At 43.6% G+C, this 125196-nt stretch overlaps 1 protein-coding gene across 3 annotated transcripts; it reads right to left on the minus strand.

Moving 5' to 3' along the window:
• Window positions 1–12837: 12837 nt before the first annotated feature.
• On the minus strand, window positions 12838–92772 carry SLC16A12 (solute carrier family 16 member 12). Of its 3 annotated transcripts, none has more exons than XM_023240704.2 (7): window positions 92640–92772; window positions 35641–35892; window positions 25840–25943; window positions 22998–23141; window positions 20183–20762; window positions 17976–18235; window positions 12838–15649 (listed from the first exon to the last, which is right to left on the minus strand). In XM_023240704.2, the coding sequence occupies exons 2-7, from the start codon at window positions 35844–35846 to the stop codon at window positions 15387–15389; spliced, it is 1557 nt and encodes a 518-aa protein (XP_023096472.2). In that variant the 5' UTR covers window positions 35847–35892; window positions 92640–92772; the 3' UTR covers window positions 12838–15386. The 3 variants fall into 3 exon arrangements, with proteins under 3 accessions (XP_023096472.2, XP_044896314.1, XP_044896315.1); XM_045040379.1 differs by lacking the exon at window positions 92640–92772 and adding an exon at window positions 42011–42318; XM_045040380.1 differs by lacking the exon at window positions 92640–92772 and adding an exon at window positions 30117–30490 and having other exon boundaries at window positions 35641–35780.
• Window positions 92773–125196: the final 32424 nt, after the last annotated feature.

Below are 125196 nucleotides of genomic sequence, written 5' to 3' on the forward strand. Positions count from 1 at the left end.
TAGCTGACCCTGAATGAAGAATGGGGAGAAAATGGACTCCCCTAGAAGCATATGGATTGCAAGCTGCAGGGGTGAAATTTTCAGGAAAATTGGTAGTGGATACTGACAGCCAAAACACCATGGGTATATAGATTCAAATTAATACCTTCTAACTCCATACATTTCTCGGTAGCAAGTAAAATATTTTGGAAAGGAGTTAGAGTCATTCTTATCACTGAAGCCCCCAGTAAACTTTCTGATGGGATCCCAAGTGCTGTGTCTCCTTATTCTGGTTCTCTTAATTCCTCTTCTTTATTCCTTCAGATCTGCACTCCACCTTGGCATCATAGAGGGCAGCCTGGTAAGGGGGTGGTATGTGGAAGATGGAGGGAAGGAAGAAGTCAAACTCACACTGTAGTGATGGCTACCAACTGTAATTCAGACAACTTCAAAAAATAAAACAACCAGAGGCATTATGGACTGTGTTAATTGAATAAACTATATCCAGTAAAGCTGAGCAGCCCTTGAAAGGGCCATCACCAGCTTATTCACCAGCTGCTGTGAGGTCTCCAGGTCTTGAACATGACTAGTTCAAATTCAAGGTGACAAAAGTAGAGAATAAGAGTGGGCATGGAAATATCTGGACATCAAAGCCCAAACAGATTACATACGTGAGATATATACTAAATTAGCATTATGGTTTTTACGTTCCCTAGGCGAAATTATTGTACTGCAAAGTTTGAGAGCCTCTAGCCTAAAATATGGAAAATAAGGACAGAATATATTCTCTATCCATCATCTATCTATCCAATCTATCTATATTACTAAGCTACTAAGTGATGAGACTAGGACTTAAAACCAGACCCAATCTAAATTTGTAGTCTACTCTCTCTCCATCATATCAGTGGTTCACAACCCTAACCCTAAATTAGAGTCACTGATTAAGCTTTTAAAAAATAAAATTCCAAGGTTCCCCCCACGGACTACTAAACTAGAACCTCTAGGGGTGAGATCTGGAAGTTTACATATTTACAAAGCACCCAAAGTGATCCTGAGGATTAGCCAGGTAGGGAAATGGCTGTTACAGCCTACAACACCACTGGTGGGTGGCCTTGTTGTTCTATATCCTATGCATTTCATTTGCAACTAGAAATCCTAAGGGCAACTGTATATGTGTTAGGTGGAAGTTAACAGTCCAAATTTAGACACAATTCTCAACCTGTTATGTGCAAGCTCTCCAAATAAAGAGGTTAGGGGAAATAACTGAAGGAAAAGCAAGAATAATGATCAGTCGGATTTGGGAAGGGTCTTGCCTCAGAATGTCAGCCTAACTTAGAATTCTGGAGCCACATCAGCTAAAGTAGAATCAGATAACCTAGGATTACCTTGAATCTCTTCCCAAAATTCTACCTCATCAATTATATTGAGTCTCCTCAAAATCCATCAGAGTCGCCCACTAAAAGTTTCCATCTCTCCTTCTCTCTCACATGCATATATACCTTAGCCCTTTCCACTGCGAAATTGGATTTTCAGGATCAGCTCTCTCTTTCCCCCTCCCTGTGGCCTTTCTCTGGGACCTCAGTATGAACTATGGAGCCATCCTGTTCTTTAACCTTAAAGTACATAGTAACTCCAACATTTGCCACCTAATTCAGAAAACTCTCATATTCAGGGGCCATTGGGACAGTGAGTCATAGAAAAGAGTATTCATTTCATCTAACTTGTTTTTAGAAATCAGCAAACAAGAGCTGCCTTATACGCAGAAGTCTTCGGGAAACATGGCCTACTGCAACACTTATCAAACTTTAATGTGCTTGCAAATAACCTGGGCATTTTGTTAGGTAGATACTGATTCTGTAGATGTCACAGAGGGTCTGAGATTCTGCAAGATCCCAACTAATAACAACACTGCTGTCAGGTAGGAGTGTACAAAACTGTTCGTCAAATTTGGCTACATATTGGAATCACCTGAGAAGTTAAACAAACTATTGGTGTGTGGGTCCCACCTCAGAGGCTGACTAAATTGACAGTATGATTTTTAAGTTCCCTAGGTGAAATTATTGTACTGCAAAGTTTGAGAGCCTCTGGTCTACAATATGGAAAACATAAACAGAGAATAAAATTAATTAGGCTAATAGACTTAATTCTGGGGATCCTAGATTTCCTCAAGTATCTTGCTTTTATTTGACTTTCTCAGTATATAACACAGTGCTTGGTATATAATAGGTCTAATAAAAGTTGCCTAAATTGAATTCCATAGTTTTTGTCCCCACCTCTGAAAGCTGGCCTTACTAGTTGACTCAAAGCCTGTGAAATGGGTCTAAAATCAGACTAGTTAGATAAGTTCATCATTTGGCCCGATAAAGTCCAGAATTATTGGGCCTGAGTTTATTTCTTTGCCTATTAGACAAACCAAAAAATATGCTCAAGGAAAGTGATCAAGGAAAGTGACTGTAATTGATTTCAGGTAATTTGCCCCTTCAGGAAGACAGAAATGCTTCTCTCCGAGATGGAAGGTGCTCTTGGAAGCTGTTTTGTTCAGCACTAAAGCTATGCTACAAGCCTCACAAAAGCTGAGATAAACCCTTTCAACAGGCAAATCAGCTGGCAGGAAAACCAGCTTCAGAGTAATGGAGCTTTAAACATTTTCTGGGGGCACCTGGGTGGCTCAGTTGGTCAAGGATCTGACTTTGGCTCAGGTCATGATCTCACAGTTTCTGAGTTTGAGCCCCACATTAACAGCACAGAGCCCACTTTGGATCCTCTGTCTCCCTCTCTCTCTCTCTGCCTCTCTCTCTCTCTCTCTCTCAAAAGTAAGTAAACATTAAAAAACAAAACAAAACAAAACATTTTCTGTCCTCTCTGGGTGCAGAGCTGACTTTAGCAGTTGATCACATTCCCTCTGCTGGACTTTCAATGACAATAAAACCGGGCAATATTCTTTTCTAAAAGTCCAAGATGCAAATTACCACAGTTCAAGAAAAACTGCATAGACCCACAGAACTTTGGAACGAGGAGGACCCTGCTCTAACCAAACATATTGATAAGAAAGTTGGGATCCTAGTTGGTGATGTCACTTAAGATCTCACAAGTTATGGACTACGATTTCTTCTCCTTGCTCCTGGTTCAGCAACACTCTTCACTGTTTGACAGTTTCTACCTATAATCAGTAACATTTGTTATACCAATTAAACTTTGACAGTTTGGCCATGATATGCCTATGCCTATATGATATCAACCACAACACAAGCAGGCCCAAGGATGGTTCTTTTATGGAATGTGTTTATTGTTGAGATTAAAGAACATGAAAGAAATATAAAACAAATGAAAATGTAGCATGCTTTTGTATAATTGGTGGATTATAAGAAATGAAAATGTATTTGGCCTTCACAATTAGAATAGTTTCCTCTGAATAGTTCAGGGGCAATAACATTGTAACCCTAGTGTGGTGGCCATGAGAAGCACCTCTAAGATCTCCAGCTACATGGAGACTGAGGGTCCCATCTGCTATAAACTGACATCCATTATTGAATTTGCACTGAGGCCATTCTTGCTGCCATGGCAGGGACACCAACTAGGGCCCTGACCTGGGAGACGCACAACTCCTCTGACAGATGACTTCGGCTCAAGGATTCTCGATCAGCCTTGCCAAATTTTACTTAAAACTCTACTGTACCCTGGGGCACCTGGCTGGCTCAGTTGGTGGAGCATGTGACTCTTGATCTCGGGGTTGTGAGTTTGAGCCCCACGTTCGGTGTAGAGATTAAAAAATAAAATCTTTAAACAAAACAAACCAAACCTATACTGTACTCTAAGATGCTTCTGCCCAACTTTTCTTCTTTCTCTCTCTCCTACACTTGGAGACAGACATGAATCACAGTCAGATGGCTCTCCAGCCTCTTTGCTCCAGTCCATTTTCTCTCACACGTGTTTCCCTAATGAATTTTTTGTATTCAATCCTATGTTTTGTATTCAAAGTCCTAGGATTTTGTATTCAATCCTATGTTTTGTATTCCATCCTATGCTTTCGGAGGTCAAATTAACTCACCTATTGAAAGAAATACAATTAGATGAGTCTAACTGGCTGTCGAGTAAATCATGTTTACCTAATATTAAATGCTTTTCAACTTTTTGGATCAGTAATATGGTTAAAGAACAGAACATAATCTTTCTAACCTTGTAATTTTTGAGTTGGAAAAGAAAGGGGGAATGAGGTTAGGGGAGGGTAGAAACCAAAAAAAAAAAAAAAAAGACCTTATCTTGCAAAAAGGGAAGTCAAGACGTTGAGTTACAACCTGACAGAAGAAATAAAGGTTTAAATATTTTATTGTACATTATAAAACTAATTGATAAAGTAACTAAGAATTGAGCCATAACTGTCTCAAAGCTGTGAGGAATTGGAATAGGAGTTCTTCAAATTCAATAATTAAGTCCTCTCTTAACATAGCAGGCAATCAATAAAGTCTACATTAAATAGATCAAGAAATAGCATTGTAAGCCCACCACAGGCACCCACTGTAGGTTAGGATGGACTCCCCTAACCCTGACCTTCCTCTCTCCCTCCCCACAGAACAACAGAGTTATTTTATATTTAATGGCCACAACTTTTATCATTTACCTCTCTACTCTGACATTTCCTCCTCTCTTCTTCCCCACTTCTCCCCCAGGACCAAGGCTCTCGTGCCTCTCTAATTCTCTTCTTAGCCAAGGTTCTTTGCATCTTTGAGATGTGGTTTCTTCTCCTTAGCTTCCTCTTTCTCTGTGATCACGCCATATACCCCTCATCCTACCCCAAACAAAACTACCACCTTCTCTGGAAGTTTCATATTTCCTAAAATAAATTTGTTCATTAAGCATTTGTTGCCATTCACTATAAATGAATTAAAAAACAGCATCTAATTACCAGAAACATGCACAGAAATGCCATGTATGTATTCCCATATCTGCTCTGAACCTAGAGGTCTTTATAAGTGATGAACTAGAATTCTCATCATCTCCTTTCATGTTGGCACCTAGGCAGAGTAAGCAATGAAATAAGGTGAGATGTGTAAGTTTTGGGGAAGCCGTATCTCATGACAGGACATAGACGCCTCACAGATAAACTCCGAAGGACAAGCATGGATTGGTGTCATTTGGATTGAATACTGAAAACACTGAACATACTGGCCTTTCCTCTTCTTCAGGAAAAGCCGTTTCTGTCTAAGCTTCTTCCATTCCTACACCCAGGGTAAAAGGGAGTAAAGGTAAAGAAAGAAAGAGAGGAAATGCAAAAGTTCAGATGTCAGCCTACTGATGAGTTCCTTCTATACATGTCCCTAACTAACCATCAGACTGGAGCAAAGCCCTAAGAAAAAGGGAATGCCAGTTTAGCCACATCTGTAGATGCTGGTGACTCATGAATAATCACGGCTAACTCTTACTTAGTACCCACTATCTACCAGGGGCTGTTCTAAGTACATTACATGTATTAAACTTATAAAATCCTCCCAAAATCCCTACAGATAGCATTTTTATTCCTTCCTTTGCATGTGAATAAACTGAAATTTGGATAAATTAAGTTAGCCCACGATCACACAGCTAAGAAGAGGTGGAAAAGGGATTCACACCCTAAATGTCTGGTTCTAGAATCTAGCACTTAACCACTGTATAGTGTTTTCAAGATAGTCTTAAAATTGGTAATGAAGGATGTTGGAAGATAGGACCAATTTTTACAGAGACTGTAGGAAAATGCTACAGAGGATCACACCAAGGTCAGACATTCTACAATCATAGGTCACCCAACACTGTTTTACATAGGGTCTGAAAACTCCCCAGACGGAATTATGAATAAAGAAGAACTGGTTGTTCGCATTAGCTGCCTTTGATGCTGGGATTCAAAGCTGCTCTCAAACTCCAAAGAATGGCCTTAAGAAATCAAGGAACTCAATCTAAGGGAGAGGCCTATCTCAAGGTGGATGTTGGAAAACAGAGATTTGGAATGAACCTACTTTGGAAGGCTGGACAACCAGTAGACAATTAGAAGCCAGGACACCCAGTCCTTCGTCCTTGGGAGAAAGGATACATCTTCCACACCAACCAGAGTCAGAACCTTCTCCCAGTGCGGAGAGCAGCACAAGAAGGCAGGGAAGGAGAGTGCTGTAAAAATGTAACAACCAGAGGTAGGCTAGGACCACCTCCCCTTTAAGATGGCCTGGGTTTGCCTTGGGCCTCCCAGCTGTGGATTTTGGAAAGTGGCTCTGAGCCCTAATTCCACTGAACATTGATTTAGTGTAAGAGTAGCTTCACATGACTTTCCTTCACATCACATTAATTCCAGCAACCTTATGTGCCAATCTTACCAAAACACACAAACAACAACATAAGAACTAAAACAAATCCAAAAAAAATATAAACCACTTATATATCATTTGTATATAAAAACACTTCATTGAGGGTTCAGGAGGAAAGAATCTACAACTTAAACTTTAATATTAGATAATCCCCCCTTTTTTTGACAGAAAGGAGGGAAAGAGGGACAGGGTAGTGAAAGAAGTAAGGAAAGGAATGTGAGAGGGATTGAGGGACAGGGAGAAGAAGGAAACACCCTCAACCATTTCTTGATGACCCTGCCTCTTTCCATGATTCTGGGCCTTACCTCTTCCCTTTCTCTCTTCTCCCTCTGAAATAAGAACCAATTCATCCATTTTTCTTAAACAGCAATTCAGTTCTAACTCATCCTCATCCACAGACCCACTTAGACGTAGCCAAACTCATCAAGTTGCTTAGTTCAATAAAAGGGTCTTTAACAGAAATATACCTCCCTTTGAAAGCAATTGTTGTTATACACAAGTAGCATCTCCTCACAATTTCATAGGAATTACACATTTTTAAGGAAATCCAATCCCTGAGTCTCGTAATTTGTGTACAATACAATAAACATGATGTTTTACGTTTCCAAATTGACACAATACACTCCTCTATATCACTTGGTTTCAACATTTCTCAAAATTTGACTTCTGATGGGTGTTTGAGATTCTGTGTCTCACACTCTAACACTTCATTAACTCATATCAAAACAATTAACATATTAGTAGGGGACTGGCAAGGGGACCCAGAATGGCAATCTGGATTCCTAAGGAAGACAAGAAGACTCAGAAAACAGTTCCTCTACATTACATTTACCAATTGCTATCTTTAGTCAAATCAATCAAAAACCATCGTTCATATCAACTTTGATATTCCACACAGAAAACTGACCTAGACAATCAAAATGCTGAAAAATACAACATAGCATCTTTATACCTGTATTTATGTGTGCTGCAAGATACACGTGGGATGATGGGGCGCCTGGGTGGCGCAGTCGGTTAAGCGTCTGACTTCAGCCAGGTCGCGATCTCGCGGTCCGTGAGTTCGAGCCCCGCATCAGGCTCTGGGCTGATGGCTCAGAGCCTGGAGCCTGTTTCCGATTCTATGTCTCCCTCTCTCTCTGCCCCTCCCCCGTTCATGCTCTGTCTCTCTCTCTCTCCCAAAAAATAAATAAACGTTGAAAAAAAAATTAAAAAAAAAAAGATACATGTCGGATGGGTAATGAGCAGGGAACTGGGGGCTGGAGGAGAAGGAAACAATAATAAACGTCAATGTTTATTTGAAGGCTGTCCTTGTCCAATTGAGCTATAATTGGAGGAGTCAGCAAATTCTGGGAGGTGCTCTCATAATTCCAGCAGATGGCAGTACCGCATAACATGTCAAAACAAAACAAAACCAAACCAACAAAAAACTTCCGGAAGCTGTGGATCCTTTAAGATAGAAAACTTACAAAATGATTCCTTTTTACTTATTTAAGTTTTCATTTATTTAAGTAATCTCTACACTCAACATGGGGCTTGAACTCATGACTCCAAGATCAAGAGTCACATGCTCTTCTGCTGAGCCAGCCAGGCTCCCCTAAATGGTTCCTATTCAGAGTTGAGAAGTGAACATCGAAGTACATAACCCCATTCCCTGAAAATTCCCGTTTTCAAATTAGAGATGCCAAATGCAACCCCAAATCCCAGCAATCCGCAAAGTCCCAGACACCGTTATGGATCCCTTCATCAGAATATTTGTTAGTGTTAACTTAGTGCTGCATTGGCCTCGGATATCTATCTGCTAGAACCTCAAGGAGCCACATGAAGCAGCTGCCCCATATCCCTTACCCCTACTCCCAGCTTCTTACCTTAAAAAGAGTAGAGGCCGGGGCGCCTGGGTGGCTCAGTTGGTTAAGCGTCCGACTTTGGCCCAGGTCATGATCTCATGGTTCACCGGTTAGAGCCCCACGTTGGACTCTGTGCTGACAGCTCAGAGCCTGGAGCCTGCCTCGGATTCTGTGTCTCCCTCTCTCTCTGCCCCTCCCCTGCTCATGCTCTGTCTCTCAAAAATAAACATTTTTAAAAAATTAAAAAAAAAAAAAGAGTAGAGGCCGATTCCAACCCATTCGGTCCTATACCTGAGTTGCTTGGACCAGGCTTAAATTTCTCCAGCCCTTAATGAATTCTTCCTCTTCTAACTCCTTTGCTTACGGTGCCCTGAGCCTCGGGTCAGCATTTAACAACTTCATGGTGTTGTTCTCATGGTGATGGTTTCAATTTACCAATTAGGCAATTAACTTGAACTCATGGGGCTGTGTTCCGTGTATTTTCAATTCCCCACCAGAAAAACACAATATCAAATCCTGATGAGGCGCTTAATACATAGCTTAGTTGATTAAATTCCTCTCACCAATTCTTAAACATATTTGCCAGCACGCTAATTTTCAGTAACGTCCTATGAGTTAAGAGGCCAGCCATAGGGACTGTGCAAAAGACTAATTGGAGACTTCTGCTCCTGGCCAAATACTGGTGTCATTTTCCAGTAAAGCAAAAGCGGCTTGTGTGGTGCCTGTTCCTGAAATCCCCTCTTCTCGTGCATGAGGCACACGTGCTCCACCTTTTCCTAATGTCCCAGGGCTCCTTGCGCATTGTCCCAGCCCCGGGCCTTCCACTCAACTTGAACACAACCGAGCTTTCCAAGTAAGCCTGTCTGGGTTGAACACAATCACATCATTTTTACTTTCGGGCCTCAATTGAAAGGTTTAGTTATTTAATATACATCTGCCAACCCTGCTCTTTGCCACCTTTATTTGCTTTCGCAAACCTGCCCCATGATACCCCGTGCTCTGGAGCGCTACTATTCATATGACACTTCTCACCGGTGTCTTACTGAGGCCAACCGAATGGGGAACATCTAACATGTCCTATCTGTTTTGGGTACAACGGCAATTTCAAGCAAACCCAACCCTTCAATCAGCCCCATCCCTGCTGTGTTACAATTCTCTTGAACAGCTTCTTCATTCCTTCTTGTTTTCATCTGATTTTTTTTTTTTCCATTCATTGACTCATTCACCAAGTATCTATTGAGCGCCTGCTACATTTTAGGCACTGGACTGACCGGTGAATAGTCAGTCGTTGTGATCCCCATCTTCAGAAAGCTTGTGGTTTTGTGGGGATGACATTTTAAACGCACAAATGAGTATTAATTATAATTAAACTCTATTCTTTAAAGGAAAAGAACAGTGTTATGAAAATGAGTAACGAGGGTGGTGATGGTGTGGATATGTAACTTAGATGGGGCAGTGGCTAAAGATGGGTTGTCTAGAAAGTGACATGTAAACTGTGGCCCAAAAGTTGAGAAGTGAGTACAGTGAAGGATCAACATGCGTGAAATGACCTAGGGCACCTGGAGAGCCGGGCCCTGCAGTAGAATGAGCAGTGAGAGTATAGCCCAACGTGGGGTCTGGAAGTTAGGTGGGAGCTACACCCCGCGCGACCTCGTAGGCCCTATTCCAGTGTGCGTACCCAGTGGTCACAACAGGCCTGTAACTTGTGATTCCAAAACAGGGTCTCCTCTCCCCTGTTGAATTTTGAAAACTAGAGTCAGATGTCCAAATTCTTCCACCTCTGCTTGGGCAGGGATCAGCAAATTTTAGACCCAGAGGCTTTCAGAGTCTGATGGAATCTCAGGTAACCACATGGCCCTTTCCCTCACTCGCATCTCCTTCCCCACCCTGAGCCACACCCAGACTCTGCTCAGGGCCAGTTGCAGAAACAAGTTATCTGGGAATAAGAATATGTCTTCAGCACAGCTAGCACTGGGGCCTCTCTTTTTCTCCCGTTATTGTGTTAGTGAGACAACACCTAACTTGCCATCACAAGCGAAACAATTTTATGGGAAAACTAAAAGGGTTGCCTTTTTATTTTTTAATTTTTGTTTTTGAGAGAGAGAGAGAGAGAGAGAGCGCATGCATGCCAGAGAGCACAAGAGGGGGAGGGGCAGACCGAGGGGGCAGAGGATTCAAATTTTTTTTTTTAATGTTTATTTATTTTTGAGACAGAGAGAGACAGAGCATGAACAGGGGAGGGTCAGAGAGAGAGGGAGACACAGAATCCGAAACAGGCTCCGGGCTCCGAGCTGTCAGCACAGAGCCCGATGCGGGGCTCGAACCCACGGACCACGAGATCACGACCCGGGCTGAAGTTGGACGCTCAACCGACTGAGCCACCCAGGAGAGGGGGCAGAGGATTCAAAGCAGGCTCTGCACTGACAACAGCAAGCCCGATGTGGGGCTTGAATTCAAGAACCAAGCTGAAGAAGTCAGAGGCTCAATCGACTGAGCTACCCAAGTGCCCCAAGGGTCATCTTCTAAAATGTTAATTTTAATACCTTTTAATCTCAACTAAATCTTAAGTGGGCCATAAATTAATTCCTTAAAAATAGGGGCACCTGAAGGGCTCAATCGGTTCAGCATCCAACTTCAACTCAGGTCAGATCTCACTGTTAGTGAGTTCAAGCCCCACATCGGAGTCACTGCTCTCAGCCTATCAGTGCAGAGCCCATTTCGGACCCTCTGTCCCCCTCTCTCTGCGCCTCACCTACTCGCACTCTCCCAAAAATAAATACATAAATGAATAAATAAATAAATAAACGTACGTATGTATGTATGTATATACATATAGTATTTTTACTCCTGAAAGAGGTCGCTGACACTTAAAATAATTAAGAGTAATAATCATCACATTTTTCCAGAATTCAAAAGCACTTTCACTTATATGATACCTCCTTAAGCTTCAGGTGGATAGATCATGTAGGGGCTGGGAAAAGACAGAGGAAGAATTTTAACCTGTAACTTGGATGCCCAAAGTCCACAGAAAGAAAGCGGGCCCAATCAGCTTTGTAATGACGTGGTCCATTAATAGGTGATACTAAACCACCCAGACCCTCTGCTTGCAGGAATAAATTATTCTTGCCAGGTTCAGTTATTCCTTGGCAGCTGAGGGAAGACATACCCTGTCAGCATGTTAATGTATTTCAAATAGGTTCATCAAGGGGGAGGGTGAAAGATAGATAATTGTAGGTGCTGTGTGGTAGTTATGTCGAGTTCATTTTACTGTTCTTTTTTTGTACGTTTGAAAAGTTCCATAATGGGGCGCCTGGGTGGCGCAGTCGGTTAAGCGTCCGACTTCAGCCAGGTCACGATCTCGCGGTCCGTGAGTTCGAGCCCCGCGTCGGGCTCTGGGCTGATGGCTCGGAGCCTGGAGCCTGTTTCCAATTCTGTGTCTCCCTCTCTCTCTGCCCCTCCCCCGTTCATGCTCTCTCTCTGTCCCAAAAATAAATAAAAACGCTGAAAAAAAAATTAAAAAAAAAAAAAAAAGAAAAGTTCCATAATAAAATGTTTTGTTTTAAATGTGAGTCTTTTGATCACAATTTAGTATTTTCCCATTCCCCCCTGCCAAATATTTCTCTGTGTTATGGGACAAAATCCCAGTCGTCTCTCACTAGTAGCTGCTCTGGCAACAGGTATAAAAATCTATTGTTTGGTTTAGAAAAAAAAATAAAGGCTCGAACTTTGAAGTATGAGAAGAGAAACTCAGATATCTTCCTTGATGTTTCATACTATCTCAGCTCAGTAAACAATTTCAGAATTAGACCCACTGAGACGAGGATGGTGAGTGCCAGATAGACATTACCATCTTCGTCATCAAGGGGCAATGGTGCAGGCACTTAAGAAAGAATTCAACTGTTGACTGAGAAAGCATGACTCTGGTAATGCAGAAGGTGGAACTCTCTTTTGGGACAAAGTATGTTTCCCAACCTTCTCCTTCTCCCTGTTACACACACGTAAATGCTCCCCAAGAGAGGCCTGGATCAATAGACAGCAAATTAAACCACTTAGCCTGGAAGTAGTGGTCTTGCTAGAACCAGACTCTTGGGAAAACTCTTGGAAATTTCCATTCTAGAATCTTCCTATCTATACGAATTGGTAGATTGAAGCATAATCCAAAGGTTTTTTTAAAAATTTTTCTCGAGGGAGGGATGCCTGGGTGGCGCAGTCGGTTAAGCGTCCGACTTCAGCCAGGTCACGATCTCGCGGTCCGTGGGTTCGAGCCCCGCGTCGGGCTCTGGGCTGATGGCTCAGAGCCTGGAACCTGTTTCCGATTCTGTGTCTCCCTCTCTCTCTGCCCCTCCCCCGTTCATGCTCTGTCTCTCTCTGTCCCAAAAATAAATAAAAAACGTTGAAAAAAAAATTTAAAATTTTTCTCGAGGGAGGGCCTGTTTCCAAATGGCTTTTCAACACACATAAGATAACCCAGATAGGCACAAGGGGAAGGAGGCAGGGTCCAGCATCAGATAGATTCCTGGCTTTACCGGATTTCCCTGGAGGCAATGGAAATGCAGTGGCCACGTGATACCCCAGTTTCCACATCTATCAAGTGGTGATAATAGAGGTTATGGGGATTAGATAATACAATGCATAGGAAGTGCTTAGCACAGTAGCTAATACATTGAAAACACTTAATACATGGGTTTGGCTTTTGTAAATTATTTGATTGTTTATCACATCTTTATATGCCAGCTACATTTTAGCATAATCCAGACAAGCTCACTCGCCATTCAATCCAAACCCCTTGTACAGGGAAAAATGTGTTTCCAAACACAAATATAAACTCATTTTATTACGCTTTTGAAATAAGAAAATATGAGCATAAATATCTGATCTACTAGTAAAATCACAATCTGAAAAAAAAAAAAGGCCCAATGGTACAGTGTATCGATAGAAGTTAGCTTTTTTGCTTTTCTACTCAATTTCAAAGTAGAGCTCACAGTGATATGAAGAAATATTTTAAGATGCAGAATCATCCTACCACAATTTTGTTCTTGATTCCACAAAACACATCATTCCTACGAATCTCTCCCTTTTGGAAAAAACAGTATAGGCACATGGAACCTTAACAGTAAAATTTTGTGGAGATACAATGGTGGAGTCTAAGATCTACATTTTCCTTGCTGGTTTTCTAAAATTGCGCTCCAAATGGGCAAGTAAGATACAAATTTATGCATGTAGAAAGTAGAAATATCCCAAATACTTTAAACAAATTTTTTAAAGCTCTGGTTTCTATACTCATTTTTCAGGAACACTTATAATACTTCAGAGAAATCATATTGCAGAACTGGAGAACGAAAATTTTACTCTGGCCGCTAGGAAAAAATATGTCTAGGAATATTTAGAACTATTTATATTTCAAAAAATCTTTAGGCTTGAAGATTCAAGAAACGATATCTAGTATAAAGTGCTATTCCAAACACACATAAGTTCATCATAACTTTGACTTTTTACAGATATTTTCCAAGTATTATTTGTAGATTGCAAATGATCTAGTAAGTGGGTTCAAAACTTAATTCTTGAGCTAAGTAAAAAGATAACAGGCGACATTCAAATTTATCTTTGGAAAGCAGCAGTGAAATATTACAGTTTTCTTCCATTAAATCAAGTCAGTATTTCATTTTGAAAGCAATGTATTAATATGCAATTTTATGAAATAATCCAGTTATAGGCGAAGACTCTTGGTGAACACGCTTCGTCAACCTAGGATCATCCTCAGTGCCCACCAGGCATTTGTGAGACCGCCTGAGGGACAATGGATTAAATGGCCTTTAGGGTAAAAATATTTCTTTGAGGTTCAGATTTAAAATTTCTCTATAATTAAAATCCTTTTTCAATTGTGTAATTTTCTCCTAATTTACAGGTATGACACGATTTGGCGATTCAGGGCTATCACTCTGTGGATTTAAAAGCGGTTGGAGACAAGCTGGAGGCTCTGGCCTTTCTCTTCTCTTTGATACCCTCCCTCTGAAGACTCAGAAATTGTCCCAAACTATAGGAAAATAGAGTACTTGAGAATGAGTAAACTATTCTAATCCAAGGAGTGAAGGTATGTGAAAGAGTTCTATGAACTGTAAAATACCATACCTCTAGCCTTCTTAACCTTCTCCTCCCTCTCGCCTGAACAGAGCTCTAATTAATGAGAGGGCTAGGATGCTGAGGTTAACCCCTGAAGCCTTCTCATTCATCTGGAGAGGCCCATAAAGTTTCGAACGATTATCCATCAAGAGATAAAGGGCAGTGGACATTGGAACAAGAATTAACACAGGCAGAAAGGAATCTCACCTCTGGAATATCTCTAGAACAATCTTTTTCAGGCAAACCTCCCTTTTGGGTAATGATGAACCTAAATGTCTGGTCTGAAAAGAAAACTCCCATCAGACACCTGCTGATTTGAGAATTCAATTCCTGCCCAGTTGGAATACTGCCAACATTTTTCAGTTCCTAACAGGAATGTGTGTGTAAGTTCAATAAAAGCTTTGTTTCTAAAGACGTGTTGGTGTTAACATTTCAGGTGAGACTGAGGAATCACCCTTGTGACTTGGCGTATTCTGCTAAACTCAGTATTATATGTGATAGGAACAGAGGTGAGGGCCGGGTCAGAGGTGAGGGGCTCAGTCTTAGGAAGAAGGCTTTCAGTGGAGGTGGAGAGGTGAAGATGCCAACCCTTCCTCACAGTGGAGATTCTCATCAGGGCTTTAAACAGAGTCATTGAAGAATACTTTAGATTCTTCAAAAGGCAGTGATTCATACAGACCCCCTTCTCCAAAAAAGCATAAAGTAAGCTCACCTACACGTCATTGTTTCTCTTTACCTTCTGACTGAGGAAGATGGAGGGCCAGAGAGTTGGAGACAAAGCTTCCCAATGTCATCTTCTTTGGTCATGCCTTGAAATTACCCCCAATTACCACTAACTGCATCAGCTATGTCCTAACATTCTCCACGGAGTGATGCTCATTGCCTGAAAGATGTGAGTTCAATTGTGAGTACAAATCCCAAATGAGGAAACTCTGAGCCAGTCCAACGTGCTTTGTTATTTGCTATTTTCCCCTATAAACGCGTTAATAAAACAACAATAATAATTTCCTCGGAAGGCAGTGCTTCTGCCAAAATAAAAATGCTTCAGAGACACACACGGTCTGGTGGTCCCACCTCTCTCAGCCCTGAAGATTCCCAGGCTCCGGGCCACTGGTCATGTGGGGTTGTAACCAGATACTGCGACAGCGACAGATTCCTCATCTTTGTGATCTAACTCTTTTGCTACAGAGTAAGCCACCGATCCATTGGTCCAGAGCTGCAGCTTCGGATCAGACTCTTTGGCCAGGAACTGCAGCTGGGTTTTTTTCATCTTCTTTACAAGTCTAGCAAAGCCAAGCAACACAGAACTAAATATCATTGAGAATCCACAGAGCAGAAAGGCTGCAGTGTAGCTGCCCGTCGTATCCACAAGCCATCCTGTAATAAGCAACAGCGAAATTACATTGTGGAGTTGACAATTCAATTATTTACCTAGTCTCAAATCTAATCATTTCTTTTTTTTTTTTTAATGTTTAATTTTGAGAAAGAGCGAGAGAGAGAGACAGAGTATGAGCAGGGGAGGGCAGAGAGAGAGAGGGAGACAGAATCCGAAGCAGGCTCCAGGCTCTGAGCTGACGGCACGGAGCCTGACACGTGGGGCTCGAACCCACGAACTGTGAGATCATGACCTGGGCCGAAGTTGGACACTTAACCAGCTGAGCCACCCAGGTGCCCCAAATCTAATCATTTCGAAGGATAAGAACAATAGATTGCTAGCACCACCATTATAATTTTGACATGAGAAGCAGATCTAAAAATATGGTGCAGCAACTGAAAATGCATTCTGTTTTCTAGGAAAAGTTCTTAAATGGATTGTCGTCGCCGGGTAAAGTGCTTGGAGGAGTGTCCCATTCTTAGTAATCGCACAAGAAATGTTGTTATTAATCCTAGAAAATATGGTAGAAAAGATAAAACTAGCATCAAATTATTGATGTTGGGATCACTTATCTCTGGTGTTAAGAGAATATAATTGTACCAAATGCTGGCAGTATTCCCAACACCCACATACTGTCTATCTTGAGTGACATTAACATGCTCCTGGATATAGAAGAATCCAAATTTTCGGCTGGATCCAGTCATTGTACCCCATACAGTGAAATTCAGAACTTTGGGCCATCTTAGATGCGGCCAACGCAAACTTCACAAGATATCATTCTGCAATCGTGGCTTTTTTTTTTCTTCTTTTCTTTAGCTCCTTTTGCAACAAATTAATCCCAATATCAATTCCCGCTCTAAAATTGAGGAGAACCAGGGCATATGATATGCAAAATATGGGCCACAATGATCAGAGAATCGATGGCATCAAATTAGACCTTGGCAGGCAATTATTTTACGATTAAAAAGTTTTTTAAAAACTCCTCTAAACTTCTATGCCAAGAAAATCCTCTGGAAAAGTATATGATTTTTCCTTTCACCCACTTCATTAGTCAAAAACGGTATGCAGAAATTGTTACAAGCCCCACCAAGTTTCCTGTAATTCAAACTACTGTCGAATTATTTTAGTTATCCTGTGATTTGCTTATGCATTTCTGTAGCACCAAACAAAAGAGACTGAGTAGAGAGTTGTCATTTTAACGGTAATTAAATAAGAGAAGTATTATGGTAAGAACTTACACCCTAATCCTCCAATGCCTGGCAACGAGAATGTCTAATTTGCCAAATGAAGGCCATGGATCAAAAAAAAGGATCCAGGAATCCAAATTTCATTTATGCACTATGACTTTTTAACTGAATTACACTGCTCCCTCCAAGGTTGGTAAACAAAAATTGGCTACCAAGGGAGGATTGGGGGACCTTTTGGGGGCAGTTTCCAAAAAATGAAGCACTAGAAAGATGGTCCTATATCACAGAATTTAAACTGACCAGGAAATTTTTTAAATGTTTACTTAGTTTTGAAAGAGAGAGAGAGAGAGAGAGAGAGAATAATCAGGGGAAGGGCAGAGACAGAGGGAGATATAGAATCTGAAGCAGGCTCCAGACTCCGAGATGTTGGCACAGAGCCCAATGCAGGGCTCGAACCCACGAACCATGAGATCATGACCTGAGCTGAAGTCGGAGGCTTAACTGACTGAGCCACCAAGGCACCCCTGACCAGGAATTTTTATCTGCAGCTGTGAAACAGCCACAGTTTCCCCTAGTTGGCTGCTTTAGCAATGGCTGGGTTCGGAAATCATTCTATAGCTTCACTATACGCTAACTAATTTGGATGGAAATTTAAAAATAAAATAAAAATAAAATAAAAATACTATCTGTAGTCTCTTAAGAATATAGGGCCCCTTTGGCTCCTTTGGCTGGCACTCAAGACCCTCCGCTATGACACCCACTTACCATTTCAGCCTCACTGCCCACTCTCCCCAAGTGGAATCCTGTACTCCCTCCAGACTTCCCTCTGAATGTGCCTGACTTATTTATAAGCCTGAACAGCTGCTCCATTCCATTGCTCCCATCACTGGTGTGGAATGGAATCAAGACCCTAATTTTGGACTTTTTCTTTCCAAGTAGGCTAAAGTCTCCACTTGGCTGGAAGAAAATGATAAAACAAGGATACAAGCGAGACCATGATACCTCGGTGGCTCTTGAATCCCTTTCTCTTTCGCTCTTCCCAACTTAACTTCCAGTCCCCATCGTCTGTGTGTGAGTTGACAGTTTTCACATCAGGATGACAAACAGCAGAGGTGTCGGGGGGATCTCTCTGGGAACTTACCTGCGATGGGTGGGCTCACCAAGTACGGCACTGCATGAAGGAAGTACACCACACCGAGGGCTGATGACAAAGACGTGGTCCCTACTATTTCTGCAGTCACTACTGGGATCAGAGTCACGTAGGCACCATCAAAGTAGCCAAAGGTACAAGAGAAAGGCACGAGGAGGGGAAGACTCTGGAGCATCGGGAGGCAGAGATAGCAAAGCCCATCCAGTCCCACGGCAAAGAGGTAGCAGACATACCGGTAATTCTTCAGGCACCTGTGGATTTGAAGACCAAGAATGAGTGCAGAATGCACAGCTTCTATCAAAGAGCTTTGGAACCAGGGCCATGCAGCGATAAGCACTGCAGTTATTTATAGAGAAGGCTTCCCGTTATCCATGTCGTCTACCTATCTTTCTTTTGGTATGGGAACACACAAGACTTCATCTTCCCAGGAAACATGGTGTGGCACAAAATATGCTCTAAAACTAGAAAGGCGGAAGTCTGGATCCAGTTCTGTCACCTACGAACTGCTTAACTCTAATCTCCATTTCTTTAAGCTGTATAACGGGAAGGTTACCTATCCCATACGGTCACCCTAAGGATAGTTGTGAAATAACAAGTCGAGTGTCAGGAGACTATTTTCTAGCCGTCTACATATTAGATGCTTTCAGGTACGTCACCCATTGGTGTCTGCTACGTCATATGTGGTCAATAACCCAAGTTACACAAGGGAGAAGCTAGAATATGAAGACATTAAAATGACTCGCCAGAGATGATGTCAGTCTTGTACTAGGACTAAGTGTTATTTTCAGGACCTCCCCAGTGGTACTTCCGTTACCTTTTCCCCCTATGGCTCCAAACTCATCATTGATACCAATTATTTCAAAGACTCGGTACAGTATCAGCCCCGGCCATATGTGCTTTACAAATGTTTTTCAACCCGCAGTCTCATTTGAGTCTCACAAAATGCTAAGAGGCCAACAGAAAAATATTGCACTCGCCTGTTTTACAGATGAAGACCCTTGAAGATCTGAGGGTCACTAATTTTCCCTAGGTCACAGGGATAGTAAGGGGCAGAGCCAGCAGAAGAACTTAGGTCTGGTATAGCCCCTGAGCAGAGATGCCTCTATCAAACCTACACTGGGGCTGCTTCTTGTGGTGTTAGTGGTCAAGATAGAGACCCCAGCTCTTCCCGCTTTTCCTTAACCATTAAATTTGGAATTAACTTTAAATATTATACTCATAGCACTGGAGAATGGCTGTTGGACACTGAGTAAGTACCGAAGACATAACATGTGAGAAGCCACATGATGATTGCTCTCCCAGGTCACAGCTCGAGTGTGAAGAGAATCTGAGTATCTCACTCTTCTTCAATCCAAGCAGTAAGCATTAGCTTAAGAAACTACCTAGTAGATTTGTTATAACTTGGGTTTCTAAGCCTAAAACCATACTGTAAGTATTTGCTATCCGCATGGTCAAACACAAATGTGTGGCTATAAATAATGTGTTAGTTTTGCACCTAATCTCCCTGCCTGGACTCAATTCTGTTCCTCTCTCCATTTCCAGCCAGCCTCTGTGTTTTTTGTTTGTTTGCTTGTTTTGTTTTGTTTTGTCTTTAAACTAAAACCACAACACCCAGCCTGAGCACTGATTTGACTTCGGATGGAATGAAATGTGTCACCAGAACTTGTGGTTACCACAGGTTTCTGCAATTTAGACATACCCATCATCCTGAACCGTCTCGAACAGAGGTTGGCAAACCATGGCCAAATCTAGATCACCACCTGTTTTTGCACTATCTGTGAACTAAGAAGCGTTTTCTATTTCTGAGTGGTTGGAACAAAAAATCAAAAGAACAATACTATTTCAACGTGTGAAAATTATCTGGGAAATTAAAATTTCAGTATCCACAGTAAAGTCCTACTGGAACATAGCCACTCTCATTTCTTCACATATTGTCTATAGTTGTTTTGTGCTACAACAGCAGAACTGAATACTTGTGATCACATGACCCATGGAGCCAAAAACGTTTACTGTCTACCTCTTTACGGGAAAAGGTTTCCAACCTCTACCTAGAAGAAACAGCAGGGGGGTTGCCCTCAGATGCTGAAAACTCATTGACGTCACTCAGATGTAGGTTTTGTACAGGGTAAGGGGATGAGGGGGATCTCAAAGCTGGGAGTCCCCTGGTAGGGCGCCGACTGTGGTTTCACGGATTTTACCTTCTGTCAGTTAGCCATCCAAATGTGATATTGCCAATAATGTCAATCACCCCGAGTATGGACATAAGGAAAGCAGCTTGCTGGTGACTCACTCCGACACTCAGAGCATAAGGTACCAAGTACACAAAGAGAGGGCTGCAGCCGTAAGCCATGAACAGAACAGAGATGGCTAACACAACGAAGTCTGACATCAGTAAAAAACTGTATTCCTGTTGCAAAGAGCAACAGAGGCAGGTCTGCACCCATTTTTTAGTCAAAGTTGCACAGGGAGACACTCGCTTAAAGTCTTGTTTCTGAGTTCTACAGATGTGGTCCTGCTCTGGAGTTGTAGGGTCCTCTTTCAGAGTAATAGGCCGCATCAAGGCGCCGCAAACACAGAGATTCAAAACGAAGCCCCCAAGAATGAGTAACGCTCCCCGCCAGGAAAACTGTTCAATAAGGAGTTGAACCACCGGAGCCAGTATGAAGGTGCCAATGCCACTTCCTGACATAGCGATCCCGTAAGCAAGGGCCTTCCGTCTGCTGAAATATTTGCCAACCATGGCAATAGCTGGAGAGTAACAAAGTGCAAATCCGAGACCTAAGGATGAAGAGAAGTATATGAGTTCTGGTATACCGTGAGCAGCCGATGAAACAAAATATTTCAGGATAAACTTATTTGGATTAAAGAGAATCTGGCCTTCTGTCAAACCCTTTTAAAACTATTTTCTACACCAAGCTGAAGAGGAGTCTCCCTGACCAGTCATTCACAGTTTGGGAAGCACAGTGTGTGTGGATGGATGGATGGATGGATGGATAGATAGATAGATAGATAGATATCTACAGATATCTATATCTATCATATTTTTTTTTTCAACGTTTATTTATTTTTGGGACAGAGAGAGACAGAGCATGAACGGGGGAGGGGCAGAGAGAGAGGGCGGCACAGAATCAGAAACAGGCTCCAGGCTCCCAGCCATCAGCCCAGAGCCTGACGCGGGGCTCGAACTCACGGACCGCGAGATCGTGACCTGGCTGAAGTCGGACGCTTAACCGACTGCGCCACCCAGGCGCCCCAACTGCCATATTTTTTTAAGGTTTGCTTCCAAAGCCATATTTTTTTAAGGTTTGCTTCCAAAGAAGAAAGTCATATATATAGATATAGATATAGATATAGATATAGATATAGATATAGATATAGATATAGATACAGATATAGATATATGAAATGAAATATATTTTAATATATGAAATATTAAAATGAAAGGAAGAGCTTAAAAAATCATTACACGAACTGAATTTGAATTAACTAGAAAATGAAGATAATGCTGACCCAAGAAACTTATTCTCCCCACCCAATACCTCTTTTTATTTTGAATTATCTAGAGGATTACTTCAACTCTTCACTGCCTATGAAAACACAACTCTGATCATCTGGACCACTCATGGAATTTGGGTTTAAATAGCATATATGACCCCATGAAAGTTTCAGAATAATTTCACATAATGGGGAAACTTCATGCCAACTTTGTGTATGAACACAGCATGTACACATAGTAACCTGAACATATTCCTTAAAGTCAGCAGAAAGCCTTTTAAGGATTTTCAGTTTCTATTCCCTTTAAGTCAAGAAAATCTGAAGAGTGTAAAACCTTGAACTCATGGCATCTAAATGGAAAAACAGAACGACCTTCGGCTCCTATTCCCATCTGCAGTGCTGGGTGACCAATGATCCAGATTTGCCTGGACCGATGGGTTTCCGGGATACGAGATGTTCAGTGCTAAGACCAGGGCACTCCTTGGTAAACTGGGATGACTGGACACCTAGCGGTTGGGACTTTTGGGTTACATGGAACAGATACCTTTTTTTTTTTAAGCGGACAGAGCCAGATTTATAAAATCATTATGAGATTATGTCCTTCATTGACCAGATCATGTTATCCCTACGGCCCAGACTGAGTTAGTGCTATTCCACATTCCTTTGAGTGATGGGGTAAAATGCCACTCCAGTGCCACCGAGTGACCCCACCTTGATGCTATCTATGTAGTGCCCTTAGGTATGATTTATGGGATGCACATAGATTACTTCTCTTCTTGCAGGGTTCGTCATAATTCTCTAAAGCATAATTCCATCACATTGAGAGAGAATGCATAATGTAAAAATCTTCACAATAAGGGGCTTTCTTTTTTAAATTGTAAACCCCCATTTATTGGATGATGCTCCTCACTCACTATAAAGCAGGGGCAACTCAGGTCGAGCGCAGATAGTGTTCTGGTGTCTCGGCAAAGATGTTGGGAGAATGATGACTGCTGAAAATTTATGGTGCCCTGGCTAACATCTCATTGCTTCTGAGTACAGAATCTCAGCCATCCACTGCTACCAGAGGGGAAGCCGGAAATCACTTCTATCATGTGGCTGAATTGAAGGGTGATACATTTTCATTCCAGGAGTGCAATCAATTGCATTTCCAGCTCTTTTAACTGCTAGGTAGGTAGACATAAGCTAAGTCAACTAAATTATGCAACTATGGGGCACCCAGGTGGCTCAGTTGGGCGTCTGACTTCGGCTCAGGTCATGATCTCACCGCTTGTGGGTTCGAGCCCCGGCTCTGTACTAACAGTTCAGAGCCCGGAGCCTGCTTTGGATTCTGCGTCTCCCTCTCTCTCTGCCCCTCCCCTGCTCATGCTCTCTCTCTCTCCTTCAGAAATAAATAAACATGAAAAAAATTTTACGTTACGCATCTAACAAGATGACTATTTTATGGAATACAGTTCTGTTGATTGCTTGACAACACCTGAAGGGGGTGGGGAGACAAGCGGTACAAAGAGCCCTTACCTGTGAGAACTCCCAGAGTGAGGTAGAGATGCTTCAGACTGGTGGCAAATGAGCCCAGGATGAGACCAGTCGATGCAAGCAAGCCACCCAGCATGATTCCCACTTGACAGGATAAATGGTTACTGACGACACTCCCAAGTGGAGCTTCAAAAACAATAATAAATAGGTTCAGCAGAGAGGCCTTGAGGGCACTGTGGAAAGGCTGTGGTGTTGCGTTGACAGAACAGAGAATGGTTGACCTTTACGGCATCAAGCCCGTCTCGCTCATTCGACATATTTGGAAACTGAGGACAGAGGAAATGACTTGTCTATGGTCACACGGAGAACAAGTAGCAAAGCTGGAATTAGGATCGGTTGTGCTGAGTTGCATTTCCGTGCGCCCTCCGCTTCTCCATTCTATTATAGTCATAATTCCAGGGCTCGAGGTGCTTTTAAAATAGTGAATCAGCTCCTTATTTAAATTACATGCCACTTACACAGGGATGTGGCTTGTATGTTTCACATAGTATTAATAATGCATCATTAGCAATAATTATCACAGTTAACCAGTAGGGAAGGAAAGTAGGGAAGGGAAGGCAACACTGTGTGGCCAGTAGTGTTATGCAGGAAAAGGCCAAGGAAAAAGACCATTCCACAATCTGGTACTGTTTTCGGCCTTTAGGAAACCCTGTGGATGAGAAATCAAAATCCAGAAAATCTAGGAAAATGCCTCACATCCGTAGTGACATTTGGGTTGGCCTCACTCTATTTGTGGTTTAACAATGTGTTATAATTGTGCCAGTTTTCAGGTTTATAGAATATTAATTAAGCTGGAATAGACCAAGGAGAAATTGAAGTTCAGGGGACTATGACATGTCCAAGATCACCAACAACTATAGCTCAGGGCACCTGACACCAAGTTCAGGGTTATTTCACCCTGTTACTCTGTCTCCTTGGGCCTCCCAGACTGAGGCAGAGGAGACATGGGGAAAGCATGAGAATTCTTTCTATGGAACAACTCATGCTGAGCAGCATTCCTAGTACGAAGATCAGAAGAGCAAATTCTTCAGGTATCTGTGGAGTATAATTTTGTATTGGTCAGGTTGAAACTGGGGCCCGACTCAAATGCACGGGACAGAACCAGCCGTCAGCCTGATGTCTCCTGCCTAGTTAAAACAGTGGCTGTGTGCCTATATAATCTCTGGAGAACAGGAAGGAGCAAAACTCCTGAGAATATATCTAATTCTCCAGGCTGCTGCCGCTATGGCTATTGGAAAGTGACAAAACTTACACTAAACTCAATGAAAAGTGCCCCCAGTGGGTGTCTGCAGCCTCTTCTCCATCTCCTGACCTCAACTAGTGTTGCCAGATGAGCAACATGGAAACTGGTACATGGAAACTGGATCCAACAGGCCTCAAGTCCTTGCATGGCCTCCAGTCCTTGAATTTTAAAATGTTGCATCTAATACGACCCAGCTTTATCACACAGTCACTGTGATCCTGTTGGTCACCGAAGGCCATTTAGTCTTCTTCTGGGGATTATAAATATTCTCCAAAAGATAACAGTGAGGGAAATGAGTCACCTGTGTCATCTGAGAAAGATAAACATGGCTCACTTGGCATGGTCATACAAAGGCTGTGACTAATAACATGACCCTGAAAACCAACTGATAATCTTCCTGATTAAAAAAACAAACAAAACAAACAAACAAGAAAATAGGGTAGAAAACCCAAAGATATTATTTTCTGATCCCTTAAGACCTTCCAGGGTTATCAGTAGACAGAGTCAACTTAGCCTTCTCATGAAACGTACTCTTCGTCCTAGAACTGCTCTCAAATTCCTCCCAACAAAGGAAATACATTTCAGCACAATTCAACTGATTCCTGAGTACGTCCATTTTTTTTCTAAAAATAAGGATGAATCAGTACCTAGAGTGGAATCAGTTGATGTTATTTATAAGTTATTAAATAATATGGGATTTCCTTTTTGCCACAAGACATGGCCTGAAGAGATAATAGTGTTTTTTTTTAATACTAAGGATTCATTTAAATGAAATGATTAAATGGGTCTAGACTGCAAATAGATCATTCCAACTTGTCCCAATCTCAGAAACTCTCTAAGACATTCATTTAAGAACTTTGGTTTAAAACGTTCGAAAAGAAAAATCTCAAGACTAGCGTTACTCTACGACATAGATGGATTGAGAGATTCTATGGATTTTGAGACGACTCTGTATGTCCTCTGTAGTACCCTTGGGGTTTCCCGAATGAAATTATAGTGACGGTGAACGTGCTGATCACATGACTGTACCATCCTATCCTTCCCTCAGACTTCTCTAAGAATGAAGGTTTACGCATGAAAAACAAAATCCGTGAGCCACATTTTGAACCTCTGGGAAGGGAACAGAATAAGAACAAGATTTTGTTGGCATTTGCTTAAGGAGATCATATAGGAATGGCTCATAGTGCGATCCAATGACCGTTTTCATGACTGGAGAATGAGGGGCCATAGCATTTAGCAAAGAGAGGTCAAGCATATACTGTATGGTTAACTGTTTCCCAAATCAGGGTGAGTCCTGTGAGGTCCAGCACCCTATCTCTATATGGGAGCACCAAATAGTATGTCTTTTTGAGAGTGTTAATCACCTGTTCTATCTGCCCTCAGCGAAGACCATTAATTCCAAGGGCAGGTCTGGTTGGGTTTGGTTGAAGGTAGGATCGGTCTTTTCTTTTTATATAGTCTTAGCCAACTTTTAGCAAAGCCCTTCTATTCATAAAAAGCTGGTAAACAGAAGCAGTGGAAGGCCAGTGTCACGTACAGTTCAAGAGTAACCAATAATTGTCTAGCCCTGGTGATACTCACCACAGAGCATGGTCACACAGTCTACAATGGAATGGATCCAAGCTGTTTGTGCATAATCCTGAGTGAAGTATGTCTGGAACTCCACAAAAAAAATGGAAATACATCTGAAAAATACAGTGCAAGAATTTTATACAAAAAAAAAAAAAAATGAATGAGCATGGATCAAAACCACAGCTTCAAATTCTGGTTCAGCTGGTTTAATTGGTTTTCAGTGGTACATTGCTGGACCATAGTAAGTAGGAAGTCGGAATGGCCCAATGGCTACGGAGCCACTCTAAAGGATGAGCAAGAATGTTCGTCCACTAGAAGGGCTGCTGAAGCCAAGTGGATATGAGGATCACTGCTGTAGGGAAGGTTTTATGGGAAATATGGCAGGTCAAAAATATGGGTTCTTTTTTATCTTCATATTTCACCAACATCTGTGACTTCTAAGAGGTTGTGACACAAGTTAAAATTTGACAATTAAGAATTATACATCTCTCAGGGTGCCTGGGTGGCTCAGCCAGTTAAGCATTCCACTCTTGATTTTGGCTCAGGTCACGATCTCACAATTCATGGGATCGGGCCCCATGTCGGGGCTTGGGATTCTTTCTGCCCATCCTCTGCTCTCTCTCTCTTTCTCTCTCTCTCAAAAAAAGGAGTTCTACATCTCCTCTCCCAGCAATTTCAGTTCTAGGTTTTAACAAAAGGTAATAATCAAATGATGATAATAATAGTAATAATAGATACACATAAAAGGATATATTTTAAAGAACTATTTGTAAAGGCCAAATATTGTAACCAACCTATTTGCCCATCAATAAGGGACTGGCTAAGTAAATTTTGACATCAATAAAATGAAATATTTTTAGGTGTTAAAAAATGATGATTTGATATGTATTTATTGATTTGGGAAAAAATTCACAATACAATGTTAAGTAAAACAAAGTAGTTTATACAGTAAAGGCTTATTTTGATAAAATCATAGTTCATATAAATAGAGAAAAAAACAAAAAAGTACCCAGTCATTATACGTGAATGGTGACATTATAAATAATCACGAGAGAGAGAGAGACAGACAGACAGACAGAGACAGAGAAACTTTACACTGAAAAATTGTTAATTAGGAAAAAAAGATGTAAGTGATTTCAGAGCAATGATTTGTATCACTGTACAAGTTTGAATGAATGTCATACAGATTAGCAAGTTTCCCAATTCAGGGCAGGAGCTTCTAGTACTCGATTACAGCCAGGGAAGGATCAGGTCTTGGTGAGGATGAGATAGAAGGTCGTCTCTCTGGATAGGGCTACCGTCTAACCCATCATGCTTCAGCAGCCCGCAGTAACCTGTTATTTCTCTCCCCAGCCCTTCCCAGTTGCTGCTAGATGTGAAGGCGGGTGATGGAGAAAAAGAAGAAGGAGGAGAATCAGGTAGAACCAGGACAACTGTGTCAGGCAGGGCCAGCTTTCCCAGCGTGCATCCTCTGCAATCGCACAGAATCTGGCACTCAGAAGCATAGAATTTCAGCTGTCACGGTCTTAAAATTTCTAACAAGCTCATCTCTGAATTCATGTTTTGTAAGTAAAGTCCAAAGGAGCAACAGGGCATGCACGCGAGCAGAGGAGATACACGCACCACGTGTGTTTGCGACTCTCCGCCTTCCCATGGACACGTGTGGTATTAGACACGCAAACTCTGGTGGACTCACAATGTGTGGGCGTTGGGTTAGACTCAGAGTGTGTGCAAGTTATGTTACATTGACAACTGAGTAAGCATGGAGGTAGGGGGAGGAAGGCTCTCACTCCTGAGAGAGGCCATGCTTTCCTTTCAAATCAGAACTTGTTTCAAATGCAGAAAGCAAGCAACAGTGTTCTAGGAAACACAAAGCACTGAGGATTCCTATATCCTTTCCGACTCAGGTTATGTCTCTGTATTTTACTAGCCAACCACTTACGCTGAAAATCATGACATGGAGGAAAAAAGAAAGGTAGGGCTACCCACTGTTCCTTTCCCTTTCCTTCTCTGTCTTCCCTTATTCATCAGGAAGTGGAAGATAGAGAATGTTGACAGAAAGTGAGTGCATCAGGAAATGAAGTGAAAACGGTGGAGGTTGTTTTGTTTTGTTTTGTTTTTTGGTGCAGGGTTTCCCCTGTTCTGGTGAAAATGAAATACATACACGTGCCTGAGCTCCAGTGATTCTGCATGAGTTCAACGCTCACGTTTGTGTTCAAAACTGGGATTGCAGGATGTAAAGATGAATGGTAAACTCATGCTAGTAAGAACACTGAAGAGCAAATTAAAAACTCCATGAAGGGGCACCTGGGGTGGGGGGGCTCAGGTGGTTAAGCATCCGACCCTTGATTTCAGCTCAGGTCATGACCTCACAGTCTGTGAGATAGAGACCCACCTCGGGCTCTGCACTCACAGCGCAGAGAGCGTTTGGGATTCTCTCTCTCCCTCTCTCTTTGCCCCTTGCCCGTGTGTGCACAGGCATGCTCTCTCCCTCTCTCTCTCTCTCTCTCTCTCTCTCAAAATAAGTAAATAAACTTAAAAGAGAATAATAATTTCATAGACATCGCCTCATTATCAAAATAGTTAAGTGATCGTTAGCCTGGGTTTCTCAACCCAAGTACTACTGACATTTTGGCCATCATCCTTAACAAAGACAACTCTTGGTTTTAGGGGTTGTCCTGTGTATCATACAGTGTTTGGTAGCATCCCTGGCCTCCACCCCCCAAATGTCTCCAAACATTGCCCACTGTCCCCTGGAGGTCAAAATCAGCCTGGTTGAGAACCACTGATCTAATCTATGGTCAGGTTTTATTCTACCTTATACATAGCTCTCAAATGCCTCCACAGCTCTCCATTCCCCTTATCATTCATAATTCATGCCCATACCTCTCTCCTGGACTGCAGCCCAAACGCTCCTAACTCATCTCCCTGAATTCACACTTGGCTGCCTTCTGTACATTTTATATGCAATGGTCAGTGACCTTACTAGAACGCAAAAGAGATCCTGATGCTTCAAACTCTTTAACATGACTTCTGAGACCCCGCAGGAGTTGACCCTTCTCAGTGTTTCCCCTAACCTACACCATGCATTCCTCATTTCAGCCAGACTGAACTTGTTTCCATCACTTTCAACACACCACCCATACTTTTTCACACCTCTGAGCATTAAAGAGTTTTCTTCTTTTCTAGGCTGCTCTCTCAGCTGCCCTCATTCTTGTAGTCTAAAGATAGTAGTCAACTCCTCCAGGGGCACCTGGGTGGCTCAGTCGATTAAGCATCAGACTTCGGCTCAGGTCACGTTCTCACGGTTCAGGAGCTTAAGCCCCGCATCGGGCTCTGTGCTGAGAGCTCGGAGCCTGGAGCCTGCTTCAGATTCTGGGGCTCCCTCTCTCTCTGCCCTCACCTGCTCATGCTCTGTCTCTCTCTCTCACTCTCAAAAATAAACATTAATGGTCAACTCCTCCAGGAAGGCTTCCCTGACAACCTGAGTCTGAGCTTAATACCTCTCGTAAGCGTTTACATGACGTGCGGGACACCTACCACACTACAGGGATACGGCGATTCCCTTTGCGTTGGTTTGTATTCTCCACTAGACTGTTGCTCTGTCACAGCAAAGACCATGTCTGCACTGGATCTCATATCATTACCTGGGTGTTCATTAAATATTGTTCAAGGTTCAAGGTATCGCAGGGAGGAAAGAAAGAAGGAAGGAAGGATTAGCGTTGGTAAAGAAGTGACTAGAAGTGAAGGAAGTAAAAAAGGTTGAACGGCAACTTCAAGGACATGAGTGAGAAAGGGAAGAGGAAGACTGGAGGGTGGCTGACCAGGAAAAGCCACCCGGATAAGGTGAAGTAGAGATGTGAAGAATCTGAGTTCATAAGCTGGCAGAATGAAGTATCAGTAGGAGGAAGATCCCGAAGCTGGAGATGGGAAAGAACATGGGGCGACTAAGAAAAAAGGGTCCCAGATGATGAGAAGACATTTTGCGATGGTACGCCGGTCTCTTCTCTTCACTAAATCATTCTGAGGGATTTCATATTTGTGCGACTATGTTTGTCTCTTGTAACTTTTTTATCTTGTTTTATTGCTGTTTAGTTTTCTGATTGATGGTTTTCTTAACTGACCTGATTAGTCATATCAGTCAAACTTTAGGTATGCAAAGTTCAAAAATAATACCCGAGATTCTTATCTAACCATGGGAACAGGCCTGCCAGAGGCAAAATTTAATAACCATGAACATGCTTCTGATTGACTGCGACTTTCAAAAAACAAGTATCACTTCTTACTTGTTCTCAAAAGGGAAAAAAGTACTTTTCAAATGGTAAAGTTCCATGATTTATGGCTTCTAAACACAGGCATGACCTTAAAGAAAATAAATGTTATCGGGAGCACACGTGCTTCTCACTCCAGAAATAATTTTTATTGTCCTTTGGAAAATCTGTGCATCTGATGTGTCAGGAAAGCTGGGTCCTGATCGCTGATCCTCACACTGAGTAACTGAGAGTTTGGATAAAGCTTCTTAATCTCTCAGAGTCTCTTTTCCTCATTTCTGAAATAAGCAGTTTGATCAGCACAACTGGATCAGTCATAATGCATTCATTAGATCATGCTCAGTAGCAAACAACTCCTAACATCCTTCCGTGGTTGATAGGCTCTGTTCCTAAGAATAAGGAAACAAAATTATCATGCAAGTATCATCCTTCAGTGGTTGATAAGCTCTGTTCCTAAGAAGAAGGAAACAAAATTATCACGCAAGTGTCATCTGTATGAAATACCATTCTCAAAGATACTCTCCCTCAAGGGGCCAACATGCCTAGTGTCTCCATCTTGCCACTCTGCTATAAAATTCTTCTCAAGGCACCTGGCTGGCTCAGTTGATGGAGCATGCGACTCTTAACCTCGGGGTTGTGGGTTTGAGCCCCTTGTCGGGTGTAGAGATTTCTTAAAAAGAAAGAAAAATCTTGGGGCGCCTGGGTGGCTCAGTCGGTTGAGCATGCGACTTGGGCTCAGGTCTTGATCTCACGGTCCACGGGTTTGAGCCCTGTGTCGGGCTCTGTGCCGACAGTGCGGAGCCTGGAGCCTGCTGGGATTCTGTGTCTCCCTATCTCTCTGCCCACCTCCCACCCCGCCACTTGAGCTCTCTCTCTCTCTCTCGCTCGCTCTCTCTGTCAAAAATCAATAAACATTTTTAGAAAAAATTTTTTAAAGAAAAAATAATCTTAAAAAATAAAACTTCTTCTCTGGCTCCTATAGAGCTAGATGTTGACAACATCTGGTATTTGGGAAAGACGGTCCTCCGGTTGATGAAGTCATCCAGTGCATCAATATGGAAGTGATCCACTGGCCAGTGTAGCCTAGTAGTTAAAAGCAGTACTACTCACTACCCTTGTGACTCTGGACACATTATTCAACCTCTGTGTGTTGTTTCAAGGACTAAATGATTTAATAAATGAAAGGTGCTTGGAACAATGTTAACCAGCACAGAACAAGTACTCAGCTAATATTAGCTACTATTTACAGGAATTCAGCCATTGTTAAAAGAGCTCCCCAATTCCACAGGACTCTAGACATCTACTGCAACTAAGTTAATTTGGATCCAGAAGATGTCAAGAAAAATAGGTCTTTTTTTAATATAACTTTTTAAAAATATTTAATTTGAGAGTGGGGGGGGGGAGCAGAGAGAGAGTAGGAGAGAAAGAATTCCAAGCAGACTCCATTCTGTCAGCACAGAGCCCAGTGTGAGGCTCGAACTCATGAACCATGAGATCATGGCCTGAGCTGAAATCAAGAGTCAGACACTTAACCAACTGAGCCACCCAGGTGCTCTTTTTTATAGAACTTTTGTTTTCCTTTTACTTTCTGATTTTTTTTTTGATGAGCATGTACTACTTTTATTTTTTATTTTATTTATTATTATTTTAATTTGAGAGAGAGAGAGTGAGTGGGGGAGAGGGGCAGAGGGAGAGAGAGAAAGAGAATCTTAAGCAGTCTCCAAGCTCAGTGCAGAATCTGACGCAGGGCTCGATCCCACAACTCTGGGATCATGACCTGAGCTGAAATTAAGAGTCAGACACTCAACTGACTGAGCCACCCAGGTGCCCTGAGAAAAGTTAGGTCTTACAGCTGGAGGTTTTCTTTGAACATTCAAATCAAGTATTGCTTTTTCAACCATCAACTCCAACTCAAGCTGTCAGTTCACAAACAGAATGTCACATAATTTCACGATGAAATGTGATTCTTGAAATAGAGAATGTGTTTGGTAATAAGATATCTTGAGGCAAAAAATAAGTACTCAACACACATTAATGAACAGAGAGTATAAATAAATGAGAGTGACGGCTTTAATAGCCTAGACAACTTCGAGCTTTATGTAAACTTTACGTGTAAGGCAGCATTGTCAGTTACAAGGCAAGAGTTGAAAGTTGATTTTAAAGTGGTCTGGATCGTGACTGTATGGAGCATTGTTTGTAAATCAAAACCCAGGGAACAATGTAAGTCCTTCAATCAAAATGTGTTAAATAAATTATGCACACATCCTTGTGATGGAATCTTAAGCTGTTATTTTTCAGTGAGGTAGAGCTGTATGTGCTGAATATGGAAATACTTCCAAGAGATATTATTAAGCAAAAAATAAGTTCAAAACAGTGTGTACAGTATGATCCTATTGGTGTCAAGGAAAAGAATAATAATATGCTTTACAGATGGATATAAGGTTCTTAAATTGGGGGGGGGGCACGCCTGAAGAAGCTAATAACAAGGTTAACTTTGGGCAGTGAAACTGGCATTCAGGAAGCAATGAGAAAAAGACTATTTTATGCATCTCTGTATTGTTCAAATTTTTAGCACCTGGAAGTATAGTTTAACTTTTAAGTATACAGTTTAAACAGGGAAAAAAAGACTTAATTGCACAATAGGCACTGATCCTCTGACTTGACAAATCACCCTAGGGGCCGCTTTCCTTGGCCCTATCTCCAGTCCTATTGGCTGCTGCCTGTTCACGACACTGAGTTCCAATGCTGGCCATGCCTTTGCACTTTTCTCCTCTAAACTTAATTCGGCTCAGCTATGCCCCTCTCAGCCTCTCCCATTAACCTCTGAGAACTGGTCTTTGCTACCTGCCACAACGCTTTTCTGGTTTCTGGCTAAACCCTTAGCAGTTCAGGAAGGGGGACTGCCCACTGTTATCACAAAGTGAGGAAAGCAGATAAAGTACATGCACCTAATGCAGCTTGAAACCTCTCTCCCTCTCATTTCCTCCTGGCCAAACACTATCCACTCTTCAAGACTTCACTCCAGGGACAACTTCTCTTGAAAGCTGTCCTGAACTCCCAGATCAGAATTAACCCCTCTCTCACCAGCATTATTTTACACGCTGTTTTTATCCGATGTATACTTAGCCCATTTGGATTTGTATTTCAGTTATTTGTGCCTGAGCCTACCAGGCGGTGTTCCAGCATCTCTGTGTTTTTGGAAAACACCTAGATAGAGCATTGTCCTCAATGAACGTATAGCTAGATATTAGGGAACTTGATTTCCATTAACTTGAAGTTGAAAACTTAAGGATACAACCGAAAAAAATATGCAAGATTTTCAGCCTTGGGTGACAGTCATGGGTTCCACAGCAATTCCACTGTGATTGAGAAAAAAAAATGAGATTCAATGTCCTGCCAAACAAGACAAGCCATATAAGATGCCAATGAGCATAAAAGACCATCAAGAAATCAGAGTCCTTGAGGTAAGTCCTCAATTTTCTACAGACACCTGCCCCAAGTCACTTCCATAGTTTCAGAGTACAACACTCAAACAATCCAGATGTCTCCAAGCCTTAATGTGCAGTTGTTTGTACATGAATTGGGGTGACAACTAACATGACTAATTGCCAACAGGACAAGGAGGGTAGAGAGCCTCCGTTAGAAGAATTTAGAAACAGCTGTCCCCTGGCACCATGACTTCTCATCACTGGTGTGACAACCATATGGGGATTAGGAAGTAAGATCTTAAGACAACGATTCCATCACCAAGGCAATTTTTTAAAAACCTACGTCTGGTGATCCCACACTGCTCTACAGGATAAGGTGCAGAGTGTTTCAGGGGACAAGGAACTGGCCACAGAACTTCCTCAAAGTGCCTATATCTTAGAGCAGAACAAAGGTGAAGACTGAAGTAGTCACTTCTCACAATGAAAAGGCACTAACAGAGGATATGTGTGTGAATATATACATGTGTATGGAAGATGGGGCAGATACGGTGCATGTGTGAGAAATAATGAGGTAGGAAGATAATCTGGTTTGTGTTGGAAAGAGTTGGTGGATTATATGTGCACATGCAATGGCAAGTAAACAAGACAAGAAGTAAAAAAGACTGGAAATCCAGTCCAGTTCTGTCCCACTAGACCAAAACTGTAGGGAAGTCACTTAACCTATGTTAGCACCAGTGTCCTAATCTATTCGTGGGGATATATAAAACTATTCCATCTAAGAGGGGTCATGAGGGGTGCCTGGGTGGTTCAGTCGGTTAAGCGTCCGGCTCGGGTCATGATCTCACAGTTCGTGAGTTCAAGCCCTGCATCGGGCTCTGTGCTGATGGCTCAGAGCCTGGAGCCTGTTTCAGATTCTGTGTCTTCCTCTCTCTCTCTGACCCTCCCCCGTTCATGCTCTCTCTCTGTCTCAAAAATAAATAAACGTTAAAATAAATAAATAAATAAATAAATAAATAAATAAATAAATAAAAGGGGTCACGAAGACTCCACTACCTCCTTATAAAGATATCAACCTCCTTATAAAGCACTGAAGTCACTTCCAGAACTTTTCCATGATGGAAATGATGGGAGCTTCCGCATGTAAGAACCAAACGATTCCTTTTTAGCTCTATGACTCCTCACACCCACAACACAAGACCCATGATAGAGATGGAAAAAAAAAAACCAGACCCAATACCATATTATGTTAAACAAATCTATAGGTTTCTATGATACATAATCAACCAACTCTTATTTTACCAAACAAAAAGAGCCTGCTTATTTCCTGCGTTATATATTTGTTACTGATGCTTTTATTGATGATGTCATCAAATAAAGTTTCCAGGGCAAATTACGTTCGGTCACTGCTAAGGGTGTGCTGCCAGAGAAGAGTAAAGAGTTCTACTTCAATGAAGGCATAAGTAGAGAGAAGAGCTAGCACATGCAGACCTCAAGCATACATTTACTCCAAATATAAGTGAGATGAATGAGTCCCAACGTACATGGGTTTAACTTAAGCATATTCAACAATAGGGCCTTGGATAAAAGAACGAGGAGAAATGAACAAGAATGAGAGAAGCCTGTACTTACGCTGTTACTTTCCTTCAACCTAGAACTTAGCCTCCAGCCAAATGTGAAAGGAAGCAGAAGAATTTAAATTCTAGGTAGTAAGCTTTCCAACAGCTCAGTATCTGGTGAGCCAAGAGGTTTTCAAGGATTGTTTTGACCTTATGTATTTTTCTTTTCTGGGATGAGCTGTTTACGAAAACAAACGGCTGGAATAGCCACAACATTTAGTCTAAAAATGTCCTCACATTTCAGGTGTATGTGCCAGATATTATAGAAGACACCACTATCCAGGACTTTCAGGTATTAGAAAATCACATTCCTCGCAAAGAAAAAGATGTCCAAACAAAGGAAATGCACACACACATACACACACACACACACACACACCCTGTACATATACACAGATATTTTCACAATGAGAGGTTCAGAAATAGAACGAAGCAGACTTAGAAGAAAAGACAAGCCAGATCATCTTAACAAATCTCGAAGAAAATCCCACCTACCTGGTGACTGCCCGAGTACAGATGGTAACAAGGAAACAGCCAGCCACAATCATCCAGCCCCAGCCTCCATCTGGAGGAGAGGTAGACCGAACTCGGTTTCTTTTTGCCATGGCCTCAGCTTTTTTTTTCCCTCTTTTTCGAGTTCCTTCAATAGCCCAGTTGTGATCCTGGAAGAGGTTTGCTGTCCAGTGACTTCCTGTTGGCATTCAAGACCGGCACAGAATGCTACCTGGCACACGGGTTACTGGCCATCTAAAACCAAAAACCAGGACATATTTATATTTTATGGTCATATCCAAAGGCTGATTTTTCACTTGACAAAAATGATCGTTCTTTTCCTGTTAAATACGGTTATTTGTAGCTATGGATCCTGGACTGGGGCAAAGGCCATTAGCTGTCCTTGATACCCCTTCTCCTTCTGTTTAGTAACAGATCCTCCTAAATTTTAGCCAAATCCAGGTCCGCCCAGTTTGATACCATATTTCCTAACCTCTCTTGAAGGTGGATGTGGCAACATGGTTTAGCCTATTTTTTTTTAATTTTTAAATTTTATTTAAATGCAAGTTAGTTAACATACAGTGTACTAATGATTTCAGGAGTAGAAGTTAGTGATTCATCACTTACATGTAACGCTCAGTGCTCATCCCAAGAAGTGCCCTCCTTAATGCCCATCACCCATTTGGCCCAATCCCTGCCCAATACCCCTCCAGCCACCTTCAGTTTGTTCTCTGTATTTTTTTTAATTTTTTAATGTTTTTTTTTTTTTTTTAATTTTTTTTTAACGTTTATTTATTTTTGAGACAGAGAGAGACAGAGCATGAACGGGGGAGGGTCAGAGAGAGGGAGACACAGAATCTGAAACAGGCTCCAGGCTCGAAGCGGTCAGCACAGAGCCCGACGCGGGGCACGAACTCACAGACTGAGAGATCATGACCTGAGCCGAAGTCAGACACTTAACCGACTGAGCCACCCAGGCGCCCCTGTTTTATTTATTTTTGAGAGACAGACAGATTGTGAGTGGGGGAGGGACAGAGAGAGGGAGACACAGAACCCGAAGCAGGCACCAGGCTCTGAGCTGTCAGCACAGAGCCCGACGCGGGGCTCGAACTCACAAATAGTGAGATCATGACCTGAGCCAAAGTCGGCCGACTTTGGCTGAACCGACTGAACCACCCAGGCGCCTCTGTTCTCTGTATTTAAGAGTCTCTTAGGGGCGCCTGGGTGGCTCAGTCGGTTGAGCGTCCGACTTCGGCTCAGGTCATGATCTCGCAGTCCGTGAGTTCGAGCCCCGCGTCGGGCTCTGGGCTGATGGCTCAGAGCCTGGAGCCTGCTTCCAATTCTGTGTCTCCCTCTCTCTCTGACCCTCCCCCGTTCATGCTCTGTCTCTCTCTGTCTCAAAAATAAATAAATGTTAAAAAAAAAAATTAAAAAAAAAAGAGTCTCTTATAATTTGCCTCCCTCTCTGTCTTTAATCTTATTTTTCCTTTCCTTCTGCTATGTTCATCTGTTTTGTTTCTTTAACTTCACATATGAGTGAAATCATATGTTTGTCTTTCTGTGATTTATTTAGCTTAGCTTAATACACTCTATTTCCATCCACATTATTGCAAATGGCAGATTTCATTCTTTTTTATCACAGAGTAATATTCCATTGTGTGTGTGTGTATGTGTGTGTGTATATACACATATATATACACATATACACACACACACATATATATACACACACACACACATACATACACACCACATCTTCTTTATAACATGGCTTAGTCTAAATGAAAGGGATGCAAGGAAAAATAATATGCCATTTCTGGCTCATGAGCTCAAAGGCCAAGGCACTTTCCCAGGACTTCCACCACCCCCTTTCCATAGACTGGAGCATGGATGTAAGGGTGAGACAGCTATGCCCACACACACCAGGACAGCGCCCAGGGGGCTGGACAGCTATGGGGTGGAAGGAGCCTGGGTCCCTAGATGATGGTGGAGAAGGGTTGCCTCTCTAGCTCTGGACTACACATACCTTTGCACAGTTACACAAAATACCAAAACGCTTCAATTTTATTTGAGCCTCTGTATTTTCAGTCTCTCTGTGACCACAGCTTAGACCACGTACCTAATTATTACACTGAATGAGTCTGATAGTAACTTCTTTGGCATTTCTGACTGGTGATGCTGTAATTTTTATTTTTTAATGAAAAATTTTTTGTCAATGCTGTATTTTGTAAGTGTGTAATTAAAGCAAGAAGAGAATGGCAAATAAATGAAACAGAATAGAGAGTCCAGCAGCAAGTATATAATAACTCAATATAGCTAAATAAGGTAGCAAAGATTAGTGGAGAAAAAAGGATTACTCACTGTATCATGTTACACCTCTCCCTCTAGTTCTAAACCTACTAGATAGGTCAGAGTTTAAAAAAAATTTTTTTAACGTTTATTTATGTTTGAGACGGAGAGAGACAGAGCATGAACAGGGGAGGAGCAGAGAGAGAGGGAGACACAGAATCTGAAACAGGCTCCAGGCTCTGAGCTGTCAGCACAAAGCCCGACGCGGGGCTCGAACTCACGGACCATGAGATCATGACCTGAGCCGAAGTCGGACGCTTAACCGACCAAGCCACCCAGGCGCCCCTAGATAGGTCAGAGTTAAATGTAAAAAAAAAAAAAAAAGGAAAAAGAAATCATTAAAAATCTAGGCGAAAATAGAGGCAAATATTTATCTGATCTCTAGATAGGAGAAGGGCCCCTTGAGATGTAAAGTAACGTAACAAACCAAGGGAAAATTTGGTTGATTTGTCTAAATTAAAATTTAACCTTTCCTACATATCAAAACGTGTAATAAATAAAACCAGATGATAAACCACAGACTTGGGAAAAAGATAGCAATACGTGGTTCAAAAAGTAATGGCTGCAACATTAATTCAATCAACTACCAGCACTCACAGTGTACCATGCGCCAGGCAGTATTTAGGGCACTGGAAACCCTATGGCGGGCAGACTCTACCGTACCCCTATGGTCCCTCCTCCTGTGTTCTTGACTTTGTATCATCCCTCCCCTTGAGTGTGGGTGGGACCCGTGACTTGCCCCTAACCAGAGTAGGGCACAGGTGACTGGACAGGAATCCCACGATGATGGCATCCTGTGTAAGGCTCAGTCATGCTAGAAATGAAAGCTCTCAATTTCCTGCTTGCCTTGAAGAGCAAGCTGCTACACTGCACACTGCCTACGGAGAGGGCCACGTGGAGGGGACTGTGGCCAGCCTGCTGGGAGCTGAGGACGGCCTCCAGGAGACAGCAGAAAACTGAAGTTCTCAGGACTACAACAGAAAGGAAGCAGATTCTGCCAACATCCTAAGTGATCTTGGAAGCCGACTTCTTTTCCTCTATTCCTCGGCTGAGCCTCTAGTTGAGAACACAGACTGGCTGACATTTTGACCGCGGCCTGCGACACCCTGAGCTGAGGACCCCGTTAAGCGGTCCTGGATTCTGGCCTCACAGGAACGGTGACGTACGGTGTTTCTCAGCGTGTTTTTTAGTATATTAAACAGACTTCTTAAATTACCATTAGGGATGAATTATTTAAGAGACGAAAATAAGAGTTTTGAGAGGACAGATACATTTTCCACTGGACTGAGCAAATCACTCAGTGGTCGGTACGATTGTATCATGGTCACCAGAAGAAATCTGAAATAATATTAATTCAATGCAACACCATTTCAAATATGGCGAAGCCCGCATTGTTTGGAACACGGGCTATGTACCACTTGGTAAATGATGGGCAAATCAAACTAATAAGATATCCTTTACTTTAGAACCACAATTTTTGAAGGAAACGGCTCACGGTAGAACCTTACAGGTGTGCCTCTTTAAAGCCACCCGAGCAAACTGGTGGCCTGTGAGTTCACAGTGAATGGGATCAGTTCCCTTATAAGAGAGGCCCAGAGAGCTCCTTTACCCCCTCTGCCGTATGAGGACACAGCTTAAAGAAGTCTAGGAACCAGGAGACAGGCTCTCACCCAACACCAATCCTGCCAGCACCTTGATCTTGAACCTCCCACCTCCAGAACTGTGAGAAATAAAGGTCTGTCAACCACCCAGTCTGTGGTAGTTTTGTTACAGTCGCCCAAATGGACCAAGACACCTAAAACTTTAGATTTCCAAACTCTCTTGAAAAATTGGAAGTGCTAAAGATACGGAGCTGGCATTCCTTTGTTGAAGCGATCAGAGGGAGTCAAGTACCAGCACATTCCTGGATAAGGCCCGTATTCCCCACGTCACCCCGTCCCTGACCTCCTGTATCGCCCAGCCCTGCCGTTTCACTCGTATACGACACCTGACAGGCTCCTGCAACAGATTTTGAACGTCTGCCTGTACCGCATTGCCATAACTCCAAGTTTCTTGAACAGCCACATGTGGGTCACATTTATGGGATACTTTTCGTCCAGCACGTCTCTCTCTCACAATTTTAATGGGACTAGCATTTGAAGTTCTGCCCACACCTGCACACGCACAACGAAATAACTCACTGCTTAGACATAATGAGGTGGCAAGTGCCATGAAATGACAGAATCAATCGTACGAGTCAAAAAGCCAAACTCAGAAACCTCTGCCTTGGTTCGGTCCTAGCCTCTTCATAGGTTTTCCCATTAAAATAACCCCAAGGGTAAGCTGTGTTCCAATTTAAGACTATACAGGGGCGCCTGGGAGGCTCAGTCGGTTAAGCGTCCGACTTCGGCTCAGGTCATGATCTCGCGGTTCGTGAGTTCAAGCCCCGCGTTGGGCTCTGTGCTGACAGCTCAGAGCCTGGAGCCTGTTTCAGATTCTGTGTCTCCCTCTCTCTCTCTCTGACCCTCCCCCGTTCATGCTCTGTCTCTCTGTGTCTCAAAAATAAATAAACGTTAAAAAAAATTAAAAAAAAAAAGACTATACATCCACGAACCCATAAATGTCCAGCGTAAGGACCATCCCCAGTCAGTGCTGCCCAGTGCTGTTCAAAAATGCTCCAACAGGGACGTCTGGGCGACTCAGTAGGTTGAGCATCCAACTTCACCTCAGGTCATGATCTCACTGTTCTAGAGTTCGAGCCCCACGTTGGGCCCTGCGCTGACAGCTCAGAGCCTGGAGCCTGTTTTGGATTCTGTGTCTCCCTCTCTCTCTGCCCCTCTCCTGCTCTCTTTCTCTCTCTCTCTCTCTCAAAAATAAATAAACATTAAAAAATTAAAAAATAGAATGCCCAAGGAGGCAGTATAATACAGCGCGGTAGATCAGGAATTAAAAAGTTGTTCAAATTCTTTGAACAGTCATCTCATTGCTGGGAAGTTATCCTAAGAAAACAATTTAAGAGAAGATGGACACTATGGGTGAAAAATAATAGTTGCATTATGAATAATATATAAAGCAGAAACAACTTAAGTGCTCAACAACTGGGAAGTGTTCGAGAGCTATGACGCAAGCAACAAATGGAACAGTATCCACCCCTTTAAAGCCATAAACAAGAAGATAACATTGTAATATGGGAAAACATTTATGATGCAATGGTAAGGCAAAAAGCCGCCACTAATATTGTGTGTGCATTGGGAAGGAAGCGATATGAAACTCACGTAAAAGTTGTATGTTCGTAACTGTCACAAAGAGTAGGAAGACTGTGCCGGAAGGAATGCAGTTGGAAAGACTATGCAGAAAAGTATACAGCCAGTATGACTGTTATGATTCATTTTCAAAACTGTATTTGATACCATTTTATATATAGTTTTCTTAGAGAATTCAGATCCACTCCTGCACCGTGGACATGCGCACGAAAATTCTTTGTATAGTTTCTCGAGGACTGGAAAGAACTGTATCGTTTATTGATGCAACACAATGAAACTTAGGTGATTGTTCAGTGGAAGATACGGTGTAGGTAACAAGGCCTGGCAAAAGAAAATGTTCCGTTTCATTACAAAAACATTAAGCATCATTAACTTTTACTTCGCCTCTGCGGTCTCCGTTTGTTTCAGCTGAGCAGCTTCTCCCTGGCATTCCCACAATCTAGGAGTTAAGGACCAACTTGAGAGGATCTCTCAAAAGATACAATTGCATGAATCCAAATTAAAGAGGGGAGCAACCCTCCCAAGCAGCGCCGAGCTGACGGCACAGCGAACAGAGGTCTGTTGTTAAGTTAAAGTCAACCTGGGTAACACCACAGACCCAGGAACATTCTCACGGGGTTCCAGGGTGGGGAGAAACAGCTCTGAAAGCATCGGTGCGCAGTCCTATGATTAATCAGTCCTCTTGAGCAGGCACACTTGAGCCTCCCAAGCCTCAGAGCTGGGCACTGTCTTCTCCCCTTCACCGTGATGATGCTGAAGCCCAGAGAAGAGAAGGGACTCACCTGGCAGCGCTATGCGGAGATGCAGGTGGAGACGTGTGGTCTGGCGGATTTTGGACGGTGCGCCTGCCCATCCACCCTCCAGATTTCAGAGCGGCTATTGGGCATTTCTTTCAACAAGCCGTGCAAATAATGGTGAAGGCTGAGCACCCATTTGTGTGAGTGCTCATGACGAAAGAAAGGGGAGGGAGCCCACAGGTTAATAACACAAGGGTATACTGCCCAAAAAATAACTCGTGTTTCTTTCAAAACAGGTCACTTACTAGATTTATACGCCTTCAGAAGAGCACAAGTTAGACCAGGCTAACCTAGTTTCATAGAGACTTTGGAGCAACCTGCAGGTCCCCTACAGTATTAGTCTGCACATTCTTATAAATAATTAACTGGCCCGATACGGCACAAATATAATGAAAAAGTCCTTTACTGAGTTAACAGTATACCTAAAACAGTATGCAAAGGAAGCATGTTACCATCACGTAGTTCGTCATTTTACTAATCAGCCTCCAATTTATTTCATTTTGACGTCCAACCACTGAAATATAACTGCATTCTGCATCTCATTCTGGTTTCAGAAAAATCTTTTTGGAACAAAAGAGGCTCCATGTTATGATGTCCCACTAAGATTACTCCTTCACAGTACAAATTAGGCTATATGCTCAATTTCACTTCATCCTCCTTGCTTTCAAAAATCTAGACATTTGCAAAGAATTCTTGCCAATGGTCCATAACTTTCCAATATAGCACTACATTTTGGGGGCAAATCTTTCATGTTGCCTTCAGTAAAGTTTTCTGAAGTGATCTCCTCTGTCAGAAGACCCACATATTTCTTACAGTCAGGACACTGCTAGAGAAAAGTCCACAGTGGTCCTAGAACCACTCATTTTGTTAGGCTCCCAACATGGTCTATTATTCTTTCCTTCCTCCATTCCCTTCTATGTCCAGTGCCTTAACCTTCATCAAGTACGCTTCTTTATTAATTGCTTTGCAGCCACAAAACAGATAAGGGTGTGTGGGAGAAAGATATCAAGAGCAGGAATCAAAACCATTGGGTCCAACTGATACTACTTAGTAATGACCCTGTGCAAATCACCTCCTCTCTGCTACCATTTCCTGATCTATAAAACCAGGGAGTTGAATTACTGATGTTTCAAACCAGGTGACTGATTATTAAGGACCTCTTCCCCCATAGGTGAGTTACCTGGTAGTCCAGACACTCTCAGTAAACTCGGATTGATTCTACTCTTTGTTTTTACTTAAGAATCATGAAATTTGCCAGTCTTTTTTTTTTTTTTCGGCATTTCTAAAATATTCCTCTACTGCAGATAATTTTTGGAAATATCTGATATTAGGTTGGCGAGCTGGTTTTCTCTCATTGGCCCCGTTCTATCATTAAGGCTAAGCCCAGAAGTTTATTGTTGTAGGAAACGAGAAGACGGGTCCTGTCCATAATAACTTCATCCATAAATAAGGAACCATAGGATTGTGCTGTAGGGGAAGTTTCCACCACACAAAGGGAAAGTAGAAGCCTGCCCAGAGATGAAGGGGAAAGGTTTTTTTTTTTTTTAATGTTTATTTATTTTTGAGACAGAGAGAGACAGAGCATGAACGGGGGAGGGTCAGAGAGAGGGAGACACAGAATCTGAAGCAGGCTCCAGGCTCTGAGCTGTCAGCATAGAGCCCGACGAGGGGCTCGAACTCACGGACCGTGAGATCATGACCTAAGCCGAAGTCGGATGCTCAACCGGCTGAGCCACCCAGGTGCCCCCCCTTTTTTTTTTTTAAAGGAAGAGTGATGAGCTGCCTTTCCCATTCTCTCGAGTCCTGAGCAGGGATAGGTAAGTGGTACAGCGAAGAATTAAACTGGGTATTTGGGGCAGGGGGTTGCAATAAGGAGGCTTGTGCTATGTATCCTGTGGGTAACTGTGGAAAGACCCAACTTCATTGGGTGCCCTTGGCCTGTGATGTGTCAGGGCAGAGAGAAAGCCAAAGACAGTGCCTACTGACCGTCCCTCACCTCCCATGTGACACAGAAGTGGCCCAGATGCTCTTCCGTATTCTCAGTGGAGACATGAAATACATCTAAGCGATGAGAGGCAGGGCTGTGGCAAAGGGGAAACAGGCTGAGCCAAACGGAAATCATGGCTGATCTTCACACAAGGATCTGCAACAAGAAAGATGGGGAATCCCCCCAGGTCCTGGCCATAAAGGCAGTACGGACTGTAAGTTTCACCAGTAGCACATGCGTCAGCATGGTACACAGTGAGGACAGAAGCCAACACCCAGAGACCAGCCAGATGAGAGTCGCGGGCAGGACGCCCAGGCACCAACACCAAGGAAAGCTGTGCCTAGGCTAGTACGAACTCAGGGACCTGCATGCCAACCACCTCCTCCACCATTACGCATGAGTTCTCCCCGAAGCCAGACAGGCATAGAGGAGAGGGAGGGATAAACACCACAGAAAGGAGAAACAACACTTACTTAGAGATTAACCTTGGATTTGGCTAAATATTGATCCCAGAAGACTGAGCAAAGATGCAAGAGAGTACTTTCAACTTGCAAAGGCTGCTAGAAACGTGTTGAAATTGAGGTGCAATTCATACACAATAAAACACACCCATTTTTAAGTCTTTGTTTTGAGGACTTTTTGATGTATACACTCACATAACCACAACCCCACAACCAAGATATAGAACATTTCCATCACCCCAAATATTCCCTCGTGCTCCTCTGAAGTCAGTCTCAACCAACCTCAGCACCACGCCCCCAATGACTTGCTTTCTGTCCGACATAGATTAGTTTTGTCAGTCAAGAATTCCATAAAATGGAACCACACCACAGGGACTATTTTGTTTCCAGCTTCTTTCACTCATGATAATGTTTTGAGATTCATCCAGGTTGCTGTGTGCATCTGTAGATTCCTTTTTATTATTGAATAGTAACCTATATTAATGGATATACTGCGATCTATTTATGTAGTCATCTGTTGATGGACATGTTGTTTCCAGTTTTAGACGATTATGAACAAAGCTTCTGTGACATCGCCTATACAAGTCTTTTTGTGGACATCTATTTTCATTCTCTTGAGTAAATACATAGGAATGAAATTGCCGAGTCATGTTGTAAGTATATACTTAACTTTAGAAGAAACTGCCAAACTTTTTTTCAAAAATGGCTGTACAATATTATTAGTAATGTATCAGAAATCCAGATGCTCCAGTGTATAATGGATTCACATTGTAGTTTCTTTTTAAGTTTATTTATTTATTTTTGAGAGAGAGCACAGGGGAGGCGCAGAGAGAGAGGGAGAGGGAGAAAATCCCAAGCAGGCTCTGCACCAGCAGTGCTGAGCCTGATGCAGGGCTCGAACAGACGAACCATGAGATCATGACCTTAGCTGAAACCAAGAGTTGGACGCTTCACCGACTGAGCCACCCAGATGCCCCACACCTTTTAGTTTTAATTTGTGCTTCCCTGATGATTAAGGATACTAACCAGTTTTTTCATGTACTTATTAACTACTCATACATCTTTTGTCTATTCAAATATCATGCACATTTGGGGGGGGTTGTCTTTTTATTGAGATATACAAATTCTTTGTATGTTGTAGATACAAGCCCTTTGTAGACATATGTATTACAAATATTTTCTCCCATTCTGTGGCTTGCCCATTCGTTCCTTAGTGGTGTATTTTGAAGAACAGAAGCTATTACTTTTGACGAACAGGAATTTATTATTTTTTCTTGTATAGTCAATTATAGTATTTCTATATATTAGGGTGAGCAATTACAAATTAAAATTTAAAAATACTACTTTATAGTAGCATCAAAAACCATGAAATGTCCAGGAACAAACTTGACATAATATTTGCATTATTTTTACACTAAAAACTCCAAAACAGTGCTGAGAGAGGTTTATAAATGCCTAAAAGAGAGAGAGAGCTACCACGTTCATTCCACAGAAGATGCCGAAATCTATCCAAGTTGACTGATCCTTTCAGTGGCGAGGAATCACAGAGGACGCCAGGTACACCGAAGGGCAATCTTCCAAGTATGCCATGAGAGGATTCCAACACTTTTCTGCACAGCATTTATAGCCTTTATAGCAGTGGAGCAAAGCGTTCCAGCTGGTAACCCTGCAGACTTGTAGCCTGGGCCAAACACAAGCTCTGACAAGGACTGAATGGGGAGGGAAGTTAAAGAAAGTCCTCTCTGCTTGGGTTTGCACAGTCTATGGCTCAGGGACCCAACTATTTTTTCCATCGGAGTCTCTGGGTCTTAGGGATGACTCCTAACGCATATGGATTTATTTATTTTTGTTGCTCAATGATATCACATGTGTGCTAGGAAAAATATTGTTCTTAGTAAAGAAAAACTAGTGATTCGCTTTTGCCCCCTCTCCTCTCTGCTTCTCTCTGCTTAGTCCTCCAACAGATCCTGGTAACAGGGGAGTACAACTACTGACTTCGACCAGAAAGCTGGGGCTGTCCCTTGGGCACCTTTGGGCACTAAACTGAGAAATTCTGACTTCTGGCAATGCAGCTGCTCAAGTTCCTACCTTGTGTGAGACTTCGGGGACAGGAATACGTTACAGAAGACCTAGAATAAACAGCAGAGCAATTTATATGGTATTTGGTCTACACAAGGGAGAAAAAGGTACGACTTGTGATTCCCGTAAGGCGCAGAGAGCAGAAAGCAACATTCTTTCCCTCGCCGCCAGCTCCTAACCCACAGAAGCTGCTGAGTCTAAGCAACGTCAGAAAAAATGCTTACTTCTGCGTCTAATAGTTTGTTGATGGTGCAACTCATAACCAGGAGCTTGCTCCCACTTACTGTTTTCTTCTGCAGTGACGGAGTTCTTTTCTCTCCTATTTGGAAGGGCATGTAAAAGTGACAGGCCTGAGCTGTAGCCCTCTTTGATAAAACTATGTGTGTGTACATGTATGTATACACACACACACACACACACACACACAATATGCAGTCAGAGATCCCTGGGCCTGGGACAGTGTCTGGTAGGAAGCTGGCGTTCAACATTTGTGTGGTTCAGTGAATAAATCCTGGAGTCTAACTCCGTGGCCTTGCGGAGTCTAATTTTGCACTCTTACGGCATATGGAGTTATTAGGTGAGAATATGTTATATCAGAGGCTTCTTGGCTGCAGAGGAGAACCTCGGGGCTTGTGATGAATTTCATAGGGTCTTTCTGTTAGCTGACAGAGAGCCTTTTATTGGAGCACAGTGCCGCCTGTCTATACCACAACATTTTCCTCGCTCTGTAATCGCTGTTGCTGCCATGTGGTTGGAATGGGAGGGGCGACCAGTCCGTTATTTTGGTGGGCTAGAACTTAACCCCTCAGGTCATACAGGGTCGTGGAGAATGGCCGTTTGAAAGCCACGGTGAAGTCTGCACAGAGTGTGAACTCCCTGGGAGCGGGGACCCTTGACGCTTCAGTGCCTCGCACACTGGTACTCAATAAATACTTAGGGAATGAATATCCCCAGTTCTCACGTTCTGGACATTTTCTCAAATCGCATGGGGAAGGGGGGAGGGGAGCTTGAGGAATGGGGGGAAGAAATTACCCATCATTCTTTGTTCTTTTTACCCACTGTCAAACCAGGTTGACCAGCCTTCCCAGCATCTGGGTAACAGAGCCTTAAGGGAATGTATCTCACTGAGTACACCAAGCATGGCCAGATCCTGACCCCCGACCAGGCTAAACCTGGAAACACAACTTCACTGCTAGTATAATATAAAACCTCAGATTTTTCCTTCCTGAGTAGGGAAAACCTGGTTCTTCCCTCTGGGTGTTTCTCTCCTGTGAGTCTCCTTAACCTCCCACACAAAACACGCTTCTGTCACTTCTGGTCACCAGACACGTGGAGGTTTCCCCCACACCAAGAAGAATTCGACTCAATTCTCATACTGTCAACCCAGAGATAGTGTCAGCTCCCACAGGTTGAGGGTTCGGGCCCAGAAGTCTGCCTCTCACCTTACCTCCAGACACCAGACACAAGCCTAGGATGTCATCTGAACTTCTGACCAACACACTGTAGACGGGCAGTTCTAATGACCTCTTCCTTGGGTTCAACTATTTTGCTAGAGCGGCTCACTGAACACAGGGAACCACTTGCTCGCATTTACCAGTTTACTGTAAAAGGGTACGATAAAGGACACAGATGAGCATCCAGATGGAAGAGACACATAGGGCAAGGTATGTGCGAAGGGCCGCGGGACTTCCACGCTGTCTCCAGCCATGACGCTCTCCCAGCACCTACATGCGTTCGCCAAACCAGAAGCTTCCCGAACCCCACACCACTGGGAATTTATGGAGACATCCTCGCAGAGACAGGGTCAATTAGCTCCATTTTCAGCCCCTCTCCCTTCTCTGAAAAAGAGAGGTGGGTGTGAGGCTGAAAATCCCGCGCTTCTAATCAAGGCTTGGCCTTTCTGGTGACCGAGAGAGAGGCTAAAAATGCACACGGGTTGCTGGAGGGCTCACCTACAGGGCCTGGCACTCAGCCCACGGTCTGCCTCACACACTGCACAGGCCATCAAATTCCACAGGCCCTTAGAGATGTTTATTTTTGCGCTCCGCAGACTCTGCTCAAGCGGTAGGTCACGCAAAGGACAAGGTGTTGCCAAGGCTGAGAATGTGGTGTACTTTTTGGTTCAAGACCGAGGACCTGAGTTTCTTTCTGGAAATAAAAAAACTTGGAAAGGATTTTACAAAAATTCTTTCAAGATGTGGGTGGTCACCTCTGTCTCGATCCTGATAGAACGAGTTAGAACGGAACCAGTTCATTCTACCTCCTCCTAGTTTGGGACCCAAGGAAAAGTCTGGTGAATTTTAACAGCAAAGGCCTTGGAAGTAGTTGCCAACTTCTTCATGTGTGAGTTTGCACTAAACGTTTAAAAATATTTCCTAAAATAAATCAATAAAATATTTCCTTAGCCAAACATGGCCACACACACACATATGCGCTAATTTTATCTGAGAGAGACCGAGCCCGAGTTGGGGAGAGGGGCAAGTGAGAGAATCCCAAGCAGGCCCCATGCTCAGCACAGAGCCGATGTGGGGCTCGACCCCATGACCCTGGAATCATGACCTGAGCCAAAATCAAGAGTCGGTGTCTTGGGGTGCCTGGGTGGCTCAGTCAGTTAAATGCCCGGCTCTTGATTTCAGCTTAGGTCATGGTCTCACGGTTCATGGGTTCAAGCCCTGCCTTCGAGCTCTGTACTGACAGCACGGATCTTGCTTTGGATTCTTTCTCTCTCTCCCTCTCTCTCTCTACCCCCCCCCCCCCCACATGCTCTCTCTCTCTCTCTCTCAAAAATAAAATAAATAAACATTAAAAAGAACAGTTAAAAAAAAAAGAGTCAGATGCTCAACCGACTGAGCCACCCAGGTGCCCCAGCAATGGTTATATTTTTAATATGTTTACTGATTAAGAAAATATATAAAGACAACAGTTAAAATGAATCTCATGGTATTTTCAAATATATTTTATTTTACAAATCACTAAGGCACTTACAAACATTTGAAAGAGCCTGACAACTGTGTAAGATATTACTCTGTTTATGGATGAGGATGCTGCGTGTGCATGTGGGTTTGCATATCCTGTACTAACTCTCTTGTCTCTTTCCAGGTCAGAGACCCCCCAATTAGAAGCCCCTCTCTGTCTATTAAGGGTAGGGTTGGTGCCTTGGAGACCATAAATTCCTTCTGGTTTACTAGGTGTTTTTTTTGGTTTTGTTTTGTTTTTTTATCCAAGGTCCTTTTTTATCCAAGGCCAGGAAGTTGGGGAGGCTTCCACAAAGACATTTAGAAAGATGTGAGCTGTGTTCATAAACTCTAACAAAGGTCAGTAGAGTCCCCAGGGGGTAGTAATAGTGGAAGATATTACCACCTCTAGGTCTGAAGGACAGTTACTGGAACCTTCTATAAAGTCACCATAGAAAATCCTGAGCAAAGGAAAGCAGCCAGTCCACAAGGATCAGACAGTAAAAGAGCCAAGGACACAAATGCACCAGCCTCGCACTCCAGATGCCTTCCAAGTCCTCTCAGTAGCTGGACTCAAGGGGGACCCATTTGATGCAGCCCACACGTCAGTCTCCCAGGGTGGAAATGGATAAACAGTGAACTTGGACAAATGGAAGCCGTCCGGCACACCAGTGTGGGCTGTAAGCTTGTGTCATGCACCGGGGCTCTGGTTAAAAGATGAGGTCAATTCTTGAACCGCAGCCAGGCTTGCCTTTAGACAAGAGCAAGTCGCTCAAGGTTACCAACTCCAACCTTTTGGCTTATTTCAAATACAAAACTCAGTTGTGAAACTGACCTCCTCCTTTGCTGCTCTTACTTTAGTCCCCCCTTAGTTTCAGCCAGCACTCACCCTTAAAGGGACAATGCCCAAATCTGCCTCTCTGCTGCCGACATTCCTCAACTTGTGGACTCAAACTTCCAATAGCCTCCGGGGTACCTCAAACTCACATGTCCAAAAGAGCACAGGCTATTCTCCCCTGGAAACACAGTGTGTGTGTGTGTGTGTGTGTGTGTGTGTGCACGCACACGTTTAATGCTTTCAGTATTTTCCAACTAGGCATACTAGAACACTCTGAGTCCCCTTGACAACTCCCCAGCTCTCATAACCAGCGAGTGCAACTCATGGCTTCTGCTTGTGTGCCTCTCACATCTGCCCTCCCTTTTGAATTTCCCTTTGTCTTGTACCTGAGCCACGCTGAAGCCCACCCCAGTGTTCCTGGCTCCATCCATCACTTACAGAGTGACCCCATTTAGACTTCTCTGCTACTCACTAATCGCAACTCTTATTTAGTGTCTCAGTGCCTCAGCTGCCATATCTGTAGGACAGATCCATGTACAATACCTACAAATGGGGACAAAGGCCTTCTTTCAATTGATTCCATGTGTCAGGGACTCCAGCAGATGTGACATCCTTAACCTGTCTCAACCTCCTCACTTCCTTTTCTCCATAGGAGGAAAGCAGTTACCTGATTTGTGAGTTTGGGAGAAACAGATACAGTTGCACATATTCAGTTCCGCCTTTCTCACCCTTGTCTCCCCCGCCCCCCCGCCCCTCCACTTGGGATCTGCCTGTTAGTAGACCGTGCTCATCCTTCTCAGGTCTTCCACACTATAAATGAGATAGGGGCAGGTGCCCTTGCCAGTAAGCCTGTGGTTGTCTGGGGCTGGCAGGGACTGCGACTAGGTAAATCTGTATTGTTTATGGCGAAAGTATTGCAATCCTACTTGGCTGGTAGTCCCAAGCCTCATTCCCCAATTATCGGTAATCATTAGCACGGGAGGTGGCATTTTGATCTTCTTCTGTTGGATATCTGTTTCTACCTCTACACTGGTTCAGAATTTAGGGAAAAGATGAGTGTTTTTTCTTGATCCTTTCAAATCCCAATGCCTACCTCGTGGAGTTATTTGGAAAATGAAATAAGTAACCCATATTATATCACGAAGCATAGACCCGCCCCACAGCATAAGCGTTCAAATAAATGTTAGCTATTACTACCCTAATTGTTACAGACTGCCTCCATGAGCCATAGGAGAGGGATAAGATTTCAATATTTTATGATAATTTTTTAAATGTTTATTTATTTTTGAGGGGGGGAGGGGCAGAGAGGGAGACAGAGGACTGTCAGCACAGAGCCCTATGTGGGGCTTAAACTCACAAACCATGAGATCATGACGTGAGCCACAGATGGACGCTTATCTGACGGAGCCACCCAGGTGCCCTGATTATTATAATTTTTTATATTGAGATAGCATGGGGGGGATAACAGTTATATCAAGTGGAACCTCAAAAACTGCAAAAGAAGACCTATCATCCTCCCCTCTCCAGAGACTTCACACTGGAGCACATATGTGTGTTCTGAGGCTGCGTGTGAAAAATGTTCTCAAAGAGCAGTTCCCTGAGAAGGAGGCTTACAAGAGGCTCTTAGGCCATGATGCAGCTGGACATAGTGACATAACACGGTTAAAAAAAAAATTTTTTTTTTTTTGAGACAAAGCGTGAGTGAGGGAGAGGAGCAGAGAGAGGGAGAGAGAGAATCTTAAGCAGGCACAGAGCCCAACATGGGACTCGATCTCACGACTGTGAGATCATGACCTGAGCTGAAGTCAAGTCATGCTTAACCAACTAAGCCATCAGGTGCCCCTAGAAAAACATTTTTATTTATTTTTTAAATTTTTTAATGTTTATTTATTTTTGAGAGAGAGAGAGAGAGAGAGAGAGACAGAGACAGAGCACGAGCAGAGGAGGGGCAGGGAGAGAGGGAGACACAGGGTCCGAAGCAGGTTCCAGGCTCTTTGTTGTCAGCACAGAGCCGGACTCGGGGCTTGAACTCACAAGCTGTGAGATCATGACCTGAGCCGAAGTCGGCCGCTTAACCGACTGAGCCACCCAGGTGCCCCTAGAAAAACATTTTTAAGAGAAAAAAGAAATCCACATTCCTCTGACAGGATCTCCCCCGTTAAAGGATTCCAGGGGTTCCCTCCTCCCTCTACTACTGACCTTGATGCCTTTAAAACTGCCACAAATACAAACGCTAGATCACATTTTTAAGCATGCACAACAGCGTGCTTGGGGCGGGGCCAGACATCTCCGGCTCAGAAACCCAACTCAGACAACTGCTGGCTGAGTGGCCTTGACCACGGGACTTAGCTTGCTGAATCACAGTCTACCGCTGTGTCTGTGGGAGTTAACAGTTCCTCTCTAATAGGGCTTTAATGAGGATTGAAGGGCGAAGTACACGTAAAAGCACCTAGCACCGACCAAAAAATTCACGTATTAACACAGTACACACTCACAAAATACTTACCTAAGTTAAACTCATACCAGTTACTAGTTCCAGTAGTGACATGATTAGCAAATTATTAGTCAATGAGTATCTTCATTATAGCTGAAAGTACCCATGTTTCTTTTGCTAGAGTATCCAAAGGAAAAAAGCCAAGGAGCCACCCAATGACTTCATGTTGCTATGTCAACTTTCTCTTATGCTACAGAGACGATACAAAAGAGTAAATAATGGAGAGAGAGTGGCAGAGAAAATGAAAGAGAAAACAATACATCCAAGAAATACAATGTCTTTTGAACATGTAAGCCAATTTTCACTTCTTTGCAGTATTTAGTTGGTCCTTTTGAAATGCACACAGCAATTCTTTGCAGGCAATTACCTGTATACCAAACATCCGTAGCCACATTCTCTTCCCTTTTAATGACTTTTCCTAAGAGGTACAGGGAGGGCATGTCCAAGCCATGGATTATTATGAAGCCTTTCCCAACGATGGTCATGAGGACTGGGGCAGCACCAAAAACACACCTATGCTGGGCAAACCCAAAGTCAGAACACAAAATGTGCGTGCTCTGAGCACACCTACAGAAAATACAGATGCATACAGACAAAATGAGAAAGGAATGTACAAAAATAGAAAGTAGTTGTGTGAGGAAAATAAGATGATGAATGGTCTTTTCGTGTATTTTTTGAAAGTCTCATAATACTCATAGCCTTCTTACAAACGGTAACAAAACCATTTTTACACAGTTGTAACTAAGTAAGCTGGGTTTTTCCATTTTCCATACATTTATATATGCTTTTTTATATATTTTACAGAGATAACATTTCCCATTTATTATGTTTATCACGCTTATGTTTACTGTCCTTATTCAAACTTGTCAAGATCTTTCTCCCTCCAGTAATACCTGAGAGGGCTTTGCTTTGGGACCACTCTCTCATACATGAATTAAAGGGTACCCCTCACTTCTTTTCTTCCCAACAGGCTGAAAACAAGAAATCTGTGGAAAGAGAAGCTTTCTGATCATATTTTAAGGTTGTCTAAGGAAACAATTCAATTGGCAGAGTTTAATTTTTATTGTTGTTTTTCTTTTCATGTATGTGTATGTGTGGTGTGGGGTATGTGGTATGGTGTGGTGTGTGTATGTAAAATAAATTTATTCCAGCATGGTCTTTCACTATAATTTCCAAGTCTGTTCTCCTCTTACAAAGTGATGCAATATTTGTTGTTTATTTATTTATTTTGAGGGGGGGGAGAGAGAGAGAGAGAGCCCTCGCCCACATGCGTGCAAGCAGGGGAAGGGCAGAGAGAGGGAAAGAGAGAATCCCAAGCAGGTTCTGTGCTGCCAGCACAGAGCCTGATGCAGAGCTTGAATCCACAAACCGCCAGATCATGACCTGAGCTGAGGTCGGATGCTTAACCGACAACCACCCAGACATCTCAGTGATGCAATATTTGATGAGTTAATAACAGGGAATGAACATGTCCACCTTAACACCTGTACTGGATGGAATGAGAATCGGACGTTCTTGCTCAGGACATTCTAGGCTCCCATAAGAATCTCATTCGGTCTTCTTTGACCTGTGTTTTGAAAGAATGTGGACAATGACAGAATTGTCTTCTCTGGGGGCAAGGGAAGGAGTTACTTAACATCTTCAGAGTAAGTATAAATAAAGGCTTGAGTTATATTGGATACTTGCAGGATCTTGGAATGAGAATAATCTGAACCAAGAAAATAAACATTTTGATTTCTACAAGACAATCGTCTATAAGATTGAGAAGTACGGCTTTGCAGGTACTTAATCACTCATGTCTTAAACTGGTATTCCTCACTTAGAATAGAGTGTCGAATAATATAAATTCAATTTACTTGGTTCTCATTTCTCAAAAACGCAACTAATTAAGAACACAGCAAAAAAGGCTGATGGGGGGGGGCGCCTGGGTGCCTCAGTTGGTTAAGCATCCGACTCTTGATTTCAGCTCAGGTCACGATCTCACAGTTCATGGGATCCAATCCCGCATTGGGGCTATCATCCCACGATCAGTGCAAAGCCTGCTTGAGGTTCTCTCTCTCCCTCTTCCTGCCCCTCCCCCGTTTGCTTTCTCTCTCCCAAAAAATAAATAAACTTTAAAAAAAAGGCTGATGAATGGCTCAAGTCTATGTTCCAAAGGCCAGTGTGTTTCCACTGTATCTTCTACATGAACAAGTTATGGGTTTCGGGCCCACCAACGGTAAGCAGTAGTCATAGTGTTGGGGGGGGGGGTGGGAGGTATCACAGACAAATCTGTAACCAAGTGTGAGATCGCTGTTGACCGTCTGAGAGCAACAGAGACAACCTAGAATAAAAGAAACAAAGAGAAAAAGAGAAAAAAAGAAAAGACCCAGAAAAAGTCAAGAGCCTGGAGTCATTTTGTAAAATTAACCAGAGCAGAGGCAGAAATCTCTAGCATTTGTGGCAATTAGCTGAAATAGTTCCTAATGAGCTATTTGGTCCCCAGAAGATGGAAGGGGAAGCTGATGCGTGTCTTGCAGGGTTGGTGGGCAGCAAGCTCACTGCCTGGCACGGGTGAGCATCTCAAGTTATATGGAAAAGCCTCCTGTGGTTTATGAAACAAACAAGAAGTCCACAAAGACTGAGAAATGGACATCCCCTCAACCTCAGACAAAGAAGGAGGTTTAGGATTAAAAACAAACAAACAAACAAACAAAAAAAGGATCATTAAATCTTTCTGGGGAAGAAAGATTTGAAAAACCAGAGCCAAATGTAATTTGTAATTTACATATGTAAATTATGTGACCGTGACATGTACTAAGTAGAAACAGAGGGAGGAGAGGAAACCAATGTTACAGAAACAGAGGCCTCCTAGATCCCTTATTTCTCCTCTTCTCGACTCAGCTTCTAGTATGGATAATGTAATTCTGAGGAAAAGTTCCTTTTGCAGTTGGCAGTTCAAAGGTCCCAGGTCAGAAAGCAGTAGATACACAGTGTTCCAGAAGAGATCCGTGTTGCTTCCTAGCAGTGAATGGACCCCCGCAGGTCAAAAGACGCTCAAGGATGAAATTTGGAAGTATGGGATGAAATGAAGACCTTCTCACTGCCCGGCGGCAGTGCTCCAGAAAGCTGCTGGAGGGCCACCATCAATCCCTTTCACAGCTGGCTGGGAAGATCTGTGGGATCTGTACAAAGGGTCAGATTCCTCCAAACGAGCATGGCCATCCTGGGCAAGGCAACAAGACTTCTCTAAGGGGGAATAACATTTGACGGACTAATTGGGTATTTAAAGGAAATACCCAGGATGGTGTGGCCAAAAGACAACTCAGCATTTTAATTCTATAGATGAATATCATCAAAATAGCAACAAGCTACTATTTTGTGAGCACTGATCCACAGGCGAGGCACTGTGCTCAGGGAGTCACATACGCAATAGCCTTTCAGAAGAGGATCTGGGTACCTGCTCCTCACTGTCGGTGGCATCATGGTACCTTGATTTTGCATAACAGAATTTCCCTTTCCTTTCTGAATTAATTCCAAGCCTCCAGAAGTGCTGAGAGCTTGGCAACCAAACCCCCTCATCCTCGAACAGACTGTGGGAGAGTCAGTGAGGTTTGAAAATAACCTAGTTTTGGGGCGCCTAGGTGGCTCTGTAGGTTACATACCCAACTCTTGGTTTCAGCCTAGGTCATGATCTCAAGGTTTGTGGGTTCGAGCCCCACATCAGGCTCCACGCTGGCAATGTGGAGCCTGCTTGGGATTCTCTCCCTTTCCCTAGCTCTCTGCCCCTCCCCCACACTCTCTGTCTCTCTCCCCATCTCTCTCATAATAAATAAATAAACTTAAAAAATGTTTTAAATAATCTAGCTTTAATTAATTTGGGCATTGCAATACGTACGCCTGGGATACCAGCAGCAACAAACCAATTACAATGACAGTTCTCCACCAAATGATGCCTTACAAATCTACAGATGCCCCTTTTCTGAGCAGTATGGATTCCCAAAGGACCACTTCCCACTTATAAAAGAAATAAGGAGGAAGGATATGTCCCAGGATGGAAAAAGCTCAAGGGGAACTGAGATACAGGCGATAGCCAGACATGGCAAGGTCTGGTTGAGATCATTCTGCACAGTATCAGGGTAAGTAGAAGCTTTGATGTGACAAGAGTCAAAATGAGAACTGATATGTCAGGAAAGTGACTAGAGAGTGGCTCACTTCCCTGTCGGCACTAGATATCTTACAGCCTCATGGAAGGAGTCTCTCATGAGGAAAGAAAGAGTGATTATACTTGTTACTTTTAAACAGTTATCTCTACTAAATGTGGGTATATCAATGGTATTATCATTGTCAAAAAAGCCTTACAATTATCCTTGGTATTGTTTTCATTTAAATAAGGAAACCAGGCCCACCATTTTATAGACACACTATTTTGACCTTAACAGTACTGCTCAAATGAATAATCAATATCACACTCAGACATGGTTTCCAATGATTTTTCATGTTTCCAAAAATCATAGTCACTTTCTTGGAGTGAATAGCCATTGTTGAGGACATTCAAAAGAATATGCTAAAGATTTAAAGCAGTTTCAAAACATGAGGCTCTAAAATATTGTGAACAATAGACTGACCTTAAAAATTCCCAAGGTAGCTGCTTTTATGAGGATAATATCATTTGGATATATATTTCCTTTTGAGTCAATAGTGTATTACATGTATCTAAACCTGTGAACACATAATAATGTTTGTTATTTCAGAAATGATGAAAAAAAAAAAGGTGTAAATCTATTATTGAATAGTCCCTAAAGGTATCATCAGTTCAAGTGCTTCTGTGATCAAGAGAGTCAATATAATTTCTGGCCATCATCGAGGGGAAATAGGGACAAACTAAAAAAATGTAATTCCCCTTGTATCAAACATCAGCATCCATAATGCTACAGTTCCATTCACTTGAAAATCAAGAAAAATAGAACAATTTCAGAAGGGTCCACGAAAGATGACTACAGTGTCTCAAGACATCAAAGGTCTTCATAGGAAGAGAAATGAAAACGTAGGGCTCTTCTTCAGTAGGCAAAGAAATAGATCAAAGGTTAATGGGCTTCAAGATTAAAAAATCACGACGAGTAGGTATGATGAATCTGGACTTGCAACAAATCTCAGAACCTGCCAGCAATTCCGGAAGGCTAGAAGAGACTGCGGTGGCTTATATGTAATACAGTATTCTCTGATTCTTAAGTCTTCCAGCAATCCGACACCAACGGCATGTCCACAATTCAATTCTGACACTATCGACCCAGAGTTAGCATCAGAACTTACAAGTTAAGGGCCTCGTCTACAAGACTGTCCCCGCTCCAGACGCCATCTCAAATTCTGGGCCACTTGTACTCCTGACCAGCTAGAAACTCGAGTTCCTACGCCCCCCTCCTCAGGTTTGATAATTTGCTAGAACAGCTTAGAGAGCTCAAGAAAACACTTTACTTACATATACGGGTTTATTATAAAGGATACAGAGGAAACCGATGAAAAGGTACATAAGGCAAGGACCAGAAGGGTCCCGAGTCGGGCGCTCCCGTCTGTGGACTTGGGGCGGGCCACCCTCCTGGCAGATGAATTCATGTGGATGTGTTCACCAACCTGGAAGCTCTCTGAATTGCTAACAGCCGGATGAGAAGTACTGAATGCCTCATAGGTGCTGTGTTCGAAGGGTTGAGCGACAAGAACGAAAAACCCAAAAACAAAAAACAAGAACCAAAAAACAAACTCCCACCTGACTCACTACAGAGCCCAATCTCTAGCCCCACTTCTTGCTGCTCCCAGGAAATTAGTGAGTATGGCTGAAAGTCCAAATCACATGGTCATTCTGGTGACCAGCCCCATCCTGAGGCTACCCAGGGCCCCACCCTACGTCACCTCCTTAGCATACTCCAGTGTGCTAAGAAGTGGTTCCTTATGAATAACAAAAGACATTCCCCTATCACTCAGGAAATGCCAAGAGTTTTAGGAGTGCTGTGCCAGGAGCCAGGGACAGAGATGGAAAAAAAAAAAAAATTTTTTTTTTTTTAATCGTACCACAAGTCTGTTAACATTAAAGTCTTATCTGAAACACCCAATGTGAAATTCTATTGTGACAGGCCAGATGACTGTCTTCGGAACTTACACACAAAAATCTCATTCCACAACTCTTGGGCTCCTCATCTAGCTTTGAAAATACAAAAGAACTGAGAGTTAGAAATTTAAAAGAGCATTTTGAAGGGGGGGGGGGCACCTGGGTGGCTCAGTCGGTTAAGTGTCCAACTGTTGATTTCAGCTCAGGTCGTGATCTCATTTGTGGTTATGGGTTCAAGCCCCACACTGGGCGCCCTTCCCCTGTTCACTATCTATCTATCTATCTATCTAAATAAATAAATAAATAAATAGGAGTTTTTATTTTTAATTTTTTTTATTTTTTTAATTTTTTTTTTAACGTTTATTTATTTTTGAGACACAGAGAGACAGAGCATGAACGGGGGAGGGGCAGAGAGAGAGGGAGACACAGAATCGGAAACAGGCTCCAGGCTCTGAGCCATCAGCCCAGAGCCTGACGCGGGGCTCGAACTCACGGGCTGTGAGATCGTGACCTGAGCCGAAGTCGGACGTTTAGCCAACTGAGCCACCCAGGCGCCCATAAATAGGAGTTTTTAAAGACAATTTCCTTAGAGGTGAGGGGATACCCCCACCCTACCTCAAGTTTAGAAAAAGTAAGGTGTCAGTGAAACCTTGTGGGGGGAGCTACTTGGACTCTGCATTTGAGAACAGAGGAGGGAGATATAAGTCCAGGCCCAGGGAATCCCAAGAGTGGCTAAAACATGGGTTTGACCTTGGCATGAAGGAGACAGAACTCCCCCGTCCCTCAAGGTGACTCAACAGGTGCCACATAGTTTCCCCTGGGCCAGGCACAGACCCTGCTGAGGAAAGAACTGTCTAGAGCCATTACACTTCTGCCCAGGAGGGCCTCCTGATGGGAGATGGTTCTCTAACAGCAAAGGTCCATAATCCCTGGAGAACCAGGAGCCAAGGGGGTTGCAGGCAGCCAGATGAGAAGTACTACATGCCTCACAGGTGCTGTGCTCCAAGGGCTGAAAAACAACAAAAACCCAAAAACAAAAAACAAGAACTAAAAACAAACAAACATCACCCGCCAGATAAAGAGTTGACGAGTGTAACATTGTGCCCTATTCTCCTAATCCCCTCTCCTACTTAAGCCAGGTCCCAAGGAGTTAAAAAAAAAAAAAAAAATTACAGCAAGCTAGTGAGGAAGAAACATTAAGCTGGGGAAGGGGAAAGAATCATGCCTCCTTCTGCCACTACAAACAGCCAACATTTTAGTGGCCTTGCCTGGGGGAGGAGGTGAGGATTGACATTAAATTCAATTCTGTGTTTCCACTACCTGCATGGGTTAGCTATTCTAATGTCTGAATCGAGACCATGTTCAGGACTTGAGGTGGCCATGGGGCCACCTGCTACCCAAGAATGAACAGAGAGCCATGGGACCTGTCCACGTTTTCATTTAGAGAGATGGCAGAGGGTTATTCCCTATGGAACACGTTCTAAAGGAAAACAGGAGATGAAAAATACAGTTGCAGCTTATTATATTCTGTAAATAGTACTCACTCAACATACCATCACACAAAATGAGGTGTATTGATAGGACCCACAAAAAATTATGTCTCTCATCTCCGGAGGCAATACCAATTTAGGTATAAGTAGATTCAAGAAAAGTTTAGATCAGTTCACGGATAATGTCAAGATTGGCTGCCAAGAGAAACAGGGAATATTTGGAAGATGCTGTCATACTTTGCACTAATATGATAACCATGTCCTCCCAATGGCTTCTTTTGTTTTCGGTGTCATACTAACAAGCAAACAAAAGATCAACTTCAATGTTTTAAAACTGTGCATGTCTTAATTGACCATAACCATTATATACCAAGATAAAATAATCTATCGTGAGCATTATCTCATTGACCAAGGCATTAAAAAAAATATTTTTTTAATGTGTGTATTTATTTTTTGAGAGAGAAAGAGAGGCAGAGCTCAAGCAGGGGAGGGGCAGAGAGAGAGGGAGACACAGAGTCCGAAGCAGGCTCCCAGCTGTCAGCACACAGCCTGACACGGGGCTCAAACTCACGAACCATGAGATCACGACCTGAGTTGAAGTCAGACACTTAACCGACTGAGCCACCCAGGTGCCCCTGACCAAGGCATTTTATTTATTTATTTTTCCAACGTTTTTTATTTATTTTTGGGACAGAGAGAGACAGAGCATGAACGGGGGAGGGGCAGAGAGAGACGGAGACACAGAATTGGAAACAGGCTCCAGGCTCCGAGCCATCAGCCCAGAGCCTGACGCGGGGCTTGAACCCACGGACCATGAGATCGTGACCTGAGCTGAAGTCGGACGCTTAACCGACTGCGCCACCCAGGCGCCCCACTGACCAAGGCATTTTAAACAAGACTCTATAAAGGCGATGATAAATGCACATAGACTATCCACTAAAGGTTATTAACGTTCCCTTAAAGTTATCCTTCAGGTCATGTGGCCTGGGACAAGAGTAGTTTAGGAATAAGCATGAGGTCCTCCAGGCCTAAAAGAACTTGCAAAAATTAACTACAAATAATTTACGTGGGTTGAGTATCCATAAAATGGGACAAAAAGAATACTTTACTATGTTATATGCGCTATGGAGCTTATATTCAAAATATTACGGTATTTAAGCCTGAGACCATCCAGTGAGAAACAGCTCTGGTTTTCTTTCTGCCCAGCATCCTGTCCTTACCTGGAGGCGGCAGCAGCTTTCCTTGGGCATCTTATCTATTCTCGGTTCACATGCCTTGAGAACCTACACGCTCCTGGAGAGGCCTGGCCAGCTGGAGACACTGACTGTCCAGACACTTATGAGCCAAGCTAGAGCTAAGAGTCAGCTGCGGGACATTTGCCGAAACAGTTGGGAAAGAGTGCTTTCTTTGCATGGGCTTCCCAAGACCCAGAATGGATATAAAGAGCTGCTGGCAGCCATTTTTTGTTTTATTTTGTTTTAAGTTCGTTTATTTGTTTTAGGAGACAGAGAGAGCACAAGCAGGGGAGGGGCAGAGAGAAAGGGAGAATCTCAAGCAGGCTCCACACTGTCAGCACAGAGCCTGACGAGGGACCCGAACCCCTTAACGGTGACATCATGACCTGAGCCGAAACCAAGAGTCGGAGGCCCAACCGACTGAGCTGCCCAGGCGCCCGTGGTAAGCCATTTTTCTCTCCACTTTGAGAGACCCCCGCCTAAAATGAAGCCAACCCAGGAAAGAGAAGGAGCGAGAGGTAAAGACATACATATTTCTGGAATTGTGTAAACATCTGAATTCGGCTATGTCTAAATTCTATCCCTGGGGTTTTCCGTTAAGTAAATAAATGAATTTGTTTTTTGATTTTAGTCATGTTGAATTTGATTTCTTTCACTGCACCCAAAAATCCTTACTAGTTTTTGTAACCATTGTTATTCTTGTCTTACATAAATATGGCTCAGAGCCTACATGATTTTCCAAGATCATGCAGTAATCTGTGGCTGCGCCAGGATGCAAACCCAAAGCTGTCAAACTCCCTGTCTGTGGCTCTTCCCAATTCTCAGCTGGTTCTCCATCCCACACACTTATACTACCAGCGTTCTACCGGCCTAACTGCATTTTTCAGCTCTTTTTGCATAAGCACTCACGTAATCAGATAGGCCAGCAGCCATGTCAGAAGCAGAAGGATCAGGAGAATGAGTTTGTGACATGAAGCTGACAAATGAAGGATGCTCACTAAAGCAATTTTGTGAAAGCAGACTATTACCAAATCGATCATCAGTTCCTTTAATACTTAAAGTTCTGGAAGCCTATGAAACTGAAGTACTATGAGCCACAAGAATAGAGTAGAAATAAAGAAAATCCAAGCAATCATACTGGCTCCATTCCTGTTGGTAATTTAATCACCCACATGGTATCATTTTTTGTCTTGAAGAACTATAATGTTCAGTATTGAATTTTTCGGTTACCTAATGCGAAAATCTGCCAAAATTATTAAATAGAATGTTTTCAACCCCACAGAGAAATCTGTCAGTCAAGGATCAAGGAGGACATACAGCTAGTTCATGAATAAAAACATGTGTTCTAAACTGAGGGTTGATGGGGGGTGGGAGGGAGGGGAGGGTGGGTGATGGGCATTGAGGAGGGCACCTTTTGGGATGAGCACTGGGTGTTGTATGGAAACCAATTTGACAATAAACTTCATATATTGAAAAAAAATAAAAATAAATCTTTCTGTATTTAAAAAAAAACACGTGTTCTGTCTCACACTGTTGATAGGAGTATTAGTTGATTCAATTTTTTTGAGTCACATTAGGCAGTATCTGTCAAAACTTTAAACAAACTTAACTTCAGACCCAAGCCTTCTACAGTTTGTAATGTCATAGAGCAACACTCCCCCATGTGCTCAGATATGTTTGTATAAAGGCACAGTAGCATTATTTTAAAAAAAAATGTTTTAATGTTTATTTATTTTGGGGAGACAGAGTGGGGGAGGGGCAGAGAGAGAGGGAGACACAGAATCCCAAGCAGGCTCCAGGCCCCGAGCTGTCAGCACAGAGCCCGACGCAGGGCTCAAACCCACAAACCAAGGGATCGTGACCTGGGCTGAAGTTGGAGGCTCAACCGACTGAGCCACCCAGGTGCCGGGTCATTAGCATGATTTATAACTCCAAACACAACGGAATAAGTTTCCATTAGCAGGAAATCAGTTGGATAAATTGTGGTACATACAACTTCTGATTTAATACAGCAGGTTGAAAACACAGGTTTATATCTGCTCTCTCCTAAAACACCACTGAGAGTAAAGAAATTAAGAAAGAAGCCACAAAGATACAGGGAAAGGAGAGAAGGGAACAGCAGGTAAAAGAGGTGAACCACCTGGGGGAAGCTGGGAGTGACCCAACAGATGGTATATACAATGTAGCAAGCCAGAGAACCGAACCAACAGGGAAGGAATACAATAAAAAGTCAGCCAACTGCAAAATCTCAGAAAGTGTCAGGCATGAAGGAACAGAGGATTTCTAAAGGCAGCCAGAACAGGATGGGGTTAAAAATAGGAGGATTAATGGAAGGTCTTAAAAGTTTTTGCCCCCTAGACAATTAGCCTTCCCCTCCCTGGAAGAAAGCTAGATTTTACTCTGTGGATAGGCTGCACACCTACTGGGGATAGCAGACTACAGGAGAATAGAGCGGGGAGGCGAGGCACCACAGGAACACAGGGGATTAAATAGAAATCATGCTAAATGGTGAAACACCCTGGCCCCATTAGACTAGCAGTCAGCCTTCTAACCTCCAGGCAGAAGACTGAGCTCTATCTTTGGAGTGACTGACCACGCTGAGGAAAAAGGCACTGTCACTCAGGGGATGCAGGAACTAAGTCCAACAAAACTGCCAGATCCAACAAAACTCATTCACAATGCAGCTGCCAATTCATAAGACCTTCTGATCAGCTTCTTAGTGTCTCATTCCTAAATGAACAGACAACCAAAGATCACCAGATAATTAAAAGCCTCTAATATAAGAGCTGGGATGGGGGATTCAGAAGGGGAGGAGGGTGGGGAATGAACTCAGAGGAAATAAGGACAATTCAGAGCTTAAAAGAAAAAGGCAAGGATGGGGCGCCTGGATGGCTCAGTCGGCTAAATGTCCATCCGACTCTTGGTTGCAGCCCAGGTCATGATCTCACAGTTTGGGGTTTGAGCCCGGATTCGGCTCTGCACTGATCGTGCAGAACCTGCCTGGGATTCTCTCTCTCCCTCTCTCTGCCTCTCTCTCTGCTTGTGGGCGCTCTATCTCAAAAATAAATAAATAAACGTAAAGGCTTAAATAACTTAAAGTTAAATAAACTTAAAAAACTTCAACTTAAAAACCACTATAGTTACTATCCTCAGACACACAAAAAAGTGCATAAATGAAACAACGAAAGGAGTCTTTAAAAAAGAAACATTTGGGAACTAAAACCCTCTTGGAATCAAAAATAATGATAGTGGAAAGTTGGAATTTAGGGGCGCATGGGTGGTTGAGTCAGCTAAGCATCTGACTTCAGCTCAGGTCACGATCTTGCAGTTCGTGAGTTCAAGCCCCACAGAGGGCTCTGTGCTGACAGCCTGGAGCTTGGAGCCTGTTTTGGATTCTGTGTCTCCCTCTCTCTCTCTCTGCCCCTCCCCTGCTCACACGCTCTCTCTCTCTCTCTCTCTCTCAAAACTAAACATTAAAAAAAAAAATTTAGAATGTAATAGAAGAATTGGAAGGTAAAGCTTTGTCTACCCAAAAAGCAGACAAAAACACAAAGACATAGAATATTAGAGTGGAGACATAAGAAAATTATTGGATTAGTTCAGGAGATCCAATGTTCACAATAGGTGTCCCCTAAACACAGAAAATATATGATGAAAACATACCCCACATGTGAGTGTGCAAAAATCTTAACACAAAACCCCACAGCCCCCCATCTCACACTAGTCACAAACATCAACTTCTGGTGTGCTATACAACTAAAATATGAAAAGCAAAACAATTAAGCCTTAAGAAGACCATGCTTACATCATTCTCCTTGCTTCATCTCGGGGGGGGGGACTACTGTATGCATATGCTGAGTCCACTCAGAACCCATCCATCTGGTCATGTGCCACACTGATCAACACGTTCTCCTTGGGTATCAAGCTTCTTCGGTTTTATTTATGTATTCTTAAAGAGTAGAAGTAGAAACAAAGAAATTCAGGGGAACGTTTACTATTTATGCCAATAAGAAATGTATATCATTCTTAAATCAAACTATTGTATATTGCATTGTTTGCATCCGATTTCTGAAAACTCAAAGACCGGGTCTTTTCAGCTTCAGGAGGAAAGCACGATGGTGCAACAGGGGTCCCTGGCAAAAGCACAAGGGAGAATTCCTCATGGTGCAGGGGAAAGAGCACTGGGTTAGGGGCTCGGAGCCCCAATCTGTCTACGTATGCACAGCTGGTTAAAGGCAGAGTGGAACTAAATTCAGATCTCCTAACTCCTAATCTAGCATACATCCTACTATATGCTATTGCTATCCTGTGTGCAATTAACTGATTTAGGAGTTAGAAGGGTACGGGGAGGGCGGTGCCTAGGTGGATCAGTCGGTTAAGCGTCCAACTTGAGCTCAGGCCATGATCTCTCACTCCGTGAGTTCAAGCCCTGTGTCAAGCTCTATGCTGACATGTTGGAGCCTGGAGCCTGTTTCAGATTCTGTGTCTCCCTCTCTTCCCCTCCCTCGTGGCACTCTGTCTCTCTCTCTCTCTCTCTGTCAAAAAATAAACACTAAAAAAATGTAATTAAAAAAAAAAAGGAATTAGAAGGGTATAGACATCAGGCAGAAAAAGAAAACCCAAAATTATTTCATTAAGAGCATGTCTCTGTTAATTAAAAAAGACCCTTTCAATAATATATAAACTAACATTTTCTTATTGAGGTCAAAACTATATTTTAGGTACATATGTTAACTAGGTAATTATTCCCTCCAAATAGTAAACTTGGGCACTCAGACGACATAAAATGAAGTTAGAAATAGGTACAATTTTATTTTATCTAATTCTGTACTACTTAAAAATATAAGAACAAAAAACAAAACAAAAAATATAACAAGGAACAAGTATTACTTTTATAACCAAAGAAAACAAAGACAGTAACCCTTACTAGTTCAATTGATTGTGGTTAATGACATTGGCTATGATGCATATACGATGGACTGTAACATGTAATTACCGACCAGGGAAGTTGTTCCAGATATATAGATATGTGGATGAATTCAGTTGTAAAACTAGGCATGATCTCTTTTTTTTAATCAAATATATATAAGTATTTATAAAAAATCTGGAACATTGGGGCGCCTGGGTGGCTCAGTCGGTTAGGCGGCCGACTTCGGCTCAGGTCATGATCTCGCGGTCCGTGAGTTCGAGCCCCGCGTCGGGCTCTGTGCTAACAGCTCAGAGCCTGGAGCCTGTTTCAGATTCTGTGTCTCCCTCTCTCTGACCCTCCCTGTTCATGCTCTGTCTCTGCCTGTCTCAAAAATAAATAAAAACATTAAAAAAATTTTTTTTAAAAATCTGGAACATTAGATAGTAAAAAGTCAGGATATAAAAAGGGAAGACTATAGACTATAACTGTAAAGTTGGGTAGAAAGAAGCACTGTTTATCAGACCCTGCTTAAGACTCCCTAATGGTTTCTCCCTTGCCCTGAGAATATGACCTAATATCCTTATAACATAAGGCCTTGAATGATCCGACCCTTTTCAATCTTCAAACGTCACCTTCTAGAACTCTTCCTCTCAGCCATGGGAGGAGCAGTATCCTTCTTTCTGTTCTCTGAACGTGCCAAATTCAAATTCATTTCTGCCTCATGACCTTTGCATTTGTTCCTTCATGCCTAGAAAGCCCCTTCATGCCAGAAAGCCCCCTCATGCCGTATCTTCACATAGATGGCCCCTTCTTACCATTCAGATCTTAGGTCAAATGCCTCTAAGATAGCCCCTCCCCACCATAATAATTTACAACGTTCCCTGTCCCCCCAAATCCTAGTAACTCTCCACTAATTAGGCTTTTTCATTTTCATGTAGCTACCACTATTTGAAGTTGTCTCATTCATTAACTTGTTTCCTGTTTGTCTTCACTACAAAACTGTAAGCCCCATGAGGGAGCGAATCTTGCCTATCTTCTTTAAATGCTGCTGGATTCCCAGCAACTAGAACAAGCCTAACATACAGCAAACCCCCAACCAATATTTATTGAAAATGCAAGATTCATTGCCTCATAAATAGAAGACAATTTGATCCTCACCGCGTTGCTTTCCATTTCAGTGACGTAGGTTGGCTACTCACAGATTCACAACTGCTTACAAGAGGAGTAGAGGCGGTATACAGCCTGCACAACCTCCATCTGATGCCGGGATTCAGGCAGGAGTGATGCCCACCGAAATATCCCTGGTACGACAGAGAACTGGATCCTGCATGCGTTCACCAGCGGACGAGCAACGCTCCTGAGAATTCAGCCTCTTGCCCAGGGGTTTGCAGGGTTTCGGAGCCACACTCTGGAGGGCTATCAAAAATGTGTCAAGTGCCTTGAGCCCTTGGGATTACAGAAGCAAATAAACATCACTCATCTTAGCTCTGCATCTGCTGGACATCGATAAAGTCAGTACCCATTCCATAAGGAGCATGCACTAAAGTTTCCAGCTGCCAAATCACACGGGTTGCCACAGACTGAGACCAACACGACGCTTATGAATATTAATTTGGCAAAGGATCAGGAATTCCCCGACTTCATATCCATTAGACCTCCATCTGTCCAAAGAAGCCAGCAGTCGTCTCTCTTTCACCTCTTCAGCAGAAATTGAACAAACGAGAAGCAACAGTGCCTGGCAAAGCTTATAGGAAACGCGTGTTCTACCCACAATTAAAATTACTATCTGAGGTCACGGTCAGGGGGTTCCTGTTTGTACCTTGTCAATGACAGACAAGCACTCAGTTCATTTCTCTCCAGTGAATGTTCTCAAAAGCAGCCCCACATCATTCAACAACAGGCTTTAAAAAGGACAGGGCAACTCTCTCTTGGCATAACAAACGTTATTAAATTACAAATACATCGAAATGGCTTACTTCTCATGTAACCGGCTTCCACCTTTTTTCTCATTACTTTCTTTTTATATTAAAAAGGTCTTACTTGAGTGGTAGGGTCCGTGGTTAACCTCAACATGTAAACATGGCCTTGTTTTATTTAAAAAAGGTTTTAAAATGAGATGGTGACTTAACTTTGGTAAAAAGAAAACTCAGGAACAATTAACGTAACGCCATCTAACCCATAGTTGTTATCCCGATCCCACTTGGAATTATAAAAGGTCCCTGTACCCTCCCCCATCAACCTGTGCAGGACCTCTTTCAAGGCTGCCTGCCTTCTCCCTGCGGATGCGCATAATGGTGAACAGCCTAAAATGAGTGGTTACGCACTGTAGGGAGAGAGGGGAGGGAGGGTGCAGCGGGTGCTGGAGCACATGGATTCTAGATGGCCTCGAGAAAAAGACACGAGCAGGTGAGTCAGAGGCAGTGACCTGAAAAAGACCACGGGGCCAGCTGGGTCAGGGGTGGGTGTGCCCAGAGTAACCAGAGATGAGCCCACAGTCAGGCTGTGGGCAGGAACAGTGCCTACAGTGGAGTCTGAAGTTGCCTCCATACGATCTGGGCCACCAAGGCCTGCACCAGGCTGGGGCTATGCTGACGGAAAGGAATGGCAGGCATGGAGGAAGCTGGAAGCGAGAGGAGAAGGTGGCAGAAAGCCAAACCCAAAGTTATCGACGGCTTCTCTCTTGAGAGGTCTGTGAGAAATCTGAGCACAGGGAAGAAACGTGGAGATAAAAGCAACAGCGATGCCTTAACCAGATGTAACATGATGAAGATGTGGAATTGCTCTCGCGCCTCCCCGACACACAATTTGTCCTCAGCTTCCACTCCTTCCATCTCTATGAGGCCCCAGGCTCAGTTGTCGGATCTCACCAGTCTGTCTCCTATCTGCACAAGATCAGCACAAGAGCTAACAGCTCAAGTTTGGACTGTTCCAACAGTCTCTTGGACTTTGCTTCAAAATCTTGGCCCTCGAACTCGGCAGCCAGAATCGTCCCGTCAAAGCAAAACAACAAAAGAAGGTCCCCACAAAAGGTCATTGGTAATTGATTAAAACACCCAATTACAAGTACAGAGAGCTTTAACTGAAGCCTCTCCTTATACCCGTCCCTGGCTCCCTCTCCACCCCTAAAAAAAAATAAGCCGAAAGCCATCCTTTCAGCTACCACATCAACAAATACAGTAAGCAAAAAAAAAAAAAAAAAGGAATAAATTGTATTACTGTAAACTGGACAGCCCTTATTTTCATGAAGGTAGTGATTTGCTCCATGAAAGCTTTTCTTTTGGTTCTTTCTGAACTGGTACATATGCAACCCTCACTGCTTTTTAAGCCGACACAGAGTCAATCTTGTGATGTATGAGCCTTGAAACTCTTTGGAAAATTACAGAGCGTATAATTCACAGAATAGGAAGAAAGTAACTTTCCCTTCCATTTGCAATCAGTTAAGACGACCGGCCCAAACCTTGCTGAGTAAACACCCCCAAAAAGGAGATTTCTTTGTGCTAAAAATCCAAATGAGGGAGGAAGTGGCCTAGGGCACCAGAAAGCTGACACCTGGTTATAATAGTTTCCTGCATCTCATCCAATGCCAAGAAAACCTGGTTCTGCTTCACTGGGCAGAGGAATGAGCAGCAGCCGGGCCCCAAGCACTGGAGCATCCGTGGATGGCCTCAACGTGAAGAGTGGCAACATGACAGGGGCAGCCTCAAGTCCAAAATCAGCAAGTATGAGGACCCACGTGAGCGCTGCACAGCCAGAGGCACACAAGTTGCTGCCAACATCTGAACTGATAAACCTTGACTCTGAGTTTCAGGCATTTTTAATTACACGTATTATACATCCTTAATGCAGAAAAAGGAGAGCATAGAGCAAAAGGAGAACAATCATCTACAGGGGCGCCTGGGTGGCGCAGTCGGTTAAGCGTCCGACTTCAGCCAGGTCACCATCTCGCGGTCCGTGGGTTCGAGGCCCGCGTCGGGCTCTGGGCTGATGGCTCAGAGCCTGGAGCCTGTTTCCGATTCTGTGTCTCCCTCTCTCTCTGCCCCTCCCCCGTTCATGCTCTGTCTCTCTCTGTCCCAAAAATAAATAAACGTTGAGAACAATCATCTACAAAGATGACAAAAATCATCTACATCCTGCCACCCAATAGGTACTGTTTTTATTTGGAGTAAATCCTTTGGAGAATTTTTTTTTTTTCTAGATCATGTATGCCTGTCAATACATCTTTTTAAAAACAACACTGAGACTTCATATCCATTACAATGGCGACTATAAAAAACAAAAACAAAACCCAAAAATAACTAGTGCTAGCAAGGACACAGGGAAATTGGAAGGCTTGGGCACTGCTGGTGGGAATGTAAAATGGTGCAGCCTTTGTTGGAACACAGTATGGTGACTCTGCAAAATATTAAAAATAGAATTACCATATGACCAACCAGTTCCACTGCTGGGTATATGCCCAAAAGAAGTGAAAGCAGGGGCTCGAACAGCTATCTGTGCAGCTATCTTCACAGCAGCATTATTCGTAAGGGCCAAGAGGTAGAAGCAACTCAAGTGGTAAACAAAATAAAGTTTATGAACATCATGGAATATTACTCAGCCTTAAAAAGGAAGTTCTGACACATGTTGCAACACGGACGAACCCTGACGACATTATGCTAAGGGAAATAAGCCAGTCACAAAGTGACAAATACGTGACTCCACTTATGTGAGTCAAATTCATAGAAACACAAAGAATGGTGGTTATCAGGGGCTGGACACACAAAGAATGGGAAGTTATTGTTTAACAGGTATGGAGTTTCAGTTTGAAGTGATTAAAAAATAATGTTCTGCAGACAGACGATGGTGATGGTTGCTTAACAATAGGAATGTACTTAATGTTATTGTACTCTTAAAAAGGTTAAAATGGTAAACTGTACATTACATATATTTCACCATACCTCAAAAAAAGAAATCCAAAACTGGGGTGCCTGGGTGGCTCAGTTGGTCGAGTGTCTGACTCTTGATTTCTGCTCAGGTCATGATCCTAGGGTAGTAGCATCAAGCCCCGTGTAGGGCCCTGCACTGAGCATGGAGCTTGCTTAAGATTTTCTCTCTCTCTCTCTCTCTCTCTCTCTCTCTCTCTCTCCCCCCACCCCCGCACCTCTTCCCCACTTATGTTCTTGCTCTTTCTCAAAAAAAAAAAAAAAAATCCAAAACTGTAATCATTTTATCTGTACTTTGTTCTTTTCATTTAGTTTGACATCATGAATGTTAATAAATGTACTCTGATCATCGTAATGGCTGCAAAGTATTTGTGTGAATTTACTATAATTAATGTCACCAATCCTCTGTTGTCGGACAGTTGCATTGCCTCTGACTTTTTTTTAATTTTTTTTTCAACGTTTTTATTTATTTTTGGGACAGAGAGAGAGACAGAGCACGAATAGGGGAGGGGCAGAGAGAAAGGGAGACACAGAATCGGAAACAGGCTCCAGGCTCTGAGCCATCAGCCCAGAGCCTGACGCGGGGCTCGAACTCATGGACCGCGAAATCGTGACCTGGCTGAAGTCGGACGCTTAACCGACTGCGCCACCCAGGCGCCCCTGCCTCTGACTTTTCTTGTCCCAAAAAGATGTTGGATGATTCAATCATGTGACATATCAGGTCACACTACATTCCCAGGGAACCCTACTAGGGTCATTCACAAATATTCTGGTAAGCTTGCACTTCACTCAAGAGAACTTGATGTTTGCTCACCATTAAAAAATATCTATTAAGTCCTAGTACCTTTAATATGTTACAGTTAGTAACAAATATAATGAATAATACTAATTAAAAATATTTATTAAGTGCCTGTATACTTTCAAGTTTACTACAGAGGGAAAAAGTTAGACAAGGTACGAATTGAACATGATACCCTGGGCAATATTCAAAATATTTAGCAAAGGCTGTTAGCTGCACGGATCACTCAGAGGAGAGGCCAGCTGAACAATGGGGTCAGCCGGATCAGAGCATATTGCCTATTAGATTAGCTCTGTTAACCCCAAAGGAACCATTTAACCAGGAGTATGAGGTTAAATGGAAGTTCTAAAGTAAAAGTTTCTGAAGACGGGCACCTGGGTGGCTGGGTTGGTTGAGTGTCTGACATCGGCCCAGGGCATGATCTTGCAGTTTGTGAGTTTGGGTCCCGTATCGGGCTTGCTGCTCTCCGTGCATAGCTACTTCAGATCTGCTGTTCCCCTCTCTCTGTCCTTCCTCCACTCGCATTCTCTCTCTCCCAAAAATAAAAACATTAAAGGGGCGCCTGGGTGGCGCAGTCGGTTAAGCGTCCGACTTCAGCCAGGTCACGATCTCGCGGTCCGTGAGTTCGAGCCCCGCGTCAGGCTCTGGGCTGATGGCTGGGAGCCTGGAGCCTGCTTTCGACTCTGTGTCTCCCTCTCTCTGACCCTCCCCCGTTCGTGCTCTGTCTCTCTCTGTCCCAAAAATAAATAAACGTTGAAAAAAAAATTTTTTTTTAAATAAAAACATTAAAAAACAATTTTGTTTAAGTTTTTGTAGAGCCCCTGTATTTTATTGGTTGCCCAAAGGAATAGGTGCTTATTTGGAAAAAGAGGAGCAAAGCTCTAGACAGGGAACATTTGCTATCCCTATGGGACTGGTCTAGGGCCCAGGGAAGAGGTCTGGTGTCCACATGTACACAGGTGCTGGGGAGCACCCTTGGTCACTGAGACGTTAAAGAGTAGGCCCTTCAGACTTCTGTGAGTGTCTCCTGTTAAAGGCAGATTCAGATTCGGCAGGTCTGAGGTGGAGCCTGAGATCTGAATTTCTGATAAACTCACAAGTGAGGCCTATGTGCTGGTCCACAGACCCCAATTTGAGGAGTGAGGTGTCCTGACGGTAGGTGGAAGAGAAGAGAGAGTAAAGAGAGAGAGCAGGACTCTGAGGAATCTCAATCTCTCAAGGAGGGTCAGGAGAAGTAGAGGTTGCAAGGAAATTGAGAAAGGTAAAGATAAATCCAGGAGAGCACGGGGTCAGAGGTCAAAGAAGAAAGGAACAGCATTATCAACCCTACTGGCAGATCAGGTAAGACTCTAAAAAGAGGCACTTGAGCCCGTCCTAGTCCACTCGGGCTGTCGTAACAAAATACCACAGTTGTGGAGGCGGGAAGTCGGAGGCCAGGGTGCCAGCATGGTGGGGCTCTGGTGAGAGCTCTCCTCCTGGGGTTGGCAGGGGGCTAAATTCTGGCTGTGTGCTCACATGGCCTCTCCTCAGCCCTCCCCGTTCTCCCTCTTCTGCTAAGGACACTAATCTCATCACGGGGCTCCACCTTCACAACTTCACTTAAACTTAACACTTTAAAGGCCCCACCTTCTAAGACCACCCCATTGCGGGTTGGGGCTTCGACATATGCAGGGGAGACACAAACGTTGGGCTCCCAACAGTGCCCACTGGACTTTGTGTAGATGTAAAGATGCCCACGAGGCGTTTGGCAGCAATTTCAGTGGGTGATGGGATTACTTGAGGGCACACAGATTCGCGGTAACAACCCAAGACCACTTCTGTAATACAACGTGGCCTGTCGGGACTCTCAGGTCCCCCCACTGGAACATGCCCCAGGTCGGGACTGCTGAGACACTGGCAAAATCACTGCCTCCGGGCTCAGCACAGCACCCCCCACATGCAAGGCAAGCAGGAGCTCGTGGGTACACACGCCAAGAAGTTCCTGAGACAGGAATCCGGGCCACAGTCATTCACATCCTTAATACCCGTTAAATTGCTAAAGACAGTCTCTCAGGCATCGAAGGCTGAACAGAACAGAGGACTCTAATCCCTGCCAGTGGCCAGCGTTTTCTCTCTCCCAAACTATCAATTTCGCCTCACTTTGCAGACCCAGCAGAAGTTCCATCTGCAAAAATGAGATAAGAGCAGTCACAAATGCTCCTTATCCCCATTTTCCCACAAGAAGCTCAAAGAAAAGGCACATGGTTTCTGAGGTCCAAGCTCTCAAGCGTGTTATTCTAGTGACCTCATCAGAGTCACACGGCTCCCGGTGGGTGGGCGTGGGGGTGGGGGGAGCTCCCAGCGCAGGGGAGCCCCGAGGGAGCTGGGGTGGTTGTCAACGGCACTAGGGCATCACCAATTAACACAATCCATGCAAGGACAGATGGCCTTTTTCCCAATGCTCTATTTTCAATTCAGTAGCAAAACTGGAACGAAATAGACCAGGGGCTGCCTTGTAGAGCCAAAAGTATTTTATAATTATGGTTATTTGGCAAATTAAGGCAACAGAATGAGCAGAATGCCAAAAATTAGCCACCTCAACGTCTATTGTAATTACAAGAATCTCACTTATCCAGAAACATCAGCTATGTGAAAAGGGCCTCCAGGCAAACAAAGCTGGGATCTGGGCAGTTTGGTTACAGGAACACACCAATGTGTCTGACTCATTGACTTTTACTCTAGAGAGAAGTCTAACTGGCTTGGTTATTTGTTTTTCAAGGCAGTGACAAATTAGAATGTAAACTCCAGAAGGGCAGGGATTTCTGTCGGCCTTGTTGGCTGATATATCCCTGGCACGAAGAACAGAACTTGAGGATCTGTCCAATGGCGAAAGAATGTTTTCCTCAATTTGGCGACAGCCCGCTCCCTCCCTATTAGGTCAAGACTCAGCTACTTCACGCTTGAGTTCCCAAAGAGGGGCGATTTTGCAACCCCTGGTTTAACTGCCATGACCGACCATTTCCTTGTGAACGGATACTGTAATTAACTGGTAAGATTTCTTTTGGAATAGATGTATTCTCTCTGTGATCTTGTTTCCAGGAGTTATTTGCTCTGCACCCTGTTTTTTACCTGGCAAGGTGACTGCCTACCTTGTTTCCTACTAGATTATAAACTCCTTCAAACTTGTAATTAGGGCAGCTTGGTTGAATCAAGCTGGAAGGGGAAATTTAGTTCAGTGTCTACCAGTCTTCACTACTGGAAGGTTCTCAAACTGAACTCCACTTGGACAGGAAGAGAGTAATAGTTTTTAATCCCCTCCTATTAATTGGCAAATCACAGGAACTAAGTGGCACTGTAATTTCCCATTTGAATTTTAGCACTTCTTTTGGGTTAACATTCTGTCCAAGGTACGAGACTTTGGGGGCCAACTGATATTTCCAATAAGGGTGAGGAACCCCCTAAATCCATGATAGGCAAATAGTTCTTGCCAAGGCCTAATTCGAGAAAAATTCAAGGGTTTAAGAGTCTTTTTAAGGTTTATTTAATGTTATTTATTTATTTTTGAAAGGGGGGGGGTGGAGATAGAGGGGGACAGAAGATCCTAAGTGGGTTCTGCCTCCTCAGCAGCAAGCCCAGTGAGGCTCGAATTCACGAACCATGAACCATGAACCAAAGTAGGACATTCAACCCACTGAGCCACCCAAGCGCTCCAAGAGCCATGTTTTAAAAATTCAAAATGAAAATAGCTTCTTGAGTCCTATTGGTGGAAGGGGGAGATTTGAAAATGTAAACTGTAAACTTGATTCACTCACAATGTAGAATTTAAGAAACAAACAAGCAAGGGGGGACAGGGTAGGAGACAAGACAAGGAACAGATTCGTTTTTTTTCTTTTTTTTAGTTTTTATTTATTTTTGAGAGAGAGAGAAACAGAGCATCAGCAGAGGAAGGGCAGAGAGAGAGGGAGACACAGAATCTGAAGCAGGCTCCAGGCTCTGAGCTGTCACAGCACAGAGTCTGATGCGGGGCTCACACTCATGAACTGTGAGATCATGACCTGAGCCGAAGTTGGCATTCAACCAACTGAACCACCCAGGTGCCCCCCCCTTTTTTTTTTTAACATTTATTTATTTATTTTTGAGAGAGAGAGAGAGAGAGAGAGAGAGAGAGAGAGAGAGAGAGAGAGAGGGAGAAACACAAGAGGGGAGGGGCAGAGAGAGAGGGAGACACAGAATCTAAAGCAGACTCCAGGCTCTGAGCCATCAGCACAGACATGGGACTCAAACCCACAAACTGTGAGATCATGACCTGTGACCTGAAGTCAGGCGCTTAACCGCTTAACCAGCTTAGCCACTCAGGCACCCCAAGAAACAGATACTTAACTATAGAGAGCACACTGATGGTTGCCAGAGGGGAGGTGAGTGGGGCTGGGGGGATTAAGGAGTGTGCTTGTCCACACTGGTAACATATGGGAGTGCTGAATCACCATACTGAACACCTGAAACTAAGCACTATATGTTAACTATACTAGAATTAAAATAAAATAATAAAAAATAACATAAGCCTCAGATATGAGAGAAGGTGGGGGAAGCAGTATGCCCTTTTGTTCCCTTCTGTGAAGTCTGAATTATTTTAGAGGTAATTTTGAAAATTCAAATCTGGAAAAAGAAAACAAAAAAAGCAAATAAAGAAGGTGCCATTTGAATGTAGAAAGACCTGGTTTGAAATCCAGGCTTTCCCACTGACTTGCTGTGTAACCAACCAGGCAGGAGTGGCCTCTTGGGGCTCCAGTGTCCTACGGGCTACATAGGGTTGTCCTGGGCCCTCCCTCCAACCACTTAGTTGCTGCCACGGCACTCTCTGTGTCCCCTCCAGCCCTGGTCACACTGTGTGCTCTGTTGAGAGTCCCCTGCAAGGTCCCACTCTTTTGCTTTTTCCTATTATCCCACTCAACACACTAGTGTGAAAAACTAGCTGAGGAAATGTACAAAGAGCAAAATACACACACAAATTGGCTATGGTTGCAATTATGATTTTTTTTAAATCTATTTAAGAATAGCCGTGGTTTCTTCCCCTGACTTTCCATTGGCTACGTAGCTTCATTCATCAATAGATCTGGTGGGGTAGGAAGAATTGGGGAGAGAAGTATTTTAGGAACCGTTGAGAGAATTACAGGGGAAGTCAAGTCATCTGAATGGAAGTCGTTCTATTTGCACCACAACACCAAAATAGATCTTCCATATTCATACTGCATCAGCAAAAAAACACAGTATATCTCTTCATTTTCCCCATCAATTTGCTCACATATTGTCTAAGAGTATAGCAGAGCTCCCAGCATGAGGGCCAGAACTACGAATAAAAAGCAGATGTGCATCAAAGATAGCCCTGCAGGGAGTCTATTTGCATGCAGATCAAGAAGCCTCAAGAGCAGCAACTCACACACTAAGGAAAGGATAAATCAAGATGGAGAAGTTTAGTTTCTCCCCAGGATGTTAGGAACTAATAGGGAGGAACTGACATAGGCGGGACCTCCTCAAAATCCAGTAGGGGCTGAGCCACAGTAACAGTGTTTTTATTATAATTGCGAGGGGGGACCCGGGAAAATGTAAGTTGTATGGTATTAGAACAGTTCAGATTTTCTGGAAATACCTTATGATCCCGGGCATATAAAACACCGTAGAATGAGAGAACACATGATCCCCAAGTAACACTACAAGTGTGCCGGGGCGCCTGGGGGGGGGCTCAGTCCGCCGTTAAGCGTCTGACTTCGGCTCAGGTCATCATCTCACGGTTCCAAGCCCTGCATCAGGCTCACTGCTGTTCCTGCAGAGTCTGCTTCGGATCCTCTGTCCCCTTCTCTCTCTGCCCCTCCCTCACTTGCTCTCACTCTCTCAAAAATAAACAAACATTAAAAAACAAAACAAAACACTACAAGTGTGCCATTTTCACCATTCAAAAACCTTCCGTGAACCAATCACGCAATCTGTATAAAAAGTTCAGACCCTCTGACCCAGATTCTCCTTCAGGGAAACTATCTGAAGGACCCAAAACCAAAATATGAAAAAAGTTCACTTTGCAATGATGTTCACAGCAGGGCAATTTGCAACATCAAAAAACCGATGCCCCACCACCTACAGACTTCATTACCTGAGGATCTCATGACCACTAAGCCTCAGTATAAATACAAAATAAGGCTTGACTTCATGAGGCTCAGATGAGGCAGCACAGACAAGCACCTAATAAACACTTATAAATCCCTCTATTTCAAGAGCAGAAACATGCAAACGCTTATAAAAGAAAAGCATCAAAAGCACATGCACACCTGTGTGCGGCAAATCCCCGGTTCAGGGAGCCCTGCACTAGTTAGCCAAAGGCCATCAGTGGCAGAAAACAGAGCAATTGTCAGAGGCACCACAAGCCAGCTGCCACTTCTCAGTCACGCAGTCCGAAAAACTGAAATCCGTACATGAAACAGAGCACCGCCCCCCCTCCTTCTCTGTCCCTAGCCTTACTGTTCCAGATCTCAGCTTAACAGAGATCAGAAATAAAGCACTTAGGAGAATGCCTTGAGTATAATGGTTGCTCAATCTGTGTTTAGTGAGTAATAAAGAAAATGCATTAAATGCCTTCTGCAAGTGCCTGGAACATGTAAGTGCTCAGTAAATGAAACTGTTATCCTTATTATCATCATCATTATTATTAAATGAAAAATTAGCATTTGTATAGCTCCTTAAAGTTTATATAAAGTGTTTTCGAGTCCCACAGTGATCCTGTAAGAGAAAACAGAAGCTCACAGAATAGTTTGTCCAAATCCTTACTGCCAGCAAATGTTGACTTGGGGACTTGACGGTCCTCCAAGGCCCCTTCCCCTTGAGGAGGCTGGAATTTTATAATAATGGCCTCAAGCCTTCTCTCTAACATGGACGTGATTCCCAACATCCCAGTCCATCCCAAGTGGCTAATCAAGAATCATAGCAATCCTGTTCCGCCAGCCAGTCATGGACTGATTTAAGGAAAGGGCAGTGACCCAAACTTTGCCAGTGACAACAAAGTCTTTCGGGAGCTTCTTGGAAAGATTTCGTCACTACTGAGCAGACGTGAAAGATGCCGTCGCTCCCCTTCCATGTGGCCCTTCAAACAACCGTAGCCATCTGAGGACCATGGCAGGGGCAGAGCCAAGAGAATCACAGAGAACTAAAGTCAGAGCGCAGATATTTCTGCTCCTGGACTTTCCACCGCACAAAGAATCCTTGTCCTTACCAGTGAAGCCAGGCCAGGTTGGAGTTTCCGTTCTTATACCCCCAAACCGCCCACCTGATATACTCTCTACAAAAGCCATTTACACATCGGGCCCAGCACACGTGTCCTGTCCCCTGTGCGGTAGCCCCAGATCCTCACATGTGGGTTTTCTAAGCTTACATCAGATCTAATTTTGACTTCCAAAATCCTGAATGGGCAGAGGAGGAAAGCAGACAGTGGTATGCACAGCTGTACAAAGAGAATGCATATTGCTGGTTCCCATCACATGGCTAACTATAGAAGCAAAGACACCACACTGAGTCCCACTCAAGTTTCTGGCCCCTCTCCCATGACCCCCACCCCCACAAATCACAACAAAGCTCGACAGCTGGAAGCCTGATGATCCCCAGTTGCTTCCCCGCCCACAGAGTGCTGTACTGCACACTACCAGAGAAAAGAAAGAGGAGGGAGAAGGAGGAGGAAGAGGGGGTTTCGTGAGAGCACGCAGTCCTTTCTTGGCAGGTTGATAAGGACGATTTGGCGAAAGCATCAGAAGTTACTTGTGAAATGTGCTGTTTTGCCAACCGATACTTGCAAGTTAGTTTTTCAAAAACGACAGTGCAAAATAGAAGCTATTCAACTGTCTTTTGACAATGTTCTATTGAGATCGAGTGATATTTATTGCATGCCGGATATCAGTCAACCTTTTGTATCTTTCCCTAGAACTGTAACATACTTGTCTTACAGCTTTCTAAAGTCCAGACCAGTCCACGGGGCTAGTGGGCACCATCTTCCAACAAGAGAAAGGATCTAGTCAACATGTCCCCAACATCTTGGCTGATCTCAGCCTCAACCTTGAGCTCATCACAACCCTTAAGATTCACCTCCATTCGATAAAGAAGATGTGGAGTATTCTCGGCAGTATTACTGTATTGGAGTATTACTACGTGGATGGAACCGGAGGTGTTATGCTAAGCGAAATTAGCCAGTCAGAGAAAGACAAATACCATATGACTTCACTCATATGAGGACTTTAAGAGACAAAACAGATGAACATAAGGGAAGTGAAGCAAAAATAATATAAAAACAGGGAGGGGAACAAAACATAAGAGATTCTTAAATATGGAGCACAAACAGAGGGTTACTGGAGGGGTTGTGGGAGGGGGGATGGGCTAAGTGGGTAAGGGGCATTAAGGAATCTACTCCTGAAATCATTGTTGCACTACAGGCTAACTAACTTGGATGCAAATTAAAAAAGATAAAGTTAAAAAAAAAAAGATTCACCTCCATTTAATTTAGCCATGTACTCCCAAAGCCACATCATCAATCATCACCAGTGCTAATCCTCACTTCTGGAATCTACAGTTGTTGTGAGATGTCAGTATCCCTCCCAAACCCCAACCTTCTATCCAACAGCAATTCCCTAACTCCTACTGCACCTAGTTTCCAACCTCCCTGAGCGCCCACGTCCCTGGTTTCTCCATTTTCTCCCATTTCCTCAGCTTATCCCACTCCTTAGAGGCTAGAGCTCGTTCTCTGCTATGTCAATTGCTCTTTTTCTGACACCCCCACTCCTTCCAAACCACCAATCCCCAATTTTGAATCAATTCAGACCATCCAAACTTGTCCGTTCCTATAACTGGTAAGGCAAGTTTCGCTAGAGGAAATCTCTCAGCCTTGCAAATTAAATGGCACAGTTATGATTTCCAACACGTAAACTAAGTGCTCGAAGTGACTCAGCAACAATATCAGCACCTGCTCCATCTGCACAATGGTTATTCAAAATCTTAAGTACTCCATGTACCCCTCAGCAGGGTGGCGAACAGCTTTAGGGGCTTCCTGGTTCTGTTTCTTAGCAGCTGTACAACCTCAGCAAGATGCTGAACCCCTCCCGGCTTCAGTTGTCTTGTTTTTAAAATTGGGATAACAACTCCCTCCTCACGTGATTGTTGCAAGAACTCAGAGAGTTATTAACACGTGTAAAGTAGCCTTAACAATGCTTAGAACATATGAACTGTCCCAAAAATGCTGTTACTATTTTATAGGGAAAATGGGGGCTGCTTTTACTCCATTTTTCCCCTTCAGCTTATTCCTCCAGTTCATCCCTATCCATACACATCCTTGATCCCTTTTGTTCCTTTCAAAAGAAAGACATGTCCTTTTATATTTTTCAGGTTAGTATCCCCTCTTCTAGTTTCTATATTTTGAACCTAGACTTTTATACTGGATCCTCTTTAGCCTACACAGTTACTCAAGTATCTCTCATCTTGAAAGCAGGAAGGAGAAATGTGAGAGGGGAAAGAAGGGAAGAGAAGACAAGGGAAGAAACCCCCCTCCAACCGTGCCACCTTCCCAGGTGCCCCCAGTGACTTTTGTCCCTTCACAAACCCAGCCTCTTAATGATCTGTCTACACTGTCTCCTCATCCCTCTTCTCACTCCCTCCTCAATGGAATGGAATTTGGCTTCTCCCTCCCCTACATACTGCTCACACCGTGTTAGACATCGTCACCAACGACTCCTAATTGCCAGTGGTAACTCTGCCATCCTTAATTCATTGACCTCTCGGCAGCATTTGGCAATCTCTCGTTGTTGAAACTCTTTCTTCCTTGAATTTCTGTGACAGGAGTCCTCCCTGTGTATCCTTCTTCCCTACATACCCATACTTCTTACTTTCTTTTGCTAGATCCTTCTTCCTTTGACCACTCATTCGATGGTGTATCATTTATTCATTCATCCAACAAACACTACTGAACTCTTACCATGTCTCAGGCACCGTGACAGCCACTGGGACAAGTAAGGCAGGCACAGCTGAAGCACAAGTCCAGGAGGCACTATTCACCGTGAGACACAACTACTCAGACACATGAGTGGAACTTTCTGGAACTGTGCAAGGATTTTTATCTTTGATCCATCTCACATCTCTCTATAAACACTCTCCTTGGGTGCTTACTTCCACACACAGGACTTAAACCGTGAACAATGGCAGTGACACTGTAAAGAAGACATAGCCTCTGCCCTCACCGTTGGGCTAGTGAAAAAGATCAACATGTAACTAGAGTGGGAAAAGAAAGGCATGATGACCAAGAGGTGCCCTGGGTATAACATGAACGAACACACCCCAGTTATCCTCCACAATTTTTGGACCCATTTCACACGTCATCCTTTACGTGCTCCCTGGGTAATTACATCCAATTATGTCTTGTTCATCCAATCCTGTCATGCTCAACTGAGCCTATTGGCTGGTGATGCCCACCTTCTGGATTGCTTGCCCAGATTATCAAATTGCCTAACCAGCCATCTCCACCACATCCCTATAAGGGCAGCAAGCACGGAGAATATAAATATGAATAAAGCAGAAGTCTTACGTGAGGCATTAACCTTACTTCCCATCTGTACCATTTCAACAGGCCCCCAGTGTGTCACCCTCTTGGACCTTTCTTCAAGCCTCATTCAGACATACATGTTTGAAACACAAGCTAATTTTATCACCCAACCCCCATTCCCACCCCATCCCCCTGTTTAAAGGCCTCCAAGGACTACTCTTAGCAACAAAAGCAAAACTGAAACTCAGTGGTGTGGTACACAAAGACCCTAAATGATCTTGCTCCTGCCAGTTCTTCTGGTCCTATCTAGCATCTAGCCATATGCATACACTGCAGGTCCGCCCTGAAGTCCCATCCACAGTGTGACTTTCCCACCCCAGTGCCTTTGCACGTATTGTGCCTGCACCTGTTGTCTGCCTCATGAATTTCTACCCTTCCTTAATGCTTTGATCAACCTAGGCAGCATGAAGTGTCTCTGGCTCTGAACCAGGTAGGTAGCAGGTGGTCTTTAGGGGGCTCTTCACAATGCCGTGACTATTTGTCCACACATCCGGATCCCCTAGGAGATTGTAAGCCTTTGGATAAAATCCTCTCTATTCTCTGTGGGCCTTCAGCACCTGACACAAGTACCTAGCACATGCACGCAAGTACTCAGCACACACTTGCCTGAGGAAGCGGTAAACTCACTGAGTTATTTTAACACTACTTAATCCCAATATGTTTTTTATTAGGGGCTTTACAAGTAATGAATTCCATTTCATCTAATTCAAATGTCTCTTCCCAGCTTAAAAACCATTAAAATTTAAAAAACCCAAACTGACGCATTACCTTAACATTGCCTGTATATGCCACCCGTTAGGTATGCCATCGTGCAAGAGTTTATGAAGAAAGCAGAATGTGCCAGAACAGTTCCAAGATGCTGATTTGGATGCAGCAGCTATTCAGTGTCATTTGAAACTTTAATTAGACCTTCACCTCTAATAAAATTAGAATATATGGTTTTCTGTACTTTATCTTTTTTGAGTGGGGAAGAAGTCAACCAAAAGAAGTAGAAATGAGAAGAAATAAATGTGTGGTGCTTAATTTTTTGATACAACGACCAACCTCCTTATTGTTGGAACCCCCTAACTATGAAGCAAAATACTTTTGCCCGTATCTTATTTATGAACATTTATTTATTCTTTACCATGGTACTTTGAGCTTTTCTAAGAGGGTTCATGAGTTAATAAATTATGTTAATACGCTGTTGCCCGTTGAGACTTGTAAGTAAATTTGCCAAACAGCTGGCCAGCACTGAAGGCAGGGTCTGTGTCAATGAAACAGAATAAAGCTTCAGACCCTTTGGAATGCAGACTCACCCTGGGGCTTCAGTGGGACCTTACCGAGAGCCTAGCAGTCACCACTCTCGTTCCAGAGGGGAGAATGAAGACGTGGGGGCAACGTCTGAATTTTAAAAGTCAAGAAACCATAATGCTTCTTAACAAATCATTGTAGGCCAAAAATACTGCAATGGCTCTCTCACTACCAAATCCATGAGGCAATCACTCAAGTTTATCTTCTTGTTCTGCTCGTCAACACACATACAGAAGGAGCCCTCTAGGTGGGGCGCTTGGGCGGTTCAGTCATTTGAGTGTCCAACTCTTGGTTTTGGCTCAGGTCGTGATCCCAGGGTTGTGGGATCAAGCCCCACGTTGGGATCCACACTGAGTGTGGAGCTTAAGATTCTCACTCTCTCTCTCTGCCCTCCCCGCCGCCTCTCCTCTGCTTGCACATGCGTGTACTCTCTCTCTCTAAAATTAAAAAAAAAAAAAAAGAATAAGCCCTCTAGGATGTAGGGTATTCAAAGAAACAGAAAACATCCTTGGATGGTTTCCACAGTCTATGTGCTCTGACCTCATCCCCTACCCCCACCCACACACATATACAGTCATACTCCAACTCTTTTGACAGTTATGCCCAAGTATACGTGGGGAAATGGCAAAGTAAAGAGGAAACTCCATTGACCAAAATGTGACTACAGAGGGTACCTGACCCAGAAGAGCCATTCCTCACGATTTCATCTTTGACTCACTTCATGTCTCTCTATAGACGCTCTCCTTGGGCGATTACTTCCATAGATGCGGGACTTAAACTGAGTCTCTACGCGGATAACTCCCAATCTATGCTTCTTGCCCAGAATATCTAACTGTGCATTTGACTGTCTGTCTGCACAGGCACAGAGGATATAAAGTTAGTAAGACCAAGGTCTTCCCATGCTTTTTCAACACAGGTGCACAGTAGCAGTTAGAAACAATAAGGAGCTACCAGAATGACATAAACCAAATTTGGCAGGGTTGCAGAAGCAGAAACTTACAAACACGTGGCCTAATCATTTACCAACTTGTTTTCACCACGAAAGCCTTTGTTCAGATAAAATCTGACTTGGAAATCCAAAATGCGAAACCAAGAATAGCACACCTGCTCAGGTTGCAGTCGAGACCACCAAAGGGAACCCCAAACCGGATGCAGGACATCTTTCCCCCTCACTGTCCCCATGCCCCATAACAGCCCCTGCGACTCCTTGAAACTCCCAGAAATCTGCAAAACACAGTTCAAAAATGACTGGCCAACACCCATGAAGGTGCTACTTTTAATACAAAAATCAACGGGGAAAGCACATTTGGGGACAGCGAACTGGTAACAGTGGGTGAGAATTCCCAACAGTATTAGAAGTAAAATAAGAACAAATGTCATTAAACATAAAGTCAGTTCTAAGAAGTGCACTAGATCAGCGTCTTTCACTGTGTCTATCACCTTATCACATTTTCTCAAAGACAGTAAATCTTAATGGTAAGGAAAAACTTAAAAGTAGACACTATTGGGGCGCCTGGGTGGCGCAGTCGGTTAAGCGTCCGACTTCAGCCAGGTCACGATCTCGCGGTCCGTGAGTTTGAGCCCCGCATCAGGCTCTGGGCTGATGGCTCGGAGCCTGGAGCCTGTTTCCGATTCTGTGTCTCCCTCTCTCTCTGCCCCTCCCCCGTTCATGCTGTGTCTCTCTCTGTCTCAAAAATAAATAAACGTTAAAAAAAATTTTTTTTAAAGTAGACACTATTTTTTTAAGTCACATAAGGCAAGGTTTAAGCTGCTTGCTTCTACGAGTCTTAGGTATTTCTTACACAGAAACCATGTATTTTCAAAATTTATCTTGATACAGTTAAACAAAAAGTATTCAGAAACAAGTTTGAACATTAAGATTCCTATCAACTTGAGGAAATGCATAATAAACAAGGACACATCTTTAAGTTATTATAGAGGAAACCGATTGTTGTAGAAAAGGCCAAATTACTGTCCTCAAGAAAAACAATCACCAAAACATAGAACAAGTAGGGTGACTGATCAATTATTGGTTGGTTGACTGTAATAACACCAACTTGGTCTATTTGTTTTTGGGTTGTTTTTTGGGTTTTTTATGTTTTTTTGGGAGAGGGTGCGCAGACCCATGTGAGCAGGGGGGAGGGGCAGAGGAGAGAGAGAGAGAAAATTTCAAGCAGGCTGCGTGCTCAGCGAGGAGCCCTAGGCAGGACCAATCTCACAACCCCGGGATCATGACCTGAGCCAAAATCAAGAGTTGCATGCTCAACTGACTTGGCCACCCAGGCACCCCTTGATTTGGTTATTCTGACATTGTACTGACATGAGCTCAGTGAATTCCTCCCACAGGAGGAAAATCAGCGAAAATTCATTCGACCATTGGGAAAGCTTCCCATATACTGAGTGAGTACCATACAGAGAAATTGTAGTACTAATTAAAAAGAAGAAAAAAGTCTCATGTTTCATATTTTCTTTTTTTTTTTTTTTAATTTTTTTTCAATGTTTTTTATTTATTTTTGGGACAGAGAGAGACAGAGCATGAACGGGGGAGGGGCAGAGAGAGAGGGAGACACAGAATCGGAAACAGGCTCCAGGCTCCGAGCCATCAGCCCAGAGCCCGACGTGGGGCTCGAACTCATGGACCGCGAGATCGTGACCTGGCTGAAGTCGGACGCTTAACCGACTGCGCCACCCAGGCGCCCCACATGTTTCATATTTTCATCAAGTATGTTAAGAAATCATACTTTGTTTCAATAAAAGTTGTTCTGAAAAAGTGTAAAATTATTAAGTATTATATAAATCAGGTTCACAACCCTGCCTACACATGAGGTTCACCAGGGGAGGCTGAAAAACCACTGGTGCCCTGGCCCTAACCCAGACCTAGTGAATCAGAATTTTTGAGGATGGGTCCTTGGCACAAATACTGTTCTTCCCTCCCAGGTGATTCTAATGTGAAGCTAGCGCTGAGAACCGCTGAATCAACTAGTCTTGAATCAAGTGACTGATCACTCAGTAGTCAGGCCTCAACTTGGACAAACCACTTTTCTTTTTAATTTCCTTAAGTAATCTCTACACCCAACTTGGGGCTCAAACTCATGACCCCAAGTTCAACAGTCGTGTGCTCTACCCACTGAGCCAGCCAGGTATCCCTGGGACAAACACCTTCTTTTTGATGGCAGTGATGCCTGTGAGTGGGCTTCCGCATTCGTGACCCGTTAATAATGATGGTCAAGATTGCTTTTTGCTAGTTGTCTGGTTGACCAACATCAGACTGAAGAAATAGCTCTCTATTCTCCCTTCAAGCAGATCTAACTTAGTTGTGAGTGTGGGTTTGGGTTATGTTTGCTTGTTTTGGGGGTTTTTTTGGGGGGGGCAGTTCCTTCATGGGCTATGAATGCAGGTGTTTTGAAGTCACAAGTTTAGAACGATGACATTACTATTTCAAGAAACACGACTGGTTTCAGTAGGTAAATATGAGCTTACTCCCGTGGAAAGTATTCCATCCAAAAAAGTAAAATTACAAAAATAACACCCCTTGGCCTCCCAGATAGGTAATTACAGCTTTAATCTGTAATGTGCTAAATAAACCAGAAAATGGTGGATTGCGCTCAGAAATATTTGAAAAATTATAAAGTTAACAAATGTTTAAGTATTGGGGTGGTTAAGATTTTATGTGGCTACTCTGTTTACATATAGTAGTCATAAGATATCTTGGGGGGAGACAGACAGTGACTTTTATGGGGATTTAAAGCTTGAAGACTAGGTTCAGGTCCCCTTTATAAATAGGAAGTAACTAACATTACATCCATAAGAGAGGCTTATAAACATGGAAGTTCTCTCCAGAAACAGAGGGATGAGCTATTTTCAAGATACACAGGTACTCTAAGAAACTGAAAAATTAAGATCTCTCTTAACGGGGGCAGTCAGACGTCAGTAAAAACAGAGTCAAAAAGTTGATACGACATATTTCAAACATTGTATTTCAACATTAGTCACATAAATACGAGCAAAATCACTCACTAACCTCTAGCTATCAGGTCACGACCGGAGTTCTGGGTTGCCTTCTTGGTGAAACCACACCCAGATTTCCTGCTTCTGTTTCTTAAAAGCACTTGTACCTTAAAGTCACTTGTGGAAAAACCTGAGTGCAAAATCTTTCTGGATTTGCTTTATTATAGTTTTCCAATCATTTATAGCTGTCGGTTCCATGCCTAAATAGTAGCAGCCTGTTTGCTGACTTTTCTTTCTCTATTTAGCTTCATTATCTTTGGGGGAGGAGGTTGAGATAAAATTTACTGTTTTAATCATTTTAAAGGCTACAGTTCGGTGCACTCACATACTACAAAGCCATCACCATTATCTAATTCGAGAACAAAGCCATCATCCCCAAAAGAAACCATGTAACCCTCACCAGTCACCCTCAACTTTCCCCACCCCCATAGCACGGCAACCACGAAACTACTTTTTGTTTCTATGAATTTGCCTATGGTGGGCGTATCGTACAACATGTGGTCTTTTGTGTCTGGCTTCTCTCATTTAGCATAATGTTTTCATGGTTCAACCGTGTTGTAGCGTGTGTTGATACTGTTTTTAAAAATAACTTACTTTTGGGACACCTGGGTGGCTCAGCAGATTAAGCGCTGGCTCAGGTCATGACCTCACGGTGCATGGATCCGAGCCCTGCATTGTCACTGTCAGTGTGGAGCCTGCTTGGGATTCTCTCTCTTTCCCTCTCTCTCTCTGCTCCTCCCCCACCTGCACTTTCTCTCTCTCAACAATAAATAAATAAACTTAAAAAAAATGACTTACTTTTATGCGCCTATACGGCAATCGATTTAGTTTTTATAGAAAAGGCATTCTTTGGCATTCCCGTCTCTTTGCTTTATGTGACATTTCATTAAATTGCAAAATTACACCAGCAAGTTCTGCTGGAATAAACAGGACTATGAGCAAACGCCACTGTAAGCATACACCTGGGCTGATAAAAGCAAAGTACACCAGTTTCTTGTGATGATAGCTACTTGCCATAGTGGCCCCTGTGCTCTGAGCAGCAACCAATAGGTGTTTCAGAGGGAAGGAGGGCACTGGCTAACCCAATGTGTTGTTTTAGTGTGGGTCAGTACTCCATTACCCAGGAGTACTGGGGGGGGGGGGGGAGATGGAGGGGATGGCATGCAGAGGGGGTAGAAGTGATAAGTGTTTATTACTTACTCATTAAGTAAAGAAGGAGCACATTAAATAATTAATTAATGGCGTGTAACTTCCTACCTGGCTACAGCAACTCATCCCATTCATGAGTGTGGAGTAAAAGAAGGGGTAAAGGAGACGGGTTCCTGATGGGTGTCTGAAGTGGTGGGCGGATGAAGAAAATCAACTCATCTTGGGTGCCTAGCAGCCGTCAGAAATCGTGACTCTCCTCCAAGTGTTTAACAGAGACCACTTTCAAATAGGACATTGTTAGATAATGACACTTCCCGAAGTCCTTTGATGTAGAACAAATTAGAAACAGACAGAGAGGACATCTTTGTACTCGTAATCTCCCAACATCAAATGTGGATTTGGTTTTTCTCAATTCAATTATTATACCCCTTTAACGGGTGAGTTTTGAGATATACGACAAAGGTTCTCTCATAAGCAAATAGCTTCCAAATTAGCGATTTTTAAAAGCAAAGCAGTTGGTTAGGTAAGGAATGTATAAACAGCCCCAAAAGCTGCACTGAATACTTTTTTTGGCTGTATACGACTGAAAAACTGCCAAGTTCATTTTGATAAGCCTTTGTTAAAAACAATAAACATGCCTAAGCTTGCAAACCATGCCGTTTTGAAGAAAAAGCAAGTGAGAGAATTAGAAAATGCTTAAAACTGGAATGTCTGAATAAAAACTTCCCTGGTAACGGATTTACCAAGAAGTCACAACACTGTGTGGCCTATGGGATAGTCAGGGGGATGGGAGACAAATGTAAAGTGAGAAAAAATGAAAGCAGAACACCATCTTCATAAATAAATAAGAAGCTACATCTTACAAACTAGTACAATTACAGTATGTAACACTAACACGGGTACCCTAACACTACTGAGAAAACTAATCCTTCCATGCTTAAGTTTAATGTCACCAAGGCGGCGATATCCCTGCACTAAAGATAATGTAATTTAAGAGACTCCGAATGAACATCCATAAAATAACCAAATGTGGGACTTGCTCTTCGTGAGTGTATAGGAGGGTATTGGTTTATAGAAGTCCAAGTAACTTCACTGAATTCGCTTCTTTCTTTTCAGTGATTATAAAATCAGCAGAATCATAGGATTGGAAGGAAGATAATCTGGAACATTTATGTCCATTTCCCTACTTTAGGCAAAACTGAAATTCTCTCTCTTTTTTTTTTTTTTTTTCAAGTAGGCTCCACACCCAGCACAATACAGGGCCTGAACCAACGACCTGGAGACCAAGACCTGAGCTGAGATCAATGGTCAGATGCTCAACCAACTGAACCACCCAGGTGCCCCTGAAATTCTCTTCTACCTGCCAAACGAAATCTGGAAAAAATTCTCATGAATGAATTGTAACTTGAGCTCCGCAGGAACAACTTTCTTTGTTGTGTTCACTGATCTATCCCAAATGCCCAGAATACACCAGGCACATAGTAGGCATTATATACTGCAGCAGGTAAATATCTGTTAAATTGAACTAAACTGAAAAACATAAAAAAATGTGCAATGCATAAAACGCTAAATAAGTCAGCTTAAAGTTCCCGTCTCAGCTCTACAATATGGTCGTGGTGTTCCTTATAACACACAAATGATCCTCAAGTTGGCTCCAATAGCATACATTACACCTTTTACTCTAACCAATCATCGCCATCAGGAGCTGAGAATCAGAAGACGTTTCAGGGAGAAATGGTATATTCAGTCCACCTGTTTTCATTGCTTTGCTTTTCTGGATGTTCACCTAGGACATATCTGCATATTCATCGTTGTTCAGGTAGAATGTAAATATTATTTAAAATTAAGGGTTCACATTTTTTAAAATTGGACTCCAAATACAATTTGACTAAATCAACCTCTCGTTTATTTCAAAATCACACCAGTTAAAATAAATAAATAAGAAGAAAATGATATGATCATAAGTGATTCCAGTACTATCATTGTTGTTCAAAATGCCTAGCGGCAATACGCTTTGAAAGTCTAAGGAAGTGGGAAGGAGAAGGCCTGGATTGTGGGCTTGGTTCCATCACCAGTTACCAGTAGGAGTTTAGCCAATCCTTGACCACCAGAATCTGAGCTTCCGGGCCTGCAAGGAGAAGGGTTTGAAGAGATGATCTCTAAAACCCTTAGCAATTTCCAAGATCCTGTGATTAGGTGAGCAAATCCCAGTCACTTAATTACTCCTTATTTAATCGTTTGTTTTCTTTAACAAACATACATTGGGCACCTTGGGAAGGGTCAGACACCATTCTGGCGTGACATGGGGGGGGGGGGGGAGGGGGGAGGGGCGAGACAAACTCCGCAGGGTCGGTTGATGATTTTAAAAGCTAGTGACCTCAGATACCTATGGAGACAGTGTATTTCTAAATTTGTCAGGCCTGAAGTCTTTTCTTCCTGGGTTAAGCTGGCTGCGCCTTCAGAGTACCCCGCTCTCAGCCAAGAAACAAGTTAAGTTGCACAAATGAGAAGCCCATCAGAATGGAATGGTTTAACCAGTGTTCTAGTAGGTTCCATCCGTCTCAACATTAAAAAAAAAAAAAGTTATAAGATGGTCAGAAAGCTGGGCTGTGAAGACAGAAGGCTAACCAAATAGCCCCAGGTTTTACTGGGATCGTGCTTTAAAATTGTGCTTGCCAACACTTGACCCTGAGTCCGCACTACTTTCCTTGAGGACAAGAAACAGCTGAAAAATTAAATTCAATCAACTGAGGCTGGTGTGTTGTTAGTACACCGCCCACGAGGAATAAATATTATTACCCGAGACAGACGAAGATTTAAAAAAAGACTGAAAACCGAATCCAGCCGACAAACGGTCTCTATTACATCGGGCAGTCCGCCTTTGGAAAGCACAGGAGATGGAGATCAAAGCCGCTTCCTCTCCAGCCACCTGCCCAGAAACTGCCGGAGCGCTGGCCCGACACCGACACGACGAGCGGGCACACGTCCGTCTCCTAACCCTGCAGGCGTCCCGAGGGACCCGGGTTGGGGTGGGGGCTCCCGGAGCGAGGCTGGGCGCTGGGGGCCGCGGCAGCCGACGGAGCGCCCTCCGCCAGCTCCACCAAGCGCAGCCCGAGAGCCCCGCCGCGCAGGATGCCTGGGTCAACTGAGCCCCGCGCCGCCGGGGAGCTGGGAGAAGAAGAGCCGAGGGGGCTCCGGGCGCCAGAGCCGCCGGCGGGAGGGTGCGCCCGGTGCAGCCCAGCGGGGCCGACCCCGGCGCCCCGCAGCCCGCCCAGGGCGCGCGAACCCCCTTCCGCCCGGCCCCGCCGCGTCCTCACCTCGCGTGGACCGCTGTATCCCGGGCCGTGGCGCGCGGACATGCCTCCGGGGCGCACCCACCCGGCCGTGTCCCTGCGCCGTGGCCCCCGTCCCGGGCCCCAGCCGCCGCGGTCCGCGCTTCCGAGGATGGGCGGGGAGTGCTCGGGGCGGAGGCGCCGGCGGGGCTGGGGCCGGGGGCCCCGCGGGCAGCGCGGGAGGAGGAGGAGAGCGCGGCCGGGAAGAGCCCAGCGCCCGGGTTGGGAACAGCCCAGCGCCCGGGTGCCGAAGCGCACGGGCAGGTTCAGCCCCCGCCGCGCCAGCTCCGCCGCGGACTCTGTCGGGCGGGCGAGAGGGGTTTATCACTGCGACCCGCTCTGCGCGCCGCGGCTTGGCGCGGGGTGAGGGGCGCGGGGGCGGAGGGACGCCTGGCGGTTATGTAACGGGTCGGCCCGCTGTGTCCCGAGCCAGCTCGCTCCAGGACTGCCCTACCCTCCCCGGGGTCCGCCGTGACCCTTAGCAGCCTTGCGCGCCCCTGACCTAGGCAAGCAGAGGGGGCCCGGTGTTCTCAAACAGAACTTTTCCCTGCAGCGTCAGCGAGCAGGATCTCCAGGGGAAAAATCGAGGGCTCCCTTAGACCATCTGGCACGGATCTGTATTCTGCCGGCCAGCGCTTCCCATTTCACAGCACCGGAAACTGAGGCCATTCGGGGCCTTGTCTCTTGGAGTTACGTGGACCTGGATTCAAATCTCCTGAAAAGCTTGTGACCTTGCGCAAGTTACTTAAGTCTCTGAGCCTCAAGTTTCTTCACCTGTGAAACAGGAATAATAATAGGGCCCACTTCCTGGGTTTGCCTAGAGGACCGAACGAAGGAGGTGCAGGTGCCCCGTGTGTAACTCGCCCCCAGTAGACGTTCCTGCTGTTGATTATGTTGCGGTTCGCCCAGGTCCTCAGACTTCGCCTTGAAGGCGGCCGTCTCAAAGGCCTGAAGAAGCAGCTTCCCGAGCTTGCTCAGAGGTACCCCACGTAAGGCAGATTCTAGGCTAACCTTTCTGGAACTCACTCGGGCGGAAGCAGGTTCCAGCTGCCAGTCTGATTCCAGCTTCTTGGGCTCTACACCGTCGCTACTCAACAACATCGTTGTCATCTGGGAGCTTGCTAGAAATGCAAAATCTCCGGCCCAACCCGGGCACCTCTAAATCGTAATCTCCTTCTTCACAAGCATCCCTAGGTCACTTAGTCGGTTTCAGGAAGTTTCAGAAAGAGTTGGAGTTTTTGGAAAATTTGAGAAGGGGACTGCAAAGTTACTGAGCAGTAGCCACACGGTACTTTAGGATATTTAAAAAACAGGCTAAGTCAAGTCCTTCCTCATTTTACCCTCTGGCTGTTTTGTTTCTTCTCCTTCCCGCAATCGCCTGCTCTTTATAAATCTGGACTGACGTCCCATTTTTCAGTGCAAAAACCTCTGGGTTGCATCTAAGTAATGATTAGCGAATCTATGTCTAAAACACACCTAAGAATTAGAAAATATGGCTCGTAAAAGAATTCATTAGCATTGAAAATGGACTTCTAAACGTAGAGCGCTGGAGCGCCCTGAGCTCTCATCTGTGAAGGTCTTTAGGTTCAAGGCTTGAGGGCTTTTGCATTTCAGAACATTGTTTTCAGTGGCAAATAAGGCCGATTCTCCATTTAAGTAATGTAGGACGACCAGTTCTTTTAAAAAGTTTTGGAGAATAGAAACAAACCTCACAGGCTTCCCTCTAACCAAAGTCATCACAGAGAGGCTCTAGCAAAGCCCAAAGCATGTATTTTGTTTACTTCATTAAATGCTGTGTGTTTGGGTTTGTTTGTGATTCTTGGAATGTTCAGATTGAGTCTGCCCGATGGTAGCTCTGGCAGAATGATTTCCGTCTTTTGCAAGTTGAGTAATTGCAGATTGTTGATGATGTGGAGGGTAATGCTGCAGGCAGGGCCTGATTTGGAAAGGTCACGCCCATCTGCCTACGCAGGGCTGTTGAACAGGCTGATGCCATGCGGATGGGATGGGCCGTGTGGAAGAAGGGAAGATGGAAAGAAGGAATCTTTCTCAGAGGCTGGGGGTTTGGAGTAGCTGGGGAAGGAAGGGGAGGAGAAAGACCTGTGTGCTTGCCCTGGAATCCAACCAGGGAGGAAAGGAAAAAGGCAGCATTTTTTCCTAAACAGTGCTACCTAATAGAACGTTCCTCCGGGGTGGGAATGTTCTGCATTTGCACGGTCCATACGGCTCTGAAATGTGGCTTTTTACCACATTTCATAATTTTGATTAAAATGTAATTGAAATGCATTAATACAAACGTAATTAAAATGTAATTACATTTTTAGCTAAAATTCAGAGGTCTCGTGCGTGTGTGCTTGTGTTTGAGTGTCAGTCTGTTGCACTAACCAGGTTTCAAGCGCTCCACACGAACACCGGACAGCATATCAAGCTTTTCCTCAGCGCAGAAAGTTTCAGTGTGCAGCAGGATTTTGAGGAGGGAGTGAGCCCCGGTATTCCAGCTGTCCCAAATCCTTGTCAGAACCTCATCTGGCCTACGGTGGGTGGAGGGGTTGATAATTAAACCAAGATTACTGGGTCCTCGTGAGGGTCAGAATGGGGTAATCCATTCGATGTGCTGGACACAATTCCTGCCTATAGTAAACGTGCAAAAAAATCTTAACCAGTATAAGCATTAATAGTCATTTTACAGTAAAAAAAAAAAAAGAAAGTTGTTGCGGGCGGGGGGGCACATAGTACAACAGTTACATCCTTATTAGTCAATAACTTTTTGCTGGTGGGGTCAGCTGCTCTGGTACCACGGCTACCATTTATAGCTGGGCTCCAACCCCTCCCCTCCCCTCCCCTCTTCCCCCCTGCTCAGAGCTGGGCACTACCTGTACTATTCTAGCCCAGAGGCTCGGCATATTTGCTCCAACCCCTACCATTTGTGTCCAATAAGTAACAAGTGTGTTAACAAAACTCATACCGTGCCATAGTTCAGGGGAATCAATTTTCAGTGGAGATTCTCAGAAGCGTGACACCTTAGGGTACATCCATTATGGAAAGAATTGTTTGTTCCTGTTATTTGGTCAAACAAGGATGTGTGGACTCAGCAGAGAGAAATGAGAACATTGGCTCCAGATAAGTAATATTTGGGGTGTCCACGTCAGACTGGAAGCTACCAGAAGCTTGGGGGTTGGGGCTGGCAGTCTGAGGCTTTTGCCTGAATGAAAGTTGAAAGTTTATTTTCAGGGCTAACACAGATTCTAAGAATAATTACAAACAGCATAAAAAAGAAACAAGTATTATCTGCTGTCAGTTCTACCAATTAGTTATACAAATTATACATGGAATGGGATACAGGGAAATTCTTCCCAGCACACCAAGAAACACGACCTTCTCGAACTCCTATTCTTGGGCCTTCTTTAATAAAATCACATCCTGTGGGCAGCTTTCGGGTTCCACTTTCCTTGTTGTCTTCCTTGGTTCCTTCTCCTGCACTTCTTTTCTTACGGGCATTGTCTTAGAATTCAGCCCCAATTCCTCTGCTCTCTTGACTTAACCCATCTCCCAAGCCCCTCTTGTCATGCCTGTAGCTAACAGCTGCCTGTTCGAGGCAGTAAATTTCCGGTCCTGACCTCTGGGTCTTCTTGCCAGATCCCCAGGGGACGTTGTCACTTCACTTCTCCCCACCCCGTCACTTCCAACGTTGACCTGTCAGCAACTGGACTTACTAGGTACACTCTGCCATTAGTTGCCCCCAGACTTTCTGTTTTCTTCTCGTTGATGTCACCGCCCTGGTCTTTGGCACTAAAATTCTCTCATGTCCCGTGACTTGAAGCCATGGAATGATTTTAACCCCTTTTTCTTCTTCATGGAGTCATGGTATAACTGAAAGACATTGAATTTGGCATCAAAAGACCTAAGTAAACACCTGTTTTTTGCCACCCGTTGGCAGTGTGAACTTAGGAAATTTTCTTAACCCTCTTAAGCCTTGTGTTTCTCATCAATAAAATTAGACCAACAGGACCAACAGTACCTTTCAAAAATTATGACTTGAGCTGCTACTTATCTTAACCTCTGTGCTAATTAGGTTAGACTCTCACTCTCCACACTAATTAGATTTTGGACCTGATAATTCTTCATTGCGAGGCTGCCCTGTGCATTGAAGGATGTTCGGAAACAACCCTGGTCTCTACCCATCAGATGTCGGTCATGACCCTGGTCATGACCATCGCTATTGTCTGCAGACATTGCCAAATGTCCCCTGGGCAGGGGCAAAATTGCCTCCTGTTGGCACCCATAGGGTTAGAGGAATTCTGGGAGGAGCGTCAGTGCCTTCCCCTGCGGGTCTGTGAGGATTCCAGGAGAGGATGTACAGGAAGCAGCCGGCACAGAGCCTGACTAGGTCAACATCTGCAGGACGTGGGTGTCCGCTCACCCATGAGCTCTGTCAGTGGACGTGTTTTCCAAAGATCACAGTTGAAAAACATTTTTAGAAAAAATTAATTTAGGGGCGCCTGGGTGGCGCAGTCGGTTAAGCGTCCGACTTCAGCCAGGTCACGATCTCGCGGTCCGTGAGTTCGAGCCCCGCGTCAGGCTCTGGGCTGATGGCTCGGAGCCTGGAGCCTGTTTCCGATTCTGTGTCTCCCTCTCTCTCTGCCCCTCCCCCGTTCATGCTCTGTCTCTCTCTGTCCCAAAAAATAAATAAACGTTGAAAAAAAAATTAAAAAAAAAGAAAAAATTAATTTAGATTGTGTTGTTCTACATTATTCTATCCTAGAAAATATTGCTTTTGAATTTAAGCAACAATAAAACAAATTTCTTATATTACATTTTCTTGGTGATTTTTGTTCTCTCCCCATCTATTCCCACTGCTCTCCAGACTCAGGTTCCCTTATGCGTAGTTTGCTACAACTAGTAGCCTTCCATTAGGTTAGTGTTCCCTTACTCCTGCCCTTCTGGACACCAACCCCTCCCGATACTGCTTATGACCTGCGTTCTTTCTACTGGAAACTCTGGCTGTTCCTGTTTCCCCTATTTACTCTCGTTGAAGTGGAACTCCTCTGTTCGTTTGCCCAAGTTCTCTTCCATCCAGCCTTCCTATCCATCCTTCATTGTCATTGTCCCCCCCCCCCGTCACCCTCTGTCATTGCCTCCGTCTTGTTCTATGAAGTCATCATGCACATTCCTGCCCCTGTTCTTTCACCCACACTTTTCCCCATACATGGACTTTTGCTTCCTCTATCTCTTCTGCCTTTATAGACTTGATAACATCCTTCCAGGCTCAGTTCAAATCCTAGCTTCTACTGATGTTTGTAACCTCCTTTGAAAGGCATCAAAAAAAAAAAAAAAAAAAGATAGGTTGATGGTTGGATGGAGGGAGGGAGAGATGGATAGTCAGGTGATAAAGCAATGTAGTATAATGTTAATCTAGAATCGAGGAGCAGTGTATGTATAATTTTTCAACTTCTTCTGTTTGAAAATGGTCATAATAAAAATAAATGAGATAAAAATTTTTAAAGATAAACATATCAAAGCCTTTCCATCTAACCCATAGTAATCAAGAATTCAGACTCTGCTATTAGGTAGATCTGAGTTCAAAGCCAGCTCCACCTTTCACTGGCTGGGGGGCCTTGAGGAAGTTCCGTAACAACTCAAAACTCCAGATTCTTCGTCTATAAAATTATATAACAACACCTTCCTTGTAGGACCGCTGTGAGGGTTAAGTGAGACACGTAACTCCTGAATTGCCTGGCCCGGTTGCTGACACATAGTAAGTATTTGGCAAATGTTCGTGGAATTATTTACAATACGAAGATGTGGAAACAACCTATCTGTTGATGAGAACGGGTAGAGAAAATGTGGTATCTTTTTATAAAATGGAATATTATTCAGCCATAAAAAAAGGAAATCCTGCCATTTGGAACAACGTGGATGAACCAGAAGGACATTATGCTATGTGAAATAAGCCAGACACAGAAAGACAATTACTGTATAATATTACTTACACGTAGAATCTAAAATAGTCAAACTCACAGAAGCAGAGAGTCATATGGCCGTTGCCATTCTCGATGGTGGAAGAAATGGCAAAATGTTGGTCAAAGGATATAAGCTTTTACTTAGCGTGGTGACTATAGTTAATAGTGCTCTATTATATATCGGAATTTGCTGAATGAGTAGACCTTAAGTGCTCTCACCACACACACAAGAAAAGTAACTACGTGATGTGATGGATGCTTTCTTAGCTTGATTATGGTAATAATGTCATAATGTATGCATATATCAAATCATCACATTGCGTACCCTAGATCAGTTTTTATTTGTCAATCGTATCTCAGTAAAGCTGGGGGAAAAATTAAAATAAATGTTAGCTGAAAATCACATACAAACACTCCTCCCTTTCCCACATAAAGCATAAACTCTTTGGTGGCAGGGACCCTCTCTGTCTCCTTTGCAATTCTCCCAATGCTAACAAAGCAGGAATTTTAAGAAATCTTTGCAGAACGAGTGATTGTAGCTATGTCACCTTGGTTGTTCACCTCTGCTTTTGTTCCTCTGGTAGATTCATCCAGTTACTATTTATGAAGCATTTACTCCGAACAAAGTCAGCAACCATGGTCAGGATCACGATAGCCTCAGACCTAACCCGGTACTTTTCTCCCTGAAGCCAATGGTTTCCCCGGCTCTGAGCTACTGTGTGTGCAGTTTTGAGAGTTCTCTGACCAAGCTAAAACTCCTTTGGGGAACACATCTGCAATGGAAATGCATATTTCCATAAAGAATGGGACAGAGAGAAAAAGCTACTGGTTTTAGCAACCAACCAGAGTGGAGTATGGAAAAAAAGAGATGAGAAATTCACCATGGCCTGACCCACAGACTTCATGACCTACCCTTTCTTGCTCCCGTTAAAGTAGCACACAGGCCCTACTGATTTAAAAAAAAAAAATTTTAATGTTTATTTATTTTGAGAGAGAGCAAGACAGAGCACGAGCAGGCAGGAGCAGAGAGAGAGGGAGACACAGAATCTGAAGCAGGCTCCAGGCTCCGAGCTGTCAGCACAGAGCCCGACGCGGGGCTCGAACCTATGAATCGTGAGATCGTGACCTGATCCAACTGAGCCACCCAGGTACTCTGGCCCCTACTGATTTTAATAACATTGAGCTTTGTTTCCCAGTTAATTTATTCAAAAATCTTGTAAATTACTGTTCAAACTTCTATATCAATTTTTTTCTCTGAAGTATGTGTTGGTTTTAGCATTTTGGTTCTCCAAATTAAACTTAAATAAAATTATTCAACTTCCGTTAATGTTCGTAGCTGGTGTACCCCTCTTTCCCACCCCTGAATGGCTGGAGGGTGAGTATGATGGATTTACGGAACTCCTCTAGTGTTCTAGACAAATATAGTTCTTTCATTCTCACAGCACCCGTTTTCCAAGTGCAGGAAGGTGGCTCAGAATTCTTGGGGAACAGGAATCCCTCCTCCTGCTCAGTCCTTCTGGACTAAGACTCAGATTGACATGAGACGGATTAACAAGAGAAAATCAAATTTAATAACATATTTAACGGGGAATCCACACAGACGTGGAAATTCTGAAGCCAGTCAGGCAAAATGAGGTATCTTTGTCTTGAACGAGGGAGAAGGGGAAAGGAACGTGATTCACAGGGAAATAAGAACAGATGTTTGGCATTTAGACGTTTGCCCTGCCATGCAGATGGTCACTTAGATAAAATTTACCTCTGCCAGTAACCCCTATTCTGGGATAGACACCCCCCTCCAGTTTAGATTCTTCTACGTAGTTAACAGAGGGGCAAAAGTTTCTCTTGAGCTTGTAGGCTCTGAACTGCCTTCAGCTCAAAATAATCTTTACACCCTAGCGACTCATCTTGGGGCAGCCTGCCCTCGGCCCCTACAGAGCGCTGAAAGGAATTGTGCAACATTGTGCAACTAGGTAACGGCGCCGTTGGTATGTGAAGCCTGGTGTAAATCTGGAGTAGACTGGATACAAAAACAGCTGGGACTCTCTCCACCTGGGTTTCCATATCCTTTGTGGTGTGAATTTGTATCTTCCCATCAAGAAGTGGGGCCTGTTGCCTCACCCCTTGAATCGGGGCCAGTTTGTTCGTTATTTCAGCCAGTGGGAAAGACGAAGAGTGGCGAGGCACTTCTGAGCCTTAAGGGGCCATGCCTCCACCCGGCTGTCTCTTAGAACCCTGCCTCGCTGGAAGAACAAGCCCGGGCTAGCCTGCAGGAAGATGGGAGAACACAGGGCCCGAGCCCAGTCAGCTCGGCCACCCCAGCCCAGGCCGCAGACACCGGGAAAGCCAAGCTAAGATCAGGGAAACCGCTACCATCCCCACGGCAGGCTGCAGGTGCACTAGGGAGCCCACTGAGAACAGCTCAGATCAGGCCTGCCCAGCCAACCCACTCACGCATACACAAAAATAAAGCTTTGCTGTTGTAGCCACTGGGGTGTCGTGCTTATCATGCAGCATCACTTTACCAAGAGAAAGTATACATTCACAATGCCCGCAGATCTTGTACGTACCCGACAATTGTAGGAAGGGATGCGTTTTTACAAACATATCTATCAGAAATCTTTCTCTCCCCCGCGCCCCTCCCCGGTTTTTATCATGTTATTTTGTTCTTTTTAATTACTCAAGGGGGGGGGGGACATACCGTGAGCAATATATTAGAAATTATTTTTGTTTGATGGGCCGATTGAATGAACAACTAAATTGGAAACTCAACCACTGTGTGTCTCTCCTTCGTTTCTATCATCAGACAAATCCAGTGCGAACACATCAGCCAGTTGTTTTGAGGGTCGAGTGTGTATAGACACTATGCACAGTGCAAAGTGTTTTTTTTTTTTTTAAGTTTATTTATTTATTTTGAGAGAGAGAGAGAGAGAGAGAGAGAGAGAGAGAGAGAATCCCAAGCAGGCTCTGCACTGTCAGTGCAGAGCCTGACGTGGGGCTCAAACTCACTAACCACAAGATCATAACCTGAGCCCAAGTTGGACACTTAACCGACTGAGCCACTCGGGGGCCCCCAGTGCAAAGTGTTTTAAGATGAGGTTCCTGTCTTCAAGGAATTTACAATGCAATTGAAAGTTAGGGGTGCCTGGGTGGCTCAGTTGGTTGAGCATCCAACTTCGGCTCAAGTCATGATCTTACAGTTCATGAGTTCGAGCCGTGTCGGGCTCTGTGCTGACAGTTCAGAGCCTGGAGTCTGCTTCGGATTCTGTGTCTCCCTCTCTTTGCCCCTCCCATACTCATGCTCTGTCTCTCTTTCTCTCTCAAAGATAAATAACACTATGGGGCGCCTGGGTGGCTCAGTCAGTTAAGCGTCCAACTTTGGCTCAGGTTATGATCTCGCGGTCCGTGAGTTTGAGCCCCACGTCGGGCTCTGTGCTGACAGCTCAGAGCCTGGAGCCTGTTTCAGATTCTGTGTCTCCCTCTCTCTCTGCCCCTCCCCTGTTCATGCTCTCTGTCTCAAAACTAAATAAACATTTAAAAAAATTAAAATAAATAAATAAATAAATAACACTAGAAAAAGGGGTGCCTGGGTGGCTGAGTTGGTTAAGCGTCTGACTTCGGCCCAGGTCATGATCCCATGCTTCGTGGGTTCAAACCCCACGTCGGGCTCTGTGCTGACATCTTGGAGACTGGAGCCTGCTTCAGATTCTGTGTCTCCCTCTCTCTCTCTCTGCCCCTCCCCTGCTTGCACTCTGTCTCTCTGTCTTCCCAAAATAAATAAACATTAAAAATTAAAAAAAAAAGAAATGTAAGTATTCATGAACCGAGAGAAGCTTAATAACAATGAAAGACTTCAAGAACACCTGCACCACACCCTTACAGTCTCAAAAAGACAAGACGCATGATCGCCTGATCGTTCAGAAAAAGGACGTCAGCACTTGCTAGGAGAGCTCCAAAGTGGAATGCTTGGCAGACAAACCGCCCAGGTGAGGGCTGGACTTTACAGGTGGGGCTGGAACTCCTTCTTGGAGCCTTTCACTAAGCAGGTAGGAGGGCTGTCTTGGCAGGTGCAACTCCAGGTTATAATATCAGCAGAGGGAAAGTGCAAGGTGTATTTGGCAGAGAGTAAATAAGTCATTTTGAGGAGAACAGAGAAAAATCAATAGGACAAAGTGCCTGATGAGATGTGGAGTGGAAGACACACGAGAAGCCTGTGTGTCTCCAGCCAGGAGGATGGTGATCATTAACAGAGAGAGAAGAGCTGGTAGCTGGTGAACTCTTCAATGTTAGACACGTGGAGCTTGAGCTGGGAGTGAAATGCCCAGCAGGCTGTTGGAAATTCAGGTCAGGGGCCGAGGGGAAAGGTAAAAGTTAGAGATATGGCTTGAAAATCTTTAATGCAAGCAAGCCGAGACGAAACCAGAGGAGAAGGGCAAGGCCTGGATCTCGGGGAATGTCCGCAATGTCTAGCAGGGCAGATAAGAAAGAGGCAGAGCTGAGTGCTAAGTAGGATGTAGCGCGTGCCAGAGGGGTCACAGAAGTGTGATCACCATTCAGAGAAGGGAGACAGAGCGGCAGAGCAGAAACTGTCCCTGTGGCTCCTAGCAGGGCCACCCAGCTTCTGTAAGTCACTAGGAGGGACGCGTGGTTCCGGCCGGACAGGTCACCTGCTAACAACAGAAACACAGAGGAGACTGATGACACTTATTTGCAAAAACAAAAGCCACACAACGAAAAAGAAAACCCAGCTAGCTTTGTCTGGGGCTGATTTGCCCCCTTTTGACCCTCTGTGTCGATCTTCTGAATGGATTAATTAGCACATTTCTGCTTCACTTTTATTCATTTTCATAAATTCGGGAAGTGCAAATTGAAGAAAATATTTGATGAGGGTAAGTCGAATCCAAATAAATAAAGCGTCAACCGTTTTTAGTTTCTTTTTAGTTTTTTTCTATGTGCTGTAAGCATATCTGAAATGTTATATAAGCTGCACGATAGGATACTATTGTATCTACTGCTTTGAGCAGAGACACATATTTGCACATCCATATTGCTTAGTTCTTGTGGTTAGAGATGATGCTATGATAACATCGTTAAGTTACAGAAGTACAGTTCAGGGGCACCTGGGTGGCTCAGTTGGTTAAGCATCTGACTCTTCATTCCGGCCCAGGTCATGATTTCATCATTTATGAGATCGAGCAGTGCGCCAGGCTCTGTGCTGACAGCGTGGAGCCTGCTTGGGATTCTCTGTCCCTCCCCCACTTGCACTTTCTGTCTCTCTCAAAATAAATAAGTAAACATTAAAAAAAAAAAGTACAATTCAGGGACGTCTGGCTGGCTCTGTTGGTAGAGCATGCAACTCTTGATCTCAGGGTCATGAGTTCAATCAACAGAGTGTGGAGCCTACTTAAAAAAAAAAAAAAAAAGTACAATTCATCCCAACCACTGGAAGAACCACTAGTAGAGTTTCTAGGAATATGAGTAATAGTCATTGGTTCTACTCTATTTCAGTGAAGTACGAAGAATAGAAAAACATAAAGTAAAAAGAAAAACAAACAAACAAAATCTCCTTTAAAAAAAGAAAAAGCATACAAAAAGGAGCCATAAGTCCACCAGCAAACTGCTTGCCAGTTGCTTTAAAAGTGTTTCCAACCAACACTCTGCAGGTTAGTTGAAAGGAGTGGATACATAGTTCTTATCAGCAGACACGTCCACATTCACCATTCTGCTCTGTATCTGCTCTAAGTGCTTTGCTCTAGTAATAGTCTATGTAGAAACCAGTATTGAATAAACTTTCCAAGTGTCTCGGCACCCTAAAAATTGAGAGCCATGCGTGAGTACTGGAGCGAGACCCAAGGGCAGCTGGAAAAGGGGAAGGCACCCCAATAGACAGGACCAGCTTCTCCTTTTCCTTGTCTTCGTCCTTAAGTGGACCAGCTCTAGTTATGGTCTTATTAGATTGGGATGCCATGCATTCCATTCATCAAGCCGGAAACCTGACTCATCCCTCACCTCCCACATCAATCCATCCGCAAGTCCTGTCAATTACCTCATCAAAGTAGAACTCCAAATCTGCCTCACTGTTTTTCCATCTGCAGGGCCAACAGCCTGATGCAGCCAGCCGTCTGGTCTTCTCTCCCACAGTGTCCTCCTAATCCATGTACTTGTGTCTGCTCTCAGCCCCCTGCAGTCCATTCCCATGACAACACCAAGAACATTTTTCTCAAAACTTAAAGTAGATCGCATTGCCTCGCAGCTGAAAACTCTTCCGTGGCTCCCAACGCCCTAAAACAAAATCTGGGCTCCTCTGAGCATGACCGGCGAGAGTGCCGCGCCCCTCTACGTCATCTGGCACCCCATCTCCTGCTTGCTATAGCTGTGGCCATGGCTGGGTTTTCTTCTCAGCACCAAGCCAAGGAGGCGGAGGTCTATTACAGTGTCCCTTCCTCCTGCCTGGAAAGCGCTGCAACTTTTTTTTTTTTTTTGCAAAGACCTCAGCTTAAATGTCATCTCCCCGAGGCCTTCCGAGGCCATTTGTTTTCATTTTGTTTGGCTCTGAAGTAACAGCTCAGTGCAAACAAGAATCACGTCCATGGTGCTCATCCCGTGTCTCTGTTAACTTGCACGGTGCCCGGTGCACAGTAGGAACTCAACTATTGGATGAATGGATAAAAGGACCCAAAGTGTTCAAGGTGTGCAAGGCCCGGACTTAGGTCAGAAACTTTCATTTTTGGGTGGCGTGAGAACGTGCATTGAGAAATTAAACTCCATTCTGGAGTAATCTCAGTGACCATTGATCTAAAAGCTCCAAGATCACAGGGTGCCTGGTGGGCTCAGTCAGGAGACTGTGTTGACCCTCGATGAGCTTGAATCCCACGTTGGGTGTGGGCGGAATTTACTTAAAAATAAAATTAAAAATAAAAATAAACAATAGAATTCCCAAGCCCCGTTGCTCTTCCGACCTAGTGGAGCTAACTCACACTGTTGCCTGGAAACTTCTTGTTTTTCCCCTTATGTAGAGAGATTTATTGACGTGCGTCCGTAAGTACAAAGATATCACAGTAAGAAATAAGAAGGGTTTGAGCTCTTTGTGGGAGAATGCCAACTGATTAGACGGCATGTGTTATTAATACTTATTACGGTTTTATTACAACCCATGAATCACATGAAGTCTCATTATAAAAGTATGGGCTTTTGGCCAAGAACATCATGACAATCTAGTTTGGAGTGAGGCGTCATCATCTGGGGAGGGTCTCGAGCAGTTGGATCTGGCTGCTGGCCAGCCATGGCAACAGTACATAGCGTGTCCCATCGCTGATGGGAGCGGCCGTGTGACAGGAAGGAGCGTTGTCACGCTCGCAGGGGTGGGAGTGGGTGCACACGATGAGATCTAGCTCTAAGGTCCCTTCCAATGGCTTCTCATTTCAGGGAAGTCACTTCAGCCCAACGAAACACGCAGTCACGGAGGGTCTTGTGAGTGCCTGAGGCCTCACCAGGAATGTGACAGTGCACGTGTAGATACCCGCTCTGCCCCAACAGAATAAATGGGAGGTGAACAAGACTTCACGAAGCCGGAGGCTGACGTCAGCCCTTGGCTCTCCCCTCGGAACGTCAAGACACAAGAATCAGCCGTGTGGAGTCGACAATCGAGGACATGGGACTTTCTCAAATGGTACCAAAATATTTTTAGTTCCCGTTTCCACGAAATGCCCGCATTTGAAATGCCCCCAGAATTGGAAGCCCCAGCCGCCTTCGTGTCCTCGTTCATGCGAGCTCCTCCTCCACACCCCCAAGCTCACTGCCTTTCCCATGTTTTTTCTTCACTTAATAGTCAAACCCACATGCGCTTCCCTTATTAGGTTTGTGAAATAATACAATGTCTGACTTACCCGGAATTTCCCGACCTTAACCCGCAGCTGGCCTCCCGCACGCGGTGGTGTTCCAGCTTACCACCACGGAGCGCATTTTTGTTGGCTCCCTGGCCCCTCCGCGATAATCATCATCTTCCACATTAGGCACTACGTTCATTGTTAGGATAAAGCACACTCTGAATTGTCTCAACACCAACGTTGCCAAGCAGCACGGCTCCCTTTCAAGCCCCGCGTGTTTAAAGTTGACAAGAGCCGTCTGGTAGCTGTCACACCTCTCCTCCACTTTTCCCAGCCATTTTCCTACTACAGGGAGAGAATATGGATGTTGGGCAAGTCATTCGCTTTTCTGAGTCTATTTAAGTGGTTTTTTTTTTTTTTTGAGAGAGAGAGAGAGAGAGAGAGAGCAAGCTTGTACATGCATGCACATGTAAGTGGGGGAACAGGCAGAGAATGAGAGCGAGAGCCAGAGAGAGGAGAGAGAGAGAGAATCTCGAGCAGGCTCTGTGCTGAGCATGGGGTTCTATCTCCCAACCATGAGATCCTAACATAAGCTGCCATCAAGAGCAGGCCGCTTAACCGACAGAGCCACCCAGGTGCCCCCAATTTTTTTTTATTTAAGTAATCTTCTACACCCAACGTGTGGCTCAAACTCACAATCCCTAGATTAAGAATTTCATGCTCTTCAGCTGAGCCAGCCAGGCACCCCTCTCCGAGTCTGTTCTTTGGTCCATGAAATTAGAGGATGGAATTAGGTTAGAGAGTAAACTATGGGGCAAGGAAGCAAATTTAGCTCCCCGCTGAGCTTGGATTGGCCCTCCGTAGCATTGACAAAAATTTCAGTCATAGGCAACCTTCTAAAGTTGGGAGATTTCCCATGAAATTTCGTATTTCTGGTTTCTTTTGCAAAATCCAAATCTGAATTCCCTTGAAAACTCTGGCCTCAGAGACTCCCTTCCACATCTCACAAGCTTCTCACATTCACAAATGACAGGGAGGAAGGCACAGCTGCCCACCTCATCCCTCCTCTGATGATAGCACCTGAAGATGATGATGCCCTGTCTCTGGTTCTCGGAATCCACTTTTCTGAGAGCAGTGCTTTCTGTTTGGTGACCTGAGGAAAAGGGGTGTGTGTGCTGATGGAGAGAGAGAGAGAGAGAGAGAGAGAGAAGAAAATTCTAGCCTGAGATAATTGGGAGGGAGTGGCCTTTAAATTGGATGCTGCTTGGGGCTCCTGGATGGTTCATTCAGTTGAGCGTCTGATTTCTGGCTCAGGTCATGATCTCACAGTTCATGGGTTCGAGTCCTGCATCGGGCTCTGTGCTGACAGCTCGGAGCCTGGAGCCTGCTTCAGATTCTGTGTCTTCCTCTCTGCCCCTCCCCTGCTTGCACACACTCATTCTTTCTCTCTCTCAACAATATAATAAACATTAAAAAAATTTTTTTTAAATTGGCTGCTGCTCTTCATTTAAGGGCAGTTCCCACCTGTCCCATTTCATTTATGCATATTATTTGTCTGGCCCCTCTAGGCATTTCCACAAGATAATCTCTAAATCCCCCTTCCTCTGAACACATCTAAATGTTTCTAAGATATTCTTTCAAGAGTGTTGAGCCTCTGCAAGCAGATTAATTCCCTTCCTCCCTCTCCTGACAGAATATCTGGCAGGCTAAACACAAAGATACAACCATTGTCTGCCTTCCTCACTTAATTCCCCAGCACCCAGAAAAAGCCCTAGCACCTAGAAGGCACTCAGTAAATATTTGTAGAATGAAGTATTCAGGGTTAGCGATTACCTTTGGAAAGTGTCCACAATGATTAACCGAGCAAATTAATGTTTTAAGAGGGCACCTCTAATCACCTTACTTGCAATATCATTATATTTTATGCTACCCAATAGAGAGGGATAACCAGCTTAAATTTCTTTGATTTAAACATTTGGACACTTAAAACTCCTTATTAAGTCTTGGGTACAAATACAGCCAAGCTTTTAGATTTTATTTATACTTCCATGGAGAGGATAGGTATATATTTCAGGCAGTAATGAAACAAAATCAGAGAGCCTGAGCCTTAAAGAAATAAAGAACTTGCTTTCTTGACTAAAACTAGGCTTTAACAAATGCCCTTTCCTCAATCAAGTTTTCTGAATGGAGCCAGGCTGGGGATAAATGGCACAACACTACCCCCATGTGTTCACTATTGGGATTTACACCGCCTTTATACATGGACTTCCGGAATCAACACTGGCACACCAGGCCCCTGGCTAGGTGCGAGCAGTCATGAGCAAAACCCACACGATTCTTGAGATCTTGTGAGACATATGCTCAGGATTCAAGTCCGTACGGGATTTCAAACCGCAGTGACTCTTCTGGAGGAAAGGATGTGGTTCTTTGAAAATGATTCAGCTTTAGTCCCCACCTCCTGAGATAATTAGCACAACATAACTCAATTTACTGAGAGCCTTCTATGCCTAGGCACTGTAGTAAGCATTAGCTCATCTAATCCTCTCAAAAACTATAGACAGGTAGTTCATAAATAAATAATTTGCACAAGAACACAGAGCGAGTAAGCGGTGGTACTAAGAAATTTAATGTTTAACTCCTATATTCCTTACTAACTGAAAAAAACCCACATACACAATCTAAGATATTATAATAGTGTCTCTTAAATATGAGTAATGCATGAGCCCCTTTTATTTTTTTTTTTAATTTTTTTTCAATGTTTTTATTTATTTTTGGGACAGAGAGAGACAGAGCATGAACGGGGGAGGGGCAGAGAGAGAGGGAGACACAGAATCGTAAACAGGCTTCAGGCTCCGAGCCATCAGCCCAGAGCCGACGTGGGACCGCGAGATCGTGACCTGGCTGAAGTGGGGCGCTTAATCGACTGTGCCACCCAGGCGTATGAGCCCCTTCTAAAGGAATAGAAAATTTCTCACAGATGTCTCCATCAGCAGTTCTCAGGATCAACTTAAATTATTTTTTTCAGTTTTTATTTAAATTCCAGTTAGTTAACCTACAGTGCATTATTAGTTTCAGGTGTATAATATAGGGATTCAACACTTCCGTATAATACCCAGGGCACATCACAGCAAGTGCACTCCTTAATCCCCATCACCTGTTTCACCCATACCCCCTTCCTCCTCCCCTCTGGTAACTATCAGTGTTTTCTCTATAGTTAAGCACCCGGGTTACCGGTTATGGGCACCCTGGTGCCTCAGTCCGTTGTTCAGCTCAAGTCATGATCTCACAGTTTGTTAACAAACTGTCGGACTCAGACTCCGTGCTTAACAGTGAGGAGCCTGCTTGGGATTCCCTCTCTCCCCCTTTCTCTCTCTGCCCCTCCCCTGTTCTCTCTCTAAACAAACAAACAAACAAACATGAAAAAAATTAAATAATCTCTTTCTTGGTTTGCCCCTCTCTTTTTTCTCCTTTGCTCACTTGTTTTGTTTCTTAAATTCCATATATGGATGAAAACATGTGGTGTTTGTCTTTCTCTGACTTATTTTGCTCAGCATAATACTCTCTAGTTCCATCCACGTCATTGAAAATGGCAAGATTTTGTTCTTTTTTTATGGATGAGCCATATTCCATTGCATATATATACCACATCTTCTTTATCCATTTACTGCCGATGTTCATTGGGGCTGTGTCCATTTGGCTATTGTAGATAATGTTGCTATAGACATTGGAGTACATGTATCCCTTTGAATTAGTATTTCTGTATTCATTGGGTAAATACCTAGTAGTACAATTGCTGGACCGTAGAGCAGTTCTATTTTTAACTTTTTGAGGCGTCTCCATACTGTTTTCCACAGTGGCTGCACCAGTTTGCATTCTCCCCAACAGTGCAAGAGGGTTCCACTTCCTCCACATCCTCGCCAACACCTGTTGTTTCCTGTGTTGTTTGATTTTTAGTTGTTGAGGTGAGATCTCGTTGTACTTTTGATTTGTATTTCCCCAGTGATGAGTGATGTCGAGCATCTTTTAGGATCAACTTAAATTATTTTGATCATAATGCTGGCTGCTTTAGCACATAGAAAAAGTTAGGTAAGAACTCTGTATCTTTAGCCCTTACCTGACGATAAAACAAAAACAAATGCACAAACATGAGCAAAAGTATCATTCAAAGAGATGTACTGTCAACTTCAATTTAACAGCAATCATGTGGCACTCACTTAAAAATAAAAATATGTGAGTTGCCTGGCACAGGTCAGGCACTGCTCATATCACTGGGGTAGAGCAGCAGAGATAAACCACAGACAAATAATGGGTAAAGTACACGGCGTGTCGGGTGGTGATGAGTGCCGGGGAGAGAGACAGCACAGGGAAAGTGGTCAACGGGGTGGTCAGGGGAGTGGGCAGAAGCCCAAAGGAGCTGAGAAAGCAGGCCTGCGGCTATCTGCAGGGAGAACATTCCAAAGGAGCCTGGGACAAAGGAACAGATCTTGAATTTGGAGTGTGCTTGGGGGTATGGGAGGAAGAGCAAGGAGGCCGGTGGGATCGGAACAGGGAGGGAGTTGTAGGAAATGAGGTGGGGTCAGGAAACGATGCCAGATAGCGATGTCTGCTGAAATTACCTCTTGGATTCATCTCCTACGGCTGCCCAAGGCAACACTACTGCCTCGCACAAGCCATTTATGGTTCTGCAAGTACATTGTAGTCCTTCACCCTTCCATGCCTTCTCTGAAAGGAAGCCTGATCATGGTGTTTCCGGGAAAGCCTCCCTGATTAGACAAGCATCCCTTCAGAATACCTTCACACCCTGTGTACAACTCTGACTTAGTTCCATCACTGCATTCTGGCTGGTGGCTTATTTATCTGCCTTATGCACTAGAAAACAAGCTTCTTGAGGGCAAGAAGCTTTTTCTTTCCTTCCTTCCTTCCTTCCTTCCCTCCTTCCCTCCTTCCCTCCTTCCTTCTTTTCTTTTTTCAATATCTTCAACGCATAAATACCTATAGGGCCATAATAGATCATTAAGATAGATAATGTTTTTTGCACCACTAGGTATTTATCCAAGGGATACAGGTATGCTGTTTCGAAGGGGCACGTGCACCCCAATGTTTATAGCAGCACTATCAACAATAGCTGAAGTATGGAGAGAGCCCAAATGTCCATCGATGGCTGAATGGATAAAAAAAGATGTGAGATATATATATATATATATATATATATATATATATATATATATACACACACACACACAATGGAGTATTACTCGGCAATCAGAAAGAACACAATCTTGCCATTTGCAACTACGTGGATGGAACTGGAAGGTATTATGCTAAGCGAAATTAGTCAGAGAAAGACAAATATCATATGACTTCATTCATATGAGGACTTTAAGACATAGAACAGATGAACACAAGGGAAGGGAGGCAAAATAATATAAAAACGGGGGGGGGGGAGAGATGAAACCTGAGAGACTCTTAAATATGGAGAACAAACAGAGGGTTACTGGAGAGGTTGTGGGAGGGGGGATGGGCTAAATGGGTAAGAGGCTAAAAAACTTACATTCTACCACCCAGAGCCGGGATTTGAACCCAGATTTATTTATCCCAAACGACACCAAGCTGTAAATTGGACACGTGTGAATTAGGAACTGGATTTGGTATCATTTCCCAAGTTCCTTGAGAAATAACTATCATCTGTAAGAGATTTACAGAAACCCTTTCCATACTATATTTACATTGCTTGACATCGCTGTGGTTTTTAAGGAAGAAAGATGGAAGGCCACCTGCCAATCACTGAGCCATTGTGAAGATGTTGACATTGTTTGCAACAAGGAAAGCAGGAGGAGCATCTGGAACTGAAGTGATGTGTTGAGCAAATGAAGACTATAGATCCTGCAGGAGTGTTAACTCTGCCGGGGAGCATTTACGAATCTGGCATTTGTACAGTTGTTGAGCGTTGTCCTAATTTTTCATGTACCGTGTATAATAACATTTATTTATGTACAGAGGAAACAGGTCCAATGAGTATAAAACAGTGCTCTGGTTATTTCTAAGTTATGGAAGTTTCTATTTTTTTTTTTTATTTATTTATTTTTGGGACAGAGAGAGACAGAGCATGAACGGGGGAGGGGCAGAGAGAGAGGGAGACACAGAATCGGAAACAGGCTCCAGGCTCCGAGCCATCAGCCCAGAGCCTGATGCGGGGCTCGAACTCCTGGACCGCGAGATCGTGACCTGGCTGAAGTCGGACGCTTAACCGACTGCGCCACCCAGGCGCCCCCCTATTTTTTTTTTTTTTTTACCCTGTGCTTTTCTACATTTACTAAAGTCTCCACCACTGTTAAAAAAAAAAAAAAAATCATGATGAAACTCAATAAGAAAATGAATCCAGTTACTATCGGACAAAAGACCTGGACAGACACTTCACCAAAGAAGATATATACGTGGCAATTGAGCAGATGAAAAGACGGCCAAAATCATATACCATTAAGGGACTACAAATTGAAACAACAGCGAGCTACCATTACACGCCCATTAGAGTGGTTAAAATCCCAAACACAAACACCAAATGCTGGTGAGGAGGTGGGGCAAAAGGAATCCTCATTCATGGCTGGTGGGGATGCAAAATGGTGTAACCCCTTTGAAAGGCGGTTTGGAGGTGTCTTACAACACTCAACGTATTAGTACCATACAATCCAGCAATCCCATTCCTTGGTTCTTACCCAGAGGACTTGAAAACTGACATCCACACAAAACCTGCACGTGAATGCTCATATTAACTTTATTCCTAGCTGCCCAAACGTAGACACAAACGAAATGCCTGTCAGTAGGTGAATGGATACGTACACCGTGGTACATCCATACAACGGAATATTATTCTGCACTAAAAACGAATGAGCTATCAAGCCCTGATAAGACGTGGAAGAACTTTAAACGCACATTGGGGCGCCTGGGTGGCGCAGTCGGTTAAGCGTCCGACTTCAGCCAGGTCACAATCTCGTGGTCCGTGGGTTTGAGCCCCGCGTCGGACTCTGGGCTGATGGCTCAGAGCCTGGAGCCTGCTTCCGAGTCTGTGTCTCCCTCTCTCTCTGCCCCTCCCCCGTTCATGCTCTGTCTCTCTCTGTCTCAAAAATAAATAAACTTAAAAAAAAAAAAAACCCGCACATTACTAAGTGAAAAAAGCCAGTCTGGAGTGGCTACATGCTGTATGATCCCAACTCCATGACATTCTGAAAAAGGCAAAACTGTAGAGATGGGTAAAAGGTCAGTGGTTGCCAGGGGTCCCGGGGAGGGAGAGATGAATAGCCAAAGCAAAGGGGTTTTTTTTGTTGTTGTTCTGTATGAAACTATAACGGTAGGTAGGTTTCATTATACATGTGTCCAAGCCCACAGAATGTACAACGTCAAGAGTGAACACTAATGGGAACTGTGGACTTTGGTCAATAATGATGTGACAAGGGGCGCCTGGGGGGGTTCAGTCCATTAAGCCTCCGGTTCTTCACTTCGGGCTCAGGTCATGATGTCACAGTTGTGAGATCGAACCCCGCGTTGGGCTCCACCCTGGGCATGAAGCCTGCTTCAGATTCTCTCTCTCCCTCTTCCTCTGCCCCTCCACCCTCAAAATAAGTACATAAACATTTTTAATAACCATGTGTGGGTGTTGGTCCACCAACCGTAACACCCGGGGGCAGGAGGCTGATGTGGGGGGTGTTGTGCCCTGGCAGGGGAAGAATACAAGGGAACCGTCTGCATTTTCCTCTCGATTTTGCTGCGAACCCCAAACTGCTCTAGAAATAGTGTCTATTCGGTTTTTTGTAAGTCTATGATGAGCAATGCTACTATTATTCAAAATCCAGGAGAATGCACTCCAAGACCTCTTGTGTTTCTTGGTGTTCCTTGCCATTCCAGAACGGAAATACGCCTGAGAAGAAAGCGGAGGTGTGCGAACCTAAGACATACCGGAGAATATGCTTCAGCGTGCTGCAGTACTGGGGGAGGTACTCATAAGTAACCATCGGAGAGGAAGGGATGGAGAGCACCGCCGCTTATTTTTAAAGAAAAGTTGTTAGTGTTTATTTATTTTTTGAGGGGGGGGAGGGGGAGAGAGAGAGGGAGACAGAATCCGAAGCAGGCTCCAGGCTCTGAGCTGTCAGCACAGAGCCCAACACGGGGCTCAAATCCACGAACCGCGAGATCATGACCTGATGTCATGCCATCTCTTCATGACAACAGCAAGCCCCAGGACCTCCAAAAATAGCTCTGCAGGTTGTTCGTTATACAAGGCTGCCCCACAAGGAAGCTTGGGGACAGAAATCTAAACCCCACCGAGCTCGCCAAGCTGTGGGCCCAAGCTGCATCTGCCGGGAGAGGTGTTTGCCCAATCAGCACGAAGGTGCTAGGAGCCAGGTACTGAGTTCAATGAATGCTTTGTGTGGATTTAATCTCCTTTAATCCACTTGTCCCACATGTCCGCCCATTCTCCTTGCAAAATCCCAGTGCTTCCTACACATGCAAAGAACTCTGTACTGCTTACATTTTAAGAAGCTGAGGTCACACGAGTCATTTGCAAGCCTGCCTATGAACACCACCTGCTTACTTTGGTTTTATCTGTCAAAAGATGATTATAGATGTTAACTGTTTGTGTAGCGTTTAGCTAAGCAGCTAGATCAACTAGGGGAGACTCTGTGACTTTGAAATGGACCTCTAATAGTTTTAAAACATAGCCAACGGTTTTAAACTTGTATTCTCTGCATTTTAGTACTAATGTATTCATCTGTTCACTTATGCATCCAATAAGCACTTCATCTTTGTTTATTTTTATTTATTTATTTTTTATTTGCAGGTCAGGCACTATTTGGTAATGAAAATTCAATAAATAAAATGGTTGTTACCTTGAAGAAACTCCTAGTCAGGGGCATCTGGCTGGCTCGATCTCTTGATCTTGGGTTGTAAATTCGAGCCCTGCGTCGAGTATGGAGATTACTTAAAAATAAAACCTTAAAAAAACACAGACAGACACACACACACACACACACACACACACACACACACACACACCTCCTAGTCAAATAAGGGGGAAATATAGGGACTAGAACTCATTTATTTGTTTATCATTATGTACTTAAGGCTTATTATACGTCAAACTCTGTTGGGCACTAAAAGTACAAAGAAGCTTTGAACAGCTATCACCAGATAGGACATATGCTTCTGGTACTAAGAAATATTGTTAGTCAATTCAAAGTTACCTCATCTATCTAAACTAAATAAACTAGGAATCCAGTACTAGAGGTCACTTACTCAAAATTGTCATTTCCTCATAGGATGTATTCAAACCATTCTTTCTGATGATAGTCTCAAAGAAATGCTCAAAACAGTATTGCTTTTTAAATTGTTAAAATTCTTTTTGGGGGGTTGGGAGCGCCTGGGTGGCTCAGTCAAACATCCAATTCTTGATCTCAGCTCAGGTCATGATCTCATGGTTCATGGGATCAAGCCCCCTGTCCCGCTCTGCACTGACAGTGAGGAGCCTGCTTGGGGTTCTCTGTCTGTCTCTCTCTCTCTAAAAATAAATAAATAAACATTTAAAAAAATTATTTCTTTCTAAGTAACCTGTACAGCCGACATGGGGCTCAAACTCACGACACTGAGACCTAGAGTCTCTTGCTCTACCAACTCAGTCAGCCAGCGCCCCCCAAATTATTAAAATTCTTGATAAACTCTGAGCCTAATTACACTACCTGAAAGAGAATAACATTTTTATGCATGATGTAAATACTAGTGAGTGTGAATTTTTAAATCTTCAAAATTAGTAACAATTAGCATAGCGCTTCCCAGATAGCAGGGCATTTTCACAGACATATTTCATTTGATACTCATAAAGCCCTCGAAGGAGGGTGTTCATTTACTTTCATTAATTTTTTTTTCTGGGTGGTTAAGGAAAACCATGAGGTTTCCCCATGATACCTTTCTCTGCTCATGATCCTTTAGCTAATAGGTAGAGCTGGAGTCTAAACCAAGCCGAGAATCATGCAGATTTTATAACTACATTACAAACTTCTCTATTGCATTTTGTTATTTCAGTCTTGACAGGGATATTGTTATTCATTGGCAACTTAATAGAAAGATTTATGTTACTATAATGCAATATGAAATAGATACTTTTTAAAAGATCTGGAAATAATACCTGTGTTAGCAGAAGCCACTGTAGCTTACAGGAGCATATAATGGCTAGATCCGTGACAGTTTGTATGGTGTGCTGTCAAAACACCCATAATGGTTAATTCGTTAGGCTTTCCAATGAAAGCAATCCTTGAACTGATACAATTTCAGTTTAGTTAATTTCACCAACTTGCAGGAGCAACCACGAGGAAATTCCTAGGGAAGCAGTGCCATCTAGTGGTAACATCAGGTACCTGCGATAAATTGCAAATAAAATACACAACATTTATTCAGCCATAAAAAGGAAGGACATACCGATACATGCTACATCATGGATGAATCTTGAAAACATTGTGGTAAGTGAAAGAATACAGACGCAAAAGGTCACATATTGTGTGATTGCATTTATATAAAATATCCAGAATAGGTAAATCCATAGAAACAGCACAATTATGCTTGCCAAGGGCTGGTAAAAGCGAGAATCAGGAGTCACTGTTCAGTAGGCAGGGGGATTTCTTGTGCGGTGATTAAAGTGTTTTGGAACTAGACAGTGGATGCATAAGGTTGTGAATGTACTAAATATCACTGAATTGCTTGCTTTAAAATGGTTAATTTTGTTATGTGAATATCTCATTAAGACATTAAAATTGTTTTAATATTTATTTTGAGAGAGAAAGAGGGAGTACAAGTGGGTGAAGGGGCAGAGGGAAAGGGAGACACAGAATCTGAAGCAGGCTCCAGGCTCTGAGCTGTCAGCACAGAGCCTGACATGGGGCTCGAACCCAGAAACAGTGAGACCACGAGCTGAGTGGAAGTTGGCCGCTTAACCAACTGAGCCACGCAGGCGCCCCAAGACATATTTTTAATAAAATAAATATATGAAACATGTTAACCTGTAATAGCTGCGTTTACACAAAATATATAATAAACCATATTTGTCCTGTTATTTGTTGACTGAGGCAACGCTCTAGGTGCTATGAGGATATGAAGATGTGGAACCCAGTTTCTCTCCATAAAAGTTATAATTTAGCGGTAAAGAGTCGTATGCTCAAATAGCAATCGGAGAAAGTGGCATGCGGTGAGTGGCACTACTCTGGTGAATTGGAGAAGGGCACAACCCTTCGGGGGTGGGGGGCCAAGGCAAGGTGGCTGTGCAGCAAAGATCACTGGGAAAGTTTTCAGAGCCAGAGCTTAACGGAAACCAACAAGCAGGTGCAGAGAACCTCGGCTTTAATTTAAATGCGCTGCCACCAAAGCCCATCAAATGCAGCGGTGTGCATCTGGCTGATGCCTGTTCTAGTGCAGTAAGATTCTGAAAGGCAGCACTCACCGAGGGGGCACAAAGCCAATAGCTGGAGGTGAACTCCCACTGCCCTGCACTGCTGAGGGGGAGGGGCGGTGTCTGTCGTCCCCGCCACCCAGAGCTGGGGCAGGTGATGGTGAAAGGTGGTGGCTTGGGGGAGTTCCTCCTGATGGATTCAGAGCCCAGCTCCGGGCAGGACAACTTGGGAGAATTCAACCAGAAGTGAGGAAGCAGAGTCTGGCCTCCGATGTCAGCACACAATGTTCATTCCTCCTTCCCACCTAGTACTTTTCTCTGCCTGGCTGTCTTTGGGTGATCATCTCAATTACTCCCCATTATTCATCATGCAGTAAGTATTTGCTGAGTGCCAGAAATTGTCCAGATCTTGGAAATAGGAAAGTAAAAGACAGGATTCTTGCTCACAAAGGGCTCAGAGTCTTTGAAGAACTGATCTGTTAACAATGATCATATGGTCACATAATTGCTTTCGTGGTAATATACACAGAGGTGCTCAGGAAAAGGAACCCCTAAGTATGATTGGGAGAAAGAACCAGTGTTCCCCAATCTTATTAAATCCAACACCCCTTCCTTTTAATAACAAATCATTGTAGGTGCGCCTGGGTGGCCCAGTCAGTTGAGTGTCGGACTTTGGCTCAGGTCATGATCTCGTGGTTTTAGGAGTTCAAGCCCTACATCAGGCTCAGAGCTGTCAGCACAGAGCCCATTTCAGAGCTTCTCTCTCTCTCTCTCTCTCCCCCCTCCCCCATTTGCACTCTCTCAAAAATAAAGACAGTCATTTATAACATAAAACGCCTCAACAAGTAAATAATCATAATCACATTAAAAGATAAAATAAAATAGCTTAAGCCTGTGATAGAATTGCCACGGATGTGACAGCCAGAATACAGAATAATACCGGTACATACTGTTGGTAACTTAAATGCACAGGCACACGCAAAAACTTGTACAGGAATGTCCGTGGCAGCATTATTCACCATAATCAAAAAGGGGAAGCAACCCAAATGCTCATCAAATAATGAATGAATGGATAAGCAAAATGTGGTATATCCATACAAGGGAATAGTATTCAGCAATAAAAAGAAATGAAGTACTGATTTCTGGCACAACATGAACAAATCCTGAAAACATTATGTTAAGAGAAAGTCACAAGGACCATATGTTACGTGATTCCATTTATTTATTTATTTTTAATATTTATTTGTGTGAGAGAGAGAGAAACAGAGAGACGGAGCATGAGCAGGGGAGGGCAGAGAAAGAGGGAGACACAGAATCTGAAGCAGGCTCCAGGCTCTGAGCTGTCAGCACAGAGCCCGATGCGGGGCTCTAACCCTCGAACCTAGAGGTCATGACCTGAGCCGTAGTCGGATGCTTAGCTGATGGAGCCACCCAGGCGCCCTACATGATGCCATTTATAGAAAATGTCCAGAGCAGGCAAATCTGCAGAGACAGAAAGTAAATTAGTAGTTATGAGAAGGGTGGGAGGCAAATGGGGAGTGACTGCTAATACGTACAGGTTTTTGAGGGGGAGTGATGAAAATGTTCTAAAGTTGACTGTGGTAACCAACCCTGTGATTGTACTAGAGGCCATTGAATTGCATACTTTAAATGGGTGAATTGTATGGTTGGGAAACTATGTCTCAATGAAGCTGCTTTTATTTTTTTATTTAAAAAATTTTTTGTTTTGAGTTTTTATTTAAATTCTGGTTAACATATAGGGCAATATTGGTTTCAGAAGTAGAATTTATAAAGCAGGTTTTTTGTTTATTTATTTATTTTAAGAGAGAGAGAGAGAGAGAGAGAGAGCACGTGTGCACATGAGCAGGGGAGGGGCAGAAAGAAGGAGAGAGAATCCCAAGCGGGCTTTGTGCTGCCAGCACAGAGCCCAATGTAGGGCTCGAACTCACAAACTGTGAGATCATGACCTGAGCCGAAATCAAGAGTCAGATGCTTAGCCAACTGAGCCACCCAGGTGCCCCTAAAGCTGTTTTTAAGAAGCAATTTACCAAATATATCATCTGAAAGAGTTCCCAATGGCCAAAGCTAGAACAATTTGGACCAACAAAATGCAATAAAGCACTATGGATAATAACCAAAAGAGTAAAATAAAGATCTCTAAATCTATAGTGATACAAATAAAGGAATGAAAAAATAAATGGGTGAGAAAAGACAAGTCTCCTGAGCCGAAGCATTCCAAATAAATTACTTAGGGATGGAGCACAGCACCCCACTTCTTATGTGGGGGCTTCACACAGAAACTTCCTTCCAAAGAGTGCAATAGCCACTCGAAAGTGTCTCTTTCCTCCAAAGGGAAAAGGGGCCTGGTTTGTCTTTCAAATAGTTCACTCTCCAAAGGAAAGGAAAAGAGACACTTCAGGAGTGAGAAACTTGACACTGACTCAGTCAGGTGACTGAGGCCAGCCTCATCGGCGATGTCACGTTGATAGAATGGACCGCTGATATAATGTGATAAGAATGGCACCCTACCTCTGCGGTCTTCCTCCCCTAAACCCATAACCCCAGTCCGATCATGAGAAAACGTCAGGCAAATCCCAGCTGAAGGACATTCTACAAAATGCTTGCCCAGTACTTGAAACTGTCAAGTCATCAAAAGGAAAAGGAATCTGTCCCAGCCAAGAAGAGCCTAAGAAGACATGACGATGAAATGTAATGTGGTATCCTGGATGGGATCCTGGAACGGAAAGAGAACATTAGGTAAGACTCCGAATAAAGTATTAGTTAATAATATTGGTCCATTAATTGTAACAAATGTATTATGCTAATATAAGATGTTAACAGAGAGAAAAATGGTGCACTGTATATGGGAGTCCTACACTATCTTCCCATTTTTATTTCTCTAAACTTAAAACTGTTCTAAAATAGGGGTGCCTGGGTGGCTCAGTCGGTTAAGCGTCTGATTCTTGATTTCAGCGTAGGTCTTATCTCCCAGTTCGTGAGTTCTGTGCTGACAGCATGGAGCCTCCTCGAGTTCTCTCTCTCCCTCTCTTTCCATCCCTCCCCTGCCCTCTCCCTCTCTCTCTCTCTCTCAAAATAAATACAACTTTTTAAAAAAATTTTTTTAATGTTTATTTATTTTTGAGACAGAGAGAGACAGAGAATGAATGGGGGAGGGGCAGAGAGAGAGGGAGACACAGAATCGGAAGCAGGCTCCAGGCTCTGAGCCATCAGCCCAGAGCCCAATGCGGGGCTCGAACTCACGGACCGTGAGGTCGTGACATGAGCTGAAGTCGGACGCTTAACCGACTGAGCCACCCAGGCGCCCCAACTTTTTAAAAATTGTTAAAAAAATAAAATATTCTAAAATAAAAATATATTTAAGCATGTATTTCAACACACAATAAAAGTATGGATTTATATCATATTTCATGCATCTAGAGAAATATAGAATAACATGAAAGGCACTCATCTACCCCAAACCCATCCTATTTCTCAACATATGAAGCCACCTCATGTTCATCTATGCCTTTCTTCCTTCTCATAACCTTATCTTGAACTTCATGTTTATTACTCCTATGTTTTTATTTCTAATATACAAGCATACATCCGTAACCAATCTATAGTATTAAGAATACATATTTCCATGAATACCTATACATACAAATGAATTGAAAAAAATGGAAATGTATAGACCAAACTGATATCAGTGCTTACTTCTGGGAAGATAGAGGATAGACAAGAGTAAGTGGGACTCTCATTAGATGTGCTACTGAATTATCACAAAGAGGTTACATTTTGTCATTTTTATTTTTTAAATTTTTTCTTATTTAAAAAATTTTTGTTAATGTTTATTCATTTTTGAGGCGGGGGGGGGGGCAGAGAGAGAGGGAGATACAGAATCCGAAACAGGCTCCAGGTTCCAAGCTGTCTGCACAGAGCCCGAAGTGGGGCTCGAACCCACAAACCGTGAGATCATGACCTGAGCCAAAGTTAGATGCTTAACCGACTGAGCCACCCAGGCACCCCCTAAATTATTTTTTTAAATTATTTTTTTAAGTAATGTCTACACCCAACACGGGGCTCAAACTCACAACCCCGAGATCGAGTCGCATGCTCTACTGACTGAGCTGGCCAGGTATCCCTACCCTTACAATGTTTAAATTGGCAAACAACAACCACGAAAAAGAAACGTGGTTTAGATCACATCATCCTTCCGCTCAGAAAAACGTTCACTACTTTCCTTCACCTCACACAGCGTCCTTCAGCCAGAAGCTCTCACTAATGTTTACTGATGTTGAAATATTGTGAATATTAAAAAAAAAAGAAAGAAAGAAATATTGTGAGTACTTACCTTCAGTAGTCTTTACTGCCTTGAATCCAATGGCTGTCAACCCTGATTTCACATTTAGAGTCACGTGGGGAGAGTTAAAAAAAATACTGACCACCTGATCCATTTCCTGATGAAGTAAGTGAAATCTCGGCAGCTGGGCCAAGGAACCTGCATCCCACCAAGTCTCACAAGTGATTCCTGAGCTCATTAATGGCTTTATCACAGACCAAACATTTAAGCAGAACTTTAACACCTGATTGAGACATCTAGATGGTTCTTGGCCTCGTTAGCAAAACAAGTGTCTTGCGTTGTGAGAAAACTACTGATTACTAAATAGAAGAAATGTTTGAAAAATTAAGTGATGTTTATTAAAAATTGTTTTTTAATACTTACTTATTTTTGAGAGACAGAGACAGAGTGGGAGCACGGAGGGGCAGAGAGAGAAGGAGACACAGAATCCGAAGCAGGTTCCAGGCTCTGAGCTGTCAGCACAGGGCCTGACACGGGGCTTGAACCTACAAACCGTGAAATCATGGTCTGAGCTGAAGTCGGACGCTCAACCGACTGAGCCACCCAGGCACCCCTAAGTGATATTTATTTTTAAAATAAAATCTTGTGGGTAGAAATAAAATGTCCAGGCAAACTATCTGTCAAATTCCTTGCATTGTCAAGGGCACTTAGAAGGTTCTCAGGAAATATCTTCTGGTTAATGGTGAAATAACTGAACAAATAAAAAAAAATTACCAGTGAGCCCAAATAAGCTGAAGAAAGTCTAACTGGTGGGAACATTCATTTGTGCAGGGTTTACCGAGTTCTGGGCCAGGCCCAGTCATTAAGATTCTACCAAGATAAGGACTTTTGGTTTGCAATAGCTGAGGTGAGGAGAGAAATGGTGGCAACATGTGTTTTGCCTTTATACATGCCTCTATCCTTTTCTTAACCTTTTCTCCTTAAAAAAAAAAAAAAAGTTATTTTTTTTTTTTAATTTTTTTTTTCAATGTTTATTTTTGGGACAGAGAGAGACAGAGCATGAACAGGGGAGGGGCAGAGAGAGAGGGAGACACAGAATCGGAAACAGGCTCCAGGCTCTGAGCCATCAGCCCAGAGCCTGACGCGGGGCTCGAAATCACGGACCGCGAGATCGTGACCTGGCTGAAGTTTGACGCTTACCCGACTGTGCCACCCGGGTGCCCCTATTTATTTATTTTGAGAGACAGAGAGAAAGAGAGCACAAGCAGGGGAGGACCAAAGAGAGAGGGAGAGAGAGAGAATCCCAAGCAGGCCCTTCACTGTCAGCACAGTCCAATGTGGGGCTCAAACTCATGAACAGTGAAATCATGACCTGAGCCAAAATCAAGAGTTGGACGCTTAACCGAATGAGCCACCCAGGCACCCCTCTTAAGCTTTTCTGATGCAGAAAATGAATTATCTCCGTGTTCTGACTTGAAACAATTGACTTAGCACTAAGTCTCCAAAGACCCAGAAAACGAAGACAATGTCCTAACCAAAGGACAGAGTGAGTGAGCGAGCTGGAAGGGGAGGGGGTGGGGCAAGAATCCGGAGGGTACCGCCCACTTCCATTCGCGCTCCTGAATAGCTGTGCAAATCTTCAGAGTCCTAACTTCCGAGTTGGAAGCCCAAACCTTCCTTGTGCTCCCAAGGACCGAGGAAAAGTGGGTAAATTATGTCCCCTCAAACTTCAAAGCAGCAAAATTTTAAGGAAATTCAAGCAAATTTTAAGGAAATTCAAGCAGACTACTTTTGTTATGAGTGCACAGTGCCAGTATAGTCCTGCCATCTGTTTGAAATCATGAGTGCCACAGCTGTTACATATTCTTCAGTAAATATTTGAACCAGCTGCCAAGATGAACTTTTGTTAATAGCATATTTTCAAAGCATATGATTCCAAGTTTGATGTGCAACAGAAGTATAAAGATTTTTCAAAAGGCTAGAAAGCCTTTCCAGGAGAACGGGGTGTAAAGGTCAAATAGATGCTTATTCTGCTTCTTCCCTAAAACCAGAAAGGTTTGCCTTTCATAATCACACCAGTGGACTTTTTTAGTCAATGTGTGTCATTAATCACGATCATAACCCCGATTTGACTTAAACAGGAAAATGTGGTGTAGTCATGTGATTAGAATGTTCTTTATAGTGTCTGCCTTTGATTGAGTAAAATACCAACTTTAGGGGTGTCTGGGTGGCTCAGTTGGTTAAGCGACCAACTCTTGATTTCAGCTCAGGTCATGATCTCATGGTTGTGAGATCGAGCCCGGCGTCAGGCTCCACACTGGGCATGGAGCCTACTTGGGATTCTCTTTCTCCCTCTCCTTCTGCCCCTTCCCTGCTCGTGCTCCCTCTGTCTCTCTCTCTCTCTCAAAAAAAACCCCAAAAAAACAACAACAACAAAAAACAAACATACACACACACACACAAACCCAAAACACCCAAGTTTAACTTTTTTTTGAAAGAAGTGGTATCTGTCTTGTACCCCATTCTTCCTATCAATACCTTCGGGGAAGTATTATTGAAAATAAACAAACAAGGTAGTGAGACAGAGAGAGAGAGAGAGAGAAACAGAGGGAGGGAGGGAAATGGAGAAATAATCACCACGTAGTGTTGATTCTGGAAGCAGGATATATGCCTCCAAAGTCTTAACAAATAGGGGTTCCTCGGTGGCCCCCTAGGTTAAGCATCAGACTCTTGATTTGGGCTCAGGTCATGCATGGGGCTCCCCACTGAGCCTGGATCCTGCTTAGGATTCTCTCTCTCTTTCAAAAAAAATATTAAATGTAAAAGTCTTAACAAATATCTGTACTTAGTAGAGAAGGGTGGGGGTCGGTGATTGCCAGCCATTTCAGCCATTCCCAGTGAGCCGCCCTTTTAAAGAACAATCAGCCTTGGCTCCAGTGATGTAATTGGTTCAAATGTCAAAATCACTTGGGATTTTGTAAACCCCTGTTAACTCTTTTTTTTTTTCAACGTTTATTTATTTTGGGGACAG

The sequence above is a fragment of the Felis catus genome, chromosome D2 (genome assembly GCF_018350175.1).
Source record: "Felis catus isolate Fca126 chromosome D2, F.catus_Fca126_mat1.0, whole genome shotgun sequence".
NCBI classification, from domain to species: domain Eukaryota; kingdom Metazoa; phylum Chordata; class Mammalia; order Carnivora; family Felidae; genus Felis; species Felis catus.

Excerpts from the sequence above, each read along its gene's own strand:
- SLC16A12 (XM_023240704.2), bottom strand. The coding sequence starts at position 35,846 with ATGCCAACAGGAAGTCACTGGACAGCAAACCTCTTCCAGGATCACAAC. Across the intron at positions 20,763-22,997 it reads CACTCTGGGAGTTCTCACAG|GTCTCGGATTTGCACTTTGT; the intron begins GTAAGGGCTCTT and ends CTTCATCCTTAG. Across the intron at positions 15,650-17,975 it reads GGTGAGCCCACCCATCGCAG|GATGGCTTGTGGATACGACG; the intron begins GTAAGTTCCCAG and ends TGCTTATTACAG.